Source organism: Prinia subflava, chromosome 2, assembly GCF_021018805.1.
Source record: "Prinia subflava isolate CZ2003 ecotype Zambia chromosome 2, Cam_Psub_1.2, whole genome shotgun sequence".
Classification (NCBI taxonomy): Eukaryota; Metazoa; Chordata; class Aves; order Passeriformes; family Cisticolidae; genus Prinia; species Prinia subflava.
Genome location: NC_086248.1, coordinates 53,378,087 through 53,483,250, shown reverse-complemented (window position 1 = coordinate 53,483,250; position 105,164 = coordinate 53,378,087). Strand labels below are relative to the sequence as shown.

At 40.1% G+C, this 105,164-nt stretch overlaps 3 protein-coding genes across 4 annotated transcripts; 2 read left to right on the top strand and 1 right to left on the bottom strand.

Annotated features, from left to right (window-relative positions):
* Positions 1-7,073: 7,073 nt before the first annotated feature.
* On the bottom strand, positions 7,074-20,775 carry C2H6orf58 (chromosome 2 C6orf58 homolog). Its single transcript, XM_063391858.1, has 6 exons — positions 19,441-20,775; positions 15,052-15,138; positions 11,390-11,574; positions 10,174-10,307; positions 9,491-9,729; positions 7,074-7,201 (listed from the first exon to the last, which is right to left on the bottom strand). The coding sequence occupies exons 1-6, from the start codon at positions 19,760-19,762 to the stop codon at positions 7,074-7,076; spliced, it is 1,095 nt and encodes a 364-aa protein (XP_063247928.1). The 5' UTR covers positions 19,763-20,775.
* Positions 20,776-40,079: 19,304 nt separating this feature from the next.
* MTCL3 (MTCL family member 3) lies at positions 40,080-67,799 on the top strand. Its single transcript, XM_063389955.1, has 5 exons — positions 40,080-40,964; positions 41,291-41,515; positions 44,924-45,082; positions 65,204-65,275; positions 65,873-67,799. Exons 1-5 carry the CDS (start codon positions 40,104-40,106, stop codon positions 67,184-67,186), a joined length of 2,631 nt encoding a protein of 876 aa, XP_063246025.1. The 5' UTR covers positions 40,080-40,103; the 3' UTR covers positions 67,187-67,799.
* A 12-nt stretch (positions 67,800-67,811) lies between these two features.
* Positions 67,812-96,090, top strand: KIAA0408 (KIAA0408 ortholog). 2 transcript variants are annotated; one of them, XM_063389954.1, is made up of 7 exons: positions 67,812-68,690; positions 75,428-75,534; positions 79,413-79,609; positions 82,320-82,661; positions 83,007-83,086; positions 84,283-85,657; positions 87,463-96,087. In XM_063389954.1, exons 2-7 carry the CDS (start codon positions 75,528-75,530, stop codon positions 87,631-87,633), a joined length of 2,172 nt encoding a protein of 723 aa, XP_063246024.1. In that variant the 5' UTR covers positions 67,812-68,690; positions 75,428-75,527; the 3' UTR covers positions 87,634-96,087. The 2 variants fall into 2 exon arrangements, 1 of the variants encoding a protein (XP_063246024.1); XR_010079270.1 differs by lacking the exon at positions 67,812-68,690 and having other exon boundaries at positions 73,875-75,534; positions 87,463-87,692; positions 88,599-96,090.
* Positions 96,091-105,164: the final 9,074 nt, after the last annotated feature.

Below are 105,164 nucleotides of genomic sequence, written 5' to 3'. Positions count from 1 at the left end.
TATTTTAAATATATATTAAGCATTTTTTAAAAAATTCTGTATGTCTATTTGGCAGCTCAAAACAACCCCATTTGTTTCAACAGTCTGATGTTTGAATTTTTTTTTTTACTGTGATTTTTTTTCTCTTTTTTTTACTTTATTACTGAATGTGATATTGTCATCTGCCAGATTTCTGAAAGGTATATGTTACTATCATGATTTCCATCAGGAAACCACCAGGTTTCCATAGAAGAAAGGAGGAAAAGAAAGCCAATGGCCTTCTGGGCTGCAGTGGCAGGATGTGCCAGCAGGTAGAGGGAGGTGACTCTTCTCTCTGCTCAGCACTGGTGAGGCCACATCTGGACTACTGTGTCAGTTCTGGGCTCCCCAGTTCAAGAGAGATGCAGACATACTGCAGTGAGTCCTGCAAAAGCCCATGAGGATGGCTGAGGACATGGAGAGCCAGACATATAAAGGGAGGCTGAGATAGCCTAGAACAAACAAGGTGTCCTCTAGTTGCTGTAAGTGTTAAGATGGGTGTGAACAAAGTGGAATGCTGTAAGTTTCCCAACAAACGTAACTGCTTTCAGATATTCCACTGGCATTTGGGATCTAGTGAAAAAATCCAAAGGCTTATCAGCCCTTTCTGGAAATTCTTCCCTTTAAAATGCTTCCAAAGAAGCAATTTCTCTTCTTTGCATAGATTCTCTCACATAAGGAGCCTGGTTCTGTCACTCTTGTCATGTGATGCAATTCTGTCTTGTCTATTCAACCTCACTGAGTAGAATGAATTTCATTTTTCTGAGTAAAGGTGGCAGTTTTATCAACTCTGTAAATATATTAGTAGCAGAGATGTCTCCCACATCTTTTCCTCAGACACATGAGCCAACATCATGTCCTGTGACAGAAATGGGAACTATCCTGGCTGTTGAGTTTGCATGACACAGCAGGACAATGCCATTTCCATTCAGTTCTGGATGGAAGAGAGAACATGGATCCGAAGGATTGTGCTGTGAAGAAAGGACATCCAGTCTTGGTGAGGAAAGCAGAGAGGAGGAAGGAGACATGAAGTAAGATCCTGATAAAAGATTTGTGTTTGATATTAAAGATTTAATAAGTATTGTGAGTCCCTTAGGGCATACAGATGACCATACTGATTTCATTCTGTTTGCTAACACATGTTTGACAAAGCTATAATGTTGTGTCAATCCTTGAGGGACATGGTTATCACTCCCAGACATTAATGCTCAAGATGACTGTATTCAGGAAGGCAAAGCCATTTTTAGCTGAACACAGACCACAATTGCTATGCCTGAAGAGAATACAAGTGTATTTAAATAATAAGATATTTGCTTTGCAAAAGATTGGCATAAGCTTTTGCACAGACTTGTTAGCTTAAAGGCTTATCTCTTTTAATGCTAAGAAGTATTTCCAGTGTGTTCTCACTGAGGGCCTGATCAGAAGCAGCTGCTTCCACAGCACTCCATGTGTGCATAAGCCCTTAGTGAGACAGATTTTTCTGTTTGGATGATCAACATGCCCATTTTTTTATATATCCAGCCTTCGTGCCTGGGAAGATAAGAAGACTCTTCTCCCTGCATTCTTCTTTAAATGCAAAACCTCTTTTGTTTAAATGACACTTGTCACAGCAACATTTATCTACCACAATGCTCCAAATGAGAAACCACTGTTTATTCTTGCTATCTCTTCACTTAACACATATGATATCTTTTCTATCCCTTCTAAGATTGTCCAGGTGTTTTCCTTACATTTTTAGACTTTGATGCACCTTTATCATGCAAACTTTTAACTTCCTGGCACCATGTTAAAACGGATAGTCTCTGAAGAAAATGTTCTCTTGTTTCTACTTTATGTATCAGTGGCAGGTTTTAATGTTTGGGTTTTTTAAAACTTTTGCTCTCTTGTTTTCTTAATGTATCTGTGTGCTGGGAGTGTTCTTGTGCTTTGCAATAATAGATCTCTTTGATAAACTTACTCTGCATCTTTGCTTGGGTTTTTGTATTTTCTAAGATAACCTTTCACAACTCTTTCTCTGGGACTGATAAACCATGTGGGCCTGATGTAAGTGCAGACTGCCAGCTGCTGGCAGGCTGAGTAGGAAAAAAGGTTACCCTGCCTTTGCCTTGCTCTTGCTGTTCTTGCCCCAGTCCACCACTGTCAGCTCAGTCCAGAACAGGGATACCAGGATGGATAGCTCAGTCTGACCATTTTAATTTTCTCATGTAACTTTAAATTCCTCATATTTGTTAACATTTGCGTGAATGTGGAAACAGTTGCATGATGTCTCAAGGGGCTGATTCCACCAGGATCTCAGAAATGCCTGTACATCTGTGTGCCTTATCCCCACCTTCTCTGTGACGTTGTCCCTGAGGCTCTGGATGCAGCAGTGTTGGGAACCAGAGGCTCAGGCCAGCTTCAGAAAGGAGCTCTTTAGGCATTAACTCTCCCTGGGGCTTCCTCAGGCATTATGATCTTCCTCTCTTGCAAATACACCACTCTTTTGGAATTCCTCTGGTCCTCATGGTGCAGGGGCAGGATCTGAGCAGGGCTCAGGATTGCCCCACATGGGGCACTGCAGCTAATTTGTCAGCAAAAAGACTCTTTTCCCCTCTTATTTCACTTGCCTGCTCCTTAGGTTCAGTGATCCCATCTGTTAGTACTTTGGAACCTAATGTAACACAAAAGGAGAGGTAGAAAGAGCTTTTCTTTCTGAAATGACTTTACTAGTCCTGAAGGTTGGTTTATACTGCCACTATCTGTCCACCATACCTGCTGCAGTCCTTTCCTGCAAACACACACACAAATGGTTCATGCAAATTTTCCCACAGCTACAAACAGCTTGCAGCAGGAAGTGAGAGGAATTAAGGATTTTATTTTGTTGTTCTTTCTGTCCTGGAAAGTTTGATAAGGCATGAATCAGTTAAAAACCATTTTAAAAATATTGTGCTTTTTCTAGCCATGTTTTAAGTAGGTATAAATGTCTCCTAATAAATCTTTACATGATTCTGCCTCCATTTCTGATCCTCTGAACCCATTTTGAGGCTCTGTCAATGTTTCCCAACCGAGCAGCCCTTTCCAGCTGGTGCAGTTAGGCAGGCCTGCAGCCCCAGGCTTCCCTGCCCCCTCCTAGGGATCCTTGCCAGCCCCTGCCTGCGGCAGTTCGTGCCGTGCACGTTGTTCTTAAAACACCTCATGGCCATTTTGTCTCATTGTAAAATAGAGAATTAAATACAAAATGAGCTTAGACTCAGATCTACGAGCATATTCATATTTTTTAATTTTATCAAAACCAGTGAGGCAACGTGCTCCTGCTGGGGTCACTGAGGTTAGGGTGACAGAGATAAGAGGTCATAATCTTGAATCTCACTGTCTTTGGTGGCAGGAACTGAAGGTCCACAGCCTTCAACACCCTGCTGAGAGGGGCAGGCGAAATACCTTGGTCAGAGAAAGTAACTGAACAATTTGGGTTTGGGAATTGAAGAGGGTTTTTAATGTTGTGCTCAACAGTTGGAGTACTTACATTAGGTTAGTTTTGTTTTCTATCTGTCAGAGTCCAAATCTACACCTGCTTCCCAGCAAAAACCTCCTATCTGCCACGTTAGAGGTTGCCTTGGGCAAGAATGTTTTTGCTCTTCCCTCCACACCTGCCAGGCGTGGTTTTTCCCACCAGAAAAAAAGCACTTTATTACTCATTAGAGAGCATAGGCTGGAAAGGAATGCTCAATTCTCCACAGATTAAGGATAATAGGGAAGGGAAAACCCAGAAGTCCAATTCCTACTTGAAAGAAAAAAGAGATTTTGTCATCTTTGCTAATGACTTCCTTGGATGTTTGCCCTGTAAGCTCCATGTCTTGATGTCTAAGAAAGCTAAAGAAGAGCCTGCTGACATCTGTCTGCCGTTCTGTGAAGACACAGGTAACTTTCCTAGAGAAGGACAAGGTTGCCATTCCCCTTATGAAAGAACAGGTGAGGAGGTCAGCCCTTACATATTTCTGTGATGTAAGTTTAGGATAGTATTTGGTAAGGCACAGCAACTGTATGCCCAGTTGCAAATATGTGGACCAGGACAAGAACCTCACTTCTGACCATTCCTCAGAAATGTGACTCCTGTCTAGAAATGTCACTCCTGTTGCAAAACCATGGAAAACTGCACAGTACCCAGAAATAAGGAGCTGACCTGCTAAAATGAGTTGTGGAGAGGGCACTGCACAGTATTCAACACTATTATCCAAGTTTGAGGATGGACAGGATCTTTTCTGGTGCATTTTTATGTTCCCAAGCTCTTCCTTTATCATGTACCACATTTCATTTCTAAGCTTCCCTTCTTCCCTCCCGAATGTTGTTTGTTCCGATCCCCTCACGCAAGTTATTTGCAAGCATGTATAGAAAATTAACCCCCTGGCAAAGCCAGCTGTGGCTTTGTTTCTTTTAAACACCATCTCTGTCAAATAGGAACTAGCCCTACTTAATGCCAGGCATTCCTAAGTAGATATGACATGTGTAAAAGGCATGAGAACCAAGCAGCAAACCCCAGACTAATGCTGAGCAGGAAAACCCCTTATTCTTTGTGAGCCCTTCTCATTGGGCAAACTCCTGCCTAGGCAGTCATCAGCTTTTGCTTGCTCTTACTAGCAAGCAGACTCCTTCAGTGCTCTCCCACTCCTCTCCAAAGACATCCTGCCATACCTCCACAGCTTTCTCTTATGCTTTCCGCTCTGTTTAGTTTCTGATACTCAGTAGATTTCCTGGAAATATGCATCTACTCTATTTCAAGATAACTGGCTCCACTCTACTTGAAAGAATCTCCCATCCCATATTTTGTCTAACTTAATACACTCCTCAGCTTCCAAAGAGCAATCACTGGCCAGTTTCTAAAATCTTTATCTGACTGGTTTTCTTGCTGGATTAGGACAAAGTGTATGAAATACATAAATGTATTGATGCTGTATTAAGAAAGATCACTCTTTTTCAAAATTCTGAACTATTTCCTAATGTTTCATAAATTCAGGTAAGGAGTTATTTGCTTTTAAAAAATGTGTTTTCTAAATACTACCTCAAGTGCAGCAGTTTGCAGTTTATAAGTTTGTATTAATGGCTCTTTTTGTTTTCTCAAAGCACACCTTAAGTTAAATCTAAGTTAACCACAGAAAAGGTCAAAAAATTTTCAAACTTTTCTGGAGCAGAGCTAACTTAATATTTTAGCAGCTGGCAGCTGTGGTGATTACTTTTGGATTATATCTAAAGTCTGCTGGAATCTAATTACTGTGATCTATGAACCAGGTAATTAAGGTAAAAACTCCCACATTTTCTTATACCTCATTAATGTATTTCCTTTGAAAATTGTTAGCTAATGATGGTACATTAAGTGTTTATCCATTAAATGACAATGAATAATTAACACTTTTGTCCTGGGACATTAAAGGACAGAATGCTGTTTAACTGCTCAATGTGATGATAATTATTTCTTAACTTACAGTGCAAATATCATGCAAGTTTGGTAAGAAAGGACAAATCAAACTGGAAAAATGGAATGGAAAGAAACAATTTTCTGTTGATTTCATATCTTCTTTTCTCCAAGTTAGAGCCAGGATTAATGCACAGGAGTCACAGTTTGGTGTTCAGACTCGAAGTTTATTAATTCTTATCTGTCTCATGAGTCATGAGCTCTAACTAACATGGTGGAAAATGGCTCTCTCTCTCTCTCTTTCCAAGGTCTTTTTAAGCACTATTTGTCCAACAATGAGATGACACCATTATTATTTATACTTTTAACCCAATAACCAAAAACCAAAGGTCTCCAATGCAGACCTTTTCACCCAGTAAAAAGAAACCACCCAAAACCATGAAGAAGAAGGTGAAGAAGAAGGATTTAGACAATGCCTTAAATCCCCCATATTGCTTCACGTATATTAGTCTATACTAAAACCTTAAAATCTAAGTTTCCAGGATTCCAACAATTTTCTTTTCATAGAATTGCAGAGGGGTTTGTATTGGAAGGGACCTTAAAGGTAATTTAGTTCCAAGCCCTCTGCTTTAGACAAAGACATTTTTCATTCATTTCCTTCTTTCCCAAGAAACTTCAAGCCCTGTCTGCATGGAGGACCCCTGACCCACCTCCTCACAACCTCTGTTTTCAGGTTATAATTGATTCCAAATGTATGTTATCACCCTGAACACTGGGATCAAAACATGGGTCTGAGTTTTCCAGGCACTGGGAGTATAAACACTGCAAATACATCTCTTCTTCAGTAATCAAATCCAACATATGACACACTGCAACAAGTGGATTAGGCATGGCAGAATGGAAAAGAAATCTGTGGTTACACAGGGTACATAATCACATAAATTGATATATAGATCCAAGTTTTCTTGAAGTGAGTGAAATGAACCAAATACAAGAAATCTCTGTTGTCATGTAAAAGCTGGTATGGAGCAAGTTAATTTGCTTCAGGACTGCTCTGGACTGGCTCTGCTCTACCACGTGAGTCATTTACTTGTGGCAAAGCAGCAGAGCAAGGGAGTCTACCTGTACTGTGCAAGTACTTAATCTGAAAACCTGAAAGCTTCCAGTCTGAGGTCAGCTGCTTTGAGAAACAACAGCCTTGGTGGGAAACATTCAAGGCATTGCTTTTGGATCAGAACTTCCAAATAAGTTTCTCATGATCAACTGTTAGACCATCAAGGACCTGATTAATTGTGTATCTAGAGAAATCCCTGCCTACAAGGGGGAAAAAACCCAGTCTGAAACAGAATATATTTTGCATGTTTTTAATTTTGTCTCCAATTACGATACATTATTTATAAAGGCACAAAAAGTAAAGTAAGATTTTTCTGTGAGGCTTTTCATTTATAAGGAATTGAGTTAAACAAATTAGATAATTAGGAAAATTAAGGCTAAAAATATCGATTCCATATGAGAGAGACACACATGGCTACTCAGGAACTCCTGCTGTAGGAAATTACCAAGACTAGATTACCAGACACATGTCTGCTAAAAGATTAAATCAATCCATGTTGGAATCGCTCCTTCTCAAGGAACAGGGAATTTTCAAATCATCTCCTTCCAAACAATTCTAAATTTCTACTAGGTCAAGTAGTTTGAGCTTCTGGCTCGAAGTCAAGTTTTCAAGCAGTTTTCGGCCCATTTTTCTTCCTGCCTCGGTGGACATAGCCTTTTTCCAGAGCTTCAGCAGCAATCCTCCTTGGAAAGAAACACAACATGACATTGTCAAATTAGCATGGAGCTCTAGGCATACCAGGGATGAAGTGTGCGTCTGGCAACGAGCTCTGGACACTCCCGGGGACAGTGAAATGTAGACAAAGCTGGAGCTTGCAGATGGGGTGATAATTGCCTACAAATGTGTAGGGAGATGCAGACCATTCATTCAGCTCGGGATCCTCTGTACTAACAGACAACGGGGCTTGTTCCCTTGTCACCGGTGTTGCGGCCGAAATCATTGAAGGTCTTTACTCTGGCACACGGCTTCCTTGTTTATGGAGCAGTAGCCTGGGAGTTATAATCAGGCCTGTCTTCGTTTTCACTCTAAAATAAAGAGTGTTCACTTTCTGCCAGGTAAGACCCCAAGCTAAAGAAGCAAATGATCCTAGTACTTTTGTCCAGGTGATGAGCAGTGTCTCTCCAGGAAGTGTGTCTCGGCCAACCCAGCCTAGCATTAGCACCAGTTTTGCAGGGCAGTCACTGCTTACTCCTTGCTCCACTCAGTGCTCATCTTTAGAGTAGATAGAGGGGAAATGCAAGAGTAAAAATGCCTAGTGGAAAACTAAGAATTTATTCTCTTGTTCTGCCTCTGGGTATCAGCAAAAGCCAGAGCATAAAAAGCTGCTCTGACGGTCCAGGAGTAGAAAGCTTTAGAAGCAGCACAACACTCAGTACAGTTCCTGCTGGACTAGCAGGGGCCACTAAATGAAAATAAAAAGTAATCAAACTCTGAATCAAGAAATCAAGTCTCACTCTGTGTTGGACAGCATCCCATCTTAGGAGGTAGTAAGGCCCTCTATCTGCTATTGAAGTTTGCAGTACCAGTAGAGAATCCTGTATTGCACAGGATGTATTTAAAAGCATCCAGAAAAACAGTCAGTTTTGTCACCTGTGTTTTGTAGCACTAAAGTAGGGTCTTTCAGGTCTCTGCTGAGGCTCTAAATTTAGATGCAGTCAATTTTATTTTAAAGCTCCTTTTTTTCTGATCTGCAAATCAGTTACCAGGCTGAATTAGCTGACATTTATTTTTCAGTTGAATTCAAAGCTCATCTCTTAGAGAAAAATCCCCTGTAAAGCAAGGGATTTCAGCTATGGAATTCATTATGGCTGCACCTGCATGAAACTTAATCTCCCTTTTCTTCCATTTACGGTATTCATCATCCATCTATCCCTTCCTCTCTCCCTGCAGTGCTGTGCTCACCTGTTGAACTGCCCTCATGCTCTCCTCCCTCCTTCCTGTCCTTCTGGTCCTGCTTCTCCTTGCTGTGTTCCTCTCCCTTCCTGGAGGTATGTCAAGAAATCCTGAACTGTGTCATAGACTGCCAGGCAGGAGGTAAATCTGTTCAGACCCTTATTCAGAGTCCAAAGAATAATACTAAGTGAAAAACGAGAGGGAAGCACTCTGTGATGGGAGAATGCTCTTTTGTAGCACTGAATAGCTCTATTTCATCTTTTTCAAGTTTAAATACAACTCGTGAGAGAATTTTCAGTGGAATGTACAGATAGAAGAAGAGGATCACGAATGCCATAGCTAGGCATGCTAATTTTTGAGTGTATTTTTACATTCTATTTTCATTTAAAGATTCAAAATAATTTTGCTTCATAAAGGTCAAACAGAAATAGCCAACCCAGCAGTATATGAAAAGAACTGAATCCTCAGGAGAGTGTAATTCTGTATTGCACCACTGGATGGTGATGCAAGACTTATTTTGGTGAATACAGTGAAGCCGGTATTGTGTAAGGATACAGTATTGCTGGGCCAGATCTCTGTTAAATCAAAGACTGAGATAAAACTAAAAACTGAAACCAGAACACTTGTGGACACAACAACTGTTGTTCATGATAATTTGCCTTTTCTCTTGTTGTTGTTCAACTGGTGTAATAATTTAATTTACAATTTTAATGGTTTCAGATTCAACTGGTGAAACACAAAAAAAAAAAAAAAAAAAAAAAAAAAAAAAAAATTAAAAAGCCTGCTTTTAAAGTTCCAGTGAAAAGTGGGAAAAGAAAGAGTAAGATCACTAGTTCCAAAAATGTTTTTTTCTCACTGAAATTCCTCGCATTATCAGTGCTATCCCACCCACATTTCCTGTCCAGTGTGTTGTTTGTTTATGGTTGTGTTTTTAACTGTTTTACTATTAGTCTCTAAGATGTATTTATATCAAACATTCACTGTATTCATAAAGAGAAAGATGTATGTAAAGATGAATATAGAGAGAACAAGATATTAAATATCTGTGGACAACAGACATTTGTAGGTCAGGCTCATACCTGTTAATTCATTTGCTTCATGAAGAGCTCTCAGTGACACCAACACCTTATTTTGCTCTGGACTGAAGTCACTAATGAAGGGGAGGACATCCCCTTCAACAAGCATCCTCTGGGGGAGGAAAGCCTGGAAGGTGTTTGTGGTTGGTAAGTCTGTACTGAAGTGTGTGGCGGCAATGAAATCTACACCATTAGCCCAGTCTTCACCAAAAGTTGCTTCTGGATGAAAGAGATATTTTAATCTAAAAGAGAAGAAAATAAAAAATGCAGCAGATGACTGAGCTTTCCTGTAGAACACACTACTTGATCATTTATCCCAAGTGTTTCTGTTCAGTATAAAATCCTGAGTGTTCTTAGTGACACAGTGACTTAAAGCCTCCTTAAGTACTTTATACCTAGTTTCTTCTGGCAACCCTACCTCTTCCCAGGTTAAACACAACTCCTGAATCAGGCCCTGGCTCCCAGAGGGGAACCAGCATCTCATTTTAAGCCCAGAGCCTGACTGCAGTTTGGGCAGCCATCTCTCAGTGGTCATCCCACACTCTGTGAGAGTGGACAGAAGAGCGGAGCCTAAAGAGTAGATACCTAAGATATGAAAACTCATGCAGACCTCGTTAGGATACCATCTTTACAAAGAGTTGTAGAGGTGGAAAGATCCTCCATGAACACCCCTCTATTCCCCTTACCTGTCCTGGAATTTGGGGAGTCCATAAGCGATGGAGGTGACATGTGCCTTCCACATGAGGCCAAGGGCATCATCCAGTTTGAAGGAAGAGAAGCTGGCAGAGCTCACACCTTTGTGTTCTGTAGATAACAGATACTGCAGCAGGGAGCAAAAAGGGCAGAGAATGAGAGGGGAGGTTCAAACCCAATTATTATCTTTTCATATTAGCATATACCTCACAAAATAATAAGCTTGACAGCTAAAGGATATTGTATTTGAATAGTTAATGGTAGTTGCTGTTCTTCTACTTCAACATTGCAAGGGATTTAGCCACATAATTTTGGTATTTGGTTACAAAAATTCAGTGGACTTTTGTATCTGAGTGCCATGGAAGATTCAGTACTGAAATAGGAGACTCCTTGAAAACTTGTCTATACTCTTTTGACCACAACTTTATGAAGATTTTCAGAAAAATAAGAAAATTATCCTTGTTATCATTATGGTTATTTGAGGAGTAGATATTTTACAATAACTTCTGAAACATGATGCAGGGGAAAAATGAATTTATGAAGACCAACCCAGTCTTACTCTTAAACCATCTACCTTCACTCACAAGAGGGACTTACAGCTTAACATTTGTGATCATTATCAATTATTTGACTACCAATAAAAAAAAGGTTGACTGCAGTAGTCTAGCTACAAAAAATAGCTATTAAATCCATGAAGTGAAAAATATTGTCATCTTTGGGATTAGAGAACAGCTGAGTGAGGAGGAACAAGGATATTTACTTGTATATATAGGTGTCCTTCTGAATGATGTTTCAGCATTTTCAAGTTTTTAGATGTTTAAAGAAATAAGTGAGCCTTATAAAACCAACCAAAGGCCACTTCTTAAGGGCAATGTTCCATCTCACAGGCTTATTTTGCATTGCTAACACAAGCAGTATTGGAAGAATATAAATATAATTGAATACAAAACTGTGTCTTGGAACTGAGGCCAAAATACAGAACTGTCTGAAAGGAAGAAAAACATTCCATAACTTGTAAAAATCCTGTCGTCCTTATCTCTGACTCACTATAAGTTATGCTTTCCATTTTTCCTGCTTGCTGTTTTTATATGAAGTTGCTATTGAAAACAAACTAAGCTCTCCAAATCTTAAAAATGACAGTAATAATAGTTTTTAAAGCTAGTATTTTGGTATATTTTCTAAAAATATATATTTAGAAAAATTATTTACTTCAAAAAAGGCCTTCCAGTCATCCATGAGCTCGGGCATGCGAGTCCAGCAGTCTTTAACACTATAACAAAAATCATCTTTTTGCTCTTCTGGTGGCAATATTTCTATTTCATACGGCAGCTGCCCAAAGAGGCCAGCCTCCACTGCCCCCAGAAAGGGTATAATAGCCAGATAGTAATTCATACCTGTAACAATAATTAAAAGGCAGGAGGTGTTAATCACAAGCAAATGAAAAATTTCCACATAAGAAAATGAACTTTCTCCCACATCAAATACAACTGTTTCAAAGTGCCATGAATACAGCTGTTTTCTGCAGTGGAATATATGTGCTAAAACATAATAATGATGACACTTGTATTGATTTAGATATGATTTGTAGTGTTCATTTATGCATTGTCCTTTAGGAGCTTTGTATGAGCTTACACTGTGCTTTATTTTGCAGGAAAGGAAAAAAGCTAATGGAAAAAAGTTAGATCTTTGTAGGCTGTCATGGACAGGACAAGAAAAGTCTCTCAAATATGAATTGCAAATTAAGTATAGAAAGATTAAGGGGTATTCCACAAGTATTGTTGTCATTAAAAAACCCTCCTCTATGTAGCCTAGACCTATGAGAAATGAAAATGTGATATTTTATGGGAAAATAATAATTTTACTTTAAAAAATATTTCACTCACTGAAAATTGCTTGGATATTACATCAGTTTATCTGTTCAGATTTATTTTATGATGATGGCTTTCTTTGGTCTGATCCATAAGTTGGAGCAGTCAGATCCAGGATGTAGGAAAAGCAGGTTCATTATTTTTCACTGGTGCCAAATCTTGTCCCCAGTGAGAGTCTCCATAGGGCTATTTGATATTTCTCTCTTGAAAGGAGGATTCAAAGTTCTCCTCTTCATTGTGTCCCCTTTGTAGAAATGAAGTTTAATTGTTTTGAGGGAAGAAAAGCCTGGGGATCAGTTGTTCTCTCTCTTGGGTGGGTGCCTCTGAGCTGTTATGCTGAGAAGCCATTTGCTCACACTTGGTCTCAGGGCCACGGACTGCGCTGCTATTTTGTAGAAAGTCCCAGCAGTGAGGACCAAAATCATCAAAACCTGAATGCCTACCATGTATGTGTCCTCCTAATGGGAAGCCATTGCTCCACCTCATGGGAGAAGATCACAAAACAAAGCTCAAGGAGTGTGTGTGTTGGCTATAGTTCAGCAGGGACTGGGTCTGCACACCTTAGGAGCAGGAGTACTGAGGGAACTTGGTTTATTGCTCTAAGCATGAGATGAAAATAAGGATGGAGCAGCATGGAGGTGCTGTGGTCATGGTCTGTCAATATCCATGCAGATATGAAACAAAGGATGGAGCAACACAGCGGTGCTGTGGTTATGCCCCACTGAAAGCATGCAGCTAGCAGGAGCTAAGCCAAAGGAATGAACCAGACAGTAACCAGAAGCTGGCCTTTGCTTTGTTAGCTCAAAAATGCACCTTTCTTTTAACACTCTACATATGCTAATGACTCAAGCACCACATCAATATGAAATGCCACCAACTGTAACTTTACCTTTTCTTTTCCCTCAAAGGAAGTAATATAAATATAGCTAAAGTGGGGAGAGAGGTCAGCGAAGACTCCATCAAAACCTCTGGGATCTGTCAACAGGCTGGACCTGTCTTCTCCCACACAGGGATGCCTATTGGGTAAGAAGCTCATTTTATGCAAGCTAAATTATTATCTCTAGCTAGCTTTAATTTGTGATTAGAATTAGTAGATATATTACTCCAAATTCATTTTTGCAGTCAGTTACTATCAACAGCAATCTCTGAACCTTAACCTGTCAGTGTTCGACTATCACTGTGTTTGTTAATAAAGTGTGAGTAAGTTCAATAGATTTTAGTGTGAGTCCTTCAAGGGCTAAGAGAGGAGTGGCTGGCAACAGATAACATACTTGACAAAACTGGAAATATCTACCAACTTCAAGTGGGATCATTGTTGGTGTGTGACCCTAAACATGTTGGTCAAACCATGCTCCAGAAGAGTGGACTGTTCGTCCCCAAAACGGGGCACTGACAGGCTGGTCAGACACAAGGGTTTTGACTTCCCTGAGGGTGATGATTGAACAAATACAAAGGGTTATATATAAAGAGAAACCCCTTGTCTTGTGGGACACACCTCCTGAATGTGGACCTCATTGGGAATCCAGGAGGAAATGTATGGCCAGTCAGAAGAGCAAAAGAAAACTCTCAGGTGGTGAGAAGGCAGTGTTTCACTGAGACTCATCACTGAACTGGCTCTCATTTCTTGTTCAGTGTTTCCATGAGAAATATTGAAACCTTGATCTCACATCACAAAGTGTTTATGTTCTTTTAAGTGTACTTGCTCATATTATAAATTTGCACCCACTTGGGTGACTTAGTGGGCAGAAAACAATGCAGGACAGGACTATACTGAATATTGTTCTAGGCAAAAACCCCCAATGTTCTTCAACATTGGGGTAGTATCACTTACACCCAAGGTATATTAAACGTGAGTTTCTGGTTTAAACTCATTCCCAGTTTCACGTGACTACTTGTGCCAGAGAGGGCTGCTCTGAAGGCCAGCTGAAAGCATTCATATCCTCAGAACACTAGGAGTCATGTCTATGTAGTCTCAAAGACTTTGCATGTTCTTGCTACAATATGGTAAATCAAAGCTTGAGTTGATACATTTTCCAGAGGTAAGAAAATGGATCTCAATCAAACATGCAATATTTAGAAGTAAATGAAATTTTACTGGGTTTTTCCCAGTAAAAACCTGGGAAAGTAAAAGATCCCCTTCCAGGGGGACCCCATTCCAGGAAGGTCCCCTTCTTGCAAAGGGCTATGCAGGGACTCTCGTCACTTGACACTGTGTGGGACACCAACCCACAGAGCACCTGGTGCTGTGCAAACACAGAGAGGGAAAACCAAAGCTGGAGTGAGTATCACTCAGTCAGTTTTACCCTAGATTTACATTTTAACTTTTATCTATGCTTATGTCTTTGTTCACTAGAAGATATATATACATTTAACAGCTGATTCACAGCCAGAAGCTTAATCCAATTGGCCACTGAAGGAAAAACGATACTGTGGCAGGGAAGGGGCAGAGCTGCTTGCCCAAACCTGCTGACAGCTCTGTGGAAAAGGGGAACTTACAACAGGACATCAGGGAAGCTGAGGGAGCAAGGGACAGAAGTGACAGAGGGACAGTATGTTATGGGAAAAAGAACTAAGGATGGTAGAAGAACCACAAAGATTCCTGCTTGACATTTTCTCACAAGGTTTTAGTTTGAAGTGCAAGCATATAAACTAAAGAAATCTGCTCTGGACTAATTGTAAACTGCAAATATCTCCAAATATCTACAAATATATATACCTGCCACAGTGTTTCCCACATATTTTCACATAAGTATTTGCAGTGCAAATATTTTTAAGGTTATAAACTTGTTTGGTTTTTTTTCTCCTTCTTTGAGTAAGTATTGAAAATCAATTCACTTTCATTTACCCAATCACACTTAGGTGTCTTGATGCAAATTTGTGATGGAGAATTACGTAACAGTGAAATTAAAACATAATACAGAAGTCTAAGAGGAAGAAATATTTTGAGATGGCCTTCTAGGACACCAATTTATGTTGGAGAACAGTGTTACAGCATATACTTACAGGACCACCAGCTTCTTACAGATTGGCACAGAAGCTCTCCATTTTCATAGCCACAGGAAGTCCCACCAGAATGATCTGCTAACCTACCTGAATTAAAAAAAAAAAAAAAAAAAAAAAAAAAAAAAAAAAAAAAAAAACAAAAAAAAAACAAAAAAAACCACCACAAATACTTCTCAAAATTTCACACAAGAAATCCCACTGAGGTGAAAAAATATAAAGGAATAAAGCATGCAGACTTTTGGTTAGAGAAGCAAAATAATTACTGTTGCTTTGCTTCATAAACTACAGATCCTAGAGCAGTTGAATTTCTCAGTGCATAGTAATTTGATTGTGTTTTACAGTTTGAGTTATCCCTCACTGTAAATGTATTCTGTGAGTTTATTGAACTGTTTGAAATCAGGACATCACAGCATTTTTACTGAGATATAAATATACATTCACATACAGACATGAGCACACGCATAGCTGAAACATCATTTCTAATAGATGTAGGGCTGCTAGGTCAGGAGAGCTGCTTAATGAGCAAAATAACACAAACTAAATGTGCTAGTAATTGTCTCACCTAATTGGGTTGTGTGATACAGAATCACTTCCAGTTTAATCACGCAGACAAACGTGTCCTTACTGTGAAGCTAAGCATGCAAACATTGTTGTAACTAATTAGCAAAGTTTGCAAGCATCTCTGCTGTGGAAAACATGCAAGACATTTCACAATTATTTATGACAGAATATTTTATTTTAAGCATGTGGCATGAAGAAATAGCCTAAGTCCTACAAGAATACCATACGTGTACATTAAATGTTGTCATGCAGAGCGTCAGCAAGACTGCTCTAAGTGCATGACACACAATTACCATGGCCTTGTGCAATGACTTGAGCTATTCCAGAAGCTCCCAAATTCTGCCCTGCAGAGCACTTGCTCTCTGATGAGTCAGCTGAATAATGGCAGTGTCATTTCTGTCAGATTAGAACTAAACCTCATTACCAAACCAAATTTTCTGATACTGTTACTCAAGAAGGAGAGACGATCATGAACAATGTGCATTCAAATTATCCTAATTATTCTCCCTAGCTGACTGGGCAGAGCCTGTGCTTTGGGGCATGCTAGCTACTCAAACCTATATCTTTCAGTAGCCAAGCACTGAGAACATTAATTTGCAGTGATGAGGATTGCAGTTCAACCCATTTTTTAAAAAAATGAAGATTATATTTTTTTATATTTATGGAAAGATTCATTTTTTCAAGATTTTACTTCAACAGAGACTGTCAAAAACAGGCAGTAATAGATCAGTGGTGTGCAAAGGGGATGAACGGGAAGGATAAAGGCTAGAGAAGAAAAAAACAAAATGTTGCAAAAAGATTGTACATGAGGTTTACCAAATATTGTTATCCTTGGTGTTTCACGAAAATTAAGATTTCCCAGGCAGTATCAGTGATAATTATACAATATATGGAAATAGGAGCTGGAAGCATTAACTGCACTTACAGGTCTGCCCACCATCTTTGTTGTCTCTGCTCCCTCCTATTCCCTGTGCTTATCATGATTGTTATTTCAGTCTTCAGGTCTACCCAAGCTAATCTGTATTGACTGTGTTGACTCCCAGCTGTGTTGTGGATAACTATGTGCAACCCCATCAGCAAGATTTCTCCACTATTTTTTTTTGTGGAAATGTTGTTACTGAAAGTACTAAATGTAGTTATTGTCATCTTGCTCATGAAGAACTCCTAGCACATCCTCCACTGAACTGTAAACTTCTTTTAGCAACAGTTATTACTAAATTCTCCTTCAGGTGTTCCTTTATCAGATTTGCAGTTCCTTGTCTTGTAAAGTATCATTTAAAAATTTTCATTCTAAGCTTTGCATTTACAAAGGGAATCAATCCATTTCTGAACTTTGGAAAAAAACCTGACATTTATATCATGGAAGAAGATCTCAAATTAGCCTGACACAATCTACCTTTGATTCACATAATTGTTTTGTCCCTTTTTCTACCTAGTTCCGTGTCATTAAATATTCTTTCCTCTGTACGTTTTCTAATGTCTTTGTTACTGCTGATATAAGACAAATAAATATATGTGTCCTTATCTCCTTTTTTCTTCTTAAATACAGGCATAACCTTTACTGCTCTTCCTACAATACCACGTGAATCTTTCTTAAAGTTCTTCATCCTGGATTTGTACTTCTGTATGTGAATGGGGGTCAGATTATCCTGTTTCCTCAGTTTCTGTGGGTAGGACTCTCAGTTCAGTTCCACCCCCCGAGTGACAATTTCTGCTTCTACAATCTCATTCCTAACAGCCATGCTGTCTCAGGATCCTTGTCTCTGCTGTAAATTTGGGCAAATTACTGATTTCATTTTATGTCCCTGAGTGGATTATTGCAAATCTTTGTACCACTCTTATTAAGTGACAGCTTCACTTGTTCTTTATGGTTTATACGGAACCATATCCATAAAAATAGTCTCTCAGTAACACAACATTCAGGACCAGACAGAACTGTTAATTCTACTTTAACTTTGCAATATTTTCTAAGTTCTGTTGTCTTGCACCATGAATTCAAATCCTGCTTCTGTTTGCCCAAGCTTATTATGTTGGCATACAAATGCTTCAGTCTTTCCTCACTACTCTATCCCACACCCTATCTGGATTAGGTTTAGCCCTTTGCCAACCTCACTACTGTATGCACCAGAATTATGTCATTCTTTGTCCCTTAACCATTTATCCTTCAACTCCCCATATTTTTTAACTGTAAAAGTACTTCCAGCTATGTGATATTTCTCCTTTTAGTATTTTTTTAACCTTCTGATCATGTAAATTTAAAAATGTATCTCCTTTGTCTAAATGTCAGTCCTGTGACTCATTAGCAGGTGACAGTACATCTTTACCTGTCTATGCAACCAGGGGCAAATCTTTCCCTATGTCTCTCATCTCTGCTTGGAAATTGTCACTGCAACAAGGCATGTCCTCACTTTGTGGATGAGGCCATACTCCACAACTTCCAGCAGCTCACCACTCAATTGTAGCTGCTGCATCCAGTCATCTTTGCCTCTGCCACACATTGGGTCAATTCTCCTGCTGTACCAGCCATCCTTTTCATCTGTCTTCTTTTTGTATACATAAAGAAGGGGAAGAGTAAAAAGCTTGCCTAAACTACAACTAAATTCTTTCTGTTGCTGTCTGTTTGCCAGCTAGTTTCCCATTTGGATTTTGCTTACTATCTTGTTTTCCTCATTTTGACTTGGAAGTAAATTTTCCATGAGGTATGACTAAATGCTGGCAGCCTTCCTTCACCACCAGCTGCAGCACCTCTGTCTTCTCTCAAACCTACAGTGTCTCCCAAACCACCACCACGTGTAACTACAGGTTACATCCTATAAGGAAAACAACAGGCAGACAGATGCATTTGTTTACCCATGGTTACCATCAGGCACAAGTTTCTGAAAACCTCATTGACTCTTACTTCCTCTCCCCCTTTTCCAGCTGCTAGAACAAGGCAAGTCAGCTCTGGCTTTGAATGGAAAGCTACAGAGACTGCTATGTATGAGGCAGTCTGTGAGATAATGGGTTGTCTGATAAAGCCCTGATAACTCACTGCAGCCTTAGCCTTAAGGGACCTTCCATATGTGTTTTAGTGTCTGCTGCCCTGGCAGGGACGACAAGCAAACCAGAATTACTGCCCTAAACAACAACCAGCTTGTAGGAGATAAACCCTTAGAATCTGGACATAATTCAAAACAAAACCAAATAACCAAACAAACCCCACAAAAAAAAGCAAATAAAGAAAACCCCAAAAACCAGAAAAACTTTCATTTTTGTAAAATACTATTTAGAAAATAAGGAGGCTACCTCTAAACTGATCATGAAGAATAAATGGAAATAAGTTCTCAGGGGGAGATGTGGACTTTCAAATATCTTGTCTTAGAAATTAAACTCCAACCACTGCTAGAAGCTTGTAATATTAACAAAAAAAAAGCCTGTTAGTGAACAATTTAAGAACAGCACTGCAGAATGTATGCCCTGAAATCTGTCTAAATAAACTGAAGCAGCTGGGAAAGCCTTTCCAAAGATTTTTAGTTGGCTGAAATATTGCCCATCTATACCACAAATCTGTATTCTGATCTCTTCTTATAAAGAATTTTAATAGAAATAGTAAGGAATAGCCATAATAGGAATTTTAAGAATAATAGGAATTATAAGGAATTTTAATGCTATTGATCAGCAAGGTAAGGCTGTTCACTCAGCATTTCTTTTTCAAATTGACAGCTTTGACAAAGTTTACACCATCTGAGGCAATACCGAGCTTGTGAGGCAGAAGCCTTGGAAAGGAAGCCTCCAAGCAGGTCTGGTAAACACCTTGCTAATCCACCATTTTAAAGAAATAATACCTACCTGTATGAAATTGCCACCCATGCTGCAATGGTAATCCCCAGAGAATATTGCCACTGTTTTGGGGTCCAAAGGCAGCAAAATATTTGGCTGAAGCATTTAGCAAGCTCTTATATACTCCCAGTCGATCTCGATAGTTCCAAGCACTGATCACAATTTTGTTGTCCTTTACTGGGAAATCCAGAAGGTTTTCAGGGGCCAGGTCCCACAGAGGGGGATAGACATCTTCTCCAGTGACATCGTTTTCACTCTGCGCCGCAGCAGCCCCAGGACTCAGGGTAACAATCACTACAAGGAGAGCGTGTATGCCAAAGAGGGGCCACATTGTGAACGTGTGTGACCCAGGTGATTGTGGCTGCAGGGCTTTTATCGGGGAAGGTGTGGGCTGGGCAGAAAGCCTGACTCAGACACACAAGTCTTTGTCTCCCTTCCCTCTTCCCAGCCATGACCCTGACAGGGAGTCACCAGACCAGCAACAGTGAGCAATGCTCTGTCCTCTCCATGGGATGTAGGGAGCACCAGCAGATGTTTTAGAGGAATCAACCTAATCAAAAGATGTCCAAACCCATGCTGTCCATGAGATATCACACACTGCCATATGGCTGAGGTGCTACAATACTGATTGTACAGTTGTGCTATGAAACGGTCTGTGTCCGTGTTTCTTAGTAGCTGTCAGCTTCCCTTTGCCAGCCCAGTTCCTTTGGGAACAGAAGGGACAGCAGTGGCAGAGATCTCACCTCAACACACACACAGGTTATGGCTGAGATATTCTGAGGAGGGCTCTGGGCACTGACAAAAAGCAGCAATGACATGCTGCTGCTGCTGCTGCCATTGTCAGCTTTGTCTTTTAGCCTTGGGACTACTGCCTGCAGCCTCAGGTCATAAGAGAGTTGGAAGCAGCCAGACCAGCCTGCCTTCAGGCCACGTAGCACCTGGCCAGCTGCACTTTTACTACTGGTTTGTGTCGTGTGGAAATGGTCATCCTTATAAAGTTCTAAGGTCTCCTGTTAAACCTCCATGATCCTGTAGACTCCAAAGGGAACACAAAGGCGATAAAATCGGTGTCCAAGTTAGACTCCAACAAAAGCGAAACCGACCAGCTGCCTGCATCTCACCTACTTCTGGGAATTCTAGCACTTTATAATCTCCAGCTGCTTTTTCTCAGATAAGCAATGGTTGCAAAAGAACGCTCAGCAAACAAACACGTGGTTTGTTATCTCTGTTGTCTTTTATTTGCATGAGAAAAATTGCAAATGCCGCTTTTCTCTGAAGTAATTTTGTGAATTTCAGTTGGGCTCTGTGTGCCTAAAGTACCTGAAACGAATGGGTGGGAGCAAGTCAAAACTGGCTGCAAACTTCTGATAGTAAATTCAAAATAAATGTATCACTTCAATTCAAAATTTTTCCATTTACTTTATTCACTAAGAAGACTTTCTAGTAAATACCAGAAGTTTTCAATTATCACTTATAATTTTTTTGTCTGCTTCTGAGAGAGAAACCCAAAGGATTTTGAAATACAGTGTTCAACAGAGATTAACACAGATTTGATCATGCTGCCTTGAAGAATTTTCAAAAATTCAAGTGGTTCTTTCATAAACTACTATGAATGAAATTTATCTAACCCAAATGTGGTCATTTAAACACTATCCTAGCTATGTAGTTTCCCTTGATAACCAAATCAGAGAATCAGGCATTTTCAAAATGTAACTCATTTAAAGCACACTACTGAGAGATGTATTGTTCCTGACTGACTGTAGAGGGAGTAGAAATTACAGGTTTACCTTTAGACATAGAAAAAATATTTTTAGATCAAGTAAAACCAATATTCTTTTTACTACTTTTCTAAAATAATTTCTGATATATATTCTGAAATAATAATTTCTGAAAGGTACTTTTTTTTTTTTTTTTTTTTTTTTTAATTTTTTTTTCTTGAAGTAGGGAATTCTATTAAATAATCCTAAGGACAAATGCCAAGAACTATGCTGATTTCATATATATATGTATTAGGCTCTAACTGAGGCAATGGGCAGAAAAGCTCAGACCTAAAAAGGAAGGATGATGAAAGGCATGAGCTAAGGCACAAGACATGTGGAGGAAACCTGTGACTCTATGAAATAGAAGGCACAAAATTCATAATAACCCTTTATTTAGGAACATGAAGGAATGAGTAAGAGTTGTTGGCTTTTTTTTTTCTTACCATCACTGAAAGAAGTGTCCAAATTGGGAAGCTAAACTCCTGTTTTTCTTTAGTCAAAGGGGAGAGCGTGAATTCTTCTAATGAAAGATACCAGACATTTGTATTACGAGTAATTTTACTTAAGGTACATAAGGTAAAGAGAGGTGAATAAACACCTTCACTTTTTTTCTAGAGATACCATATATTTACATCCTCATGGCAGATTACCTGGTAGTGAACTACATTCATATTTGTGTGGAACTTTATTGTGCATGAAAAACTGTTCTCCTGCTCTGCCATCTAGAAGGGCAAAGCCTATTAACACTGACCTGGGCAGGCATGAAAATATTAATCACTAGCGTAAATGCAAAACTACACTTTCTCAAAAGACTTTTGATACAGAATTGTGATAAATTAATGACATAATGCTTGCCTTATATCAATTTTTGAGCTATTTGATAGAAAAAATATTGTGTTATATACTAAATGGGAAACAATGAACAAGAATACATCTACTTAGACAAACTGCTGAGTCCCTTCACTTTTAGAAGTTTCAGCCTCTTGCCTTATTATGATAATAAAAGAACTTCAATAACGTAGTTAATCTTTAAAGAGTCAACGAAAAATTTTTATTACTATAACAAAAAATCTTCCTGAAAGAATATTATAATTCATTTAGATAACTATAATTCATTATAATTCAGATAAATCTTACTTCATTTTTGCACTTATCTGTGTGTGCAAACAAGTTGCTGAAGTTTCTGTAAGACTTTAAACGCAACAGTTTTCCTTTGGGAAATATCTGAGCTGGTGTTTCCAGTTTGGAATCCAGTCCAGTTGGTTTGGCTGTCCTGAGGGGATAGAGGGGAGGGTACATGTGATGTCAATTGACTTGAGTCAATTGAGTGGTGTTGGTGTTGGGTGTTGAGTCATAGCAGCCCTCCAGGGATGTCAGCATTTTAAGCAAGGGGGAGATTAAGGAAGACTATTAGTAATGTCAACACCATTATTCACCACTCTGTTAGCAAGTACCCTACCAGTTACTCAGTAAAGATGTGTTCCTAGAGACATTGCAGCAGAATCACGTGCTGGAAAAGACTGTAGGGTATGATGTGTGGTAATTTCAGGTCTGATATGTAATAACCAAGTTTCAAGAGAGAATGCTACAGTTTTCAAGTGGGCTACAGATTTTGCTTCAAGATAACTGCAGAAAAGCTAATAAGCACCAATTAGATTAGCTGAGGTGACCGCATGAAGAAATGGCAGCCCTAAGCCTCCAAACTATCAAATCATGTGGTTCCTTAGTCCTGACTGGATACACTGAGGAAGGAGCTGGAAAGTCAGGAAGGAAGGGGCATCAGTATTCCCAGAGGAATTAATTCAGAACTGACACAGAGTTTTACAGGTGAGAAACCTTCAGGTAAACTGGGGATGTCAGCCACATAAAATAGCACTGAAAGGAAGGGTTTACCCACTTCATTTTAGGGTAACAGTCCTAAGAGGAAGAATAATGAGTTCTCATTTAGATGGAATGTTATTATGAGCCTCCCTGTCACATGGCACCTTTTTTCATGCCCTGACACTTCCACCAGTAATTGTGGGTGCCCCTTGACTCTGATCTGTTTCAGGGAAAAACGACTGCACTGTAGCTGAAAGTATTCTTCATGTATTTCACTGAATAAGCTTAAAGCAGTGGATAAATTTAGGTTTCATACTAATCTCTGTTGTTATTGTCTACAGCTATTGTCTTGAGCAGACTTTCTTTCTGTCACAGGCTTTTATTATTTGGCAGGGAGGATCTCTCTGGCATCAGTATCCTCCAGTAAAACCTTTTAACAGGTCTATAAAAGGGTTTATAAATTGCTACTGGTGCTGTTGTGAGTAAAGGTCATCAGCCAAACCCTGTGGTCACATGAGTGGACCCAACCACTGGTGCAGCAAGACACATGGTAGGAGCATCAGGCTGAGGGGAAATTATACTCTGTGTGTAGTGGATCTAGCAGGAGGTGCTGCATCATCATATCCTGGCTCCTTCCTACATCCTTGATGCTAACATTTCTCCTTCTTTGGAAAACATCATTCTCATGTTGTCTAATAATCCCATTCTCCCCTCTGCAAAAGCCTTCCTGTGTCCTCTGCTGATCTTGCCTCACCAAAAAGCATAACCTGTGCTGATGATTCTGACAATTAAGACTATAAATTGTGATTAATCATCACAGAGAAAGATCAGATTCATATCTGTGGTGGGATTTTATGTTATGCAGTTTTTCTTTCCCAGACAAAACAGCATTCTTTCCATGAAGCTGTCTGGGTGGAAGTCTGGCTGGCAACAAAGGCAGGTGTAAATCCAACATTTCCAGAGCTCCAGTTAATAAAAGTAAAAGAAGATTAATCACCACCAAGGTAAAAATATGGATTGAGGAGCAAGCTACACACAAGATGTGTAATGGGTACTTGGTTGTGTCCTAGGTGTTCTTTCCAGATCACAGTGCTCCCTCCAGAGGAGTCAAGACCATAGTCAGATTTCCTGAACAGGCTTGCTTGCAGGACCAGTGTTAAGATGTACACTTAAATATATATGTATACACACATGAAAGTAGTCAGTCAGCCAATTAAAAAAAATTACGAGACCCAAATCAGAAAAATTTGAATGAACCTATAATTTTCCTTTTAATAATGGTATTATGGAAGTATGTTTAGCTTAAAGGTTAGTTTGGATTATACCATAATCTTCACTGTTTTTTTATCTTCAGCTTGAAGGTGAAGCTGATCACAGAGTCAGATATCTGTAGAATTTAGCACCTGCAGTGTGGTCTTCAGCATCACCTCTTCAACACCTACCATAAAAAATTTCAGCCTTATTTTCTCAGTGTGATGGAATTAATTCCATTGAGTCAGACTATACAAAAGCCCCACTCACTGAAACACGTACTTAAAAGTTGATATGACCAAAATAGAGAGATATACTCCTGAGAACATCTGAGTTGTAAACACCTGTTTAATGAAAGAAGATGATAGCAATTTTTTAATAGAATGTCTATTTTTTCTTAGAAATTGTTGTCAAATACAGCTGCAAGGCTCCTTACGAAGCTAAGGATATCTTTTGGCTGTTTGTTTGTATATAATCAGGGAAAGAGTAAACTGCAGCAAAAATTACTAGAATCACATTGTGAGTTGGGTTTATTTTTCAATCTGTCATTAATTATGCATTCATTTATAAGACAAATAAACTGAATCTTCACTTATAATTTTAGCATGACATTTTAGTTAGATGAAAATGAGAATAACTAATTAGAAAAAATCAGCACAATGGAAAAAATTAATTAAAAGAAAGACACAAATATTCAAAGCAGTTAATCTGTGGCTACATGTTAGTGCCCAGATTTACTGATGTGAAGTATGCAAACAACTGCATCAATTAGAAACTTGGACCAAAACAGCCTTTTTTTTTTTTTTTTTTCCCATTTGTAAGGAGTAAACAATTAATTCAGGAATTAAAATCAGCTCTTGAAACTCACAGACTGCAGAGAAAATTTTAAGAAGACTGGCAACCATCTTCTTCCAGCTGCAGCCATTTTCCTTAGACTGAAAAATAAAAGGGAGGGGGAGGGGAGAAGCTTTCTTGCTAGAAGGGAAATGAAAGCTAACAAAAATATTTCTCAGAGAAATAGATTGGTCTTCATTGTGCAAGTAGGAAAAATAAATTTTAGCGCAAGACAACCAGAAAGAAATGTAAAATAAAACACGAGGTATAAATTAGCCTCACATTTATTGCCCAATTTTGCTTCTGTCATGGGAAAGAATAACACTCTTGTTGTTTCTAATTGATATTCTGTGTTGGTGTACAACACACTATTTTGGTTCTGCTGTTCATTTGCAATGAGTAAGGAAATAAGGGTGGTTTTCAAGAAAAAAAGATTTCAGCCTCATTTAGAGAAGTCTGAATAACTCACGAAAAACAAATTCCAAACCTATTTGATTAAACTAAAATGTATATTCAACATATAATTCCTAAACCAAATCAGTCATTTTTGAAATATAATTATGGTTTTATAAAGCCAGAAAAGGTGTATAAGGAGCAACTACATGCATGGATAGGTATTAAAAGACAGAAATGACCGGATATTGACAGATCCTTGCACAACATACACTAATGATAGTGTATGGGGAGATGTCACGTCACCAAGTTGAGAGATGACATAAAAAACTCCATTTTTTTCAAACAGAATATCTGTTCTGGAAAAGATTACAAATATTTCCATTGCCCAGTTTTTCATGTTTTTCTCTCCCTTAACTTTTATTTCTTTTTAGAACACACCCCAAACTCCAGTACCTGGGAGTTCCTGAGAACTCTGCTTCTAAGTTTTCCCACATGACATGATTTCATACATATCAATATAAATTCCATAATGCAAGTGTCCAATGCATAAAGATGCATGTGACATTCATTTCCTGTATCTGACAGCCACCTGCTGATATTATACAGCAAACATAAATATGACTAAGGCCACCAAGTTTGGGATCATAAAAAAAACCCTGAGGCACAAAACTGAACCAGCTATTGCAGGACAGGAATTTCTAGTCCATTGTCAAAAGCCAAAAATTAGGCCTTGGATTATCAAAAAGATGCAAGCAAAACATGTGTTTAATTTTAAATGGGTTTGAAAGGAATTCATTTAGCCTGCAGGTGCTCCTATCAAACAAGAACCTCTGAGGCCTCTGATTTCACTAGAAAAAAAAATGTCCAGCTTCCCAAATATTCCTGGTCTATTCTGAACTGCCATTTCCTCAAATGAGTGTGTCCCATGACCTTACTCACCTTGAGTCACACTTAATTGTCCCATTTAATTCTCATCAGGAAGACAAGAGGAGGTTTTTTGATAAAAAGGTATGCCTCCCTCAGCCTCCCATCTGGCTGGCTGTCCTGCTCCTGCGTTGTTTTCCAGTATAACCTGTCTTTGTCTGCTCTCTGCCTGCACTTGGCTCATGCTCTGTGGTCTTTGCAGGGAGCCACAATATGATTCTTACTGACAGGGGATGGCATCCAGCAGAAGAGCCTGGGGAGATGTGATCTGCACTTTTTCTGCAGTTTGGGTAGTATAGGGAGCTGCTGTGCTCCCTAGAAACAGCAGCTGCCTTTTCCAGAGTGATGAGACCTGTTGGAGGTACTTAGGAGTGTCATTGACACAGATACAAGAAAGTCTTACACTGCAGCCTAGACTTAAATGAAAGATAGAGGAACTCTTTTTCCTTCTTTATTTTCTCCTTTTTTGCATTAACATTGACCTCTCTGCTGGCTGTTCTACACATAAAAACGCAGTGCACAGTTAAGATAAACAGTCTTAAAATTTTGAAATCTTAAGCTTTTAAGAAGGAGAAGAGAACCTCCCTCCTGAAAAGTGAACCTAAGCAGACATGCTTTATAGAAAGCAGGTTTCTGAACTCTGTGATGTCCTCCTGGATGTCTATTGCATTTCCTTCTAAGTAATTTAATTTAAAATGCTTAGCCTTGGAGATGGAAGATTTGGATTCCTGTTCTGATTCTCTTTTTTTGAACAAGTACTTAAAAAATAAAGCATTCTAATTTATTTTGTCAAATTTGAGTGAGTACAGCAGGCTCTGATCTTGGGCTTTTACCATCCTTATACTAAAATTGCACACCAAAATTCTTTGGCTTAGCTTTATCTGCAAAAATATTTGCAGAAAAATACTTAATATTCTGGTCCCACTCCTGTGAATGTTAACAGCATGAGTATAGCACAGCTCTTCTTTTCTTGGTGTTTTTTTTATTGTGGGGTTTTTTTGGTGGTTTTTTTTTGTTTGTTTGTTTGTGGTTTGTTTGTTTGTTTGTTTGTTTGTTTGTTGTTTGGTGGTTTTTTGGTGTTTTTTTTTTTTTTTTTTCCTTCCTTAGAGTCCACAGGCCAACAGCTGGAAATAAGGAATTTATCTCACATTTTCCTTTGGAGCCAACACTGGTGCCAGTTAATCTGAATAAGTGAGGGTGGTGAAACTGCAGGTTCCTGTAGATTTGTGTATGAACACTAGATGATGCTATGTAACTTTTCAATCTTGGTATCACTTCTACCCATAACTGAAATAAAAATTGTATAAAATCAGAAGACTGGACTAGAACATGTTCCTTATATGCTGGCAAGTATGCACATACACCAGATCGTATCACTGAAGTAAAAAAATCTACATTTCTCTCCCAGTCAGCTGTCTCCATGTCAACTGACAGATGCAAAGAGAAGGTACATCTGATTTTAAGGCTTCTTGTACCAGACATTGTGGCAATGTGCTACAGAATGATTTTAAACAAACGCTTAATAGCAACAATGCTTTCCAATGTTTTGCCAAAAAAAAAATTGGCAAAAATTTCCCTTTGTCCAGCAATTTTTATACTGGGCCAGGTATCAACTCTTTTACTGCAGTCAGGATAATTCCTTAAACTGGCATAAGCATCCCATGCTGTACTTGGGCTAAGTTAACTTGGTTTTGGTCCAGCTGAAACTTGTGCTAGCAAGTAATGTGATACTGTACAAAAAACAGCTTTGGCACAGAGAAAAGACTTTGAAGCAGAGCTGGCTTCTGTCTTTCCTGTAAGAAACAGTTCCTCTGACCTTGATGACCCTTGTATGTATGCTGTCCTTATGACACAGGTCAAACACTAACCGAGTGGTGAATCCATGTGTCAGGGTGGATATAGTTACAGATACCAACAAGACCCTGTCCAGACATGGAGAGTCTTTCATAATTTGCAGAAATATTGAAGGGGAGAATCTCAAATGTTACTGTCTAGGAAGTGGACTAGTAGCTTCTCTTGCCCCAGAGAGTTTCCAGAACTCTTTGGTCAGGGGACACCAATATGCTCACCAGGCAGCCACGGAAATAACTGTGTTGTGCTCATTTCACATCAGTGGTGCAGGTCACCATTATCTCAATGGCTTGAATCAGGCTATTTGAAAGGGTAGTTAATGAGAGCACCTGGGCTTGAGTTACACTTTAAAACTGCTTGAAGAAATAGCTTGACCATTTGGCAAAACTTTAATAGTAATTACAAGATGCACACAGACTCCCAATGGCTCACAAAACTTCCTGCAATGAGAGAGAGTGTCCCCACAGCAGTCATTGAAGAAGACATTTGTTCTTTAAAGAGGGCTCAAGGAAAGTTTTCTCATGTGTCTTTTTGTGGGCTTTAATGGTAGTGAAACCTTCAGAACTATAGTTTCTGGTATCCAAGCTCTTAAATGTATGGTAAACAAAATGAAAGCTGAAATTTTGTGTCAACTCGGTTAAGCATCTTTAAAGTGATGATGGATTAATGAAAAGTGCATGCAAATGAAAAGTGGTTAAAATGTTGTGGGATTTTTCCTTAAAATAAATGGATTCAGTCATCTTTGAGAAAAATTACTTAACTTCCCTGAATTAGTCTGTTACTCATATCTCATTCCAGAACTAGATCTGAAGGGTAGAAGAGCAGCAAATATTATCATGACTGCAGGACTGTAACTGGAAATCATAAGGTACATGGGCAGCATCAAACAAGAGATGGGATGCGCTGCTTGGCTCTGTGCCTGAGCACTGGCAGCTCAGAAGAGAGAGCCTTCCTTTCCAGTAACTTCAGATTTCCTCTTGAAAGAAAAACCTTATTAAAAAACTAGGAACACTTACTTTGCTACATCAAATGATTTTTATTTTCCTCATATTTTTTTAAGTCATACAAAAATTTTGTAAATGCAAAGATAATTGATGTTTTAATAAAATCCATTACTACAATTCATTATTATGATTCACAGAAGTTCTTGGGTTATATGAAGCATTTCAAGTGAACAGAACACTGTCTTTTTCCAGTCATGGTGGAAACAATCAGTGATTTGAAAATGCATATTTACTTTATGACAGCTGGTTTAGTAAAGTTTCTAAATTAAATGTGTCAGTACTCAAATAAGTGTGAGGAATCCTGTGCCAGCATAGAGGAGACAATGGGTAAAATGTCCAAGGAATCCTAACACTGGGGATGGTCATTTTGACATCAATATGAGATTATCTATTGGCCTTAATGGAGCCAAAATTCAGTACCAGAAGATTTAAAGGAACATCTCTGTATAAGAAGGATCTGTTGCTTCCTACCCATGCCTCTTTTACAATTACAAGACAACTTGGCTTGTGGGAAAAGCGTGTGGGTTTGGAAAGAGTGGATCACAGCTCTTTTGAGTAAGTATGGGTGTATGGCAGGGTGAGTTTATGTGCCTTCCTTGGACTTCCTCTCTCAGTAATGGATGAAACACAGAGGGCATCTTCTGCAGTATATATATTTCATTAATAACTGATTAACTCAGCCGAACAGAAGCACTTGGATTTATTGCTGACTTTGCTGGGATAGATACCAAGTTAACCTCACATTCAGGCTCAGAACAGAGGGAGCAGAAAGACTCACTCTGCAGCAAGACTCGCTCTGCAGCACCCTTTCCAACACAAAGGCATTATCTTAAGCTTAAGGGTCAATTATGCTTGAATTATGGCCTCTTGCACCTTAGATCAATAAAGGATTATTTCAGATCTGTCCTGCAACATTTTGATTCTCTGTGGGCCACAGCATCAGCTGTCCAGGGTTTACACATTGCTATGGCAATGTGACCCAGAACCTTGTTGCAGGACTCCGGTGTCACTGGGACTGTCCTTACTCCACAAAGCTGGATTGTTGTTTTGCTCACAGCAGAATTGCAGCAGGGTGGATGTGTTGTGCTGAAAAACATTTCTCCACAGGGACTCCAGACAAGACCAGGCCATCACCACGTTGTGTCTGTCATGCTTTCTGTGACATTCAAGGGGTGCAGGAAGGGCTTAGGGTAGAGGAGCCCATCATCTCCATGGAACCTGCCCTTCAGGGATTGCCTCTGTCCATTCCCTGACACTCTGACACTACAACACAGCAATACTGATTTCCCAGGCTCCTGCTTGGAAATACTGCTTCCTTGCCTCCCCCTCCTGTCCCTCCCCTGCACCAGCTCCGTGTAATTGAGGAGGGGCTGCTGGCTGGGGTGGGGGCCGGTAGAGTCTCCATAGAAACAGGGGCTCCGGCCCCATTGGCACAGGCAGCGCCTCCCCCGCAGCCCGGAGAGAGCAGAAGCTGCTGCAGGTACAGCCACGGCTGACCCACACTAAAAAAAATCATCTAAAATCATCTAAAATCATCATTAAAATCATCTAAAGCAATAGCAGCGTACACAAAGCAGCAGACTGAGAGAAAATAATTTTCTCACTTGCTCTTTAAACCGGAATCAAAATTCCGTCCCTGAGTCAAAATTGCAACAAATCTGTCATGTGTACTTCTCAATACACCTACAGAACTTTTTCTGTGCACATGCACCAGCTGGAAAACCTGATATACTGATTTTATTGTTTTGATGTGTGCCAGAGTCCTCTCATTTCTCTAAAAGTACTAGGGCATTATGTAAGAAGCTTGGATACGATCCAGGATGTAGATAGCAGCACAACAAGCCTCATAAAAAGCCCAGTAAATTGTTGAACAAAGGATTTCATTCACTGTTGATTTATTAATTTGCAGCTTGCCTAAATACAGTGATTTTTTTTACAGGATTTGTAAGTGTGAATTAACAAATAAAATGTCCTGTAATCATACACAAAATCTATTCAAACATAGAAATGAAAAAATTTATTTTCAGAACTACTTATGTTGAGGTCTCACAGGTGTTTAGGAGAAAAAAAGAACAGAGATAAATTTGACATTTTCAAAATTTCCTAGGCCAAGAGCTATCTCTGAAAATTGCATTAAGCTCACAGATGATATGTACAAAAATCCACTGATCTTAAATAGCAGGTTATTGTGAAAAAGAAAATATCAGAGAAACCAAAGACAAAATAAAAAGAGAGATTATCCATTAGAAGAGGACAAAAAGGCAGAGAATAATTCAGGAGGTATCACAGGTGGAAAAGCAACTAATTATCTAACATCAGATCTTGGAAAATCTAGGTGGCATTTTCAACTTGAAGCTTATGTGTATGGTAATGTGATGCCACCTGGAAGTCAGAGCAGGAAGATACAGTCCCAGCCTAAACAATTATGCACATCCATAAGTTATCAAAACAAGCACACTGAATTAACAGGGAGGAAATAAAAATTTAATTAACATTAAATGAGGAATAAATAAAAACATAAAACACTCTTAAGCCTTTCAGCTAACAAAATGCAGACTGTTTATTCACCTGTTTCGTCACGTCTTCCCTGCCTTTCCAAGATAAGGACCTAAGGCCCCTCACATTCCAGGGGAATTGGGCATTCTAGTGCCTACAAATAAAGGAAGAAAAATCACCTACTGTGAAGACCCCTGAACAGTACTGTGTTTTGTTGGTCACCAGATGTATGAGATTAGGATGGTCCTGCCTCTCCCAAACTCTCTTTAGGTACAGAGGAAGGAGTCTGCAAACCCTCTAGGATGCTAGAACCACTGTTTTCACTTGCTTTAAACTGTGGTGGAACACCATGGGGTAAGAAGCTCTTCAGTCTGCTCAAGAAAGTCACAATGGGGACTTTAGAGATTAAGACAGACAATAAGACCTTCATGTTGGTTGTGGACCACCCGTCAGTGCAATGCACAGGTTGTGCCTCCCTGTCAGGAGGCAGCAGACAGACCCCAGAATACAGCCTGTTCATGACTAATTTCTTTTAAGAACACCTATTTTAACTCTGAGATCACCTGCAACTGATCATCTGCAACAAAAATACTTTATATTTGAAATCTCTTCCTGGAAAAGCTGCTTGAGTGTACTGGTACTGTGTTAGTGTCCAAAGGAATATTGTTTACCTTCAGCAGCCAGTGAGTATGCTTTATAAAATGCAATGACATGGGGTACAAGACTGATTAATCTAGAGGAATTCCATATTTTGGCTTTCATTCCCACAGTCTTAGCTATAACATTTTCTCTATTTGTTCCTCTACCATTAGCCTCATTAAATAATCAATGAGGTTTAGATACTAATGCAATATATAGACTATTCAGATATATGTATACATGATAGCTTTTATGCAAGTTTACAGTAATCTTATCCTCTGAAGAGAGTATGAGAAAGTAGAATGACAACAAACACGGCAATACAGAGATCTTTTCCAGTGTCTTAAATTCAAAACTGATACCTGTTTTTAAATCATTCTAGTAACATGAGGTATAGAAGTTCTAGAAGAGACAGAGAGAGACTGACAGAATTTTTTTTATCATTGGAAATGGTTGAGCAGAACTGGCCTGTTTCAGGGCATGTTCAGTTCTGTCATTATCTCTGAACAATAAGTACAGTTGATTGCTGTAGGAATAAAATCCAGGATTATGAAACTTCCTGAAGCCTTTTGAAAAGTTGAATGAAATGTGTGATAGCAAAATTTGAACTAAGCCCTTATTTTAAAAGAATTTAGTTATTAAAAGCAACAGACCTAATTCCACCTAGTTTTATTCTCCATTGATGGAACAAAAGATGCCTCTAATTTTCATTACTATTTAACTTTTTTGTGCCTTCTTACAATCTTGTGAGTCTGAGAGTCCAGAGAGGTGTTTGAATACAAGGGTTAAACCAAGAGGGGTATGACACAGTGCATGAGGTCTAGACTTGCTGAATTAGGGTACAGGTGATCCCTTACAGATATGAAAGCTGAAGCTGCTTCCTTTACATAGCAGTAAAAGGCAACATGACCTAGTTCTCCCATTGGAGTGACTTGCCAGGGAGGGTGCAGATGGCACTGCTGTACCTTTGGTGGGGCATCCTGTCCCCTTGGTAGGTAGGATCTGCTGATGAACAGAAGGTGCAGCCCCAGTGTGCCACGCTATGGCTGTCTCTGGCTGAGAAGCAGCTGTTAAGGAGGAGGAGGAGGAAAAAGGAGGGAGGAATGGCAATCAGACCACCATGATTTTATATAATGGTCTGGCTAAACAGGTACGTCAAACTATGTGTCTTTTAACAAATTGTTTGGTGCTGTTATTCTGTTCTGCTGAGTTGTGTGAACATAAAATATTTGGGGTTTAGCTTTGATTTTTCAGCCAAGTATTATTCCTATCTAACATCAAGGTTTCTTCTTTTTGAAGTATGATGATTTGGTGCTGTACAATCCTGCTATCCAGTACCTCTGGAAAGCTTTTCCATTTACAAGTAAATAAGAAAATAGAACAGTTCTAATGTATTCATTGTTTATTCTCAAATTACCTCTTGAGGTGCTTAGTCAACATATTAGAAACTGGTGAATCAAAGTCTCAATTTTTTTTTTTTTTAAATGGACAGAGAATTGGGCCTTGGCCTGGGGTATAATTAGTGGTGTCCAGCACATGCTCCTGGGCAGGGAGCTAAACTGCAGCCTCTGCCAGCTGGGGCAATGCCAGTACCATGAATTAGCACAGCATGCTCCAGAATCTTCTCTTTCTGCACCAGCATAACCCAGCATATTCCCAAGAGGGCAGAGGAGGTGAGTAAGCAAATGGAGAAAGTACAGTGATTGTGAGCCACCCAGGCACTTTCCTGGAAAAGCATCCTCTCCAAGCCGCTTCTGAAATCTGTTATTAAAGTATTCTCTACTGGAGGCTAGGAGGTCATGCTTTGGTCACACTTTTAGGGTGTTATGTAAAGGGATTCTCTTCTTAACTTAAGAAAAGAAACTTATATGACTTAAACTAAAACTCTGCTTGGAGGAGAAATTCTTCCTCTTCTTTCTCTTCCTGTACATTCATCTCTTGCATAACTTCATACAACTTAATGCAGTTGTAGGCTGAACACAAAAATGTGTCTCTACATGAGCTAGCAATAATGGGGACTAGAAAACAAGACATTCACAGCTCTAACTTGAGTCAGAAACAATTCTAGCTATTGACAAGAAAGTAATGAAAAAGCCATAGGTATGCTCTACCAGGGTGCAGCAGGTTGCCAATGCTCTGCACAAAAATAAATCTAAGGCAGAAGAATGAAGTAGAAATAAAGAAAACAAAATAAGATGGAAAAGAGAGAAGGGCAGAGCTAGAGTGTGATACTAACAGGATAAGGATTGTCATACAGAGTCAGATTTTTATCTTATGATAGGTGTCTGACTGTGGTCAATAGTACATGTTGGAAGAGAATGCAAAAACACATAATAATACGTCTCCCAAGCCACCTACCAGATAAAAAAATAGTCAGAGGAGAGGTAGGTTTTGATCATGTTTGCCCCTTTTTGTCTCCAACTAATTTTTTCCATTACTTTCTTGAATCACTTTTTAAACTCACATAGATCCTTATATTCACAACACTCTGTCATAGCTGAATAGCTTAACCACAAGGACTCTTATCTAGGTTTTTGGAATGTATCACCTGCTTGTTTCTTTCCTTCACATTTGCATCTCTGCACTATTTCTGTGGGAAGAGATTGTGACTAACAGTGAACCTTTTAAACTTGTTTACCTTCTCTACTAAAGATTGTAGGGATTTGCATCACATTTCTCTTCAGTCACCCTGTTTCCAGTTTGAAGACTCCTACCATACCTGATCATTCCTTGAGCAGAGACACTTCAGGCCCTGGCCACTCTCCCCTGAACCTCACCTCTTTCCACCATGCCTGGTTTGAGATGGGAAATCAGAACTGCTCCTAGTAACCAAAATATATCTGCACCATGGAAATATAGGGGACCACTAATTATATTTTCTTGTTTGTTCTCTACTCCTCACAAAATAATTTATAGTATTTTATTTTCATTGTTTTCCCTGACATTTGAGTCATTGTATTTGTACAACTGTTCTGCATCATGTCAGTGTTTCATTTCTGAATTACAGTAGTCAGCTGAGAGCCCCTTGTTTTCTTTGTGAAGACCTTCCCTTCTGTGTATTTCAATCCAGAAGTTTTTAGAGACTCCACAATAAAATCTGCTTGTAAGTGGAATTTTTAACTGTGTTAATTTTTATATATGGGTCTTTTCATACTGCACTTACTCAAGGGTAGATATAATTATTGTATCTTTTCTATCATGATCTGTTAGTAATAGAAAATGCCCACAGAGATCTGGCAGAAAATTTCCTAGTGGAAATGAATCTTATATGAGAAAAACTGTACTTTAACTTGTGTTGATTTTATCCATTTCCCCCAGAAAAGAAAATTATGTGAGTAGAATATTTTTGTCCCCATGTCAAATTTTATAACTCTGTCAGCATTGACGTTTAGACAAAATGGAAATTTTGAGAATTAAGTCAACCGTCCCAAACCACACTAAGAAACTGGTAATTTTTACCACAATAAGACTGATCTTTACTATCAGACATATAGCCTGACAATGTAGGTGAAGATAATCTGATGACATCATATCACATAATTGTTTTCTGTAGAAAGTTCCTCCAGGCAACTCACCCACCAAGGGAGCAGAAAGGATGGTAAATAATGTGCTTAAAATTTGGGACTGTTGTGCTTGTCCTTCTGGATGATATTGTGTAAATGAAATATTATGTTGTTGTGATGATCTTAATACTTCTATTCTGGATATTCACTGAGATCAGGACCTAGATGTTCTAGCAGAATCTGTCTAGTTCTTTCATAGGAAATTTTCTCAACTCCAACTCCAGAAATATTTTTTTTATTTTTGTTCCTCATGCTTTCAACCAATTATTCTGTTTACTTGGTATGATTGCAGTTTTTGTGAGTTTCAAAGGCATAAAAAACCTATTAAATATTAATAATTTTAAAAGTAGCTTTTCATGGTCCCAGTGATGTTCTTATTCAGCATTAACGTTCCATTTCCTATTTTGTGATTATCCTCAACTCATCACATCTATATATATCCCTTTCATGCAGTCCTAGGGTTCGAGTCTGGATGACATGCACCTGCATGGAGGGAGTACCTTTCTGTGTGCCAGATATGTTGGTTTAGGTGTGTTGAGTCCTGCTTGGCATATCAGGAGAGGTGGAGAGGACTGTCATGAGAAGAGTCGCTGGAAAGGGGGCAGCCCGTCTCCCTGAGCTTGCCTTTCCCAAGGACTGCACAAGAACCTCGGAGTTAAGTGTACATGTAATATAGAAACTCATGCATGTGTATGTATGTTTTGTAGGTGTGCTGGCATGTGTGTATGCACACACGTTTGTGTATATGTGTATGCACAGTGTGTATGTGTACATACAGTTTGTATATAGAAGTATGCATGTATGTATATGCTGGTATACCTCTGGGCACGAAATCATCACTTAATTATCCTCCAGGAGGAGTTTCCAACACGGAAACCCAATCTCCCCACGGCTGGAGGGAAGTGTTCCCCCCCGCCTCCCACCGCGAAGGCGCTGCCGGGGCTGAGGAGCTCCCCCGGCCCTGTCAGCTGCTGCAGGAGGAGGGAGAGGGACCCCAAATGGAGCACTGCTCCCCCTGAGGCTGGTCCTGCCGGGTGTGCACACACACACAGGTGGCTCGGGGACACTCCCACACACAGCCATCACATGGCAAGGGTCCTTCCTCGGAGGGAAGGGGAAAGAAAGCAAGTCTTTCCCCCGTTTTTCTTTGTAATTGGGAAAGACTTCTAGCGCAAAGTCTTAAGAGACTCCTGAGGTGCTTCAGTGCAAAGGTAAATTCACCTCAGGACAGAACAGAGAAATAAAACAGATTTGCCCACAACACGAGTAAAGAAAGGGTCAGTGGCCCGCCAGTCCCTGTGTAGAGGCCCGTAAATCACCCCGGGGGATGCTCTCCACCAGCCCAGGGACGGGGCTGCCTTTGTCTCTGCCCCTCCGGGCGGCAGCGGGCTCTTGCCGGAGGGGCGCAGGCGAGGACGGAGAACAAAGGAAAGAAAAGCTCTGTCACCGCAGCCCTGCCCGTACAGAGGGTGCCCGGCACCCCTGCCCGGCCCGAGCAGGCTCCCCTGAAGGGGACGCTAAATAATTGATCATAATCGATTGTCCGCATGCATTGAGAAGCGAAAGCGGGCGCATCCCTTGCTTGCAGCCTGCTCCTTCCCCATTTGCGCTGTAATCCTATTCCACCATGTGCAGATAGATGAAGGGACGTAATTCAGCCTTCAGGCCTGGGCGGGGTTCTCGCCGTTTAATCTTTTCCTTTCTCTTCCTTTCGCTGCTTTCTTCCCTCCCCCTTCTCCCCCCCATCCTTTCCGTCTCCCAGGCCCAGTGAGGTCAGCTCATGAATACTGCTTCATTTTCCTGAGAGGCGCTGGCAGCGGCGGATACCTCGTGTGCGGTGCCCGGCTCTCCGTGCATGCATTTCCCCAGCCGGGCAGCGGACAAAGTGGTGGTGAGTAATGCAGAGGCTTTAGATCCAAGCCTTTTTTTTTTTCCCTTCTTCTTCTTCTTCTTTTTATTTTTTTCCTTTCCCAAAAAGGAAATATTACTCCTGATCCAAACGCAACAAACCGGCCAGGTATGAGGGAGGTCCTCCAAAAATCCCCTCGGCTCCTTTAAACCAGGACAAAAGGCAGAAGCACTCCCAAATCTTGAACCGCGTTTGCGAATTCTCGGCTCCCAGAGGCGGGAGCCCGGTGGGACGGAAGGGCCAGGGCCGGGAGGATGCCCTGCCCCAAGTTCCGGGCACGGGAGAGCCACCGGACTGCTCTCTTTTGTTTATTTACCCCTCTTCCATTTATTTACCCCTTTTTCCTCCTGGACAGCTATTCCCGACAGAAAAACCTGCGGAAGCGCCGCTTCCCGGCGCCACGTGGGTTTGACTCTGGGGAGAAGGTCGAGCTGCGGAGTTTCGTGAGGACAGAGATTTAGGACTTGGTCTCAAACGGGGCTTTCGTTGTACCAGTTAAAAATCTGTATAAATACATTTGTATATGTATATAGATAGATACAGATATATACCTATGTATCAATATAGATGTATCTAAAATCAGCCAACTTAACCGTAGGCGGTAGCCGAGCTTGGATTTTGGGGCATGCAGGGTAAGGGGTTGTGTTCTGGCAGGTCGTGGTTGAGTCTGGTGTCTTAGTCATAGTGAAAGTTCCCTAAAAGATTCAGGTACAACATAGGGTTCCCTATGATTAATTTGAATTTCATTTCTTATATTTCATACTTGTATAGCTCCAAACAATGGTAGGGCGGGAATTCTGTTTGTAGTGGCTAATAGAAATGCAAAGCATATCCTTTATAAAGTGTTGTCATACAAGTTTTATAGCTCTACGCTCCCATGCTTTCTTTTTGCTAACTAATGCTTGGGAAGTGTCTGCCAAATTGTGTCATTTTGAGCATTAATTTCCAGAATATTGGCTTAAATCAGGTTATTAATGACAGTGCATTTGAGAGGAAATGATGTACTCCTGCCAGTGAGAGCAGACCAAACACAGCCTCATTGTCTAGTATGTTCCAGGGAGTAAACCAATTGTCAGGGCATGGTATAGTCTACATTGATTTTGCCCAGCAGTGCTTCTTTCTTTATTCCCTGTTCTAGCAGGGAATGGTTAAGCCACGTTCTAGGAGGGAATGGGCAGGCCATGTTAGGAATGCTGTCATTTCTGCTGTTGCCCATGTCTTCTCCCTAAGGAGAGTTGAATAAAGGCTGTGTGAAAACATGTTGTGGATCATAGCTATTATTTTCAGAATATACTGGGGACATAGCAGCATGATATGGCTTTTAACAGCCCTTTTTCATAATCTATTGTGGTCATGAAAACTTTGGTTGTGTCATTTTAGGGGTAGATTGCCAAGTGAGCATCCTTCAGAGAATGCCACATAACATTTTGTTCTGGGTGAGGGTGTATTCCTTGCCTCCTCTGTTTTGAAAATTTACATATCTGAACCCATCGATCTGCATAACTGGTAACAAACATGAATTGGTCTTAAATCCTGACAACACCTCTGGATAACAGACTGGGGCAAAAGTGTTTTTAGAAGCTGATTGCAGAACCCCTTTTCTTTATGACCCTCGATTCCCGAGTCACCTTGCCCTGGAAGAGTCGCTGTCAAACCTGAAGGGAAATCTATAGCTGCTTCCACGTGTGCAGCCCTTTGTACAGTAGATTTCCCCCACTCGGCTGTGATAGACATTGGGACGAGGCCTTTTAGCAGGCAGACAGGTGCATTAGCAACCCAGGCTTGGTGGTGAGGACAAGGGAGAGGGAAATTTGTGGAAGGAAATTCATCCCTGGTGTGGCAGCCCGGCGGGGGAAGGTTCGGCATGGGAGCTGGGGAAACGCCCCTAGGTGCAGGCGGAGCGGGAACGGGCCTCAGCCGAGTCCTTCGGGCCTTTCCTTGAGCCGCTCCGGTTGGCTCTGGGCGGCAGCCTCGGCCGGGTTCTCCCCGGCCCCTCGGGGGGACCGCTCCGCTCGCGGGTGGGAGCGGGTCAGGGCTGGGGGCCGGCGGGGCTCCGCGGCGGCGGGGAGCGGGCAGGCTGGCCGCCGCCGTGGCCCGAAAGCCCGTCTCTCCGTCCTCCCATCCCCGCTCCGACCGCTTCTCCTGTTCTGCCCCCGCAGCTCCCGGGGAGGAGGAGGTGGAGGACACGGCCGGTGATGGACGCGTCCCCGAGATAGCCGCCGCCATGAGCCAGCCGCCTGCAGGGGGCGCGGCGGCCGAGCCGCGCCTGCATCCCGAGGGCAGCAGCGGCAGGAAGCAGCCGCGGGCATCCTCGCCGGCCCGGGCCCGCGACACCGCCCCGCGCCCGCCGCCCAGCGCCGCCAAACCCGCGCCCGCCGCCGCCAAAGCCGCCTCGGCGCGGCCGCCGCCCGGCCAGGCCCCCCGCGCCGCCCGCGGCCGCGCCGCCGAGAAGCCGCCGCGGGGAGCTGTCCAGCCCGGCGCCGGTGCTGAAGCGCCGCCCGCCGCCGGGAGAGGAGCGGCCGCCGCCGCCGAGGAGCCGCCGCCGCCGCCGGGCGCCGCCGAGGAGGCGCCCCCTGCAGGGGCCGGCGGGGCCGAGCGGGAGGGGGCGGCGGCGCCGCCGCCCAAGCAGTGGCGGGGGAAAGCGGGGCGGTCCCCGCTGAAGGGCGCGGGGGAGGCGGCCCCGGCGCCTCCATCTTCCTCGGGCGCGGGGAAGGGCCGCGGTGCGGCGGCGGGCGGCGGCGGGTACTGGAAGGAGGGATGCCTGCAAAGTGAGCTCATCCAGTTCCACCTCAGGAAAGGGCTGGCGGCTGCCGCCCAGATGCAAACCAAGGGCAGCAACCACAGCAGCAGCAGCGGCAGCGCTTCCTCCGCCGCCTCCGCGGCCGCCGCCCTGGCCGAGCCTCCCCCGGCCGCCTCCGCCTCCTCGCCCGCTGCCATGGCGGCGGCCGGGGCGGAGGGGCTGCGGCAGGGCGAGACGGAAGGCGACGGCAGGAGCTGCGGCCCCGAAGGCGCCCTGAGCCCCCACCTGCAGGAGGAGATGCAGGAAGAGATGGAGAAACTGCGGGAGGAGAACGAGAGCCTCAAGGTGAGGGGCCGGGGCGGCGGTGGGGGTGGGGGAGAGCCAGGGCCGGGCGGGGGCCGGGTTGGGGCCGGGCTGCCTTCCCATGGGAGAACCATCCCGGCCTCCCTCTCGCGGCAGGAGCGCTGGAGGCAGCGTTAAGATGGCTCTGTCGTGGGGCGTGCGGGCAGTGCCACATCCCTGCTTCCTTGTGGTGCTTAGAATGAACTGGATTGTATTCACCTGCTGTCCCTGCGGGGCGGAGCTCCATTATGGCTGCATTTCCCTATACGTGCTGACATTTGTGCTTTTGACCCACCTGTTGCCTTCCTGTCCCCTTGCCCCCGTGCCAGAACGAGATAGACGAGCTGAGGACAGAGATGGACGAGATGAGGGACAGCTTCTTTGAGGAGGATGCTTGTCAGCTTCAAGAAATGCGCCATGAGCTGGAGCGAGCCAACAAGAACTGCCGGATCCTTCAGTACCGGCTGCGCAAGGCTGAGCGCAAGAGGCTCCGCTACGCCCAGACTGGCGAGATCGACAACGAGCTCATACGCAGCATGGAGCAGGACCTCAAGGTACTCAAGACGTGAGCAGGTGCCAAGGGGAAGGGAGCGTCTCAGACAGAGACACAACCGCGCTCTTGGTCCTCATGGCTCGGGCGTTTCCATTCACATTCCGCTGTGCACCCAGTGCAGCCCGTGGAATAGCGATGGCCAAGCTATTCTTGGTAATAGGAGCCCTTACTGTATGTAGATAGGCCATTTTCATCTTCAGTCCTATTGTTTTTTGCAAAGGTAATGTGCAAGGAGTTACTCAAAAGCAAATTAGGAGGTTTTTAGGAGGTATTTAGGAAGTTTTTTTGAAAATCTTGGACTCTTTATGCAAAACATACTCTTCCACTGCAAAATTAAACCAACCTCACCAAACAGCTCCATTGACTTTGAGGGGATTTTGTCACTCTTTAGTGAAAGATGCAAGCAGATTGAATATCTGTAGTCCCAACACTAAGTCCTTACTCTGTTGCTGTCATTAAAAAATTGCTGTTATGTTCAATGAATCCAGGGTTTTTCACATCCACCTGAAACCTTTGAAAAAACCCATCAAATTTCAGTGTGTCATCAACTGCATTTCATCCATAAGATCTGGACGAACCACAGCCTCTTGCTGAGGAAAATTTCAGTCCTCGTTTGAAGATTGTCATTGGTAAAATACCCATCAAGTCCATTCTAGATTGGTCCAATTACAGAGAAAAAAACTCTTTCTTGACACTGCTGGAAGTTTTAATTTCTGCTTCCATTCACTAGATATTGATGGACTCCTGTTGAACCAGGACACCTAAACATTTTTTAGTTGACTGGTCTCCCAGTCAACTGATCATTTCTCATGGAAATGCAGACCTCTGTATAGCAAATGTGAGCTTTATTGGCCACACTTCTGCCTAGGACTCTAGTTACTTATGGCAGATGAACTCTGTGGGCTGTAGTTTAAAATGTGAATTTATTACATGATTACGAACAAGGTTGTTTTTTAATTTCTTTCTGATAAGTATAGTGGATCGAGAGTATGTTATTCCCAGGCCTCGTTTGGATCATCTTTTTGAAAGTTGTCAAGCTTGTCACCACTATTATTAAAATTTCTATTTGATATTCCTTTTCTGTGTGTATTCAAAACCCACTTTTTCTATTGGGGCTGTGACAGTTCTATAAATACAGGTGCCTATGTGGTTCTTGGCAAAATAGAGTCTCACTGATCAGAAGCAAAATCATCCCCTTTTCCTGGGGATTTCTGTTCAGAACAAGGGATATTTTGCACGCTCAGAATGATGCTTGGGTGACCAGTTGAGATACACATATTTGCAGGCAGAATTTGAAGGTGGACCTTCATATCCCAAGTGAATTGTGATTCCAGTTTATAGAGTGGGCTTCTTTGTTGGCTCAGTTTTACTTTTATTATCAAGTCTACAAATGCAGGCTGGGGAGGGCACCTCTGCTTGTCTGCCAATATAGAAGATAGAAGCAAAGGCCTTGGATTTAGCTTGACAAAGAGCTTGCTTTAATTAGCATTTCTCCTGTGTGTTTCCCAGTGTGACTGACTCTTTGGAAAGGAGCAGTGTTCTTGTAGAGTGTTCTCACCGTTCACGAATGTGTTCTGCTTTGGAGTAGGGATGAATGTCTAATGCCAAATTTCTGCCTCATAGAGTTCTGAGTGCTGGCTAAACATAATTATAACTCATGTGTGATTTTCTGTAGTGTTTACAAGTCCTCTTCTCAAGAAAGACTATCCAAATTGATACTGTTCATTTTGCATGGTTCATTTTGCAATATATTAGGGAACTTCATCCTTCAGAGATACAGTCTTGCAGCTAGCTGTATTAAAATGTATCTCATATAGGCCTGTAATACAACGTATCTTGCATAAGTGAGTCCCATTTCCCATGTGACCTGGAATGCTCTGGTTTTTTCCCTGCATTGATAGCTATCCCATCAAATATTTTGTCAAAACATTAGCTACCAGTAATGATATTTCAATTTAGTTTTATTTACTGATCCAGACTGTATCTGTGGGCTGAAGACAGGTTCTGTGAGGCTGCTGTTTTAAATATCCCCGATGATTTTCCATTTACTTTGGTTGGACAACCAGATGAGCAGTTTAATACTACTAAATGTAGGAAAAGACATCAAGCTAAAGCCCTGTGGTGTGTTTGTCAGCTCATTCTGCAGTCTCTTTGGACTGTGGTTATAATTGAAATTCCCCTCCACTCACTCTTTCTGCTGGACATTATGTGTCTTGAGTGCGTGTGCAGTGGGGGAGGTTATTGAACGATCTTGGGCTACACTGCAGTGTTGTATCTGTAATTCACACACACACTGGGTTTCTTGTCAAGGCAGGCTGAGTCACTAGCTGCTGCTGGTTTCTGATAGATTGGATCTTTCTAGATGCTTGCTTACAGTTATTATTTTTTTTCTTTAGAGTTTCAGTATGTCGAAGAACTTCTGACATACTAACATAAAGATGGTTTGAATGAAAGCCATGAAGGACAGCTTGCTGAACTCCCTTAGCCAATGCTAAGTAGGATTAATTATGCTTTCCAGTGTTCTAAAAAAAGCAGGAAATGAGGCTTTTCAAACTATGTGTCTGTGTGTCTAAATCACCATCAACACAGTGATTAGTGTATATTTAAACATTTTTGTTGTGTGATTATAGTTTCTGGTGGTTTCTCAAAATATAGTGCAAGTGGCTTGCAGGGTGAGATTCTCATTACTTTTCCTGAGGAAGAGGGATTACATTTTTTCATATGCCTTTTAACTCTATTACTGTGAAAATGCATTTAAAAATTTTCAAACAACCAAAAACCTTAGTGTTCATTTTCACTGAAACTATCAGACATCACTTGTGTGAACACAACGTCAGTAAAAATGGGTTTTGTTGGTATTTTGATCTTAAAGTGAGCCAATAGTAGTAAATATTTTCATTAATTGTCCACCGAGGAGAGAGAAATTAGCAGAGTCAAAATAAACATGTGTCCATTAGTGGTCACAGGTAAACAGAGGTAGGAAAGGCCTGGAGAAGACAGGCCCTGCTTTTAGATGCTGTTGCACATCAAGTGTTTGAAGGGTATGTGCTCTAGTGCATTGAAAAGTGTAAGCTAGCTGTGGTTGAGAGAAGATAGATGATGCACTGTCTCCAGGAATAGTGAAGGTCCTGTTTAACTACTGATGGGACAGAACCTAAGAAGGAGTTGGGGTTTAATATCTGACGTGGTTTCCAGTGAAGCCCACAGGGATGGTGTACTATTTTTTAGAAGTGATTGGCTTGAATTTGGAATTATTTAGAATTCTGTCTGTGGATGTCCTTGTCTACCTTTTCCTTACATGCTTCTTCCATCACAACAGCCAGAGTCAACTTCTCAGTGGTTGCTTAGGCACTAAGCACTGCAACAGTAATTTTTGTTAACCTTTCTTTTGATGTACCTTTTCATTTAGGTTGCAAAAGATGTATCGGTGAGACTTCATCACGAGTTAGAAAATGTGGAAGAAAAACGTACTATAACAGAGGATGAGAATGAAAAATTAAGACAGCAGCTTATAGAAGTTGAAATTGCAAAACAAGCACTACAGAATGAACTGGAAAAAATGAAAGAGGTTGGTGTTGCTATTTACTTCTACACCAATTATTTGAAGATCTTAGATTCTTACTGATGAAGTGTTTTTGTTCAATAACTTGTTTTAGGGGCAAAAAATATGGAAGTTGAAAGTTGCAAGGAGTGTCAAAGTACAACTTGATGATTGTGAAGCTGAGAAGAAATATAAATATTTGGTGTTTTCTAGGCAAAACAGGAACCAAGTGGTATCTTTTTTCTCTCTCTACTAACAGGGAAATGTGAAACTAGTGGCAATGAGTTCAGAGGCTTTGATACATTGTACCTACATAAATATTAATACAGGAAGTGTGCTCAAGTGTGTCAGAGTCATCTAAATTTACAGATGATGTTTCCCACAGGATTTTACAAAGACCAGTAGTTTTTCCCTTGCTAACTACTACTAAGGACTAACAGGCACACTGAGACTGGGAATCTAGCCACCTCCTCGTCTTGTTTAGTCATGCTCTTTGGAGTACTGGGAAGTGAGAGACCCTACCTGGCTTTTCAATCTAAGCATAATTTTTCGTTGTATCTAATTAATCCTCAAAATTACTCCAGCTGCCATTATATAGATGCAAGATACTGTGCCATTAATTAGGCAGAAAATTGCATTACAGTAGTAATAGCCAGGCTGACAGAGATAACATAGCAGCAGTAAAAGGAGGAACTGTTGACAAAGAATGACTTCTCAGAAGAGATTTTAAAAACAGCTCTGCTGTTTCCTGTTCAAGATTTAAAATTCAATGAATGCCCCCAATTTTCACTTTTAGGAATATTCCCTAGTAGTAACACCAGTGTCTTTGATGTTGTATGAAGCAGAAGAGATGTATTTCAGTTGTCAAGAAAGGCAGGAAATGTTCAATATGATGTTAGGGCATTTTTAGGAACTGCAAATGAGTCCTTTAAGTAATGTAGTATTAAAAAAATTAAAATTTTTTTTTACAGGAACTGAATTTCCAGCATGTTAGTAGAGGTTAAACAGGTGGTTTGTTCCATCTTCTGCTGCTTTCCCAGATAATTGCTGATTTTAAAAGGGCATGAAAAAAATCTGAGCCTTAATCAGGTTTCCCCTTATCTCCCTGAGACTTTCACCTTCTGTTTTCTCTCTGGTTACTGCCATTAAATAGAGCTTGGTTTCCTGGACTAACCTCTTGATGAGAACATGATCTTGCTGTAATTATCCTTATAACTTTTCTTTAAGATTGGCTTTACTCCAAAGTTTTTGTTATTCTTGTCCATTCAGACTCTTCTTTCTTTTAGGTTCTCACCTCTGGTTCCTCCTTGTCTCTAATAGGTTATACTGCTGTAAAATTCTTTTGCCTTGCTTTTTTGAAGCATCTTCAGATTACAGTGGTGTTTAGTGGCAATTTATTAGTTTATGTTCTTTGATGTTAAGCCAGTTAATGGATTTCTTCATCCCTGTCATCACTAGTCACTTTCTCCTTACTGTGGTTCTTCCCTCTGACCCACCATGTGGAACTGCGATTCTGTTGCTCCCATGCTGCTCTCCAGTTCTTTCTTTGGCTTGAGTGTTTAGCCTTTTCTGTTTTTGCTGTTGGTATCAATGAAAGGGTGCTGGAGACTCCAGAAGAGATGGTGTCATGTTTAGGGTCTCTGTTACACAGTAATGGCTTTCATGAAGCTGAAGCAGATGGATGATTCCCAGTGGCACAGAGTGGGGGCACTGAGCCAGAATGAAAACATGAAGTAAGACTTGACACTGTAGTAGGGGTGGAGTGGACAAAGAGTCAGAAATACATCCTTATACTGAAGTAGGGACAACTGCCTTGCACAGTCATTATATGTGTCATCAAAATTAGGCAGGATTTATGTATTTCAAACACGCTGCTGAGTTGCTTTCAGCAGGTCAATGCTGCTTTTCAGGCCAGGACTTTCAGCACAGCCTGGGGAAAGTTGGAGGATAGTTGAGGAGGTGCAAAGTCAGAGAAAAACAAGTTTGAAGCAAAGCCAAATTATTATGCACACTGCAAATATACCATGATTTGGGGGATCCATGGAAATATGCTGGTAAAGAATACTAAATCTTACAGAATTGAAATTTAGAATCTGTGAAGAATCTATGAAAATATTAATACAAAATCCCCCCCATAAAAAAACCCAAAAGCAGTCTGCATTAGAATTTTTCTGTGACAATTTTTCTTCTTCTCTGGCAATTGAAGGTTTCATGCATTTTAAATGTCATTGTCAGATAGTCATAATGTTAATTTTCTGTTTGCTTGTGAGTTATTTCCTCTAATTTCATGGTTTTACAACCCTTTCTCATTTCAATACAGCCATTATTACCAGTGGAACCTCCTGCTTAAGGGCATTCTACTAAGCTTAAATTGAAATACGGGGAAGACCTTTTGTCTGGATTGTGATATTTGCCTTGTTGAGCTTAGAATTAATGAGAAAGTATCTCTCTAAAGACAAAAAAACATTTTTGTTTCTCAACATAGTAAAAATGTTTGGAGATGTAATGATTGATTTCTGTACCTTTGTCATGTACTGCAGAAACCCAAACATTTCCATTCTTATAATCTATTTATGTACAACTGCCATGTGAAATTTCTTATTCTTTTATAATGAACAGTGTGAGGTAGCAGAGAATTAAAATAAGACTTAATAGAAAATGTCAGAAAGAAAGCATAATTTTTTGGTAGGTAGTTTCTAGGGCAGGACCAAAACCAAAGTTCTCTCTGTGTGGATTCTCTGTTATTTCAAAAAGTGTGGAGACTTGACTGAAAACATGTAGAAAGATAAAAGCTAGCAGATGTGTTGATTTAGAGTCAAATCTGGAGTTCTCCAGTGAACATTTGGGTGAATATAGACATGCAAATGTATTTGTCCATTACAAAAGAGGTAATTACTGTTTGCCTTCTTGATTTGGATCTTTTGGAAAAAAATTATGATTAATTCCACAACACGTTAGAAATTGTTGTTGATGTCAGCAGAAGCTTGGAAGCATCCAGGATTTGGAAGGTGTTCCAGCAATGCATACATTTTCTATCAGTTACTTTTGCATTCAGTCCTCCAAACTGCAGCTATTTGGTTAAAAGATATTCCTGCATATTTCCACACAGACACACAAGATTTATTTTTATTTGTAGCAACTGCTGCTGATTTCTTCTTTAATGCTGGTTGCTATCAACTGTAATGCCTTTTGGGAAGCTGAAAACAAAACAGAGGAATTGTTTCCTAGCAGGAAAGAGAAACCAACAGTAGCTAGATGTAATTTCTCAGATATTAAAAAATTAACGTGGTAATAATAATGAACAAGTTGTTCATTGATTAATTAATTAACTTTCATTAATTTGTTGTTAACAGGTAAAGCCTAGCTAATGCTTGTAGACCTTTCTGTCATCACAGACTAAAATTTCATTTCCTTGCTGTAGCTATGTAGCAAACACGCAGTTAGCTGTGCTTTAGTGGTTTGTTGTGAGCCAAATGAAATAGAAGGAAAATATGATAGATGTACTGGACCTTGGGCTTTACAAATCCTTGTTGCAGTGCAGACATGCAATTGGAAGAAGCACAGTGTTTTTCTGGGACCTGTGTCTCTCTGGATGGGTACAGACTGCTCTGCTACAGCTCCAAGCTGGGCAGATGCCAGGCAGCTCAGGTTTACAGCCACTTTAGGGTGATGTTGTCAAGCCACCATTTTCTTCTTCTAAGCATAGACTTTTAGTTCAGATACAGAACCTGTGATAAACATGGCACATGACCCAGAGATGTCTTTTGTCCCTTCAGTTCAGACTGCAGGCAGAGGAGTTGATGGCTCCCTGCATGGGTCTGTGTTTTGCTGTAGTGGTGCCTGTCTTGTCAATCTGGTTCGTAACTGCATGGAAATGGAAGAAGACAACAGCATCTGGGGAACTGGGCACTGGAGCTGGGAGGAAGAATTCTGTTCCTAATTTTGACACTAACCTGTGTGGGGCCACAGGAAAGTAATTGTACTTTTCTGCTTTTCCTTGCAACATTTGCCTGCCCTGTTTAAGCGCAGATTGGCTCTTTATACATCTCTGAGTGTTCAGACTGCATAGACATCAGAAGAATAGCTGGAAATTTCACCATAAAAGCTACTGTAAAAAAACCCCAAACAACTCCAAATTCTCCACCCGCTCCATGTAAAACAAACAAACAAACAAAACCTAACCCCCTAAAAAAACAACAACAAAAAAACACAAAACAAAAAGAAAAACAAACAAAAACCCCCCAAACAAACAAAAAACCCCTCAAACCAACAAACCCACACTGCAAAAGATCTGGTAAAATTCTGTTCCAGTCCCCTTGCTCACCAGTACCAGCTTGCCTCGCTTTTCTTGGATGAAACTCCAGTCTCTCTTCTTTCTCATAATCCTTTCTTTCTTTAAGCCCCTTCCCTGTCATTTAACTACAACCACTTATTTCAAGTCTTTCTTCTACAGCTCACAAAGTCTCACGTTCTCCAGATTTTTTCACTTAGTCTTGATCCTGTGTCCCTTTTCCTTTTCCTTTTCCTTTTCCTTTTCCTTTTCCTTTTCCTTTTCCTTTTCCTTTTCCTTTTCCTTTTCCTTTTCCTTTTCCTTTTCCTTTTCCTTTTCCTTTTCCTTTTCCTTTTCCTTTTCCTTTTCCTTTTCCTTTTCTCTTCCACTTTCATATTTTCTTTCTTTTTCTCTTTTACTTTTAAAAATTTTTCTCTTTTTCTTTTATGTCTGATAGTAGTGGTTGTTTTACTGTCTTCTGATTTCTAAGTCCCAGTCTTGTCCTCTCCCACCATTTTTTCCTTCCCTATATCCTTCCAACTGTTCATGAGTGTCCAATCTCTTCTTTGGATTTCAAGAGTTTTCTAGTTCATTTTGCCCTTATTCTGCTTGAAATATCCCCATTTCTTAGCTACAGCTCCTATCTGCAGTGAAATTTTTACTTCTCCTCTGGTTCCTCCACCCCCTCATGCAAATCTGTCAGCTTCCTTGGTTTGTTCTGTTCCTTTCCTTGTTTCCAAGCCTTTGCTCTTCATTTTTGCATCTGGACTGAGAGCAGTGGAGGATCACTTGCTGTGCTAGGAAACAGCAACTGATCTCTGTGAGCACCTGAAGGGAGGTTCCTGGTTCTAATGCCTGGCTTCAGCTTTATCCAGACCCTCAAGGAACAACAATTGCAGGATTAGTTAGGCTTTGCCTTCTGGCCCTAGAGCTGGAACATAATCTCTCAGCTGGAGAAAATGTGCAGATTGATAGATGGCAGTGGGAGAGGGTGAGGTAATTCATAAATACTGAATTTTCAGCAATTCAAACAGGTAAGCTTCAATAAATAATTATCTAGTAATGTATAGCAATGGAAATTTCTTAAAAGGTTATGTCATCCTTTTGATGAATTAGGAAAGTATGAGGTATACATTGTATATAAACACAAAAATGTTCTGGAACACAGAGTTATTGGAGCATCTCAAAAGAACCATTGCTAGAATAATTTACTATGAGCAAACAAGAATATTCTCATCTGAAAAAGAACTGAATAATTTGCTGAAAATTCCCAAAATATTAACAGTGTTGGAACTTATCCCAGTGCAAATGCTTGCTATGGAAAACCTGCAATGTTTAAACTGTTTAATGAAGTTACAAGAAACTGGAAACAAGTCTCGTAAAGAGTGGTGGTTTGCAGCATTTCCAACAGGCAAGGCAACCATATCCAACAGTAGCATTACATTTTTGGATGCTTTCAGAACTTTCTCACCTGGTACTTGGTGAGTTCTTGGTCCCTTCTTTCAGAACCTTGAACTTCACCATCTCACAGACAGTGCATTGACCATCAAACCTCTGAGCAGTGATTCCTTGTTTGCAAGAGATCCATCAAAGTAATTGTCACAGCTGACTTACTAATCACCCGTGGCAAAAATTGTCTTCAACCCATTGCAGAAATCATGTGGCTGCTAGTTGTCTGAAAAATGCTTCTTCTATTTCCCCTTGTGCATCAGATGATCAGTAGAAGACACTCCAGAGGATGCTCCTCTGTCCTCTGATTGTTGCCCCCAGCTCACATCTGGCCCATCACCCATCAAAGGACAGCACCAAACACAACTGAACTGCTCTTTTGTTCTTAGAGCACAGCCCTTCTTCCTCACCTTCAGAGTTTTCATCAATCCATTGCTGCACTCTGGGCATGTGAGCTATCCTGACAGGTCTCTGTGATTCCAGTGGGGTCATAGCTATGGGGATGTCCATGGATTTCTAGCTTCTGTTTGTTGCCCATGCTGCATGCATATGACTCACTGGAGCTAGATACTTGGTTCTTCTGCTTTGAAAAGGAAAGTTTTAAGTCTCCTCCATCATGCTGTCTCCCAAGCACATAATAATTGCACCTCATACATTCATTTTTCTGAGAGTTACAATTCAAATTGTTTCAAACAGCTGGTATTGGAGAGAGCAAGGTTAAGTAGAGTGAGATGAGAGACTGCTCTAGCTGCTCATCCTCACAGGCTCAGTGCAGTTAAGTGGAACTCTTTGGAGAGTTACAGTAATTTACTTGCTCCTGGCACCAGATGGCAGCAGGGGAGGATTTAATAGGGCTCTCACAAGACCAGTTCCTTCCTGCATCTTTTGGAATATCCAGTACTAAGTCTATCAGCAACCACCAACAGTACCTTTAAGCAGAGGGTTTCTGTGGTCTGGGATTTCAGTTTGTTGTCTCACAAAAATTATATTTGTTTTGATGAAGAGAATAGGATAATTATAAGGCTTTTTAAAAAAAGATGACAAACAAGTGTCTGCCTGGGTTTGTATGGGAAAAAGAAAAAAGTCCTCTATCTCCAAGCACAGCTCAGTGATTTCTAAGCACCACATCCCAGCAGATGCATAACCCCCAGTCAGACTTGCTTGTGTGGTATTCTGTTACCTTTGGTATCTTGCCCAAGTGTTTTGTTCCTTTAAAAACAGTACCCAGCAGGGATGCTATTCACAACCTGTGAGGGTGTGACTCTAACATACTTGCTCTGAGCACACTGTGATTTCACAGGGAGTGGGATAAGCAGAGTTTGCTTTGGTTTGGTTCTTTGAATATGAGAAAAGAATCATAAAGGAGAAAGAAATTAATCTCTGTAACAGAATCTGTTGTAGTAATTCTCTGAATATAGCATGCCATAAACAGAAAAAAAAGTGCATTTGAGAAGCAGCTGACACTTAAACTTCATAAAATTAGATTTTAATTATGTATTTTAATTATGTATGAACCATCAACAATTCACATGAGCCATTTGCTTTAAGAGAGTTACTTAAAATTGAATATAAACAGCCTGATGGTCAATAATAATGTATTCCAAAACACAGGTAATAAAAAGGGAATTATTTCAAAGGAATAAAGCTCCATAAATATCTTATTGTGAAGAGATTTTGTGAGTCAAGATGCCTGCAAGGGATATTTTTCAGTCATTGAAATTGGTGTGTTGATTTGTGAATTTCTATTGAATGGTCTGAAAATTTACAAGGTTATGTAAAAGGAGTGGCAAGACTGATGGCTGACTGGGAAGTAATGAAGGAGTGGCAGCTGCAGTGAAAAGAGTATATCTGGAATAGGTTTAAAACAGAAACTAATTTAGCCATTTAAAAAAAAAAAAAAAAAAAAAAAAAAAAAAAAAAAAAAAAAAAGTTTGATCAGTTCTTTTAAATCCGTAAACATAATGCTGCTACTCTGATTTCATGGGGACGTGAGAGTTCTTTCCTTGTGTCAGAATCTTATTTTGTTTTCCTTCATCTCTGTGATAGATAGCAGCAGCCTTAGGTTTGCAAGTTCTCTTGTCAAAGGAGTTGCTGATATTGCATACAGTCATCAGGTAAAATTAAAGTCTCTTTGCAGGAAGGTGTATTTTAAAGAAAAAAAAGTAAAACAAAACAAAAAACCTGAAACAAACAAACAAACAAACCTAACTAGAATGGAAGCAGAGAATAAAACCTGAGCTTCCAAACACATAGAAACTATGTTTTACAGAAAAGACGTGAGTCCCAACATTCTGGTCTCAAGTGCCTGAAACCCTTTATTTTCTGTTTGCTTGGATCATTCTTTTCAAAGTTGTTCTTTGCTACTGAATCTCTTCCAGCAGTCAAAAGCTGTATATGTAAAGAAAATCAGGCTAAGGAAGGGCCCACATGCTGACAAGCAGTTGCTAACATGTCCCTTAGATGGTTTTGACCTGGGTCAGCTACCACTGCGTCAGTGCTTGGGCATGATTTGGGGTCTAGCCTGGGTCAGAGCTTGTGTCTGATTGACAATTTGGATGTGATCCTGTTTGTTTGAAAGGAAGCTGTAGGGAAGTTAAGGCTGTATTGTCATCACAGCTGAAAGGAGACTGAATTGTGGAGAGCCAGTTGGCATCAGGTCCTGAGAACAGTCTCTGACTGTTTCATTTACTAGTGTAAAAACTAGGCAAAGGTTCTCTGCCTTGGTCTGGAGCCAGATAAGATGGCAAATGAGATGTGGAACAGCAAGTCCAGTCTGTTGCTGCCATGTGATTTCCTCCTGCTGGGAATTGCTTGGCAAGGGGCAATCACCTGGCATGCCCAGTTGTCTGTGGAAGTAATGGACAGGGTAGGAGCAGTGGATTGGGTGGGAGACGATAACTGATTATCAGAGAAAATGGTTTGAGAGCATGAACTCACCATAGGGCAGGCTGTAAAAGATGTATTTCTCTTAATACAGACTTTGGGGTATGACTTCCTTGAGATATAAAGAAAGAAAATCTTTTATATCTCTTTGCTGAGTAGACAATCCCTCTGCTGACTTCACTAAAGCTGCCAAAATATGATATCACATTGACAACTGGAGGAAAGTCTGGGAAATACAGTATTCAAGGGCTTTTTAGTCACAGAAAAAAAGTTTTTATTTTTGTACTTCTCAATTTCAGTATTGCTTTACTCAAATGGACACTCAAGTGTCTCTATATGCAATTTAGACATAGGAGTACCAACTTGACTGCTCAATCAAAACAAAAAGTCACTTGGAATTGTAAAAATGAGATCCCTTGTTTAGCTGATTCTTAAATAAGTCTATTATGTTACTTTTCAGAGTATCCATAGACAGTATATAATCCACTCTGGTTCTTTTGTTGTTTTTCCTTTGTTGTTGTTGTTGCTTTAATAATACATTGCACTTTTCAAATTCCAGTTCACAGTTTCTTTTTGTTAATTTTGTCTTTTTTGGCAGGTATCTAAAAATTTATTTTTTGCTTTGAGACACTATGTATGATTTCTTTAGATATTAAAGAAAGAGATTGCATGACAGAGAGGACAAATTCAATATTTTTGTACTGGTACAAAAACATGAATGGGAAAATAGATGTAGGCTGGGATTCTCTAGATTTGGAGGAAATCCACATGACTTTGCAAAATTGCTTTCTATTACTTGGAAAGCTTTATAGAGGCAGAACAGAGACCTTTTCTGGTGCTGAATGAGAGATCTAGGTACATGTTTTTGTATGGAATCAATGTACACCAAATGTCATCATGTTACTGGAAGTCCCACCAAGGCTTAGATGAGTCACAGTTATACATCCTTTCTGTCCCTTATACCACTGTATTTAGTCCTGCTTAAGTGCACCTGTCCCTTCAAAGAAACACCTGAAGTAACAGAGTATTTGCAGTGTGCTGATACGGGAAAAAATGAGCAAGTTTTAGACTGAAAGAAAAGTTGCCATAGCTCTGTTATTGTTTAGTGTATGTAGTCATACTATCTTTCTCATAGTATTAAACTGAGCTTTTCAGAAACCCCACATGAAACAATTTTCTGTCTTTACATTCTCTGGCTGTTCCAGTGAATCTACAGTTTAAGAAACCTCTAGAGAACTTTGTAGCCTGATAGATTTTTCAGTTATTCTGCACATGGAATTTCCCAAAGCATCTTTCAGGTGTTCCTGACAGGAGTTTGGCAGAGCCTCACAGTAGTAGGTAGTTTCTCCTGGCTTTAGGAGAGTAAATAGAGAGTAGCACCATGGAGGGACATGCTGCTCTGCATTTTGCCTGAACACAGTTGTCAGTGTAAGGAAGGGAACCTTGTCCTGTCACAGTGCAGGTGGCTGTTCTGGAACATGTCATGGGCCCTCAGAGAGCAACCTCAGTGCAGTTTCCAGAGTAAAAACAGGTGAAACAAATTGGCAAGACCTCAAATGGAACATGGGCAGCAGAGACCTATACAATAAAGCTGTCACAGGAATTTCTAAATTTACTGTTCGGCAGTAACTGTTCAACACTTTTTTCAGAATAGTGGTTCTGAGAATTTAGGTGGCTGGCATAAATTACCCAGTACTTCCAGAACCAGAAAAGCCGAGTGAAGCAAGGCTCTTTGTGTGCTGCTGTGACTAGTCCTGAAGGACTGGTGATACTGTTTTTTAACTAGTATCCTAGTGGCACATAGTAAAATACAAAAGATGTAGTGTGATACTCTGCCCTTTACATGGGGCTTGGTCCCTCTCCTTTAAAGCCGTCTTCCCACGTCCTTCTCTCTGCCCTCGCCCTCACTCAACTACCAACACCACCCCTGCACCAACAAAAATCAACTTAACTCAATGTTTTGTTGCAAGTTGTGTTTGTCTGTGGCCCACTTAAAAATTAAAGGATATGCAGTCCAGATTATCAGTCAGGTTCAAGGTGAAGAATCAGGTCTAAGGCTCAGCTGGAAAACCAATGCACAGGTGTCTCAACAAAGTCCATGACTGGTGACAGGAGCAACTGTGGTGAGCTAAAGACAAACTCAGACTCGCTGCATCTCACACAGCTCAAGCAGGACCTGAAGCAGAAATGGGGCTCCTGGGCCTGTGGGCAGGGTGCCTGGGGAGGCCCCAGGTCTATGCTTCTGTGAAATATCTGATAGGATGTAAAGAAGAAGGAGGCAGACTCTTTTCACTGATGTTCAGTGACAGTACAACAACAAACTTTTGTGTGAAGGTGCTCAAACACTGAACTCGTTGCCTATAGAGGATGGAGATTCCATCTCTGGAGAAATCCAAGACCACACAGGACGTGGCCCTGAGAAGACTGCTTCAGTTGTCCCTGCTCTGAGCAGGGGGAACCGGACTAGATCTTCAGAGGCTGTGAGAGACCTGACTGTTAAATTATTAATGAATCAAAACATTTGCCATTTGTGGAGGTGCCAGGGCACTTTGCTGAGGCCATTTGTGGGGGCTGGTCAAAACAGAGGTCTCTTTCAGCCTCAACTGTTCTGATGTGCTCTTGTTAATAACAAGCAGAATCTATTTTCCCATTTTATAGTGGAGCACACAAGGGATAAAAAAAGTCACTTCTGGATAGGGATAAAGGAAATGGTTTTCAGGTTGCTTCTGCTGAACAGGAGATCCCAGGGTTTTTCCAGGTAGACTTTTTTTTCTGAGGCCAAACACAGTAAATGAACAGGAGATCTGAGGCAGCTGCATGCTACCAAGGAGGGCATTTTCCCTGTGGCACTGATATTGCACTGTGATTTGTGGCTCTACCTGTGCTCTGTGTCATACAGCTCTACATGTGTGTGTCTGTGTGCAAAGTACTGAACTCTCCATCAGGCACATACCTCACGTGCAGGATGGGAGGGAGGCAGGAAGGAAAAAATGCAGCAAGGGAAGTATTGTACACAGACAGTGGTGGGGAAAGCTGCCCAACAAATGGCTCCTGTGTGACATTGTTCAAGGCAGCCAGCTGATTCTTTATAAACTAGCAGTGTGCTGGTTGTGCTTTACCTCTGAACTGCCCTGGAAGGATATGACACTTCAGGGAGCAGAGTTCTGGCCCCTCAGGGGCATGTTCTGACCCTCTTCTTTTAGACCCTGTCATCTTCTGGACCCTCTCATTTGCACACTTTTATACCTATATGCTATAGTGTATGTCACTTGACAGTGAGAATACCCAGCTATAGTGTACTGGGTTCTGGGATCAGCTCAGCAGCTCTTCTGAATCATGTGGAATCAATGCTAGCCAGGAACAAGAACACCAGACCACCAGACATTTTTTTTCTTTTTAAATTATTATTGTTATTTTTGTTTGGTTTGGGATTTTTGTTTGTTTGGTTGGTTTGGGTTTTTAGGGTTTGTTTTGTTTTGTTTTTTTCACTTACTTCAGTGTTCATAGTATCAAGAAATGCAACCTTCTGGCATTTGAGAAGTTCAGATTTTGGTAATGTTCCATAGCTAAGAGTTCCAAGTATTGCATTTCTTATTTTGAAGGGCAATGGATTAACCTCTTAGATGTGCAGGTGTGCTTTTTTGAAGTGTTTGTTTTTACTTAGATTTTTTGACATATGGTGTGATTCCCCCCCTTTCCCCCTCATTGCTAGCATTAACAACTGCATATATATCAAGATGTGTAGAATAAAACTTGCAGGTTAGTTTTAGATCAAGTCTGTTTTGCTTTGTCTGATCCTGGCTGCATGATTGTTTTAATTGACTTTGGTTAGCTTAGCAGTGAATCCAGGATAGGATAACAGAAAAGCCTTTAGCTTAGGTCACAGATGAGTACTTGCACTTGGAAGGTATTTGCCATGCATCTGTTTCCATCAGTGTTGTCCATAATGGGAGGACTCTGCATCCCTGCAAAGCATGACTGATGATGACATCCAACTGCCCTGATTACCATCAGTCTTTTAAATTATAGGCTGGTCTAAATTATTTTAAATTTACAGATACTAGCACTTTAAATCTTTGATTAAATGATTAATTAGAAGCACCACTAACAGTCCTCCAGAAGGACTTTTGAACTAGAATATAGTTGCTGATATATATAGATGCACTGAAATGTTTATTTTCTTGTGATGTGCTTCTATGAGTATTGTTGCTCAGTTCCCAGATTTTGGTCAAATTTTATGCATTCCAAAATTATGAGGACAGAACTGTCTTAAATAGTAAACCAGTCTGGTCTCCTGAATAACACAGGTCATAAAATACCCATAAAATTGACAGCTGATAACAGTGTACCACAGCTGTTTGCACCTCCCTTCTCATCTGAATTTGTTGAATGTTAGTCACTAGGCAGGAAACATATTTTCTTTCTGCTTTGCTAAATTCAAGAGTCCAGCATCAATGCTTTTTTTGTTGTTGTTGTAATTGTTGTTGTTATGTTTTGTTTTGTTGGGTTTTTTCTTCTTTGTTTGAAGTCTTCATGCTTAGGATTGATATCATTTAGCCATGTGAAAGTTAAGCATTTAACCCAGGTTAGGAATTTGACCTCCCTCAAGAAAGAGAAAGGTAGGCACTACTTGGAAGTGAATATTTTCATTTGTCTGAGGCTGGTTTGATTCTGTGGAGAGGCTCATCATTTCTAGTTACTGCACAGTGAACCTCAGTTTTGATATCTACATCCCTTCCTTTTCAATATTTAGTGTTTCTCCAACCTTTACCCTGCAGTCTTTATCCAATGTTATTTTATGGGTCTTCTTTCCAGTTAGTAAGAAAAAATGTTAATTAGAGTAGGACCTAGAATTGATTCTTGCATAACCCCATTAGGGCTGCTGTGGTGTTAATTTGCAGGTGATTTGCTGGTTCAGTGACATTTATAATAAATGCTGAACAGTCAAGTATTTGTTCATGATAGCTAATTAAAAAGACATTCCTGTGATCAAATATTTATAATGAGCAAAAGACTGTCAAGCTTTTCAGAAAGAGAATTTCACATTTCTAGCAAAGGGAACATTTAAATAATAGTTTTAGATCAACATCTACCTTAAGGTTTTATGTTAACCTAAGAGTCACAGCCCCTTCCCTTGCTGGGAATAAGCAATTCCCATAAGAACCTGAGCAAGTTTCAGTGATGGGGAGGGGTCATTATTTAGGAGTCCAGGATATGAGGATCCAGTGATGGGCCTTACGAGCTTCTTGAAGTTAGTGAAGCAACTGGACACTCTGCTTTAGCCAGGGCTGCAAAATCCTCCCTCCCCTCATCTCCATCTTCACACTTGTGGAATACCAGGAAAAGTATTGGATGCAGGTTTAGGTTATGTCAGATGAGACTGGTACCAGAGTGAGAAAAGTAGGTGTGGGGCTTTCCAAACTTATAAAACACCTCCATTCCATTTTAGCTCTTAGTCTCCATGGTTTATTTTTTCTAGAACACCTTCTTTATGTGAAGCGCTCATCAAAATGTATTTAATTTGTGGATGGATCACACTGGAATTACTTCAGAGCACTGCAGAGTCTGATCCTCTGTTTCCAATGAAAACTTTCCAAACACTTTTGAAACTTTCCCATATTTTCTGTATTACAGAAAATATTTTTCAGCCAATTTACAAAGAGATAGCTTTACAAAAGAGCTTCCCCAAGTAAATACAGACAAAAGAAGAGACCAAGAGTAACAGAAGACTCCTTTTAGTCAGAGGACAGAGTAGTGATTGTTGAGAAGTAATAGCTGGATTTCTTTCCCCTGTTAACAGAAAATCTTCTGGTCACTGCTCAGGCTTCAAGACCAAATACTGATTTCAGAATTTCTCCTGCCTGAATTCATCTTCAATTTTTGCATCCTTTCAAATGAACTCTAAAATCTGATTTTTTTGGTGAGATATTCCCATAACTGGAAGTTGTCAGAAGTGCACAGTCTCATTTTTGTAATCAAGGTTTTTGTAATCTGATTGCTGGCACTTTCCCATTTTCCTGAAAATCTATTTGGAATCTCTTTTGACATATCCTTCTAAGAAGACTGAAAAACTCTACATGTGGTACTAGATGTGAGGAAAAACACTTTACATTTGATGAAATCTTATATATATTTAATTCATAATTGCCATATACGTATCTGTGCCTGTGATTATTGCTATTGTTATGTGGTAGTGGTTTTAACTGTGTTTACGTGCTGTCTGTCATGCCGTCAGTCCCAGATAAAGGTTGGAAGTGTGCATTATACTAGGCATTTTGCAAACCCTGACAAAGAGGCTGAATCTCTTCTCTCAGAACAGACAAATAGCAGAGCTGGCAAGTAAACACCAACTTAGGAAGCCCTAGGAAAAGTTTGACTAGCATCAGTATGCAGTACAACAACTTATTCCTGCATTTGTGCTTCAAACTATTCATGGTGTCCTGAGATCTTCTTTTGCATTTCAGGACTAGGGAGCCAAGTGTAAGATTATTGTGATTTCTGCATCTATAACAAAGCCTAGTTGGATAGCATTGGGGAAATAACCATGTCCAGCTCTTCCACGTTTTGAAAGGTTCAAATGGCAGAAGACCTCTTGCTCCACAGAGAAATTCCTTTTGTTTTGTGATTATCCTGGTGGATGAAGGAGTCCACAGAAATCACAGAAAGCAAAGTATCAGTTTGGATGGCTATTTGACTGGGATGTGAGAGCTTTGAAAAGGCAGCTTTCATCTTCTGTCATTTTTTTGAATAAGGAAAAGAAGGAAGCCAATGTAATGCAAGCATAAATATGCAGCTTCAGTTATGCACTGCAAAGAATGTTTTTACCCAGTTATATCACAAGAGTTACTATGATATGCTCTAACAATGTGGTTTTAGTTCAAACTGCAGAAGGTTTCTCTAGGTAAAGTGCAAATATTGCATATATTTTTCCTTTCTTTCTATTTTTTCTTATTTAATTGATAAATAAATAATTGTAAAGGATCTGAAAGTGATAACAAATAACTCCTAAATAAATGCAAAAGAAATAATACAAATATTGGAGGTCACCTTCTCTTTTCTCTTCTACAATATGAAGTCATTCAACTACATGAGAACTATTTTTCTCTTTCTAGTGAAGTCATAAAGATTGTTTCCATTTTGTATTGCTCCTCAGCAGTGTTTTTGAAATAAACCAGTATAAATATGAAGAGAGGGTTGGTACAGCTAATAGGGATATGCTTAATGTTCGCTTTGTGATCAGGTAGGTTGTGCTTTTTGAATCTCAGTTATCCTCTACTTTTTCATTTGTGACTTCATTTTGCAAGCAAGTAGCACATAGAAATACTCAAGACTTCTGCTCTTGAATGGTGGTGGAAGGAGTGAAGTATGGTATCATTCTGTGTACTAGTGCCAACGACAGACAAGCCAGGGTCTTGATTTGGCAAATTGCTGGCAAATTGCACTAAGAGTTGCAGAATAAGGAAAAAAACATTTTAAAACAAATCATTTTAAAAACAAAGATTTTTTTTATTGTTGTTGGAGAATATAAATTTTCTATTTGCCAACATGGATAGTGTCAATTTAGTTTTTACTACATTAGACCCATTAGACCCAAAAAATCTGCCTTGTGTCTGATTTGATCCAGCTCCATGAGTTACACAGCTATATTGATTAAAGGGGAAAATGCAGAGAGAGGATATGGGCAAATGAACATTTCCCTGGTCATAGTCACTCTGTGCCACACAAAGGCAGGTTTGTGCAGCCCAAAAATTGTTCAATATTCATCGACTTTTCAAGACTGTAAAGATGATGTTAGGTTTACTCTGATTTTTGAAAGCCCTGCAGATGTGTCATAGCAGCTGGGAGTCAGCTAACCATAGCCAAGTACAGCAGAGTTTTGTTCAGATGAGAAGGTTTGTGGTAGCTGTGGAGATTCAAGGAGATGCACACCCTTTGCCCTATTCTTTGAGGAGGGATAAAGGCTGTTATGGGGCCCCTGTGCATGCATAAATCCCTTGATGTGCCAGGAATTCCTCTCAAGGTTGCCTGCCATGATTTTTAGATATCTCTAGATCAGACTTGAAATAATCAAACTTAAGCATCTTGAAAGATTTTGGTAGGTTTTGCTTAAGGATTTTTTATTAATTGCTGAGATATTTATTTTAGCTGAGAAGCAGGTAGGAAGAATTTGAATATTAAATATTATAATATTATAGCTTTCCTGCTCCATGGAGTGTGATGCAATTATCTCTGTATTGTGTTATTCTCAGAGTAGGTTTCAGGTCTCTTTCTACCTGAGGAGCACTGAGCATGACAGGTGATGCTATCAATGCACATTTGGCTTGCAATTTAGGGCTGGCAAGAGAAGGATGATGCCATCTTGAGAAGTGCTTAGCATCTCCAGCAAGACATTGGATAAACTCCAGTGAAGGTCACTGGAGAATTGATGCTGCTGAGCACCGCAACAGAATTGTCCTTCGTGTGTGATCTGGTTTGCATCTAATACAAACCTTAAGTGCAGCCTTGTCTAGGCTGTGGATACTTCTGAATAGGATTTTTTAAATTATATGGAAAAAAAATTATCTGAGCCCACAAACTGTCTTTCACAACAAACTGTCAAAACCAATTCTAGCATATGAGGAACAGATTTTTGCTACAGTTGAGAAAGCAGCAGAGGTGGCTTTTAGTGACAAGCAATGTGCAAACAATTTTAGTAGTGTCCAGTCTCAGTTTAGTATAAAGATTTATGTGCAGAAGATTTACGTGAGTTGCTGTTTTTTGATTCTACCATATGTTATTTTGAACATTTTTTTTTCCTTTCTCCATTTTGCTGCAATGAATTCCATTGCTTGTTTCATTAGCAGCAGTAGTATTTTCATATTGAAAATTGAACTGGAAGACTGCAGTAGTATAAGTCTTGACAGAATTAGTATAAAGAGTAGCCACTGTAAATTGTGAAATGCACATCTGGAAGAAACTCTCAAAAATTTAGTACTTATAGCAAAAAATTAATATTTATAGCAGAAAATACTTCTTGATATGTGGTATTCTTTGTTTAGTATGATATTGCTATTGTCTCAGTGCCCTGACATGGTGTTGTGGGACACTGTGATTGTGAGGGTATTATCGGTCGGCTAAGATGTGTGAGATCTTAACCTCTAGTGATCAGAAATTGTCTCATGGTGTTTTTTATATGAAAAGAGATCATGCCAATTCCAGCTGGGCCCAATCTGCTTACCCACATCATCCTGTTAATTGAATTGTGCATGTTCTTCATTTTCTGCTATAAAATTTTTGCTAAGTGTCGGAATTTGTTGTTGAACAATACAAGCTCTGTAAGGTTGGTTGTAATTCAAGTAGAGCAGAACAGAAAGTAGTTCCTAATCATTACATAGCCACAACCACTGTTGTAATTAGAATGTCGCTATCCTGACTACTAAAGGGAGCACCAAAAATATAGAGCAAGCAAGAAAAAAACAATAGGGGAATTTTGTTTCACACCAAACCTAGAAAAGTACTTTTGCTTATCTCTCTTATCTTCTGAAAAGTCATAGGGTACAAAAGAAGTTTGAGCCAAACATTCCAGAACTCAATTATTTCTGGAGAGAAGCTGAGCTCAACAGAGTGAGGAAAAGGCATTTAGGTAATAAAGCAGGAATATACTTTAACTATAGCTTATTTATTTGTTTTTGTGTTTGTTCGTTTAATATTATTATTATCAATGGGTGATATTGACATAAATACGGGGCAAGGAAAAGTTTGCAGTGTAAACTGATTTGAAAAGGGTTTTTCAAAGTGGTGATACATAGTGGTATAATTAATGGAGATACAGAGGAGGAACCTACTCTTTTGAAAGTTTAAGGCTTTATAAACTTGCCAATTTTAAAAGAAAACAACAAAACAACCCTTCCAAAAACCCATGTACCATTTCTACAACAGGATAACTTGTGGGTGACTCTGGAAAAGAACCATTTTCTTTGTAGACTGAATCCTAAATTTGCTGGGTTTATAGTTAAACGGAAAAATTAGTTAATTGAACTATTTTTATGTCTTTTCTGGATTCCATTAGAAGCCTGTGTTTTATAGCTATCTAGCTATGATCTTTGATTTGTTTTATTATTTGGTCTGCTGAGAGCATTCAATGTTTCTGCAAGAGACAAAAAATTTGATTTACATGTGAGTGTTTCTATGGCATTAACTTTTCCTTTTGGGTGAGCAGTCCATTAGTGTAGGAATTTTTAATGGAGTTGTTCTGCAGAAGAAAGAGGATGATTAGTACCAGCAGGCAAATGATGCACAGGATTGTTATGTGCAGCATGCCCACTCACTATACTCTGTTTCTTGAGGATTATAAATGTATTTTAATTCCCAGTCTGCAGAACTGGATGGCTTTTAAATAGAGCTGGAATCTCCCCCAGCTGGTGCAGGGAAATGTACATTTCTCAAAGGATTTTTCTATCAGAGTGTAATAATCTCAGAGGGAGATGGTGTTGGTTATATCACTGTCCTGCCTTGGGACCTACAGTTTACCTGGGGAACACAAAAACCAGGAACAGCTGCAAGAGAGGTGCTATTTATTAACATATTCTCTCATTCACTTGCCTGTCTCCTGCTGTTTTCTTGATGATCAGTATTGAGTGTTGCCCGTGGGATGGTGGCAGGTTTTTTCCACTGCTGCTGCTTTTCCATAACAAAGTTTCTGCTGTCAGCAGCTCCAAGATTTTTGCTGGATACACTAGCTGGCTTCAGTCCCAGTGCATCCTGCTCTGAAAGCAGGAGTTTCTTTTCTACTCTCTTAGGCTACATAGCAGATGAGAGGACACCAAAAAATCTCACTCATAAGGTGGTGCAGACCTGTGTTTGATTGTTTTGTGTGTCTCTGTTCTTGAGCTGGTATGATTTGTTTCTCTTTAGAACTTTGTAGTCCAAGCAGTTTTAAATGACATTTACTTGAATATGATCTGGAAACAGAGCAAACCTAGTGACCAGAGCTATGTGTGAGTTTATCCCCATTGTACACTTAGGGAGGTGTGGCTGCAGTACTCTATGAGCTTGAAGCCTGGGGGTGGGACACAGAGAAAGGTGTGCCTCTTGTAGATGTACGCTGGAGTCAGCTACAGATCTCAGTGACACTGTTTTGTGTAGCTGTCCTACCACGAGGTCTAAGACTAAGGCTTTTTTAAAGTGCCTTGGCCCCACCAGAGTGAATATCGAATGGGCAAGATGGGTTTCAGTGTTTATCTCAGCTTTCCCATCTGTAAGTTAGCACCTGGGATGCCTATTTTCTTGTTTTGTGTTAAACATTCATAATGCACTAGTCTTAAATGTGTTGAATAAAAAAGGTAACAGAGTGATTAAACTAAAACCTTATTTGTGTGCCATTGCTGTTTCATTTTCTGGCAATGGCATCTTTCCTATATATATGGTATGTCAAAAATTACAAGAAATTAACTCCTTTATAGTTGCATTTGATTTGCTATATCTTAAAATTAGTGATATACAATTTATATATGTTTTTAGTATACCTTTAGAAAAATTCAATGCATGTTCTTTTGTTGTAATTGCAGCAATCACTGAAAAGGAGAGGAAGCAAAGACCTACCAAAATCAGAAAAAAAGTCACAGCAGACACCAACAGAGGTATGTTGCAGTAACTGTAGCCTTGATTCTTATGTGGAGGCTTCAGGGAACTATGGGAATGGGGTACATGGTTTGCATATCTGCACTTAGCTTACTTTTTGCTTTGCCCTTTGCTTTCCTTCCTGTATGCTGGGAAATGGAAGAGCTCTTACCCCAGATCTGCAGTCAGACACCACTAATCTCAAGGACCACCTGAACAAACTTGGTGCTGCAACAGAACCCACCATTTTAGGCAAAGTAAATGGCAGCAGCAGTGAAACAAGATTTATAGGCTCTATTTGTGCTGACTTCAGGATTTTGGAACACTGTAAAGTCTGATAATGTTGCAAGCATAGAAAATGTAAGGTTTATTACAAGCCCCCCTTTTCCCACCCCAAGGTACTTCTGGGGACTGTGCAAATTTTAATCACAAGTAAAATAGTATTTTCCCCTCTTTTTAATTTATTTAAGATCAATGAAAAAAAAATTGCAGGAAAATATCTTAGTATCTAAAACCGTGGACCTGTGATTGCTAATCTTGTAAGTTAAGGCAATCCACTGGAGGTCTCCTGTTTGACTTAAAGTTTCTTCAAATACTGCTTTTTTTTTTTTCCTAAGGATGACAATGAAGACCTGAAATGCCAGCTACAGTTTGTCAAAGAAGAAGCAGCCTTGATGAGGAAGAAAATGGCTAAAATTGATAAAGAGAAAGACAGATTTGAACACGAGCTGCAAAAATACAGATCATTTTATGGGGATTTGGACAGTCCCTTGCCAAAAGGTGAAGCAGGTGGGCCACCTACCACGAGAGAAGCTGAACTCAAGCTTCGACTGAGGCTTGTGGAGGAAGAAGCTAACATTCTCGGGAGGAAAATAGTGGAACTAGAAGTAGAAAATAGAGGACTGAAAGCAGAGCTTGATGATTTAAGAGGAGACGATTTCTCAGGGACCACTAACCCGCTCCTGGGAGAGCAGAATGAATCCCTGTCAGAATTACGACAGCATTTGCAGCTAGTAGAAGATGAAACAGAATTGCTGAGGAGAAATGTAGCTGATTTAGAAGAACAAAACAAACGTATAACAGCAGAGCTGAACAAATACAAGTACAAGTCTGGGGCCCATGAGAGCTCTAGGCACCATGATAATGCCAAGACAGAAGCGTTACAGGAGGAGCTGAAAGCTGCACGAATGCAGATCAATGAGCTGAGTGGCAAAGTCATGCAGCTCCAGTATGAGAACAGAGTCTTAATGTCCAACATGCAGCGCTACGACTTGGCCTCCCATCTTGGTATCCGGGGCAGCCCTAGGGACAGCGATGCGGAAAGCGACGCGGGAAAAAAGGAGAGCGATGACGATTCCCGCCCCCCTCACCGCAAGAGGGAAGGTCCCATCGGTGGGGAAAGCGACTCTGAAGAGGTGCGCAACATTCGGTGCCTGACGCCCACGAGGTCTTTTTATCCAACGCCATCTGGGTGGCAGAAAAGCTTCACTGACAGGCAGCAGATGAAGGACATTCGCTCTGAAGCGGAGCGGCTGGGCAAGACAATAGACCGCTTAATTTCCGACACGAGCACCATCATCACGGAGGCACGAATTTACGTAGCTAATGGGGACCTCTTTGGACTGATGGACGAGGAGGACGACGGCAGCAGAATACGTGAGCATGAGCTCCTGTACCGGATCAACGCGCAGATGAAGGCCTTCAGGAAGGAGCTCCAGGCTTTCATCGACAGGCTCGAAGTTCCAAAGTCTTCGGACGATCGAAGTGCAGATGAACCTTTGTCAGTGAGTCAGGTAGACTTTTACTTATTACGGCCTACAGGTAAAAAGGCTCTGCCAAGCAAATTAAACCTCAAATTGGATTTATGGCACAAAAAGAAAATTCTTTATTCTCGGCAGTGGACGAAAATCACTGTTTCTTATATTACTTAAAATCCTCATTTGGCCATATGAAACATTCTACCAATAGGGTTGTTTGTGAACAGTGAATAAATCTGGTCTCCTGGAAATTAAAATTATGCACTAGAAGGTAGAACATTTTACTCCTTTCTGGCTTTGCAATTGCATTTGACAGAGTTGGGCCTTCGTTGCCACTAAAGGCAATGTAAACAGTATTTTTGGTACATGTGAACATGATTCGTAAATGGACATGAGTGTTTTCTTAGTGGATGGGTTCCTATTAAATGAATAAAAATAAAATTTTATTCATTTTAAGCAGAAGGAAATACTAAATTTCAAAAATTGTAGAGAATATGGCAAACTACAGGTTAAAAGAATCATGCAAATCTACTCTATAGAGTCATAGAGCCACACAGTAATGTGAATATTGTAATTGCTGTAATAGGTTGCATCTGGTTGAAGGCCTGTTAATCACTGCTTGCATGCAGCAGTAACAAGCATCTTTGTTGTGGTTTGTTTTTGTGCAGAATTGTTTCAGAGAGGTTTTGGGGAGCAAACTCCTCGCTGACTCAAGATCTTTTGCCATGAAAAATGAAAATTACGTACCCTTATCTTATCATGCAATCCTCTAGTTGGCATATCTTGTTATTGCTAATGAAGTTATCCAATGTTTTGTAAGTCTACTGCTGTGTTAATTTATTCTGTGCTGTCTTGCTAGTTTACCGTTTGGAGTAGTTGCCAGGTGAAGCTGAAAGCTGTTCTTATTCCTATGCTGACTAATTAGTCTTTTGTTTCCTTGTATCAGAAAGTCACAGACGCAGTGAGTTTAAAGCTAATCAATTATTATACATGTGTTGCATGAAATCAAACAGAGATGGCATTTAGCATGCTCACTTTCTGGTCTAGCAGTAGTTCTGAGCTTGTAGAGCTCCCATTAGCTTAAAGGGAGAGCGCTGCATGGACTTACACAAATTTAAAACAAACTAGTCAGTATTTTCTCTAAACAAATAACAGCAGTTGAACAATTTAACAATTGGACATTTCAGGGCTTGACCATGCAGAACTCCTACTGAAGTAAATGGGAGGTGGGCACTTGGTCCCTCCACAAGCATAGTCTGATTCACTATTTATTTTATTGAAACTTTGGACTTGCTATTCCATTAATTGACTGTTTTCTTTGTCTTTGTATTTACTTTCCCAGATGTTCCAGCCTATCATTTTACTTATTCTCATCCTTGTATTATTTTCATCCCTTTCATACACAACAATATTTAAACTTGTCTTCCTTTTTACACTGTTTTTTGTACTGTAAGTCATTCATCATTTACTGTTCATTGTAGTGTTATTTTCAGTTTGTTTATTTTGTCCACCCTCCAAGATAAGAAGTACAAGAGACATAGTTTCTGTAATAGCCACTGCTGTAAAAACACTGAAGACTACTTGTTTGCCGAAACCAAAGCCAAACCAAAAAAACCTGCAAAAAAACACCAAAAAGTCGCCCAGTTGAAAAGAAAACCTGCTCACCACAGTATTCCAGGTAAGCAAACAGAAAATTGGATTTTTCACTTTGTCTGGTTTTATAATTTTTGAATAAAAATTTTCTGAGCACAGGAACCAGTTTAACACTGGTTAATTAATTTGCACCGAATCAGACACAAAACAGAAATATGTGGAGTGGGTGTGAGGACTCTGTTACTTTCTTCTTCCCACTCCTAGAAAAAGAATTTGTATTAAAGCCACATTCTGTGTGTATTCTGCAGTTTTATGTCAGAGCTTATATGTGTATTTTGCATAATTGTGATTATAATGTTTTTCAGCACTGTATTATGTGAATTAGACCCCACAGAGGGGACAAAATCAAAATGGTTGGTATATTGAGCACTATATCTGGAACTGTGGCCAGGAGCTGGAGCCTCTGAGAGTGAGATGCATGAGGAGAAGGAGAAGGTAGCTGAGGAGTCGTCTGAGAAATGTAGGCTGGCTGCATTTTCTCTGTGCTCTAGAAAGTGGCCATGGTATGGTCTGGCTTGAACTGACGGGAGCGGTGTAAGTCACCTTGGCTGGTGTCGAGTTTGTCAGGTAACTTTTCCCAGCCTGTGGCCACCACGGCTCTACATTCTCTCCCCAGATCTCAACATGAGTTTTGAATGGACAAGGTAACTCTTGGTTTGCTGAGTGACCCCTGTCTAATTGTGCCACTGCTAGCCAGTGACCATAATGAGGGAAGCTTGTGGACATTGGTGTGTATCAATAGTCACTGAATACTCCTGTCTTGCCTGTGAGAGGCTCAAGTAAGAGTACAGGTGGCTCATTTCTTTCTTTCACACTTACATAGACAGTTCCTACAAGCAGCAGGTCTCCCACTATGAAAACCTCATCTGAAATGCCCATTGGAGCTCACTTTTCCATTTTATTCAACCCATGCTGAAACCACTGAGTCCCACAAATAAGAATTCTCAAAAGGTGAACAAGTATGTGTATTAATGACACTTCTTTTTCTGCAATTTCCATGTTGAATAATATAGTAGTAAAGAGTGGTAATAAATAAAGCAGCTGTTTTTCTAGCTCATGGTAAGGATTCCCTTTGATTTATCATGTTAGCTCTCTGTTCACTTAATTCATTCCCCAGTGATAACAGTTCATCTCTGTGGTAGGTTGTGCTCTACTACCTGAAATAGTAGAGACATCATTTTGAGGGAAAATCCTCAGAGAGCAGCAAGAGATAGGGCAATAATTTTTTTTATTATGAGAATGAAAAAAATAGTAAAAAATTCATTATTAAAAAATAGAGTATTTTTTCTCTTTGTCTAGCTTTCCCTCAACATATTCTGCAGATGCAGTAACCTTGATCAGCTAAATCACTCAACTCCTTGAGTTAATCCAAATATCTGTCATTATCCATTTTATAGTTAGTGAGATGTCTAAAGGAAATTATAATCAATATATGTGAGATTAATAGATAGCTTTGACTGGTTTCCCAGTTAAGTATGAAGTCAGGCCCAAAGTAATTCTGAGGAGTTTCTAAGATGATCTAATTTATGCAGTTACCTAAAATTAAGTTCCACATATTAAAACTATTATGGCAAGCGATGATCAAGCCATAATTCACGGTGAATTTCTGCAACTGGAGAAGCCCTTTTTTTTTGTTTTTCAGCAGCTGCTGAAAATACTAGGGGTTTTTCCCCATAGATTTGCTATTTGGACATTAAAAATACAATAATTTGAGGCTCAAACTTGCCATACCAAATCTTAGCTCAAGATTGACTTTTTTCAGTTTCTTTCTGTTTTAGTATCTCCTGTGGAGGAAAAACCAATCATTTGTATTTTATTAAATTTTACTGACTCAGTTTCTGTAAGTGAGTAAAAGTCCTAGTTAATCTAAGATCTTAAGGTCTGGGCTTCTAGTTTTTAACCCACACTTGCTTATACCTTTCTTGGTGTTGTATATAATAAAAATGAGTAGAGAAATTTTTGATTTACAGAGAGTGTATCAGTAGCAATAATACTCTAAAGTAGTAATACACTGAACCCATACATTGAATAAATCTTGGAAAGTAATTGGGAAAGATTTGTTTCTTTCTCAGAAATCAGAAAAGGTGAGAATGAATTACTGAGATGAGAGGTGGAGATAATCTCTGCACAGCACTGGCAATTACAACCCTATTGATTTCTCACAGTGTTTTTTCTTGTGTAAAAGCTAGAGCTTTCCACCAGGTATCAGCAAAGCAAAATCAAAGCTGAGACCTTTTGGGACATTTAGGGAGCTCTTGCACAGGCAGCAATCTGAAATTAAAGCACATCAAAGCATACAAATTTTTTTAGACTCTCCCCACAGTCTTTGAATCTCTCATGAGCAAGGAGAATGGGGAGGAGCCTCACAGAGAAATCTCAGTGAGAAATGAGATGTATTTTTCTTGACCTTTTGAATTCAGGTTGAAGGGAGTGATTTGAGCTGCTGATCTTTTTCACACCAGAAATTGCACAACTTTAAAAGATGCTGAGAAAGCTAATAGAATGAGTATGGACATTTATCCACAGCCAGAAGATAAGATCTAGCCAAATAAATAAGTGTTCTATGTCTTGCTCAATAGAAATAACTTGATATTATGAAATGCAGTAATTATATTTGCCAAGAAGGGATGCAGATTTGCCCCACTCAGTAACTGGCTTGCTGGGCAAAGACCATCTCACAGGTGAGTGAGCAAATGCAGCTAAATACATCAGCATCCTCTAGCAGGACTGCATTGGAGTCAAGCAGGGCAGAGACAGACAGAACACTGCTGAATCACTGATTCTGCCTGCTGCACAGCTCAGAGTTCTGAAGAGAAATAGTAAAAATATAGATTTTGTTTGCATGTGGCAAGGAGCTGGATATGCCAGGTTACCCATCAGTTGAAATCTCAGGTAGCAGATTCACAGTTCCCATTTTGGAATATCCTGGTGAAGTATTAATATTCTGGGGGAAAAAAGTCATTGAATTTGAACCATGAGATTGCCTTAATTTAGCATTTCCCTGAAATATTAGACTTCTGTTTCCTATGTTCCCAGAGGATTTATTCTGTGTTTCTTCAAAAGGAAAAGATCTTGCTTCTGTATATCTAATTATGATATTTTTGCACTTGTGGAAACTGGCATTATCTCCAATGAATTTTTATGTAATTTAGGGAATAGATGTATTTTTCCTTTAATGATACCAGAAAAATTCAATTAAATTTGTTTCCTGCTTAGACCTGGCTCTGAATACCCTGACAAAATCCCTTCACAGATATTCTCTTTTCCTGCTACTGAAAAATTCCCATTATGTTAGGATGACCATTTTCTCCAGGCTCAGAGATATTTCTTTCAACCAAAAATATCCATGCCTGAAGCTCCAGTTGAAAGATAGAATAAGTGTCTGCTGACACATGTCACCAGTGCTTCGGAATCAAAACTAGAAGAGAGCAGGTGCTATAGTGCAGAAACATGCCTGGCAGTCGGAAAATAGAAAATTGACAAAAACAAAAAAAATGGCTGTCTAGATATGTGTTCTAAAAAGAGATGAACTGCACATGAACTTCAGGAGTTGTTTACAAAAACAAGCAGAGCTTCAGGGTATTACATGCCCTTCTCCTTAATCACCCCAGAATCTGATAGGTGAGTAGGAGACTTCTAAAGGCATCAGTATCAAGGATGTATTTCCCATTGGCTTACATATCTGTCTCTGATTTAATGCCAGGGGAAGTGATATTCAAATCCAGCTTTTGCCATTACACATGCAGTTGCCTATGGGGAAAATTACGGTGGCTCTATTTAAAGTAAACATCTAAAGTATCTGCCACCGATTTCCAATGTAACCTTGGAGCAGCGACATGACATAACAGTTGGCTCTGTTTCTCCTCTGAGTTATATCCTATTGCAGAAGCACAAAACAGTGAGAGGAGACAGAGTTTGTATTCCCTTCTGCTCATTTCCCGTTGTATATATCCACTCCCAAGGTGTATATACCAGGATTATGAAGGTGTACATCATCCAGGAATATAATGGTGAGGTTGGGTTGATTGCACTGGCAGCATTGCTCTGCTTTCTTCTCGTCGTTAGCCTTTGTGGCCATAGCAGAATGGATGTGCCATAACCAAGCTGGTGCAGCACAGCCAAAGATGCCATGAAGTGGTCTTGACTACATTTTGTTAGCCACTGCCGTGAATATATGATCAGATTATAGCCCATGCTGAAACTCACGCTGCTTTGTCTCCAGTCTTGCATTATGAAGAGAATATTACAGAGGTCTTGTTTGAAATACCCTTGCACCTTTTTTGTTGAGGTGCTAACTTTTGACACAAGCAGTGCTGGTACCAGATATGGACAAAATATACTTTTCCTGTGGAAGTAATATGTTGGATGTAACAAGCCTACAGTAGTCTTCTGGTTTCTTTTATCTGTGCCAGATACCAAGAAGCCACATTTGCTGCTTTCTCTGTTGATGTTGGAGGAGGGACAGCAGGGACAGTCTCTGTTGAATAATTTCTTATCCTCAAAAGCAGAATTCTCTACTTCTACACTTAAGGGTATATAGAACAATAATCCCAGGTTTTTACAATTCACTTCATGTTTTCTTTGTCTCATCTTTTCCATATTAGGATGAATTTAACATGTCCCTTTGACCTATGAGGTGGGTCCAGTGCTTGTCTCCTAATGAGCCCCTGAGTCTCACACATTTCTAATTCCTCACACTGACAGAAATATAGGCTTTTGCCTGATTGAGAACTCAAGCCTGGGATTTAGCTCATTGCTTTATTTATTTTTACTGTTTCTACCTCAAAGAGTCCACATAGCAAGACAAGAGGCATGGAGTTAGCAATGTTGAAGACACAAGAATAACAGCCAATGTTAAATGGATAAGAGAAAAAAAAAATGTCTTAAGAACCAGCCTTCATGTGCAGTAGAGCAGCTGTGCTGGCTTCAGGGAGGAGGCAATGCTGTGATGCCTGGCCTCCAGCTGTGGGCTCAGTCGGCTCCACTCCCAGCCATGTCAGCTGGCACTTGGGACTTAACCTCACAAAAGAAAGTCATACTGCTTCTTTAGATTTAAATCCTCAGAGTTTAGAGTCTGGGGATTTTCTTTGGGAACATTCAGTTGTGTACTTGGGGCATATTTGTTCAGTTTTTAGATCATCTTTACAATTTTCACAAGTAGCCCAAGTCCCATTATTTAAGTTGCACGGGAGCAGAATAAGCACCCAATTAATGTATTCGCCGAGACTTACAGCTAGACCATATAAGGAGAAAAAATGTGTTTTCCCTGAAACCTGGTTTGGGATTTACTATAAAATGCACCCAGAGTTAAAATCTTTATACTGGACTTCATAATGGATTTTACAATGGATTTTACTAGATAAAAACTTAGTGTTCTAATGAGGACAGTGCTGACTAAGCAAAGGATCTTCATATAGTGCCCTTTTTCTCACTGATCCTCTTGTCATCAGCTGCACTGCCCACAAAAATATGTTCCTGCTTAGGGCATTCCAAGACATCTGTCTGACAGCAGTCTGTCCAGTTTTCTGCTGCCTGAATCAAGTATTTTGTGGCCCTTCTCCAGGCACACATGGGGCAAATTTTTCCCTGGAAGGTGAATTTGCCGCCTGTCTCAGTTGCTGTCTGCAGACACACCCAAGCACAAGTGCCCAGCAGGGCGGTGCGTGTGCAGCTTCCCCCCGGGGATCTCTCTCGGGGAGCCACAAAATGAGAGCAGTTTAACCCATGGGGCAGCGGGAGAGTTCCTGTGGTGGTCAGAGACCTGGGGAGCGAGCTGGGCTGGTCCTGCCTGCAGCTCAGCAGGGGGAGCAGCTGAATTTTGCTGCTCTGGCTTCAGGGTCTCCTGTGGACTTTCACTTGCTGGATTGCTTTTGTCACTTTCTCTTTCCCTCATCCCATGCCAACACTTGCTATGGACACTCCCAGCGATTTATATCCAGCCCAAGGTGTTTTTGGACCTTCTTTACCAGCCTTGTGCCAGAGATGAGTTTCCCTGTTCAAGGGAGATTCTTCATCCAATTTCAAGTGCTTTGCTTTGCTGAGATACAAAGTGAATTAACAGACTTTAGAATCTGATCCAGAAACATTATAAAGTATCAGGAATATTTGGGTACACCCGAAGAAACCGTTACTGCCATTCCCAGAATGCAAGACAGTAGGATTACACAGTGCCCAATAATTCTGCATTTCATAAGTGAGAGAATATTTTGAATACAGAAAAGGATTTTAGGGAGGAGTGGTTTGCTTTTAGCTCTTTAAAATAGCTGTTAACCAACAAAACCACTGCTTTAAACAAAACTCCTTTTACAAAGCAGTTAAGGAGGATCACGTTTCAAAGCTCAAAATGATCATACAAAATATATAACCCTGAAAACTGGGTCTGTAAGTAAAAAATCTATCTTTGCAGCATGGACAACAATTAAAGAAACCTAAAATTGCCTATTGTCATAGCTTTGATAGTAACACTAGCTGCTTTGGTGAGCTTTAAAGACTGGACTGCACTATAAAACCTGAAAATGTCCTGGACTTGGAGTTGTTTACACAAAATATGAGGAGATATAAAGTTACAAAGCTGGGGGTTGGAAGAGATGGCTTTAAAACCATCCTCCATGCACTGACGTCACGTGGAAGCCAGCTGCGGGGATGATGCTCAACGGAACTGTTTTCCAGTTTGCAAAAGTTGAGGATTTATTCAAAGAGAGTTGCAAATGCTGCCCCAGTTGAAAGGCTGTGTCTTGCTTAGCTTTCTTACTTCTTTTAAAGATCAAGATTCACAGAACAGGATCCCTGCTAGCTGTGTGTTCCATTGCTTTCTCTGCTGCCTGGAAATGGACTGAAAAACTCCTAAAGGATTTCTTGTTCCATGAAAGGTATGGTTGCAGCTTATTTTAAATCAGTGATTTTGAACAGTTAAGATTAAAAAAGAAGGCAAATTTCTGATGTGGCAAACAGTTATTTAAACATCCTCTTAATGTTATTTACATGTAACATAAAGTTCATATATGCTATATATGGTCTTTATTCTTAAAGTTCAGTTACTTTTTTCAGTGCAAGCAGAGATGTATTAACAGAATAGGAATGACAGATAGCATTGTATGCATTGAATCCTCTTTCTTTCTTTCTTTCTTTCTTTCTTTCTTTCTTTCTTTCTTTCTTTCTTTCTTTCTTTCTTTCTTTCTTTCTTTCTTTCTTTCTTTCTTTCTTTCTTTCTTTCTTTCTTTCTTTCTTTCTTTCTTTCTTTCTTTCTTTCTTTCTTTCTTTCTTTCTTTCTTTCTTTCTTTCTTTCTTTCTTTCTTTCTTTCTTTCTTTCATTCTTTCTCTCTTTCTCTCTTTCTCTCTTTCTTTCTCTCTCTCTTTCTCTTTCTCTCTTTCTCTCTTTCTTTCTCTCTTTCTCTCTTCTCTCTCTCTCTTTCTCTCTTTCTCTCTCTCTTTCTCTCTCTCTTTCTCTCTCTCTTTTTTCTCTTTTCTCACTCTTTTTTCACTCTCTTTTCACTCTCTTTTTTCACTCTCTTCTTTCTCCCTCTTTTCTTTCCCTTCTCTCACTCAACTGTACTTTCTTTTAATATATAAAGTGCATGTTATCATGACACATGGCAGACATTTATAATTGAAAAAAATACATATGTTTACAATTTTCTTAGTCATCCAAAACACAGCACTTACTTGGAAATATAATTTGGGTGCATTTTTTTTCTGTTAAAACAAGGGAAGATTTGTGTATCTGAATGATTATGCACATCCAATCTGATTAAACTCTGTTGAAAAATAGTATCTCAGCTGATGTCAAGCAGATTATTTTCAGAAGCTGCTAGATGTTGTTTGCAAACTATCTTGCATTTTTAATATCTGTCTAGAAAGGGTTAGATATGGGGGAATCATGACTGACAACAAATAGTTGCTTAAAACATTTTTTGCTTGAGAGGAGGAAGGGCTAAAGGAAAAGTTAAGGGTAAATGCAACTAATGCAGACAAAATTGATTATTTGCTTAATTTGATTGCTGTAATAAGCTTCTGACCTTGTCTAGGACATGCAGGAATTGCCAATACTGCAAGAGCACAGATATTTTTCTGATCCACAGAGCAAATGATAATGTGGCATTTTACACACCCATGTGAAGCATGGTGAAGCACCCATGGGGAAATCTCAGTGCACTATACACAGAGAGGGTGTATTACCAGGACTACACATTGTCCTCCACCAAAATAACCCCAAAAAAGCCCAAAGGAAATACTGAGAAAAAAAGAAAGTGAGGGGAAAGAGAAGTAGAAATAGGAGTCAAAGTCTCTGAGGAACGGATCCACAATAGCAGCAAAGCTGTATAGTCACCCAGCTGCTAACATCAATAAACATGAGTTTTCTTCTCAGAATTTCTGTCAAGAGGAAATCAGAGAAGCCTAAGAAACAATACAAGCTTTTTGTGGATCTTAGAGCTACAAGTGACCATCTGTAACTTCTGTAACTATCCTCTTTCAAGACTTGATTTCCTTCTGTCTGTCTTCAGTCTTTTTTTATAATCACAGCTCCATATGAAACAATCTGAAAATTGTTAAGATGAATGCCAACAGGGCAATTGTAGTTTCCAGCACTAAGGAAACACCAGAGGCCTTTTCAATGCGGTATTCATGCTTGAAAAGAGGAGTACTAAATAGGAGTACTAAAGGAATATTATATCTATTCTTATGTGTGTAAAAACAAAAATGCTACACAGTATTGACCTTTCTAGTAATATGTGACCAACTAAAGCATGGTTATTATTACTAATAGTGCCCTAGCAAAATCACCATTTCTGCAAGTTGTTCACAGATTATGTCTGGCTGTCTTGTTCATGAATGTACAGCATTTACACATGGGGGGTTTTAATTTTTTTTTCTGACATGTATTTGTATAAGGATTATAGTGGAGCAGAGTGTTGACTTTTGTTTATTTCTCAGAGGTGTCCTAAAAGGTTATAAAGACATAAATGTAACCAAAAGAAAAAAATCAAATGACGGTGCTAAAGCTTGAAACCTTTGAATTAGCAAAGTGAGAAAGTACTACAGTATTCTTAAAGTTCATGAGTGATAGGTGTTTAGATTGCAATAGATCTTAAGTGTAATATAATTTTTTTGCAAGTTGTTTTTGGTCAATGCTTACTGGAGTCTGGCACAAAGCTGAATCACTGGCGTGGAGAGGTGCAGTCTCTGTAGCCTGGCTGCATTCCCTAAGAGGCCGTGAGCAAACCAGTACTTGGCTTCTCTTTTGATGAGAATCCTGTGCTGTCTTTCAGCAGCTCCTAGTTTCAAGGAGTTTTATGGTTTTGTGAAATTGCTCTTCATAATGTTTTTTGGCAGGGGAAAGAAGGGTTTGAAATCTGGCACATCCCTGGGGTAAACTGTTCTGCAAGCCCTGAATTAGGGCTGGGTCCCTGACAGCTTGGGAGATCCTGTGGGGGGAATTCATATGACCCAAAGACCTAGAGTAACCTGCTGGGTTTCATCTGAGCTCTTCTGCTGACTTGTACATGAAAGAAGCTGACTCCAAGTTTGGCATCCTCCTCCCAGCCAGCTGAAATAAAGCAGACATTGGTAAATAGTGATTACATGGTAACCACAGCTAAATTAACAAGACTTGCCAGTAACATATGGGATGGGGAAGAATTTTGCTCAGGAATGAATTTTTACTATATCATAGAAAATGTGGGCAGTAAAATCAGCAGTTCCAGTGAACTGACAATCAGTGATCATCACTCAGGGAAATGAACAAATTACAGAAAGGTAAACCGGGCTTACTCCTAGTTAACTCTGATAATTCAATTGCCTACCTATTTGATTTCTGGCAGGAGAAGAAAGCAATGCAGAGGCATTTTATTACTAGAGCTAATTTCCATGACCACCTAGGTAACACAACAACTGGCTTTGAGAGCTGAAGTTAACAAACTCAAGTATCAACATCCGCGTACCAGGCATTGTATCACAGGAGCCATCATAACTGAATGAACTAGATTGGAGTTAGTGCTGTTGGAGAATATTTTCTAGTTTTCCCTATGCTGGTCCTGAAACTAACATTTATAGATTTAGATTTTTAATTCCAAAATTCTTGAACCCTTTCTGGTGACTTTCTATCCCTTCTATATAAATGATTTATACTGTAAATCTGTTTGTATCTGTCATTAGCTTTCCTGTTCTGTCTTTCTTCATGAATTCCAAAACATTCATGCAGCCATGAGAGTTCCCTGAGTACATCAAGTTTGCAGTCTTCAATTGCCAAAAGAATGTACCAGTCCTTGTCGTGCTCTTTGCACATGTGCAAGGAGTGCGTGAGCAAACATGATACTTTTACATTGGCAGTTGTCTTTTGAACAAATACAAAAATAGCTTTCACCCTCAAGGGCAGATATTGCAGGATCCCAAGGTCCTGAAGTGCCTTCCAATATTATACAGACTCAAATTCACTGGAAACACATTTATAGTGAAGACTAATGGCAAAGATGCAAAGTGATCACGGTACAGAGCCTGATGTGGCAGATGTTACAGAATTCTGTGTTGCTTAATGTGTTCTTTTCCAGACTGGGCATCTCTGCCTTCGGCTTTGTGTCTTATAATGCTTAGTTCATCCATATTTGTGTCACACTCCAGACAAATATCAAGCAATCATATAATACTGTCTCCAGCAAGTTCATTTCAGTTATTAATTTTGGGAATTTACTTGGTTGCCTTTGTTCCCTGAAAGCCAGAATAAAACATAAGACTTATTCTCATAAACTTCCAGGAAACATTCAGGGAAGAAAGAAAAACAGCAGAGCCATCTTCGCTCTTGCACAGACTTTAGCCATGGACCTGCGTGAACAACTGGAGAATACCGAGAGGAACTGGAATAAAGAAAAAATGGAGTTGCTGGAGAGATTTGACAATGAAAGGAAAGAATGGGAATGTCAATGGAAGGTCATGCAGAAGAAAATAGAGGAGGTACTTTTAAACAAAAATCTGAGCACTACCATTTCCACTTGGGATGAAATGACATGGAGTCACTTCGATTTTTTTTCTCTATTTTATCCTATTTCTTACGTGTCACTGGAAGTTTCTAACAGCTGGTAGGATGAAAATCCTGGGATTAAGCAATATTTGCAATTGCTCATTTAATAGTCATGAACCCAAGGTAGGAAGTGAAATATGGCTTTGTGAGCTGTGAGATTATTGGCTGTACACACTCCTGACAATTCAACTGGGCGTGAGCCATGCTGCCTATATTACACATGCTATTTTCAAGTAAATACTGAACAATACAGGAAATTAGGAAAATGCATATTTAATAACCAAAAAATTAGGTATAATTTTCATAATTATCCGGCAAAAAGCCTTTAGATGGCACAGGCCTGCTGGGGCAAATGGTAATATTAAAAATTATATATATATGAAATACTGCATGATACAGAATTATTCTGGCTAGAACCTGTTCCTTTTATGGATGACTCTTGGGAGAGAAAACAGGTACAGTAAATAGCATGAAAATTCTGAAACCACTGGTGTTTACACATAGCAGCAAACAGTCTCTGCTACTTGCATTGCATCTCCTTCCATAAATAGTCACAGCAATTATTTATTATTCTTTTATCCCCAAATTGTCCCTGCAGCCAAACCCTCTGACACTCTCTAATGCATTAACTGAGTTTGCTTGGCAGCCAATAGAGGCAAGTTTTTTCATTAGTGAGCTTTCCACATTTTTCATCTAATATACATGTGGAGTAGCTTTGCTTGCTCTCTGCCAGCACTGTCCTGTGGCTGAGCAACAGGAATGTATGGCAGAGATTGCTCATATGAAACTGAGAAGGAAAATGGTCAGAGCCAAAGGAATTGCAGCCATACACTGCCCATTAAACCAGCCTGCTGCAGAACTCCATAATGTCAGCTCTTTCATATTTTACCTGTGATTCTTGTGAACTTGGGTATGATGGTCTTTGCCACATTTTGTCTTTTGTGTTAGAACTTTTCTGTGCAGTCTTCCCTAATTTCACTGCCAAGCTGAGAATGCTCCAAAAGTTAGTAATGTGATCTATATATGTAGTTGAATTTCATTTTCTTAGTTATAAGAGCTGATTTGGAATGACAGTAATGAAAAGGTATTCTGGCTATTAGTAGACCAAACAATGTCAGCAATGACTGTTTTCATCATATTCTTTATTAGCACAGAGATTAGGAAAGCATGACAGAGACCGAAAAAGTGATAAAGAATGGAATGGGGCTGAGGGGAAGAGAATGCAGCAATTTGCTGGCTACTGCAGGGCCAAACAAAACTACAGGTCCAAGGTTATTGGAATCCTAAGGTCCCCTCTTAAGCTGCGACTATAGCTGCTGCTGATTTCAGATGCCTGACATTTCTTCTGCACAAGCCACATGGCTGGAGAAAAGGAGAGATAGATATCTTTTAAATGCCATTATCTGTAGAAGGATTTCCTCAATAAAACTAGTGCTCACTTCTCAGCATGTATTTTAATTTGGCAGTTTTCTCTAGCCACCAAACCAACTTAATTCCAGGAAAACTTGTGGAGTTTAGGAGGTTGTATTATGGGGTAGTATCCTTCCTTCTTACTGCTATGCTGAATCCATATGAGGCTGTTATTTCTTGGAAATGGCAAAGTTCAGCCCTCAGTTTCCATGAGCAGCTGGGCTTTGGGAGTGAAATCTGAAAACCCAGGATGAGGTCAAGTGTTAAGTCTCTGAACGTGAGAATACTTCTAATCCACAGCATTACCCATGAAATGGCCACATGTTCTGCATGTTGTTATTCTTTTCCACTGTCCTTCCAAGAGCTGTTGTGATGGCCTTGTGCACTGTGAGAGGGCAGGCAGATGGCTCTTCAGAGGTGCCTGTGTGCTTTCTTCGTGAGAGCAAGCTAAGAATTAATGTTTATAAAGAGCTGTGGGATTCTTGGCACTGGAAATTGTACTGTAAGCAGAAGAGATTTTTATGATGTTGCCATTTTTTTCTAATTTATAATGTACCATGGTTCCTAGTTTGAATGTGCTGTGTGACCAGAATTAACACCTTTTCATTTACTAATGAAGCCACTGGATCTCAGCAGACAGTATGAAAGAAGTGGGTGACAGCATATTGCCAATAATACCATTCTGCAGTACTGATTTATCACTCCAGTCACAGGGAAGAATTCCACTTGTCTGAGAACTGAGAGTCTGCTCTAGTGCAGATGGCACTGTATTTGATGAGGATTAGCTTCCTCTCCTTCAAATAATATACTTTAATAGGCTGTAACATAGCCAGAACACTCTTTTCTCTGTCACATTCCCCCACATTCCCTATCCATCAGAACACAATTGTGTCCACCACATAGTGTGCTGATATTAGTTGGAGAACAACCCTGCAGCTTTCGGCTCAAGGCAGGGCCAGTTATCTCGTGAGATCTCTTCCAGTCCCAACCAGGGGTGGAAGCCATACATCAAAACTATAGCAGAGAGTTTGAGAATGGTAACAGCCTTATCCTGTGGCAATCATGGTGTTTGGATTATCACACCAGGTGACTCAGCACTTTCCTACTAACACATGTAGAAATTTCTAATCAGTGTTACTGAGTGCAGCATCATTCAAAACAGAAGTATGGGGGCTTTGCCATAAAGTTTGTTACAATACCATGATTTAATACAAGATTCTATTGTCTTTTCAGCTTTACCAGGAGGTAAAACTTAGAAGGGAGAGCAATATGACCATCCATGATGGCAAGGCCATTCAGAGCAAGATGCTGCAGCTGTCCATGCATTCCCCTACTTCACAAGAGAATGACACAGTGGAGCTGAACCATCAACACAGTGTGGCAAATGACAGAATGGAGAAAGGGAGTCTGCTCGGTAGAACAGGACACGAGTGGAAGGAACCCAGAGACAAGGGCAGAAACAATTCTCTGTTAGTGGACAATCTGGCCTTTGAGAACCACGAGGAACCTGAAGACAGCCTCACGATTAACACTTCTGAGCAAAATAGCAGGAATTATTTTGGTGATCTCAATGTAGTAAGTAAAGTATGAGCATGTTTCAGTTACAAGGGGGAGGAAGACACTGAGGACTTTGGCCTGCCAGATTAAGCTATAGAACTGATCTTCCTGATTTTAGCTTTCCACAAGTCACTGTCTCTACTTGCTCCTAGGTTTGCTATCAGTGAGTGTCTTCTAACTGTTTAAATGTGTAAACAGCATGCTCTTTACCTCTGTTCATAAGGTGGGGGCATTTTTGTATCTTTTCTCATACTACTTCCCTCTGCTGTGAATCTTAAACACAAATGACCACAAGTTTCAAATTAATTCTGGAGATATCATTTTAAATGTATATATTAAAGGACTGTTTTTATATTTATAAAGGCTCTTAAAGAACTTGCCAGAGTCAGTGAAGAGTTATGCAGCTATCAAGAGGAAATTCGAAAGAAGTCCAATCACAGAAGGTAAAAACATGTTTGGATTTCTTATATCATAGGAAGGAAATGAAGAATGCTCCTTATGCTTTTCACTTTGAAGGCAGGTTTGCTATTGGATTTATTAGTAGTTGGGCAGTTCCTACCCTCCTAGTGTTTCAGTGCTCAGCATAAAATATTCAGCTGAAATGTGATACCAAGGTACGTTTTACTAGCAAAATGGATTTTATATATAGAACCTACAAATTCACATTAGTAATTATATGAGATGAAATTGTATTTTTTTTAATGGCTGTACAGAGGATTGGGAAAGTGAACAGATATTTCTGTCTGCTCTGGCCCCATTTCCATATAGTTTTATACAACACTGTATGGGTTTGTCAGGCTGGGAAATTCTCACTGGAAGCCCAAATCTGGCCTTAAGCATGGGAATGTGTCAGGAACTGATGATCCAAGAGTAGAAAGAAAACAAGAGAGGGGATAGGACCACCATACATTTGTACTAATGGAAAGATGGCAAGTCAGACCCTGAAAAGTATGGCAGGTGAACATTCCATCATCTGTTAAAAATTTAGTGTTCATTATCTTCTCTAGCAAGCTAAACACCAGACTGCCTCTTGAGTTGTGCAGAAATTCTCAGGTAAAACTGAACCTTTTCAGATGCTCCCAAAGATCAGAGGGATTTCTCACACTCCATCATGTGATCAGTTGAATGTCTGTCACTAATTCATTATTTTAGCTGGGTTACTGTTTGTATCTTCAGAGCAAATGGATTCATAGCTGATGCATAGCTTCTAAAGGTGTTTTTTATCAGATATCAAAAGAAAGATCTCATGTGTAAGGTTATGAAACTTAAACAAGGGATACACTGTGTCCTCCAGCTTTCTTTATTCAGTTCATTATCAGGTAGACTCCTTCATAGAAGTCATTAGAAAAAGATCCTGCTGTACTTACTGAAGCATAGGTAAGAAAGTCATCTGAAAAACTCAGAAGAAAAATTTTAGTGGTAAAGGAAAGGAATACAAATTCCTTTTGTTGATCTTTCCTCAATTTTTTCGTGTGTCTTTCGATTATGCTGGGTGTATCAGCTGCAGCAAAACTGCTCCTAAACTTTTTAAAGTAACCATTGTTAACACACCTGCTCCTGGGGAGAAATAATCCATGCTGAGGTCCTCTGGAATGTTCCCTATTCCTCATCCCTAAAACACCTCTTCTGTTATTTCCAGAATGAAGTCACTTCCTTTCCTGGGGGAATTTGAGGAAACCCAAAACACAGTTATTCTGCCTGAGATGAACCATGTGTCCAGCAATGAATCACAGACGTCAGCTGCTTTTGAAACAGAGGAACATAATAATAGGAAAAATCTGATGAGCTCCACCAAAGCTTTGAAGGACATTTCTTATGGTAGTCTTACTGGTGACATAGGAACAGATTTCAGACCTTGGCAAAAGAAAGAAGCTCCACCAGTTCCTCCACGGAGCACTTCTCGGCACCTAACAAACTCCCTTTCTGCAGTTGTACAGCTTTCAGAAGCACCTGTAAGAGATCCAGGCATCAAAAGCAATTGCAAGGCTCAGGATTGTTGGAATGGGGGAAAACTGAGGAATCCTTTACCTATAAACAAAAATAACTCTACAGTAGCCTGTGCAAATGAAGGGCAGGCTGTGAAAGTCCCTGTGATGGTAACTGCTGCAATACCTGTAACCAAAAATGAGTGCAATGTTCCAACAAGTTTCTGCCACAACACATGGGCATATGATATGGGCAAGCTTGGAAAAGACAATAAAAATGAGCCTTCCCCACTGTCAGCCCAAAAGAGTTGTTCAGATGGAAATATGGCCCAAAGCAACAAGATGCATCAGAAACAAAACACCAAGTCTCACAGCAGCCCTTTTTACAGTAATCACTTTTATGCCCCTGTTGCCTTGCACAATGATCTTTTGGATGACACCAGGTACAATTTGGGAAAGACCCAAAGAAATGAAATGCTAGCAGCAAAGATTGATGAGTTTAATCGGACTGTATTTCACACAGATAAATGTAACAATGCTCTGCAGGAAAATCAGGTGCCTCAAGCAGCATCAGAAGATCACAAGCCCTGTGGTCCACTGTGTGACTCTGCTACTAGCAAGGCAGAAACTGTAAATGCGTCATGTGTTTCAAATCCCAAGCTCTCTGCAGCAAAGGAGCAAGAAATTAACAACTCCAGCAAAGCGGTCAGGACAGCAGGGCAACAAAAACACATGAATGGAGTTCCAAATACTAGTGGTTATAGGCACATGTTTCACGAGCATGACTGGAGACCAAGTAATTTATCCGGTCGCCCGCGTTCAGCTGACTCAAGGTCGAACTATGGTGTTGTTGAAAAGCTTTTGAAAACCTATGAAAAATCAACAGCGACTTCTTCATGTAATACAAAATGCTGCAAAGATAAGTGGACACAGGCAAATTCTGAATTCACCAATGGGGGTTGCGAGACACTGAGTCAGTATTTAGAAATGCTCCAGATTGAGCAAGAAAAGCAAGACTTTCCAAGGAGTTCAGCCAGGCATACTGGGCAGCAACTCAAGCAAGGAAAAGAGAGACAGAAGTTACCAGAGGTAAGGTTCACAAGAATGACACAAACAAAACAATTCCATTTCATAACAAGCCTCAGACTCTAAAATGGGGCAGACTAACATTCTATTGTAAATAATTATGTAAAAATAGATACTTTAGGCCAGGATCTGGATGAATCAGGAGCATTTCCTCTGCAGATTATAGAGTTGTGGGAGGGCAGGAGCATGTAAGTAAGAATGAGCAGTGAGGACATGTGCCAGATTCTTTTCCCTGCTGGTGTTCTGTAAAGCTAGTTTTTTACTGCAGTGCAGTTATGCTAAGATTGAGCTAGTGAGAACTTCAACCAGGTTTTAACACCCTCTCTCCTTCCTTTAGCTGATATGTTATGTCATAAGACTTCCATAGGGTTCAAGCTGACTTGGCTGTGCCCCAAACCCTAGAGGTCTTAGATAACATTCTTCAGTATCCAGGCTGCTGCTTGGTTCAGGATTTCCTTGAAACTACCTATGACAAGGCATATTGTGGCTCCATAGAAGTTTCGAGTAATAAACTAACCTTCTCTTTACTCATGTCTCAATTCCAACTTCTCCTATATAGTCAAGCATAGGCTCACAGAAACAGAAGAGCATGGCATGACTAATTAATTTGTATTTGGCTGAAGTTTAGTTTCAGAAGTTTAGAAATACTGCCTCTGCCAACATTCTTTCTCAATGGAAAGACAAACAGATGATTTGGAAAACACTCTGTAAGTTGCAGGTTCTGTAAAAGTCCACAAAGAACACAAAGAGATATGCCTCTTGGAATCTCAAAAAAGATAAGGCAGGTGTATTTTGAGCTGGGAAACTTAAATGGGTTCAGGCTGTCAGCTGGTATGCCTTAAACTGTCACAAATTCACAGACTTCAGTGGAGCAATATGGATTTAAGCAGCTGAGAATCTGACCATGCAGATTTTCTTCTGCATGTCTTTCTGACAGCCTTGCTGTGATGCAATGTCTTGCTTAACAGGCACATCTTTGCTTCAGCACAGAAAGAAAAAAAGCCATGAAGCTTCTGATTTCTTTTTCATCCAATAAACTTTTGACAAGCAACAAATTTTCATCAATTAGTATGGAGGAAAGGCTCATGTTTTATATTGTCTTTTCTATCTATAGAAATTAAGTGTAAAATACTACCTGACCAGGAGTTACCATTTTAGGTGCAGCAGAATTAAAGACGATGTAAAGAACTACACGTGGCTTGAGGCACTGGTTTTATTTTCATTATTTGCAGTTTGCATCAATGTAGCTATGATCAAAATCTGTTGAGTTTCCTCTGCCTCTATGGCTCTGCTGGTAGACATGATACAGTATTAACATATAACTATTCTGAATTAGTTACCAAGTTAAACAGCTTCGCACTCAACTAATGGAAACAGAGTTTCCTGAAATTGGATCTATCAAAAATACCTGAGAAGTATGTAGATTCTACTCCAGTAATATCAGATGGTATTCTGAGTTCTACACTTGGAATATTTTACAACATTCATTGGCAAAAAAACCTTCCAGAAACTAAAAGATAAGAGGAAATGTCAATTTTGTTTTGCATTATCATTTTATATGTTTTCTTGTGTCTGACACTTGTCTTCATATATTTTAAACCACAGCGATGTGGTTTAAAATATACACAATGATGTGAGAATCCCTGTACATAGAAATAGCTGTTCTTTTGCATTCTGTGCATTGCTGCGCTCCTTTTAATAGCTTCCAGCCACCTGTTCTGAGGTCACCGCAAATGTCTTCCTGCATTCCCGCTGCATTCCACAAAAGCCGTAACTTGTTAAAGCAAGGACTTGCCTTTGTGTTCTAGATATGTGTGCCAGCTAAATGTTCAAGTGAGAAGGGTTTCTCCCGTCCCGCTCGGCCAGCGAATCGACGCCTGCCTTCCCGATGGGCATCCAGGTCCCCATCAGCACCGCCCGCTGTGAGAAGAACAGTGTACAGCTCTGTCTCCTTCCGGTCAGAGACTTCAGTGGTGTGAACCCAGAGCTGGGTTGGATGGTGTTGTGAAAGCTCCATGCCTCACTAGAACTGTGTTTGGTATGTGTCATAGCAGCCAGTTCCACACTGTTGTGTTTTGTCCAAGAGTGACCCCCACCACACGCTGGACAAAGCGTTCTGAACCTTAGGTCGTCATCACCATGGTCTTCAGTGTTTTTATTGAGATGAAATAGAGATATCCCCGGTTTTCTCTGGGTCTTTTTTTTTTTTTTTTTTTTTTTAATAGTTCACAAAAAGTTTCTTTTGAATGGCATCTTTCTTAATTTGCCAATTTTGAGTTGAAACAATGTATAGTTCTGTATATTCTGACTCTTCTGCAAACAGCAGAACGTAAAGCTGTATGCATGATCATGTGTTTGTAGGTGCATGTGTTGGACTAGGAGGTATACAGGCCTGTATTTAGAAGAGACAAACAGTGCTAGTGTTGACATTGAAATTACAACCTATATGACTACATATATATATACTCCGTGTTTATTTTAAAAAGTTTGAAATATACAGTCCTGATGACATTTATATTTTGTATATCTTTTACATAGGTTCACAGGTGTAGTATTTAAAGTAAAAAACTAAATATGCATTTTCTGTGACTGATCGCAGTGATAATGCCTTGCACAATATGTATCTGAAGCAGACTAGCGTGACTGATTTGTCAGTCATGCTTCATGGCATCCTTGCTCAGTTTCCTAACCCTAATGCTAAGTCGAAATTCCCAAACATATTTTTTCTGAATTAAAATATTATATGATTTGTAATACATTAGCCTTTTTCAGCATCAGAGACATTTCTAAAATGTTCCAAACCCTTTACAAAGCTTAAATGTGCCATTATATATATAGCATACTGTAAACACTTTGGTCGATTCAGCTACTGTAACATACAATTTATGAAGGGAAGAAAAGAGTTGTATATGCTCAATTCTGTAAAACTTATTTTTCCTTCTAGCATTATACTTTGAGGTTTGGAAAAGTCAGATAACAATGGACTTGTTTACTTTCACTCAAGGCCGGAGAACAAGCACCGTTGTTCCCAGTGCTGCAGCCACACTTCTTTTTTACTCTTCTCCTGACTAGAGTGCCTGAGCCACTTGCAAATTCCCTGCTCCTGGACTGACTCGTGGCAGTCAGTTATGAAGTTTACTTGCACTCTGGCAACAATCTGCATCTAGTAGGGAAATATTGCATCGAGATATGATCACAATGGTGCCCGAAATGCTGGCACATGGCGTCGCAACTCTGGTGTTGCCATCACTTGACTTGCTCTTATTTGCCATCTGAATGACATGCACAGAGCCTGGCTTGTTGCTTCTCACAGCGTGAAACAAATATGGATGCTGCCCAGGCTCTGAACTTTCAGAAAGACGGTGTCCTTCATCCTGGAAATATTGCACCTTTTGTTAGGCTGTTGCTGGGTATGCAGTGCAGTAATGATGATAAATGTTACCTTTAAACAGCATGTCTAGGTCAAAAGGAGTAAAGAGGCACTTCTTCAACATCAGCCTGATCTTGTCTGGCAACTTTTCTTCTTCCTCTGGAGAAACATAGTGTGTTCAAAGGAATTTCAAAAATCATCCCGGGATCCTTTAATGTGCACATCGTCTTATGTGAATGTAAAAAGGATTTCAGAGAGAGTAAAGGCTTTTGTCCTAGTGAATTGTATATGTGGCAAAATAGGGAAAATTTAATGTGCTCAATTTGGTAGTGATCTGTTATTCTACTCCAGTCATGTTGAGAGTTCATACCTTTTTCCTTCCTTTAAGGACCTTATTCTTCTTTCCTCTGCACAACTTTGATTTTAAAGAGAGAGAAAACAGGAGGCCATGTGTTGTGAGCAATAGCCTGTATGGTAGTATTGGTACACAGTTCAGGCTTGCTGATATTGGACTGAGCAGACATTAGAGCCATATATCCCAGTTTTCCTGCCGTTGTGGCTGTCTGCTTGGCAAAAAATACACTCAGAATAATTTGCTCTATTTAGACTTCTAGTCCTTTCTAGGTCTGTCCCTATACATGAAGACAATACATGAAGTCTTCAAGGAAATCAACAATTCATCAAAATTTACTCAGACATTATTGAAAAATTGCTGCTGGAAAAGATACAAGGACAGAAAATCTTGAATAAAATTCATACCGTTTGGATAGAGGCAAAAATCTGTGTGCTCAAGTGAAAAATCAAGTGTGACTGTTTGCCCTAATTTAGAGATTGCACTCCATTAGCTTCCTCAGAACTAGAAAAATTAGACATGATTCGTGCTAAACTTGGAACATGGCTTAATATTCTATCTAACTATGGAAATTAGCAAACCAAAATACCTTGCAAATTGACCTTTTAAATGCCTAAATAGCTGACCAGGTTTGAATGCCTAATGAGGAAAGGGTAATATGAAAGAATTGTAAAAAAATGTGGTTCTTAACTTCAGTCACTGTTGACTGCAAAAACATGTTTTAAAAAAAATTACCTATGTGGTGAAGTTAAGCAGTTTTGTTCTGCAAAATTGTGATGTACTTTTGTTTGAAGTATGTAACTACAAAAGCATTTCCCTTGATTCGTCAGTGAAGGTGTTTCTTTAATTCCCTTCAGTTACTTTGGTTGCCTTTGACAGAGACCACATTGTTGAATCACAGAGAAAGGATCAAATATCAACAACATTCCCCGATGTATGTAAGTTAAATGAACAGAAGGTTTTTGGAATAAACTAATAGGTCAAGGATGAGTTCATTTTGTCAAGATTTTCTGTGTCCGTCTAATTTCAGGCATCGGTTCTGATGCTTAAAAGTATCAAAACTGGTGATTTTGGTCTGCAGATGGCTAGTTGGAAAGCCTAACTTTAGAAAATTGCTCCTGTCACTGTTTCAATATTCTCTTCAACTGCACTTGTAAGAGGGCCAGTGGACTGTGGTGATTTTTCTAGTTCCCATAACTGTGGTTATTGAACCACAGTAAAGCTTTATTCACTTATTTGCTGTAGGGGAAAAAGCTCCATTGGGCTTTCAGGTTCCCCTGTGTTGTTTCTGACAAGGAAATCTACACATATACACACGCTTGTGCAGGAAATACAAATGATCTCAGCATAACTTGACCTTTCTATTAATCCTAGTGTCACCTATGGAAACAGTGTGTTTTGTAAGCCTGTTTCTAAAACAGGTTTTAATAATTTTACTGCTCCATACCCTGTCTGAAGTTTTAATGCAGATATATGTTCTTCTTACTTGCAGCTCTGAATTAGTACCTCTTTATTGCATTGCATTATTGCATGTTTATGGGTCTTAGTAACTCCCTGAGACACAGAGCCAGCTGCCCATTGAAATGGGGAAGTCACCAGGAATCAGATCTGTTACATTGTTGACAGAAAGCATCATTCTCCCTCACACCAGGACATGGAGCCATAATCTTGCCAGACTGTTTTATGGAGGAGTGTGGCAGGATAGATGCATACAGAGACGAATCACTTAGATCTTACTTGTATATGTGACAGAGTTTCTGGAGGATAGTAAATTGGCCTGACTCAGACCCTCTGCTGGAGGCAGAAGGAGTAGACGAAAACATTCCCTTCAAAATTTCTGCGTATGGTTTCTCAAACTCAGAGTACACTTCCATTGGGTATTTTGTCTTTACAATGTGACAGACTTATGTATTTTTAAAATGTTGCTGAAGGAAAGAACTTTGTTTTCCAGCAACACAATTGTCCTTCACTAGGAAAGGATTTGCAATCAGTGTAACAGAATTTTCCAGAGCATTCAGAAGACCAATTTATTTCTCCGGTTGTCTATTTAAAAATTTGGGGTTTTAAATAGGGATTTTATATCCAAATGTCTTCAACAGCATTTTAGCAAAGATCTACAGCAATCCAGAAGGTAGGCCCAAGAACTTACACAATTCTCACAATGCTGCTATGCAAAGAATTTATTTGGCTTTGAGATCTGTAACATACAGCTCTAGCCATTATACTGCTGATATTCTCAGTAATGGTATTCTCATTTGTAATGGTGTCTGTAGTCATGTACATGCTCTTTAAACTGGGAGGTGCTCTAAATGCTCTAAATCAAAGCCCCTTGTTGACTCTGGCCTTCCCACCCCTCTTTGATTTGCAGTGTGTACTTTTATGTGGTTTATTGCTGTTGGTCTGTGTGTATGTGCCATACCATAGGACTTTCTATCTGTACTGCAGCCAAAATATTTTTTGGACAGGGTGTTTTAAAAAGTGCTGATATTACTATTGTCATTCCCAAATATATTAGATCTTGATCTGTTGTTTTGAATCACCGAAAATGCACCTTCTTCATCCACTCTTAATGGCATACATTATACAAAACTTGTGCTTTTGATTTTTGAAATGAGAGTTCATCTGCTTTTGCACTTTGGTTCTACCCCTTTCCCTTGGACCTCTTCTGTTGACAAAGTCCTTGTATCAGTAGAGATGTGTTTCTGATGTGTCCAGTTGATCCAGTTGCTGTGTGGCTGTGGCAGCTCATACCTAAGGGTGCCTTGCTAACTGTTGCTCTAAATAGAATTGTATCCAGAATTTCCATGAGAAAAGAGAGACTGAACTGTCAACATGATCAAAGTGAATATGTTGTTAATGCCTTTTCTCTAGTACCTGCTGTCAGCGATGTTTCTGTTAAAGGGTCTGGAATTTGTTTCCTCCTAGTGGTGCATGTTTGTGTGTATGTATGGCCAAGATTCACTGAAAGATGACACTGTAGAGGACTCCATACATGTTATATTTTAAAATCAGATTATCTAGTGTGTGAGCCCAAAATATACTGGTCTATGGCATGAGATAATTTTTCCTTTTACTATGGAGTAGAAGCAATCCCAAAATGAATGTGGGAAGAGAGCAGGCCCTCCACAGATATGTCTAAGGTATGTAATACAAGTAAGCAAGCTATGCTGGCTGATATTACTAGGTGAGTTAAATTCCTTGACTAGTCAGCACATTAAAGCCAGAGATTCTTTAATATTAGATCTCAGTGGATGCATAGACTTCTACTAAGCTGCTAATGTGTCACAAGGATTGTAATGCTGTGGAGTCTGACTTTGATTGCCCCTCCACATGGAGGGAGGCCACTGCCTGTGGCAGATGTGCCTGCATAATCTTTTGCCAGTGCCCCTCAGATTCCCCTAAATGAGTTTACTGCAGCTAGAATAATTTCTAAATCATATTCACAGTAGGAAAGGACTGTCATTAAAGAAAATTGCACTCATAATTGAACTCTGCAAACACGACACTGCCAGCTGGCATGGTGACACAGAAAATCATACTGAATTTTACTTCTGTATCAAGAGATATCTGCAGCAGGCCAACTCTTCTGGTACCATATGTAATGTAGAGGTGCTTGAGATGTTGTTGGAAGAACATCACAACCAGATATGTGTGTACATATGGCATGCTTGTTTCTTTGCAGGATCTTTCTAGTTTCCACAAAGATACTCTGATGGTTTAGGGAGTTGGGGATTTTTTTTTTTCCAAGTTCAGCTGAAGAAACCTGACCTACCCATGCTGTTGCTGGTAAGAAGACTCATAGGATTTCTTCTGAAGCCAAAATATCTACTCAGAGAAGTAGCTGGCTACCAAAGGGGTAAGATGGTGAGATGTAAGTTGAAAAAGCCAGTTCACAAACTGGCTCATACACTCTTACATCTTTGGGTACACACACACTCATGCACATCTTAGGAACTTTTCTTCCAGGAAGTCCCACAGTGCCTAGTGCAGCTGTTTTTTGATGTAAGACACTACTTACTGCATATATGAGCACCACAGTCAGACACATAGTACATACAGAAAAATGATGTCTAATATTGTATGTAAACAGACTCCTCCCAAAGAATGGTACTGAAATCTTTACATAAAAATAGCATGTGACTTAATGGGATCCAGCAGTTTCTGAAAGCCCAAGTTCATATAAGTAAATGCAATCAAATCTTTTAATGAAAGAAGTGTGCTTATGCATGTCATCTTTTCCTTAAAAAATTATAGGCCTACCTTGCAGCTTTGATCATGATTTTGCCTCTTGTACTGTGGGGGAAACAAAGAAAGAAAGGAAGTGAAAATAGAGATAATAAGAAAAATCCTCAAGCTTAGTATTGAAAACTACCTGTACTCGTCTCCCTGTACATGGATGAGACTCTGACAGTTTAAGTTTAATGGTATTTTCCATGCAAAGAGCTTCTATTTCTCCTCTCTCTATGGTTATACTCCTTCCTTCCCTCTCCTTCCATCAGAAGGGGACCATTCAACCACCTAAGGAGAAGAGAAATAAGCCTGCTAAAAATAGCTCTATGGAGGCTTCTTTTCACTTTCCAGCTTCCCTTCCACAGCCTTCTAGACCTGCAAAACACATGATGTTTCTACAGATCAAATGAGAGAAAACAGAGAAAGATAGCTTTTGTTATCTTTCTGCAACAGGCACTGCATAGAGCAGTTTGGGCCTGAATAATTTCATGGGCCTTTTTTTCTACTGTAATGTGGAAAATACTTTTTCCTTTTCTGTGCAGGAGTCTGTACTCCTTTCAACCACCTTTTGGATGGATTTCTGCAATTTTAATTCATTTTACAGCAAAATTTCACAGCAGTTGGGACAGAAAGTGAAGAATTCCTGATTTACTATTAGAAGTTGGCCAAAAGCTGAACTAGATTTACAAAGGGCCAAGACAAATTTAAAACTGTTTAAAAATGTCTTCCCAAAGTGATCTGCAGTCAGCCCCCCTAGGTTTTTAGAAGTGAACTGTCTCTTTAAGCTTTCTCCTGTAGTGAGTGGAAAGTGGATGATGAAAGTAATTTGCAACATTCAGAAATGAAGATAACAGTGGTCTGGTGATTTAAGTTGCATTATGCTGCCTGCAAAGCCTCCTATAAGTTATGTGTTAGATATTCTGTTTCTCCTAGAATGCCATTTAGTGCCAGCCTGCATGTATTTTGGCTTAGACTGCTGTCTCATAGGCTGTATACATTTAGATATGTCTGGGAGAACCAGACTCATGTAATGCTGGAGCCATTACCTCGGTCATCATTTGAGAAACATTTGAGAAAATCAAAGCTCACTAATTCCGAGTGCCTGCTTTCCTTTTTTGTCTCTATACACGCAGATATGTACACATCACATGTATATATACACTAATTTTTTGTGGGGTTTTTTGTTTTTTTTTTTTGTTTGTTTGTTTGTTTTTGTTTTTGGTTTTGTTTTTGTTTTTTTTTGTTTGTTTGTTTTGGTTTTTTTTTGTTCCTTCTTGTTTTTGCACTGTATGGAAACAAGAGTGGGGTCTGTACATAATTACAGTCAGTCCTAGCTAAAATGGAACAAGCAAGGGTGTTATGCTCAATTTGGGATCCCAACCAAAATCCCAATGAGAGGAAGTGTTGAGACATTTTAGGGCAGGAAGTTGAACCAAGTAATTTATCATTTCTTTCAGCTAAAGTATTCCTAATCCTTTCTCATGCTATTTTGTTCAAACATTATAGGTTGTCATCTGTCTTTACAGGACCAGTATGAATATATATTTTTTTTCCCTACGTACATTGTCCTGTGATTTGAAGAAAGACAAGCTGTAGATAAAGTGATGCCTTAAGCTTTAGCTTTCATGTTTTCCAGATTCTGTACTGCATTGGTATATAACTCTGAACTTCATATAAAGTGTTTGCAAGTTCTTTTCACAGTGTAGTTAGACAAAACAATCATTTTCCAGCCTGAGAACCATTACAGCTTCAGGCTCAAAAAGTACAAAAATAGCAAATTGAGGAGATGATGAGACTTCATAACCTGAAGCTGTAATTGGACAATTAACCCTAATATGCAAATGGACCAAAACTTTATAAAAGGGTGAAAACTCATGACCCAATGTCCATCTTGGGTGTAGCCTAGGCTGGGCTCTTGTACTGCCCAAGGTGTATCCTTTGAAGGGCTTTTAATAAATACCTATTTTATTTCTTTAACACTGTCTAGCCTCTGTTCTAGGTAGCCTCTCAAGGCATCAAAAGGACATTGATTAACAGTGAAGATTTCCCCAATTCAGGAAGATTGGATTCAGTTCATTCATTTGGCACACAGGGGTCAAATGTATCAGGAATTTATCAAAATCAGAGAGGAACTGAGTCTTCAAATTCAAACTTTTGGTTTAGTTTGATTGCTGTTTGAACCTCCCTAAAATCTAAAATCAAATATCAGATTAATCTGCCAGTCCTGATGCCTCCCACAGAAATTGAAATGTGAAAAATTTGGCTGTCATTGAAACGACTGAAGAGAGAAACTTCAAATTATACATGCATTTGTAAGTATTAGCAGTGTACAAAGACTGTAGTGAATCTCACAGCACTTCACGTGGGCTCAAAATTTCCTGCTAATATTTCACATCGGTGATCACTAGCCTGTAAGAACAACTGTGTAAAAGCCATTAATCCACAGTGGAAACTACAACAAAAACCACCAAAAAATCACCAAAACCAAAACCAGAACAAAATCAAGAAAAACCTTACAGAAAAAAAGCTACATGTGAGAAATCTCTACTAAAACAAGATGCAGATACCACCAGCTTTGCTGCACAGGCTTCAACTCTGATGACTTATTGCAATAGGTGGGTATTAAAAAGGAGTGGTCTCTTTGCCCTGTACAGAGGAACATTAGATGAACTTCTCTATGTTCACAGCTGGATTCCCAGGTTTGCACTAACTTTCCTAAATGAGCAACAAGTGTCAGAGCTGAATTGAAATCAGCTCTCGTGCCATAAGTGGGAACTGGTGTTACTAGCTGTCATCTTTGCTCCAGGACTGCTTGCTGCTGCTACTAACCAAGAAAGGCAGGAGGAAGAAGGGTCTGCTTGACACCCGCAGCAAGTTTAGGGTTGTTTGAGACTGAAACTCACCATGCTACTTGTCCTAAGTACCGTAAAGGGCCCAAGAGCTGACTTCTCTTTCTGAAACAGAGTGCACACCCACTCACTGCTGACTAAAACTGTTTTCCATGACAGTGATATTACCCACCACTGACTTTCCATATTACAAGAGAGGCCAGCTGCCACAGGTCCAGAGTAGGGAAATGCCACTCTTGGTTTTCTTGTTTCTTTGGCAGAGACACAGACAATTTGGTTTTCATCACACACACTGCTTTTGTTTTTAAGTTGGATCTAGAGAAGGGGATATTCACCATCTCCATCACTTCAGACAGACTTTGATCTGAAAAATTCTTTAATGCTGTCACACAAGAAGTGCTTCTGACCACTACGTTTTGTTTGGAAGTAGAATAAAAGATTGTGATCTAGCTAAGTAATAAATTTGGAGGTTGGGAACACCACCTTTCTTTTAGCAAGTAGCTTACAATGTGAGAGCATGCTAGATATGAGATGTTAGAGCATTGCACTGTTTTAGGATTTTCTGCAGTCCTGTGGAGCAAGCATTAACAATCCTGGTTTTGAAGTGCAGGAAAATGAAGCAGAAAAAGGAATGGCAGGGAACTCTTGGCTTTCTGGGGGTAAGTGGGAGAAAGGAATTGAAGCAGAAGATTGGAGCAGACACAACTGTAGCAATATAAGATGTGCTGTGCTCTTTTATACTTCCCTTTGGGGAGGGAAAGGGTGAAACTTGCACCTACCTTACAGGCCAAACACTGACTGATGTCAACCCAGGAAGGGAGAACCCAGCTAATTTTACATTGAATTGGGGGAGTAACTTCTGTGGTTTATTCCAAAAGCTCACCTGGGAAAGTGGATGCCTTCTGCAGTGGCAAAGGAGGCAACTGGTGAGAGGTGACCTCTGCTGCTGAGCCAGAACAATTGTGCTTGTTGTGATGGCTCACTGGAGCTCACAACATTGCTCCAGCCCAAAGATATTACTCCACCCCTAACATGCCTTTGTTGTGATGCAGAAGACTTTCTGTCCCCACTGCCCAGCAAAATTGGTCAAATCTGATAATGCACCAGCCTGGCCTGAAATATAAAGTGTTCCTGGGTGTGTTTGCAACAAGTTGGTTTGTTACAGTCAAAGGCAGAACAGCCAGCTGAGGTCAGAAATCCAGTGAGCTGTACCAGGCTGCCCAAGGGCAGCAGCCGGTCTTTGGCTCAGGTGCTGAGAAGATGAGACCTGCTGCCTGAGCTTTGTATCCTGCTTCTCCATGTGGGACCTCAGACTCTTAGGCCTCTCTCTCTTCTCTCCCCAACACGAAATATCAGGACTCCATTGTATTAACAGTAGATCTCATTGGAGACTGAGGGGGTACCTTTTGTTCTGCCTAGACTCAGTTCACAGGGAGTAATTTAGCAAGGAAAGAATTTTTTAGAGGTTTGGTCATTATCCTAAGTAATTGGATAACTCTGTCAAGCTTATCCTATGTTTCAAACTGTGTAGCAATTGGGCAAATAGTTGTAAAAATCTTTGCTTACAATCTTAAGAGTCTTTTTTCAAAATGGATATATGCTGTCCTGAGGCACCTCCTTGTACATATATGTCTGGTCTTATAACTGCATGTTACTGTAAGTTTTCTGGATTAATCCAGAGAAGAAAAACAGTGTCAAGATGGATTATGGGACTGTGACTCTGAGGACCTGTTGTATTTTTTTTTTGATCTGCCAGGACCTGCCTTAGCTGATCTTGCTCAAACCACTGGGTGAGAGTCTCAAATAAGGACCTGGGGCTTGCTCATTTCTGCTGGTGTGAGTTGAGGCACTTGCATGGTTCTGTGGGCCTCAGCTTGTGTTCCTCTTGTGCAAAACAATGGTTATAACAATGTTTTCTTTGGCTGACTGTTCTTTTTAGGTTATGTTAGTCACTCTGCAGACATAGCAGAGAGACAACAGGAACTTTTTTTCGGCCCAGAAGGAATAGTTACAAATCCAAAATCCACTGAGATCATCAGAAGTCCTTTCGATCTTGGATCATGTCCTGTGTGTTTAAGATCAAACTTTTAGCTGGCATTTCCAATCACTACATTTGTGAGAGACGAGCCATGAAAGAAGGACCTTAACAGAGGAAAAGAGAATTCTTTTCTTTGATTAACAAATATCACCCAATTACACATTGGCAAAATTTCCTGAGTGTTAGTTGTAGTTCTGGGAAAAAGGAGAGTGTCCCAAAAGTCAGCTGTGACAGTGCATGAAAGGAACTGCACTTGCACTGTCATGAAAAGAACTCACTATCAATCTAGTGGATAGTTATTAAAATGTTGGTGAATTTACCATGTAAGGCATATTGGATTCCAAGCTGGACTGGACTGTGATTGTCAATATGATTTAACAGATTCCATGCATCAGGTTCCAAATCTGCAACACTTTATTCTCCTGCCCCTGATTAAGGTCTTGGATCTGTACAACTCTCACATTTAATTGCACTGCTCTTGGTTAAGAACACATCTTTAATCAAGTGCTGGGCAGCCCCTGTTAGCACAATCAGATGTTCTAATGAAAGAAAGGAATTGTAGGTGTTGCCAGCAGAGCTCACACAGAGAATGCTAAAAAGGCAGGCAAGCAGAGGCCTGGAAAAGTTTCTGTCTCTTCTCTTTAATCACCCCTCCCCTTTCCTGCTGACATTTTCTGACTCAGTAGAAGCTGCCAAATCACAGATGGTTGTGGGGCCTTTGTGAATCAGAATAAAACAAGGAAGCTAGTATTTGGGAGAGATTGGAACAGAAACAAATAAGACTGACCTGATTATTTGAGCATGGTCAGACGTAATGCCGAACTGCATCTTCTGATATTTGCTGTGGGATTTATATATCAGTATATACTGCAGGATACAGTCAAAAAGTGCCGCATCCCTTTTGTGTCTCCTCTGCTGTGAATCTAGTAGGTGTTTTTGTGCTCTGAACTTCCTGACTTCTGAATTTTGCTGTACTGGTTATATCAAACACAGTTAAGAGTGGGCAGCAATACCAAATCAAATAATATTTGCTTCTATAGACATAAACATAGATATTTTGTTGCCAATATTTTTAATTGCTAGGCAACCAATATTCCATTTTGATAAAGCTGTGCTATTGCACACTGGGACCTGTAGTTTCAGCACTGTAGCAGTGTATGGAAGTAAAACAATGACACATTGGTGACAATAGTCATTCTTAGATTCACTCTGAGGCCACTTTTGCTACCCTGTCTGATGCTTTCTCAGTGAAGGCCCATGTTAGAGAAAAAGCATGTGTTTAATCACTGGAATTTAAGGAATAGAGGCAGAAGAGAAGAACGCTGAGCTGCAGGCAAGAGTCATCAAGCACTGCATCTGCCCTCCTGACACTCTGGCATCTGACCAAACTCCTCCAGGAGTAGGGCTGCAGCTGCAGTACAAGCCTGGCTAGACCTTGGCAGCAGCCAGCAGCTTCATGCACTTTGTGGGAGGGAGAGGGAAAAAACAAAGGAAAACAACACAACCAAATAACAACAATAACCCCTAGGAGTAGGAACATGAGCTAATTCATTCTGGAGATAATGTTTCTCTGATTCTCAGTCACAGGAGTATGTATCTGCACACACTGATGGGTTGTCTCTTTCATATGTTTTATTTGGGCTGCAGTGACATTGTTCCCACTTTGTAGCTGGAGGGCAGAGGCACAGAGAGACTGATGTTTTAATGGCATTGAACCATGTAATTCCAGAGAATTTGTGTGGGATTCTGGTCTCCAAACCAAGTTACAGCATCTGCCCAGCTAGTGTCTTTCATCCCTCCCTGGTCAAACTGGGATTATATGGTAGAGAAGGAAATAGAACCTACACCTCTCACATCCTCCATTATAGCTGCATTCCCACCAAGACTGAGATTTGAGACCTGTGTATTTGTCCTGTTAATACTCTGGACACTGCTTTAAGCTGTAAATACACTTAACTTGCCTTTTTCCATTAAGGGGAGTCTGTTTTAATGGAAAAATGGTTTAGCTAAGCAAATGGTGAAAATATACATTTTTAACCTGTTTTTTTTTTCATTTAGGAAAAAAAAAAGGCAAGTTAAAAACTTCCTTTCAAGAAGCTTCCTTCCTTGTCTTCCTGATTAACTTCTGTCTGCATAATTTTATATGCTTTTAGTCTTGTTTCTTTTTATTCAATTTTTTTTCCCCAAGCGTTTTATATCCCAAACTTTTCAAGCATCCATTAAGGGGAATTTTGCTTTGCCTCTAGCTATGCTTTGGAATTGTCTCCAATACCATTCTGTTCTCTCAATATTTGATTAAAAATGTGTTTTGCATTAAGAAACTTTCCCTGAATTACGAAATGACACAGAGCATATTTCATACTGTTCTCCATCACCTTCTTTTTTTTTATTCTGACATAAATCAGCTCTTTTCATCACTGCTGCAGACTGGGCAGAGGGTTTTTTTGTGGTGCCCTATGCCAACATCAAGTTAATTCCTAACATGGATTACAAATACCCTGGAGCACATCCACACAACGAAGAGGAACTGGGGCACTCACTGACCTGAGCAATGGTGAGCCACTGAATGTCACTTTGCAGTTGTTTTTGAGTCACTTCAACACAGCTTAGTCATGGAACTAGCACCTGGGTCTCAGTGAGCCCTGCAGGTTCACGTGGTCCCTCTGAAATATCAGTTCCCAAGAAGCTCCAGACATTCACTTGCAGGCAGTGAAATTACCATGTTTATTTGTTACTTATGTGGTTAGAAAACACACATGCAAAAGAATAAACTTTCCTTTTAGAAACTTGTTATTTTGTTTTGCATAGCAGTGGGCAGCACATGTTAATGTGAGACCAAACCACAGACTAAATGACATGTCTCTTTCTGCAGACAAATTTAACTCGCATTGAACTCTGTGGGAGTTTTGCCAATGACTAGTGGAAATAGAAGCAGTTCCTCAGGGTCAAAAAAAGAGCACAACAATATCAGGAAAAAAATGGCTGAAAGCTGCTCTTGAAAAAGTCCTGCTCATAAGAAATTCACTGGCTGGACTTGCACATCTGCTCAGGAGCAGTCTCTGAACTGTTAGGAAATTAGTATGAAACAGTTTCATTAAGGTTGCCACCTTCCTTGTTTAGCAAAATACAACCCTCTCTCCCTTTAAATTAATTAAAGATAATTAAAGAATGCAAATGCACTACACTGAATCCTATTGCTTAGATCTTTATCCTGTTTAGTGCTCCTGATCCCTGGATTTATTTGAGAAGTGTTTAAGTGGATAAGTTTGTTTCAGGAAGTGAACTCTTGTCTTAGACTACCAGAATGTATTTCCTATTCTGCCAAGGCAGACTTCCAAAAAAGGTGCCCTGAAAAGTGGATAGATGAAATAAAGTAGGAGGGTAATCATTTGCAGGGTAATTGTTTAAAAGCATCAAAATACTAAGAAACATGTATTTTAGTGTAAGAAACACAAATGTATTTGTGTACTTTTTGGAGGCATCAGGGGAGATTTGGACTGCATTGTGTCAGACACAGACAAACACAGTGATTATCCTTTGTATGCATAGAATTATTATAATCAAAATAAGTGTAACTACTGAATCTGCAAATGCTCCAGTGCAATTTATCATGCCAAGAGGCATCCTACACCTTGCCTACATTCATGTAACTGTTCAAATACTAAGAAACTTTTTACTGCAAAGTGAGATAAATCTTTCCTGTGAGCTCATAGGCTTACCAAGTTCAAGGTCAGCAGTGACTCATTTCTGCATGCCTAGATCATAGCAGAGGTACTAACTATGGTCTGGTATTGGAAGTATCAGGTCTGACCACCTCCTAACATTGCATGTTTACAGACTTACCCTGGTGATGGTATTTACACAGCAGTGGTCATTCTGTCTCTGTGGGCCTCAGTTTGGCCTGTGGAACCAGATAGCTTTGTCAGAAATGGAGGGCAAGGATGTGACCAACTGACCACAACAGTCCAGTACATCTGATGATGTGTAAAATGTTACATCCCCAAAGCAGTGAGCAAGCAGTGATTTGGTAATGTGAATTCACATTTTGTGTCAGAATAACCACTGGACAATCCAGGTACAACTGTAACTTGGTACCTGGTGCTTGCTTGGGCACTTGAGCAATACAAAGACATTACAAAAGGGAAAGACGTGCAACTTTTATCAAAACGTACGTCCCTATAATGCACATTTTCTCTGGAAATCAGGCTCCAGACATTAGCAACTTCCCAGGACACTGTCAGAGTCCAAAATATCAACAGCCAAGAGGCATAGACAAGAGCAGGCCAACCTCACCTTTCTCAAAGACAAAGCTATATTGGGATCCAGCTTGACAATAATGTACTAATGGGTAATTCCAGGTCCTGGCTTCTGATGTCTGTAACTCACTGAGAGCATTGTGTTTCCTCTCACCAAAGAATAGTTGTGTCCAAGAGATAAATTACTTGAGTTTATCTCTGGAGCTACCTTATATTTTGGTTTTGACTGCTACCTATTACTCTCACTGAACCTCAGTCTATCTCTCATCATGTTTCTCTGTCATCTAAAAAAAAAAAAAAAGCAAGGAAGCACAAGCAAGTTTCTTAAAATTTTCACTTTTTTGAGACAAAAGGAATATCATATTATTGCTGTAGGCAACCTCCACATTGATGTGAATGCTCCCCTGGAACATCAAAGGTACTCTGCCTCTTGACTTTCCACCTTTCAAGAAGTCATCCTCACTGTCAGGCTGTCAGAAAGCATTAGGTGCTCTGGAGAGACCAGGGATGTAAATGTCACTTGAAAAATAGATGCATCAAATTATAATAATTATCATTGTACTTTCCATATTGCAGCATATAATTGAAGGTTTTTTGGTTTTTGGTTTTTTAAAAAAAACATTAATTATGTTATTATATCTGTTAGGAAACAGATATAAAACATCTTTTCTGAGTGTTTTTTATTTCTGAAGAGGAAAAATGGCTTAAAGTTCAAAATATGTGCTTCTCCCTAGTCCCGTTCTCATAAGTACACAGTATTTGGATTTTATTTCTTCGTGTTCTGAGTATCTGAGATCTGCTGATTGATTTTTGAAGATTTTCCTCAAGCTCATATAGACATAAGATCTCTGCCACAAGAGTGAATTGCTGGTTAATTGCCATGTGACCCACAAGACCTGTGTATCTCTAGCAGTCCTTTATGTACCAGTTGCTAGTCTTCCACAGCCATAAAGTAATCCAAAACAGCTCAGACCATGGAGAAAACAAAAAATGGACCCAAGGTCCACATTCAGACCTACCAATGCAGGGCTTAGGGAGTTTGGGTTATCCCCTCTCTGCCATTCATCTACTGTGCAACTTTGGACAAGTCACTTTGACCAGTCATCTTTCTTTCTTCACTTTTATTCTCTTTCTCATTTACTTGAAGGATCTTATGTACTTGGTATCTCTATGCTGTCCCCATACAAAGAATTCATAAACTTGGGGCTTGCCTCCAGCTAGGATATGAACCTTTTTGTTCCTATGGCCTTAGAGACTCTTGTGAAGCACACCTACGGGTAAGTAGTGCAAGTTCAGTGAAGGGATTAAATATTAACTGCAGCAGGAGCAGTCAATTGTGCAGTGCCCGAGTGCAGAACACAATAGCCATCAGCCTCAAATATTTCTAAGTGAATCTGACTCCTAACTAAACCACTGCTGTGACTCACAGCTGTTATGCCATGTAAATACTTTTCTCAGAGACAATAAAATATAATTGGAGTCAGCTTGTTGTTATTGATTAGAACATAATATATTAGAGAGCACCCTTTTCCATGCACTCTATTTATAGGCCCTGCATCATGGAACAGTCATTACAGCTTTTCCATCCTCATTGCACAATCATGAACAAAGCATTGAACACGCATTCCAGTTAGCTCCCTAATTTGATCCTGTCAAAAGTGACAGGGGGTAAAGTCAGCCAGACAATATAATATTAAGTGTTTCTGTAAGAATCTAAGGAAGTAGAGTGAAATCCAAGGAAATAGGGGTGTGATTTAGCAAGGGATGATAGCTTTCTTTCTATGGGGTGTGCTACACGTTGAAGACGTGGTATGTATGTTTACACTGCCAAAAACTTTTACAGGGCAGATGGCACTATGTCAGTATTTTCTCCCTGCAAAAGTGGCTCTGTGCCCAGCTCTGCAGTTTTTCTTCTACTCCCTCCAGGAGTCTGCAGTCCCAGGAGAACCTTTCTCTTAAAGAGGATTGCAGTGGAAAGCAGGGCTTGTGTTCTGCCAGACCAAATTCACTTCAAACTGTAGTCCACTGAAAGAAGTGCAAGCTAGCAGGCACGTAAGCAGGAAAGCACCTCTAGGCTAATGCAGTGTGGCTGCATGCACAACTACAGAAAAACTACTGTGCTAGCTAAACAATCTTCCTACTCCTCCTCTGAGTGTCATGGAGGGTTCAACTTTGAGACTGCTGCCTTCAGAGCTGTTGCTGCAAGGTGATAATCGTGCAGGACCAGAGGAAGCCTCTGATCTAAAGTCTGCTTTCTACAGGGGCACAGAAAGTGACCATCTCAAGAATGAGGTTTACATAGGCAAAGACCAATGCTGTGACAGCATGATGTGTTCCCAGGAAAAATAGCAATTGTAGTGCTCTTGAACAAAATCCTTTGGTCTGAGGTTTGGAGTAACGTCCCACATCCCCAAG

What these genes read in the sequence shown, in the direction of transcription:
- C2H6orf58 (XM_063391858.1), bottom strand. Translation starts at nt 19,762, where the DNA reads ATGTGGCCCCTCTTTGGCATACACGCTCTCCTTGTAGTGATTGTTACC. An exon ending in CTCCCCAAATTCCAGGACAG is followed by an intron (nt 9,730 to 10,173) that starts GTAAGGGGAATA and finishes CTTCTCTTTTAG; the next exon opens with ATTAAAATATCTCTTTCATC. An exon ending in TGAAGCAAATGAATTAACAG is followed by an intron (nt 7,202 to 9,490) that starts GTATGAGCCTGA and finishes TTTCTTTCCAAG; the next exon opens with GAGGATTGCTGCTGAAGCTC.
- KIAA0408 (XM_063389954.1), top strand. An exon ending in ATTTTGGTGATCTCAATGTA is followed by an intron (nt 82,662 to 83,006) that starts GTAAGTAAAGTA and finishes ATATTTATAAAG; the next exon opens with GCTCTTAAAGAACTTGCCAG. An exon ending in AAGAAGTCCAATCACAGAAG is followed by an intron (nt 83,087 to 84,282) that starts GTAAAAACATGT and finishes TGTTATTTCCAG; the next exon opens with AATGAAGTCACTTCCTTTCC.
- MTCL3 (XM_063389955.1), top strand. Translation starts at nt 40,104, where the DNA reads ATGAGCCAGCCGCCTGCAGGGGGCGCGGCGGCCGAGCCGCGCCTGCAT. An exon ending in AGGAGAACGAGAGCCTCAAG is followed by an intron (nt 40,965 to 41,290) that starts GTGAGGGGCCGG and finishes CCCCCGTGCCAG; the next exon opens with AACGAGATAGACGAGCTGAG. An exon ending in AACTGGAAAAAATGAAAGAG is followed by an intron (nt 45,083 to 65,203) that starts GTTGGTGTTGCT and finishes TTGTAATTGCAG; the next exon opens with CAATCACTGAAAAGGAGAGG.